The 121,896-nt window shown below is 61.6% G+C and overlaps 7 protein-coding genes across 30 annotated transcripts; 5 read left to right on the forward strand and 2 right to left on the reverse strand.

Moving 5' to 3' along the window:
• Positions 1-457: 457 nt before the first annotated feature.
• Positions 458-5,251, forward strand: HIPK4 (homeodomain interacting protein kinase 4). Its single transcript, XM_037884548.2, has 2 exons — positions 458-2,131; positions 4,796-5,251. Exons 1-2 carry the CDS (start codon positions 458-460, stop codon positions 4,970-4,972), a joined length of 1,851 nt encoding a protein of 616 aa, XP_037740476.1. The 3' UTR covers positions 4,973-5,251.
• Positions 5,252-8,785: 3,534 nt separating this feature from the next.
• PLD3 (phospholipase D family member 3) lies at positions 8,786-25,687 on the reverse strand. Of its 5 annotated transcripts, none has more exons than XM_043534565.1 (13): positions 25,535-25,681; positions 23,075-25,024; positions 20,620-20,799; positions 17,506-17,571; positions 16,464-16,612; positions 15,926-16,109; positions 14,901-15,021; positions 13,994-14,121; positions 12,940-13,140; positions 12,551-12,690; positions 11,809-11,974; positions 10,826-10,925; positions 8,786-9,711 (listed from the first exon to the last, which is right to left on the reverse strand). In XM_043534565.1, exons 2-13 carry the CDS (start codon positions 23,294-23,296, stop codon positions 9,512-9,514), a joined length of 1,857 nt encoding a protein of 618 aa, XP_043390500.1. In that variant the 5' UTR covers positions 23,297-25,024; positions 25,535-25,681; the 3' UTR covers positions 8,786-9,511. The 5 variants fall into 5 exon arrangements, with proteins under 5 accessions (XP_043390500.1, XP_043390504.1, XP_043390503.1 ...); XM_043534569.1 differs by having other exon boundaries at positions 20,713-20,799; positions 24,896-25,024; positions 25,535-25,680; XM_043534568.1 differs by lacking the exon at positions 23,075-25,024 and having other exon boundaries at positions 20,713-20,799; positions 25,535-25,687.
• Positions 25,688-25,739: 52 nt separating this feature from the next.
• Positions 25,740-42,540, forward strand: C23H19orf47 (chromosome 23 C19orf47 homolog). 13 transcript variants are annotated; one of them, XM_043534576.1, is made up of 11 exons: positions 28,425-28,551; positions 30,937-31,015; positions 31,538-31,611; positions 32,912-32,999; positions 34,127-34,241; positions 35,287-35,368; positions 36,043-36,177; positions 38,401-38,547; positions 39,915-39,985; positions 41,279-41,683; positions 42,317-42,540. In XM_043534576.1, the coding sequence occupies exons 3-11, from the start codon at positions 31,593-31,595 to the stop codon at positions 42,332-42,334; spliced, it is 1,080 nt and encodes a 359-aa protein (XP_043390511.1). In that variant the 5' UTR covers positions 28,425-28,551; positions 30,937-31,015; positions 31,538-31,592; the 3' UTR covers positions 42,335-42,540. The 13 variants fall into 13 exon arrangements, with proteins under 13 accessions (XP_043390508.1, XP_043390509.1, XP_043390512.1 ...); XM_043534577.1 differs by lacking the exon at positions 30,937-31,015 and having other exon boundaries at positions 28,411-28,551; positions 38,401-38,499; XM_037884726.2 differs by lacking the exon at positions 30,937-31,015 and having other exon boundaries at positions 28,412-28,551; positions 38,401-38,556.
• Positions 42,541-46,354: 3,814 nt separating this feature from the next.
• AKT2 (AKT serine/threonine kinase 2) lies at positions 46,355-84,248 on the forward strand. 3 transcript variants are annotated; one of them, XM_037884348.2, is made up of 15 exons: positions 46,426-46,510; positions 49,222-49,319; positions 62,610-62,750; positions 65,085-65,213; positions 65,834-65,945; positions 67,627-67,780; positions 68,597-68,728; positions 69,352-69,417; positions 70,013-70,081; positions 70,969-71,091; positions 71,876-72,004; positions 72,630-72,844; positions 73,378-73,465; positions 79,063-79,165; positions 79,845-84,248. In XM_037884348.2, exons 3-15 carry the CDS (start codon positions 62,705-62,707, stop codon positions 79,922-79,924), a joined length of 1,446 nt encoding a protein of 481 aa, XP_037740276.1. In that variant the 5' UTR covers positions 46,426-46,510; positions 49,222-49,319; positions 62,610-62,704; the 3' UTR covers positions 79,925-84,248. The 3 variants fall into 3 exon arrangements, with proteins under 3 accessions (XP_037740275.1, XP_037740276.1, XP_037740277.1); XM_037884347.2 differs by lacking the exon at positions 49,222-49,319 and having other exon boundaries at positions 46,355-46,510; XM_037884349.2 differs by lacking the exons at positions 46,426-46,510; positions 49,222-49,319 and adding an exon at positions 46,675-46,784.
• Positions 84,249-89,273: 5,025 nt separating this feature from the next.
• Positions 89,274-95,930, forward strand: LOC119564346 (cyclin P). 6 transcript variants are annotated; one of them, XM_043534582.1, is made up of 9 exons: positions 89,274-89,426; positions 90,086-90,163; positions 91,170-91,260; positions 91,675-91,820; positions 92,377-92,475; positions 92,879-93,034; positions 94,133-94,291; positions 94,704-94,882; positions 95,055-95,930. In XM_043534582.1, the coding sequence occupies exons 1-9, from the start codon at positions 89,355-89,357 to the stop codon at positions 95,230-95,232; spliced, it is 1,158 nt and encodes a 385-aa protein (XP_043390517.1). In that variant the 5' UTR covers positions 89,274-89,354; the 3' UTR covers positions 95,233-95,930. The 6 variants fall into 6 exon arrangements, with proteins under 6 accessions (XP_043390517.1, XP_043390518.1, XP_043390520.1 ...); XM_043534583.1 differs by having other exon boundaries at positions 90,089-90,163; XM_043534585.1 differs by having other exon boundaries at positions 91,687-91,820; positions 95,055-95,929.
• A 336-nt stretch (positions 95,931-96,266) lies between these two features.
• Positions 96,267-101,359, forward strand: TTC9B (tetratricopeptide repeat domain 9B). Its single transcript, XM_037884350.2, has 3 exons — positions 96,267-96,974; positions 99,352-99,534; positions 100,280-101,359. Exons 1-3 carry the CDS (start codon positions 96,659-96,661, stop codon positions 100,366-100,368), a joined length of 588 nt encoding a protein of 195 aa, XP_037740278.1. The 5' UTR covers positions 96,267-96,658; the 3' UTR covers positions 100,369-101,359.
• Positions 101,360-102,938: 1,579 nt separating this feature from the next.
• On the reverse strand, positions 102,939-121,627 carry MAP3K10 (mitogen-activated protein kinase kinase kinase 10). Its single transcript, XM_037884346.2, has 10 exons — positions 119,458-121,627; positions 118,523-118,703; positions 118,200-118,348; positions 117,941-118,116; positions 116,337-116,577; positions 107,763-107,885; positions 107,026-107,164; positions 105,944-106,056; positions 105,045-105,632; positions 102,939-104,313 (listed from the first exon to the last, which is right to left on the reverse strand). Exons 1-10 carry the CDS (start codon positions 120,161-120,163, stop codon positions 103,943-103,945), a joined length of 2,787 nt encoding a protein of 928 aa, XP_037740274.1. The 5' UTR covers positions 120,164-121,627; the 3' UTR covers positions 102,939-103,942.
• Between the last annotated feature and the right edge of the window lie 269 nt (positions 121,628-121,896).

Consider the following 121,896-nt stretch of genomic DNA (forward strand, 5'->3'; position numbering starts at 1 on the left):
CTGGGTGATCAGGGCTGAGAACCCCACTCCAGGATGGCCCTCGGATGGACAAACACAGGCCTCTTGATTTTCATTGTAAGGTAATTTACACCCACTTGCAGGGCTCCTTTGCACTGCCAGAGTGGCACAAAGGGGACTCAGTGTACATGAGAATGAGGGCATTTGGTTTTTGCTGGGCAATGTGGGCTAGATTTCCCAGTGCACTACTCCAGTTTTACACTGGCATAATGGGGTTCTGCTGGTGTAGAACTGGAGTAACTTCTTTTCCCCCACAATAGAACTTTCTCGGCCTGGCAACTTTGGAATGACGGGCACTGTTGCATCAGCCCCAGTTCCGCGGAAGGGCAGTGAGGGATTCTCTTTGCTCCAAGGAGGCGGAGCATTCTTTTGCAAGAGGCCAGTTGCCCCTGTGTTTCTGAGCTTGGCCCGACGGGGAGGGGGCAGTTACGAACAGAACATGGTAACGATTGAGTCGGGCAGTGAATGTTTTGATGTCATAGAGATTTTGGGGAAAGGCACATTTGGGGAAGTGGTGAAGAGCTGGCGGAGGAGCACGGGGGAGATGGTGGCGATCAAAATTCTGAAGAATGATGCCTATCGGCGCAGGATCATTAAAAATGAACTGAAGCTGCTGCAGACCATGGCGGGGGTGGACTCGGAGGAGTCACACATTATCCAGTTCCACGAGTTCTTCCATGACGAGATGAAGTTCTACTTGGTCTTTGAGCTCTTGGAGCAAAATCTATTTGACTTCCAGAAGGAGAACAATTTCTCTCCTCTGCCTGTCAAGCACATCCGGACAGTGACCACCCAGGTGCTCAAAGCCCTGGCCAAGCTGAAGGAGCTTTCCATCATCCACACGGATCTGAAACCCGAGAACATAATGCTGGTTGACCAAATGAGGTACCCTTTCCGAGTCAAAGTGATTGACTTTGGGTCAGCCAGCATCTTCAATGAGGTGCGCTATGTCAAGGAGCCATACATCCAATCCCGTTTCTACCGGGCACCGGAGATCTTGCTGGGTCTACCTTTCTGTGAGAAGGTGGACGTGTGGTCTCTGGGCTGCATTATGGCAGAGCTGCACTTAGGCTGGCCCCTTTACCCTGGGAACAATGAGTATGACCAAATCAGGTACATCTGCGAGACCCAAGGGATGCCCAAGCACAGCCTGCTCAATGTAGCCAGGAAAGCTCACCACTTCTTCAAGAGAAACCAGCATGCTGAACTGGTAACCCAGTGGCAGCTGAAATCCTCGTCCGAGTACTTGGCAGAGACCAAGGTGAAATCTGTGGAGAGGAGGAAGTATGTTCTCAAGTCCCTGGAACAGATGGAGTCGGTGAACATCCACAAGATGATCTACCCAGACAATGAAGCCCTGGCTGAGTACTTTGACCTGAGAAGTATGGTGGAGTTGATCAAGAGGATGCTGACCTGGGACTCACATGAGAGGATCACGCCAAGTGCAGCCCTGAAGCACCCTTTTATCTCCATGCAGCTGCTTAGACTGAGCTACGAACTCACCCAGTACTACCAGCTCTGCCTGCGGGGCTTCCAGGAGTACATCAAGCGGGAGAGCCAGGACAAGCAGGAAGTGGCTTTTTGCAGCGCCATGGAAGAGGACACCTTCTACCCGGCACAGGAGTATTTCAAGGAGGAGGAGCATGTACACGGCGTCTCCGGCCTCTCCAGCGTCCAAAGGACCATCGACCAGATGGACGATCTGAGCATTACCGAGCCAGGCAGGGAGGCTGCCATGAACTTGTTAGGAGAAGGCGCCAGGATGGGAGCGTATGAGTCCCCCACTCCTGTTGATGTGGCCAGCATGACCCTGGGCCACATGGGAGTGCACAAAGGCACTTACCAGAACCCGCGGCTAAACCACGAGCAGCATCAGGAGCCAATCCAGGCCTATTACAGGAGCCGGTACGGCAGCTCCAAACACCGCAAGCACCCTCGTCACACCAAGTCCGACCCCACTTTTGGGAACTTGATCCTACTGGGACAGCAGTCTCCTGGGGATACCGTCAGCTGGGAAAATGAGAGCAATGCTGGCATCTCCCCTGTTGCCTCCTCCCTCCCAGAGCCCAGCAGCCTGGACGATCAGAGACATCCACTTTCTCCCACCACTAAGGTACCAGAGACAGGTCCATTTCGGCTGGGCAGGAGCCGTGTTGTTTCATTATTAGGAGTTGCCCTTCTTGGGGTCAGCTAACATAGGGTTTGCACCAGGGCTTTACAGATAAACCCGAGATCTACAAGAATCTACCTGGATCTATGAGGAAGATCTACAAGGCAGATCCTTGAGCACAGCAGATACAGGGATCTACCTTGATAGTCCCACAATGAAACAAGGGATGGGCCAAGACCTCAAAGGTAGACACCTAACTCCCTTTGATTGCAATGGGTGTGAAGCGCCTAATACCTTTGAGAATCTGACCCTAAGGGACCACTAGCTGTCCTTCCCCATTGTGGTGACTGATCTATCTATCCCCACACACCGTCTATCTATCTAGCTAGCTAACTTTGCTAGACACTAAAATCATGGACTGAATAGAGACACTGAATTTATCACAGCAATCCACTAACAACCCACCCTCAGTTGCCTTTTTTTTTCTCCCTCCCTTTCTTTTCCCCCTATGACTGGAGGGGTGTTAGTGGGCCACTTAACCTTGAATGGTCCCTTGAAATATGTAACTACTATGCTAAATTTCAGAGTAGCAGCCATGTTAGTCTGTACCCGTAAAAAGAAAAGGAGTACTTGTGGCACTTGTAGAGACTAACAAATTTATTTGAGCACAATCTGTTCCACCTTCTATTTAGCTGTGACACTCTGAGTACATTTCCTAGACCTGAAGAGCTCTATGTAAGCTCGAAAGCTTGTCTCTAAGGTGCCACTAGTACTCCTTTTCTTTTTTCACCCACAGAAGTTGGTCCAATAATAGATATTACCTTAACCACCTTATCATCCATCCACCCATCTAATCTATCTATCTCCATACACCTCCTCTATCTATCCATCTATATATCTACACCAATCACCTAGCTGCCAGTAGATATCTCATTCTTCTTATTTATCGTTTAGATACCATCCCAATTATTAATTATTACCATCATATAGTGCCAAGAAGTGTCAACATAGACTGAAGGCCCATTGTGTTAGGGATTGCACCTACTCAAAGAGAAAGGCAGATCCGTGCTACAAATAGCTGATGGTTTGACAGGCCAACAGGTAGACAAATTCAACCTCAACCCAATTCTGTGTGCAACCAAAGATCAGACATTCACAGGAGGTTGAGGGGAGAAGTTCCTCAGAAAGTTGGTTACTTTTGATTGGAGTTTTGGGGTGAGGGCATGTTCAGTGATCGCTCTGGGTCAGACTGAGGCCAGCAGGCAGAGCAATCAGTTCTGGAGACATGGTGTACCTCTAAAGCATAGGGGTTTTAAGCCTTGGCTTCTGCCCTAAAACTGAAGTCTTATTATTTATGATGTGCACTGTGGTAGTGTCTGGAGGCCTCAGCCGAGCTCAGGACTCCATGATGGTTAATATTATTTATTCTACAATGCCCACAAGTGCCCTGCACTTAACCCAGAGAAGACACCGAAGAAGGGTCCCTGCCCAAGGAACTTACAATCTAAGGGCCCAGTTCTGCAAAGACTTAGGCACACACTTCACTTTATGCTTCAGCGGGACCCCTCCCATACATGAAGCTAAGCACAAGTGTCTTTGCAGGATCAGGGCCAAATAAAACCTGGATCCTGCAATGGGATTAGCATTGGGAGAGCCTTGTGCTTGCATGGAACCCCTCTGACTCACCTAGGTTGGTGTCAACCTGTATGGACTTGGTTGCAGGATCAGGGTCTAAGACTGTTCATGTCTAAGCTGCTGTACCTGAAACCAGGATTGCACAAACTTTGCCAAGAGATGGAATGTGATGGTAACTCATCAGCATGCCAGGGTCTGCAGCTAATGTATGATTATTATTTATTGATTGATTAGCTGTTTGTGTACAAAACCAATTGCAGCCTCCCTGCCTGATCTTTGATGGATACGACTGGTCCCATCAGCCAAAGATCTGCTTCCCTATCAAAACAGACAGTGGCCACGAGTCATGTTGTAGAAAACCCATCTTCCATCCGTGGTTACCTCTGCACTCGCACAGTTCCCCTGCAGTTTCTGATGTCATTTGGGTTGTTCATTATTAGTATTTAAGGACAGCTGAACCATGGCCAGAGATGCAACGACAGCAGGGAGGCTGGGAGAAGCTTCATTTAACCCAAAATGTTACTTCAAAGCTTACCCTGCAGATGACGCGCTCTTGAGAATCATGACTGGCTGATCAGGGACTACCTCCTTCCCTCCTCTTTGTCCAGGACTGGCGGCCTGGCTGAAGCTTTCCTTGTCCTGCTGGAGATACAGATGCTAATTAACATTCATTCAAACGGGGCTGTTGGGAGCTATATGGCCTCATGTGAAATTAAACTGGTCCAAACCTGGAAAACAGCTGAGTCCGAGAACTCTGGGCTGCCCTGTCCCTGAGACAAGGGGCTTGGCGACCTTGGGGTTTGCCTGGCTGTGCTAGTGTCCAAACCCTCAGCTTGTGTGAACAGGCAGAGCTGTATTGAAGTCAATGCAGCTTTGTAGATCTAGGGGTTTAGTACAGCTACACCAGGGGCTGGAATGCCCTGTGCAGACAAGGCTGGCGCCCCAAGGAGCAACCTGGCTCTCCAGTCTCAGGAGCGAGGTCAGGTTTTGGGCCTGGTGTTCCTCTCGAGCCTCTACTTCTCTCGCCCACAGAGAGCCCAGCCGGAGCTGCCCGACCCCGAGCCGCAGCTGCCCAGCGCCAGCACCTGGCTGGGCGGTGATGACTGGCTGATTGAGAGGAGTGGGGAGAGAGCCCCAATCAAGAACGCGCTCCACCTCACGCCGAACAGGCACCAGCCCTACCTGCAGCACGTCGCGAGCCACCACTGAGCCCAGGGCAGCCCGCAGGAGGGACAAGCCAGGCGGAGACACCCCCCACACCCCCCTTTGCAGAGTCCTTTGTAGCCATTAAATTATAGAGTGTTCCCACCTCAATGCCGTTTACTCGTGAAACCCAAAGCTACCTCCCTATTATTGACCAGTGTCAAACCCGGCTTGTCCAGTGGCCGCTGGGCCATGATGCCATCCCAGGGCACAAAGTCCATCTAGGGGAAGGCCAAGGCCACGACTGCATGGGGATAGCAGCCAGCTGGGGGCACGCGGGCGTCACCCTGGGGCCGGCTCATTTCTGTTTCAATAAATGATTTATCAGTGGCAGACCGTTGAATGTATATTGTTATGGGATGGAAACCAACGCCCAAGCCCCCTTATCTCACTTCTCTCCCCACACCCTGTCCCCAGCAAGGCCAGCCCAGGGCCCAGGCCCCATCCACCCCACACTGCCCCGCCCCCAGGCCCAGCAGGCCCAGGGCCCAGCCCCCGTCCACCCCGCCTCACCCCCAGGCAAGGCCGGCCCAGGGCCCAGCCCCACATCAGCCCCGCCCAGCCCCCAAGCAAGGCCGGCCCAGCCCCACATCTGCCCCGCCCCCCAGGCAAGGCCGGCCCAGGGCCCAGCCCCCGTCCACCCCTCCCCGCCCCCAGGCAAGGCCGGCCCAGGGCCCAGCCCCCGTCCACCCCTCCCCGCCCCCAGGCAAGGCCAGCGCAGGGCCCAGCCCCACATCTGCCCCGCCCCGCCCCGCCCCCAGGCAAGGCCGGCCCAGGGCCCAGCCCCACATCTGCCCCGCCCCGCCCCGCCCCCAGGCAAGGCCGGCCCAGGGCCCAGCCCCACATCTGCCCCGCCCCCTTCCCCATCTGAGTGGAGGAGAAGCTGGTAAACAACCAACTGCCTCTGGGGGTCGGGATGTACCATTCTCAGCCTGGAGGGGGGGCCCCGCATACCTGCGGGCTTTAATACCGGCCCTGGTTAGCAAATAACCACAGCAGACGCTCTGAGGCAAAGTTATGGGCTTTGTTTGCTCTCCGGGAAATCACCAAGGGAGTTTTATCATCTCCAGCCCCGCTCCGCTCCCCCCGTCAGTGAAATGGTTCCTTCCTAGGCCGAGTGAGCGCCCGCGTGTCAACCTGCTGGAGTGAACCATTGCCTTGGTGGGGGCGCTCGGAGGAGTTGACCAGAACTGATCAGCGAATTGACACTATTATTGGTATTATCTTATTATTTACCCAGTCTGTTTACTTAGTCTACACTGTGTGCTTAGGGTGGTTTTTAAATAAACCTGGATTTTTTTTGAGGGGGGGGAAGGCACCTTTCTCCCTCCCCCTTTCCAAGGGAATGGTACCTTCCCAGCACTATTTAATTGTGTTGCTCGGCGCCTGCCCCTCACAGCGGCTGGGGCGCGGGGCCCTGGGACGGGCGAGCGAGGCCGGGCCGCTCCCTTGAGGGAAGGGGCCGTGTCAGGCCAGGGTCTTGGGGCAGCCTCGCTGTGCCGGCCTGTCACTGAACCAGGCCACCGTGGTGTCATGGTGATGTCATCAGGACAGTGATGTCATCGTCAGGACATGATGTCACAGTGATGTCATTGGGGGCAGTGATGTCATCACCATGAGCCCAAGTGGCTGGGGCAGGGGCCCGGCAAACTTCTGGGCCTGAGGGCCGCATCGGGTTTCGGAAATTGTACGGAGGGCCGGCCGTGACCCCGCCCCCACCTCCTATCTGCCTCCTCCTGCCCCATCCACACCCCCTGTCCCCTAACCACCCCCGGACCCCCACCCCTGACTGCCCCCAGCTGCCCCATCCAACCCCTCCTCTCATTCCTGACTGCCCCTCCAGGACCCCTGCCCCCATTCAACCCCCGGTTCCCACCCCGACCCCTATCCACGCCCCCACCCCCCCCCCGAACTCCCCTGCCCTCTATCCAACCCCCTTAACCCCTTACCATGCCGCCGCGCCGCCCAGGGCACTGGGTCCGGCCGGGCTCGGCAGCTGGACTGCCCCAGGAGCTTGCAGCCCCCCCACCCAGAGCGAGCTGAGGCTGCAGGGGAGGGAGACAGCGGGGAAGGGGCGAGGGGCGAGCCTCCCGGGGCAAGAGCTCAGGGGCTGGGCACGAGGGTCCCGCGGGCCGTAGTTTGCCCACCTCTGGGCTAGGGCTTCAGGACTCCTGGAGGACCTCATTTCGTTCTTAGAAGGGGCAGGGCCGGAGGCTGCTTTGCATGTTGGGCTCTGGCACACCCTAACTCAGTGGTCCCCAACCTTTCTGTGGGAATGGCACATTCCTATTCCCAGAAGACTGTGGCGGGCGCCAGACACCCCGCCGCCGAAACGCTGCCGAGAAGCGGTAGCGGCAAGATGCGTCGCCGCCGAAATGCTGCCGAGCAACGGCAATGCTTCTCGGCAGCATTTGGGCGGGCGGTTCCCCAGCGGCCGCGCTCGGCAGCGGCATTTCGGTGGTGCGGTGTCCTGCAGGCGCAGACAACTGCCCCGGCGGGTGCCATTGCGGGCACTGCGTTGGGGACCCCTGCCCTAACTTAACTGCGTTTTCTCTTGAGGGTCATTGGGGGTTGAATTCACCTCAGAGCAACAGCTCGTTGCCGCAGGCCCTGCTGGGCTTTCTCCTGGGTAGTGTGGAATTGCTCAGGCTCAGGTTGGTGAGATTGTTCCATGTTTCCTGAGTGAGCCGTGCAAGCCCTGGAGCGAGCAGCCGAGTAACAAGGTGCAAGCAAACGACACAATGGCTTGCACCCAACGATCGCACACGGCAGAATTTCCCGGTTACCCAGGGCTGGCTGGTTTCCTCTGCCTTGCGCCCTGGTCAGTCCTTTACAACCTCTGCAGAGTGATTACAAAACGCTGAGCAAATGGAGAGGTCTGATGAGATGGTGTTTACACCTGCTCACTCAGGTGTTCCTGACTTCTCAAGTGCAGGCTAAGGAGAGACCCAGGTCCAGTGATCTCAGCCAGCAAAACTATTTCAACAGGATTTGCTGAGGCTTATCTGCAGCAGTCCGAGCATTTGGCAAGTAGCATAGTGCAAGCCCGAACCCAGGTAAGTCTAGATTTTCCAGTGCCCTGTACCTTGTGTCACTGTCTACACCGGTCCAAAGCGGATACAGACTGGTGTGAGTGGGGAATTCTGTTTGTAATGACACTGTGCAATAGCCACATGATTAGGATTAAGACATTTGATCATTTGTGGGCCCAGATTACATTAAACTGACACATGAAGGGATTTTTTTGCATATTTTTCCCTCCTGATATCACTGCAGGGCAGAGCGAAGGTTGCGGAGGTGCCTTAACAGTGTATTTCTTATCTGCACCTGTTTGGATTTCTGTGAAGTGTAACATGAGCTGTGAATTGCTGGGGTTCATAATGATTAGTTTGGGGAGAATTGCAACATCTTTGTGTCCCAATATGTCTATGCTGCTGCCTCCATGTGCAACAGACCCTTCCAAGCACCGATGCCAAAGCCAGAACGCAGCTACAGAAGCTTCAAAGAGCAGTGACCATTGGGCCAAGGAACCTGCCAGCAAGAACGCTGCATGCAGGGTTGTGGTAGCCGGGTCGGTCCCAGGATATTAGCCAGATAAGGTGGGTGAGATAATAGCTTTTATGGGACCAACTTGTGTGGTTTTTGGCACTTCTCCAGCCCCCCTAATATGACTCAGTCTCCCGGCTGCAAACTAGCTGGACAGGAAAGGTGGAGTTACCCCGATATCACAATGGGCCCAGCTAAGAGTTACCTGAACCTCTCTGGTTTCAGAGTAGCAGCCGTGTTAGTCTGTATCTGCAAAAAGAAAAGGAGGACTTCTGGCACCTTAGAGACTAACAAATTTATTTGAGCATAAGCTTTCGTAAGCTACAGCTCACTTCATCGGATGCCTCTCTGTAGCCTATCTAATCACCATACTTAGATCCAGGTGTTAATCATTTTGCTTCATTACAACCTATTGCTTCCAACAGAGCCTCGAGTCATTCTGCGCTCAGAGAGGAAATACGGTACGTTTGAGGAGGGCACTCTGCATTTTTCTGACACTATAAAGATGCTGCATCCCTGCTTTGAGTACAAAATGGAACTCAACCTTTACCTGAGTGTTGTGACCTGCAGCTCCATAGCTGGTGACTTTATTCAAGCCTATCTGCTGTTCTCCCCCTAAAGTTTTCAGCTATTGAGTTAATGCTTTCCTTGTTCCTTGCAAGACCATGCTACAGATCCCTGCCTTGCAATGAATTTTCGGAAGATCATGTCAATTCATGGCCTGGCTCAGCTGTTAGTGTTTGAAGGTGGGGTGACCTTGTGTTCCAGAGAGACACCAGGGCTCAAAAAATGACGAATGCCATTGCAGATAAACCAAATGGGTTAGCAAGAAACCAGGTGACTCCGGATATTTCAGGCTCTGGAAGGGACATGTCAACCCCACCATGTTTGCAGTGCTGGGGTGGCCATGTTGCCCTGACGTGTATTCTTGACGTGCTGTAGCCAGGTCGTTCTGTGTTGCCAGGATTTCCTTCCGTCAGTCCTCAGCGGCGTAGCCTCCTAGTGACCTCTGCAGATGTTTTCCCACTGGCCCAAGGTGCTGATGTCCCTGCTGTATTGGGAGTTCCAGTCCCGTTCGAACACAGCCTGGAGTTGTTCCTGCACTGTGGGCTCGCCCTGGGCGTTTGCGTCGCACTGGTTCACCACAAGCGCAGATCCTGCAGTTCTGACAAAATAGTCTCCTGACCAGTTGGAGGTACCTTCAGGGAGAAGGAGGAGAGAGCTTATTGCACCTGCCGGCCCAAACGCCGTCATGACCCTGGCAGCCCTGGGCTCTCCCATATCGGACACTTCTGTTCTACCAACCCAGGCAAGCCCGAAGAATCTCTTCTGGGTGTGCAGCCTGCCCCAGCATTTCCTGGGTATGCCACCAGCCTGCAATTCTCAGCCAGGTCTCCCTTTCCTCTTGTCCTTACTAAGAACACGCCTTCCCCCCCCCCGGAGTCCTAGCGGCCCCCCGGAGTCCAGCATCACCGCGTGCAGTTGCTGTTCTCCCATGTGCACTGACGGGGAGCAGACCTGCCATGTGCAGGCCCCTCTGCTGGCTCCTTGTGTGTTTCAGGCTTGAGTTGAAAGCTGCCTACTTTACAGTTAAACTCCTTCACGACCTTGTTCCAGCTGTCCTGACCCTACAGCCCCTGGGCCCGAGTCTCACTCACACAAAGGCCCCTTTAAACCATTCTGGCAGTGTGTAAAAGAGCCTTAAAGCGAGTGGGAAGGGCCCCTGAGCAGCCCTCTTTGTGCGGGTGCCATCCCAGCTGGGGTGGGGCTGGTGTAAGGCGTCTGCCCCGGCCGGTCTCAGCCCCTGGCCTCGGAGTGCGGGCAGAGTGCACAGCGCCCGGGCTAGTCTCTGCTCCCCAGAGGCTCTGAGAAGCAGAAAGTAAATGAGAGCAGACTTAGGCCCCTGCAAACTGACACCATTTTAAGGGTCTCTCCCCGCATGCAGGAGCGGAGTAGCTGAGAATCGTACTGCTGGCGTGCCTCTCGCTCTGCCCCCCTCCTCGTTCCCCGGGGCCAGCTAGATTCACCTTCTTCCTGCCACCGGCCATGCAAGGGTGGTCTCCTCTGCAGGCAGTCGGAGCGTGCGTGCCGCGCTGCCTCCCCATCTCCTGTCAAATCTTGGCTGGACACATCACGGCCTTTGCCCGCCTAGAGCTCCCGGGCTCTCCCGCGCTCTGGGTTATTTAACTATATTATCCGGTGTGCGGGGAGACGGTTTGTCAGTGAGCCAAGGAGGAAGGATACAGGACATATTTAATAGTGTCGGTAGGGAGGGGTCAGCAGTGGCAGTTCGATCCTTCGGGCTCTACTCACCGATATAGGCCACCTTGTCGGTGACCATGTACTTATTGTGGTTGACTCTTGCATAGGGGATCTCAGCTTGTGTTTCATTGACTGGAACCGTGAAGAGTCTCTTCAGATGGAAGGGAGGAAAACAAAGACCCCACAGAATGAGTGTCCTAATGCATCAGTGCACCGCAAACAGCGGCCATGGAAAGAGTCGCTCTGAACCCATAGCCTGTGTTAGGAGACCAGGCCTAGGTGGACAAAGCCCTAGGTCCCAATTCTCTGGCCCCTGCACCATGTACAGAGGGAATGTAAAATGCGCCCACCTTGCCCGCTCTTTGTGCTGGTATCCATGGCGGCACAATGCACGGGCAACAGGAGCGAATCAACCCTTACAATTTGATCCATGTGCCTCTGGTGCAGCAACACCCAAGAATCCGGCTGCTCCGGAACAGACTGAGCAGATCTACCCCAAACCGACTCCTAGCCACAGCACTGACCGGGGCTTGCCACCGCCAATTTCTCTGCTGTTTTCCCTGGAAGGTGGGCTCCCCTCACAGCTGCTTCCGGGACAGGCACTCCCAGCTGGGCGTGTGCAGCCGATTTCCCCAGAGAACCTTGCTCAGAAGCAGCACTGAGTGTTCAGCAAGGTTCCTAGTTGGACATGGCCGGGCTGATTTCATGGCTTGGGGAATGAGGAACAATGGTCCCTTTAGCCTCAGCAAGGCCCTTTGGATCCAGCTGGTCTCCTACCACAAATACGATCCTGGAGAAATCTTTCAGGCAAATGCTCCAGCATCCTATAGATGAGGAAACCAGTCCAGACAGGAGCAGTCTCAATGGAGCTCAGGACTACACATGTTAGCTTTAACTGTGGGCTTAAGTGCTTTGCTGGATCAGGGCTTTAGTGACTTGCCAAAAGCCACAAAAAGGGGAATGAGTGTAAGAGGCAAGATCTGAACTCCAGGATTCCTGACCCCTGCTGCTGTGCGAATCGGAGCATTACTCACCACTTCCACACTGTAGTGCGTCCCATTGTCCTGCATGGCAGCCAGAGATTTCAGGAAAGGAAACATGGCTGGCTTGGAGTGCTCCCAGCAGCCAATCAGCAGTCGAATATGGACTTGCCTTTCGTAGGCTGCTTTCCTGAGATGATTATCAATAGTTGGCCAATACCTGGGGAAACAAACAAGGCTTGCCCAGGTGCCTCTCTGAGTTACTAGCTACAGTGGTGGCTGCCCGGGGTCCTTTTAAAGTAACTTTTTCAAATATATTGGCCTGAATTTTCAGAATGAACTAGTAAATTTTGAGTGCCCCATGTGTGATGCCTGAAAGAAACGGCATCTGTTGAAGATCGGGTCCCTTTAGGGCATCTCAATTTGGGCTGCTAAAACCACGGGTCCCTTTTGAAAACGGGGCCTAGGGTTTTACTCTGAGCAATCCTAGCAGCTCCCAGGAGGGAGCGTGGTGGGAAAAAGGCACGGAGCGGATCGGCAGCAGGCACAGGAGTGTTAAAGGGAGAAGTCTGAGCAGCACATAGAGCCCAGGAGGAAACAAAGGCTGAGAGACGGGCAGTGGAGGTGGGTAGAGCCTTAAAGGACGAGGATAACACCCCCCTGCCCTCGTTACTGAATTCAACTCGGACACAGCTCATCTCCACGGGCACACACTGCGCAGCGAACTCAGCACAGCCCTGTGCCCAGAGCGGGCTCGGCCTGAGAGCTGCTTCGCAACGGGCCGCTGAGGCATTACCTCCGGGGGTGCGAGAACTCCATGGTCGGCAGGTAGCTCATCACGGCGATGTGCACGAACTGGCTGGCGGCGTCGATGATGCTGAGCAGTGCGTGGAGGTCCTCCGTCCGTCCCTCGGCACACAAGGCTGGCGGGGAGCTCTGGGCACAGCACAGAGGGGTCAAGCTGACGGCTGTACAGCCGGGAAGGAAATTTTCCTTCCATATGCAGCACTGCCTGACTGGTCAGGTGCAACACGGCGGGGTTTAACTCACTTTGAAGCAGCATGTACTGGCCACTGCAGGAGGCAAGCTAACTGACCAGAACAAGGTCTGTTCGGTTACGGCAAATCCTACATGAAACCAGTAAGAAGGAGCAGAAGAGGGTTACCCTGATGTGCCTCGACTTACAGAAAGGTACACGCCGGCGTCCGTCCCGTTCAGCTGCACCTCCAGAGGCGTCTCCTTGTTGTATGTGGTGGAGTAATTGGCCGGCCAGGGTGATGGAATGGAGGCGTCCGGCACCCCCAGAACCCAATAGGCTTCAAATATCTTCCCTAAGTCCTTGGCCAAGCAGCTGCAGTTGTAGACAGCTGCACCCAGCTCCTTCACCTGCAAGGCAAGCAGCACAGAACCCTCCGTCACGTGCAGCCGGTTGGCGTGAGGAACTCCCAGCGCTGTGGTTGTGCAAGTCACGTATTTCTTTGGCTGGAGGTTTCAGGGCCTCTGGGGACGCCTCCCCCCACTTTCTCTCTAGCTAATCTCTCTTTTATTGGCACCCCAAAGAATCTGAGCGACAGCGCTGGCCTTGCCAGTGTCTCTGCTGGCACGAGGCATGGGCTCATTTTGACACCCCCAGAACAGCCAATCAAAGTGATGCTGGAACCAGTCCAAGCTGCTCCTGGGGATTTGAAATCCTGGCCCCAGCCCTGGAAATAACATTTTCATGAGGCTACACGGCCTCTCTCCAGGGGGGCAGGTCTGACCTTGAGCCCGGGCACTTTGCTACGGAGATGCTTCAATTTTCCTGAGGAAGGGTCTTCGACAGCCGCCAGGATTCCCATCCACTGCAGGCTTGGGCATGAAGAATCCTAGATGTTCGAGACCAATGCCCCAGTTCAGCAGTGAGGTCCGTGTGGCTGGACTCCTACCATGGCCATTGACATCAGTGGGGTCTGTATGGGGATGGGGTCAGCCTCCGTGCCGCTCATTGCCAGACTGGGGCCCAAGTCAGTAACAGAGCTGGGACCACGGCCCAGGAGTCCTGGCTTCCAGTTCCTACTCTCCGCACTAAGCGACACTCCCTCAGCTTTCCCTACACCCCAGAACCGGCCCCGCCTCAGTCCCAGCTAAGAGCCCGCCCGGCACCTGCCCCCGCAGGCCAGCAGAACAGGCAGTCAAAGGGACAAGCGTACGTAGCACCCCAGCTCGGGCGAAGGCCCCCTGGCCCCTCGGAGGTGTTTACCTGGGTGAGGGAGCGCCAGTCCATGTTCGCGCTGCCAAGGTAGACGTGGGTCTTGTCAACGATCCAGAACTTGGTGTGCAGCACCCCGTCCGTCAGCCTGCGCATGTCGACTTTGCGGACAGCAGCCCCTAGGGTGTGTCAAGGACATGGAGCTCTTTCACGGCCAGGGTCCCGGAATCGGGTCTTCCCTCTGTGCCGAGCGGGACGGTCCCTTTGGAGAGCCGCACAGGCGACAGTGGATCGAGCGGGGAGAAACCGGCCAGAGGGGGCCCTGGCGAGCCGTTTCCTGATTCCCCGGGTGTCTTACCGCAGAGCCTCTCGTGACATGGCCAGGTGGTGCCCAGTGGTTCGTTATCAGAGGGCTGGTCCTGGGCGCTGACTGTAAGGACTCGGGGACTAGAACCTGGGTCTGCGGTGCTGCAAGAAGTACCGCCCAAGAGACCCTGAGTGACAGTACCCTGCGGCTCTCTGATTGGCCACGTGCCCCTACTGAATCCCAGGGGCTAGCCCAGGAACCTGTCTGGGCAACCACATGGGCCTTCGCCTGCTGCAGTGCCCTCGTCCGCGATCTCCGGTCTTCGACCCCGGCCTGACTCTGACCTTGACTCTTGTTTATGGGATCCAGCCTTGTGATTCCTCCAACTCCTGTCCTGGTGGGCAGACCTCAGCCCAGCGATGACCGTGAGGCCAGACCGCCTACGCCTCGGTCCCTTACACTGATGGGGCTACGCGGGCTGCTTTGGTGTCAGAACAACCAAGATACTCAAAAATGCTTATTGAATTTTGGGTCCCCAAAGTGTAACACCACGAAGGGGCCTGATTTTCAGAGGGCAGGTACTCAGCTCTTTCTGGAAATCAGGCCCCATTGGGGGTCTCAGGTTGGGCCCCCGGCACTCAGGAATCTTACCGCTCTGCTCCAGCGCTTGGAGGTCGTCCAGGGGCTGCTTCGAGGACGGGCTGCTGACTGCGATTCTCACCGAGACGCCTCGCTGGGGTAACTGCAGCAGTTCTGCCAGGATTTCTTCACCCTGGTTTTTAAAAAAAGGAATTAAAAATGCCAGTAAGTCCAGAGGAGGGACTCTCTGCCAATGCTGCCTCCTCACCAGATCAAAGTGGGCATGATTCATATGGCGACATGCCTGTGCCTATATATACAGCCCCATGGGGATCACACTGATGAGGGGAACTTCACCTCTGACATGTGCCAGCCACTCTGCATGGGGCAGAGGCTATGCATTGGGGTTGCTCAAGCTAATTCTGCCTTCGCAGCTCACGGTGCTCCCTGTGTGGGAGAGGCGGACTCACTGCATCTCCTTCCAGTCTCGCCCTGGGTTTTTTCTCTACCAGAGTCCGAGCCAACATGACCCGCTCTGATCTAACCAAAGCCATGAAAGAGGCTTTGCAAAAGGAGGCTCAAGCTCCGGCGAATCAATGTTCCACTCAACAGCCTTCCCTAACTGGCTCCCTTGACGGCCTGGGAAGAGGAAGCCGTTACTGGCTGGGTAATTAGACGCTAATTTGGGGGTGGATTTAGCTGATTCGACTGCGGTTTTCTGCCCCAGCAGACCGACAGCTGGCTCCTGTGCGTTTCACTCGCATTGACACAGTGGTGGCAGAGGGAATGAATCCGGCGGTACCAAGAAGAGTCTCGGCACTCTCCTACAGGCCGGTTTGGAAGTGATGGAGTGAAATCGGCGCAGATGCAGTTGGATCAGTACAGCGTATTCCTGTACGTTACAATACAATGTCGTCGCGTTGGTGCCAGCCCTGCGGGCCGAGGAGCGTTCTGGCCCCGTCCACCAAAGCACGTGTGCCTCCCGCTGAGCAGGGGAGCAGTTCCACTGACTTCAGCAGGTGGGCTCCAGGCTGGGAGCCCGAGGCGGGATCAGGCCCTGGCAGGATCCAGCCCCTAATTCAGCTTTTGCTATTTACTTGGTCAGCCGTGGCTTCCTGAGTGTGTGTGTCGTCGTTTGTCAGGGTCCAATAGAAAGATGCGATGTCCAAGCTGCTCTTAGCACCTCTGATCAGATTCCTCCAGGCCTGAAATGTGGATGGGTTCACCGTGCTGTTGTCTTCATACACCATTCCTTCGGGGATGCTTTCCACCAGCACAATCCTAGCAGGGACGACAGCACTGCTAACCTCTGAACTGTCACAAGTTGGGCCCAGTTCATCACGGCCCTGTGCCTCCTGCCGTCACTTACAGCCGTGCAAAGTGGGGTGAGGCACAAGGGTGGTGTGTTGCACTGGTGTGTACATGACTGCGCAAAGTATAGGACGACAGTGAACTGGGCCTGTTCTGAGAACATCAATGCGTGGGTGCGAAGGATACTGGGATAGGCGGCGCAGTATTCTGGCAGCGCACGCCACGGGAGAAACGGAGCAGATGGCTGGGGATTGCTAGTGAGCAAAGGCCGAGGCGCCCTGACGTACAATAGTTAAAAAGCCCATGCTTACAATATTCACGCACCTGCAAGGGTCACTGCACGTGTTGTCCGGATCCTGCCCAACGTTCCCTCTTTCCAGAGGGGAACCGAACGGAAAAACGAAGAGACAAGTGAGAACCCCGGCCAAGAGCATGCCCACCAGGATCACGGCCGGCAGGGCACAGCGGGAGTACTGGGGGCGGAAAGAGAGAACGAAATGGAGACGGGCAGGCAGCAACACACGCAGGTTTGAGACAATCAGCTGAAGAGCCAAAGCCTGGGCCTGATTCGCCTTTGCCCCGTGCCTGTGCAGCCATTTACACGAGTGCAAAATGGGTGTGAAATGCTACTGCATCAGAGAGCATTTTGCACCCCATACACTGTTTGCACGGGTGTCAATGACCGCACAAGAAGACAATGGTTAGACCCAAAGAGCATAGTTCTGGTCTCACACCAGTGTAAAACTGGTGTGTCTCTAATGTCTTTATTAAAGTTACTCCTGGTTGACCGCAGTGTAAGTAAGAGAAGAATCAGGCCCTCTGATCCCAGGCACTCATTCCTCCGCCCTCATGCCCAGGTGTAGCCAAGTCTGACTGACACAAGACACCTTCTCAGCGGATCATAGACAGGTGCAGTGGAATCCGGAGAACACACTGGACGTGATTCTGTGCCCACTTACGCAGGTGTAAATTGGGAGTAAGTCCCCTGAAGCCAAGGGGGCCTGATTCTCAGTTGGCAGTTGCTGCACCAAAGTCAATGGAACTCTGCTGATCTACACCAGCTGCGGATCTGGCCAAAGAGAGTCGCTCCAGTGCAGATCCGGTGTGAATGGCGAGTGGGGGCTGTGGTCGTGGTGCTAGTTCTGGAAGTGACTCGTAAGTCTCCTCTGCTCTGGCAGTTCTCAGCGAACACAAGCTGTGAGCTTCACGCCTCTTAAAACCACCCCCGGCAGTGTGATGCAAACATAAGCAGAACCAGCCCAGCGTGACAAGGGGAATGCAGAACAAGCGCTTCCTTTATGGGGCCGTTCCGCCCTGCTGACTCCGTGGTTTTCTGGCTTAGCTCAGCCCATGGGAGACAGCTTACCTTGTGGGAAAGCCGGTTTGGCTGCTCAGATGGCAGGAGCTCTTCCCGGCTCTCTAGAGCGTCCAGCTGTGAGGGGACAAGCAAAGACAGCTGTATGCAGTATCTGAAACAACGGAGCTTTGAAATCTCCCCTGCAGACTGGATGCACCTTGTGCAGTGGGGGCATGCAGGGTGTGGTCTGTGTGTGTGGGTGGAGACAGGCCCCGATGAACACAAGTAGTCAGGTTCCTAGCTTTCAGTGGTTTCAGTGGAAGTTAGGAGCCTGACTAAATACTTTTGTGCGTCTGGGCCATAGCTCCTCCCAAGTTGCCATGCATTATTAGATCATATCCTGCAGTCCTTGGCGTCCTTGGGGTTTTGCCTGATGCTTGTAAAGTGGCTGGTCCACAGAGGACAAGAGCCTACGGCTGCTGCTGCCTGAAGAAGTCACTCTTTAGCTCAAGCGGGAGAGGTCTGTACTTTGGTGCAGATGGCCTGTGGTGAGTTGCTATGTAAACACTGCACAGTACATCTCTTTGGTGCAAATCGAACCACTGGTCTGATTCGCTTTACGAGGAGCGCACCTATCTCACTCATTTCACTGAGAGCAGAATGTGGTGTGTAAAATGATGGGGAAACAGAGGATTCTGTTTCCTTTCAGGTCCAAGGGAGAAGAAAGACAGTTCTGCAATTCAAAGGACCCCATACACCAGTGACTTTGTATTGTGATGGGGCAAGGCCCGATAGCTATAGAAAAGTTGTGGGAGATAGATATATTGGCTCCAGGCTAAACAAATCCCTGGTACCAGGATAAGTGAAATGGCAGCTGCTCCAGGTCAATTAAGACACCTGGGGCCAATTAAGAACTTTCCAGAAGGCAGGGAGAACGCTAGGACACCTAGCTGGGGCTGGCTGAAACTAGGTAAAAGCCTCCCAGTCAGTCAGGTGGGTGTGCACGTCAGGAGCTGTGGGAGGAAGTTGTGCTGTTGGAGAGGCTGAGCAGTACACACCATATCGGGCACAAGGAAGGAGGCCCTGAGGTAAGGGTGAAGTGGAGCTTGAGGAAGTGGGGGCTGCGGTGGGGGAAGTAGCCCAGGGAATTGTACGTGTCAGGTTTCTAAAAGGTCAGCTAACATAGTGATACTATTAGGGTCCCTGGGCTGGAGCCCGGAATAGAGGGTGGGCCCAGGCTCCCCCCTTCTCCCCCTCCCCCGATTAATCATCGAGACTGGGAGACAACAGCGACTGTGCAAGGGAGGATAACTTTTCCTCACCTCCCTCACTGGCTTATGATGAAAATGGCTCAGTAGACTGTGACCCTTGTCTCTAGAGAGAGAAGGGTTACGCTGAGGGTCACAGTGAGCCTCTGAGGCTAGCGAAATCCGCCAGGAAACGCGGGACCCACGGAGACAAGGACAGAGCTTTGTCACAGTATGGAAACAGCCCGTTTGCTTTGGGGACTAATTGCAATCACAAGCCTGGCCTGGCAGTGGCTGAAAAGAATAAAGCGCGTTCACATTTTGCCTTGTAACCTTTGCCTTCCTCTGTCGGTTTTTTCCACTGTTGGGTTTTAGTGTCCCAGATGCTCTCAGGGAGAACCTAACCCAGGGGCTCTGTGCAGGTTCAGCTGAGGGAAGATTCCAGAGCAAGGCCTCCCGGGCCTTTGAGTGAGCATTTTACTATCACAGCCAAACATTAAGGGCAGGGATGGGCAAACTTTTTGGTCCAAGGGCCACATCTGGCTATGGAAATTGTATGGCGGCCCATGAATGCTCACAAAATTCGGGGTTGGGGTGCAGGAGGGCGAGAGGACTCTGGCTGGGGGTGTGGGCTCTGGGGTGGGGCCAGAAATTAGGAGTTCAGAGTGCAGGCTGGGGCTCCGGGCTGGGGCAGGGGGTTGGGAGAAGGGCTCCGGCTGGAGGTGTGGGCTCTGGGATGGGGCTGGGGGGTTAGGAGTGCAGGAGGTTGCTGTGGGCCGGGACAGAGGTGTTCGGAGGGTGGGAGGGGGATCAGGGTAGGGGGGCAGGGGTGCAGGCTCCAGGCGGCGCTTACCTTAAGCAGCTCCCAGAAGTAGTGGCATGTCCCCTCTCCAGCTCCGCACACTGCCCTGTCCACAGGCGCCACCCCTGCAGCTCCCATTGGCTGCGGTTCCTGGCTAATGGGAGCTGCGGGGGCAGTGCTTGGGGCAGGGGGAGTGTGGGGAGCCGCCTGGCTGCCCTACATGTAGGAGCTGGAGGGGGGACATGCCGCTGCTTCTGGGAGCCTCACGGAGTGGAGCAAGCCCCCAAGCCCACTCCCCAGCTGGAGCGGGGCAAGCCCTGGACCCTGTTCCCCGGCGGGAGCTCAAGGGCCAGATTAAAATGTCTGGAGGGCCAGATGTGGCCCTGGGCCGTACTTTGCCCATCCCTGCATTAAGGGTATCTGGCAAAATGATCTCCTCAGCTCAAATCTCAGTGCTGCTATTTTGCTGGGAATTTGGCCACTGGCCCCTTTTGTAAGGGTCTGGGGGTCTAGAACCCAGGCTTGTGGGAACCTGGGTAACTGATGCACCACGTTGCCTCTGGGGAGCTCAGCGAAGTGATGTCCACCAGCTACTGGAGGGCGAGGCACGGCGTGGCCAAAGAGAGCAGAGCGATGTCACCCTGGGGCTGCCCAATTCAGCCGCGCTAGCCGGGTAAAGCAGAAGTTCCCGAGCAGCAAAGCCGACCCCGGCTTGCTGCTGCTGCAGACCTCATCTTGGGCCCTGCCTCTTCGCTTCGACCCTGGCCCAGGCCCAGCTGCCTCCGTCCCAGCCATTACCCCTGGCTGGACCTTTGAATGCATGTGGATGCCCTGTTCTACGGAGGGCTGAGAGCAAGCCAGATTCAGGCCGTGTAGATGCGTCTACTCCATGACCCCTGGCTGCTCCAGGCCTCAGAGCTGCCTCCGGCCAGAGCACCAGCACAGCCCTGTTCAGTAAAACGCTGAAGCAGGGTAATGTTGCTGCAGAATCCTAGGGCACGGCAGCCCTCAGGCATCTGCCAGGCTCCTCCTGGGTTAATCGCAGACCGAGGGACGTACGTTGGGGCTCAGCATCTCCCAACCCTCACGCGTGTATACAAAGAACAGGATAAGGAGACCCCAGGACATTCTCACCGGAGCCCACACAGACTTGGGACCGTCCCGAGTGCAGCCAACGGCAGGGTCCAAGGAGGAGACGCAGCGTTCGTGTCCATTTCTAAGGCAGACCTTGTTGGGGGTCACAGAGGGCTTCATTTTCCCAGAACCTCGTAGGGCCAGGGTGGAGTCACGCAGCAGGAGAACAAACCAGCAAACCTGGGAAAGGCCAAACGGGAGCAGAACATGATTTCACTGGAGTTACACCTCACTTAAGCCAGCGGGAGTGAGATCAGAATCGGGTCCTGCTGGATTATACTCGAGAAGGTGAGTAACCCTGTGACCGCCACATGGATTCTCTCCGCGATTCCAGGGCAAACGTGATCCGCTCACCAGTGAGAGGGGCGTGCACTGCCAACTCCCCCTGCGAGCCAGAACCACAGCTGGTTTCTTTCTCCCTTCCACATCCTCCTTAGCGCTACGGATTCGGCACTCCGGCCTGGGCTGGCCTTTCTGTGGCTGCTCTGTGAGCGCCGGGGGGAAATGGGGGACAGCTGCGCTGGGGCCTGGAGCTCAGGGCCCCTCTACAGATGTCTGTCCCTGGGTGACACAGGATGGCACCCCAGCGAACAGGGCTGGCTGCTAGCGCTGGGCAGTAACCTGGGTCTGTGCCATGACAGCAGCTGTGGCTCTGAGCAGAACCGTGGGCAGTTCCCGGCTGCGCTGTGCTTGCCGCGGTCTGGGAACCTTTCTTCCTGCCCGTGAAGCCCCTGGCCTGCTCTCCTTTGTCCCGGGTGAGTCACTCAGTAACACACGCACTTTCCTAGTTTTCCTAGCCCCGGCCTCTGAGCCCCCGAGCCAGCTGGGAGGGCCCGAGCAGGCACCCGCTAGCACGCTGCCAGGTTGAGTTAGTCACACGCTCCCCTAGGCAGAACCCAAACCCAGGACCCGCGGCGTTCGGATCGGGCTTTAAAGCCAGAGGCCTCAGCTAGAGTCAGCGGTTCCGCTCCTGTGAAGTTAAGACGTGCCCAGCCGAGGCTGTGGCCTATAAAGTCTGGGTGGGCCTGAAATTAGGAAAAAGTCACTGGGCTATCCATCCCCGCCCACCCCCATCGACCTGCCTCGCCATTCCCTGCACCCCCGGCCGTTCAGCCCCGACACATACTGCTTCCCTCACTAGCGAGCGGCCCCTCCTCTCCCGGCTGCCCGTCCCCAGGTTCTTCTCTCCTCGCACGCCCAGCGTACGCAGCAGGACGTGGTTTTCTGACCCAGCCACTCCTGCGGCGGGCACAGAGCATGGGCGCTGAGCACCTCCCCCACCTCTCCGGTTTGCCCCAGGAATCGCAGGGTGCCGAATTCCCGCCCAGGCATTGCCCTCCCTGCCCCAGGCCTCGTGGCTTCTGGGCTGGATGTCACAAGGGCGTGCGTCGTGGGTCACAAGGCTGGAGACACCGGCAGGGGGGAGGCTGTCATGTGTCTTGCTAGCTGGGGACTTGGGCAATAAGAAAGCAGGAAGGAGGTTTCACTGCAGGAGTGGCCAGGTAGCACGTTCAGGGCTGTGACGCTCGCCTGCAGAGGTCAGGAAAGCCATTTCCACCGCCCCCACGCAAAGGTGGTGGCAAAGTCTCTAATGACCCCTTGCTAGCCCAGATCAGACCCAGTGCTCCATCCTTGTCCTCTTTGCCTTTCACACCATCAGCCCTGCTCTTCTGGAAATCTTGTCCCCCCTTGACTTCAGAGACTCTGTCCCGTCCTGGATCCACCCCCTCCTCCAACTTCCTGTGGGGTTTCCACAGAGCTCTGTCCTGGGTCCCCGTTTCTTCTCCCTTTACACCTTATCTCTGGGCCATCTCATCTACACACCTCAGTTCAGCTACCGTCTCACTGACTACCTCTCGCCTTCTGTCCAAACTGAAATCTCAGCCTGTCTCTGTGAGGTCTCCTCGTGGAGGTCCAGCTGGCAGAGCAAGCTCCGCGTGGCTAAAACCGCTCTTCACTTCCCCGTCCAAGTCCTCCCTGTTACCCCCGTTCTTGCTCACGTGGACAACCCCACCATGATGCCTGTCACTCCGGCTCCTAACCTGGGCATCCCCTTTGACTTGGGCCTCTCCCTAGGTCCTCACGTCCAGGCTAGATCGAAACTTTGCCCACTCTTTCTGCAGGACATCTCCACGATCTGGCCTCTCCTCTCCATCCGCACAGCTAACCCTCTCAGCCAGGCCTTCCTCATTGCGGCTGGATTGCCGCAAACTCCTTCTCTCTGGCCTTGGCCCGTGCAATCTTCCCCCCCACGCCTGTTCAGAGCGTGGCTGCCAAGAGATTGTCCAGCCTGTGGCTTTGACTACATCACCCTCCCTTTGCGGGTCTTTGCTTTCAGGGCTCTCCTTGGACTATCCCCACCCTACCTCTCCTCACTCGTTAGATGCCGACTCCTGGCTCCCATCAGCCCCGACCCCCAGCCTCCATCTCCAACTTGTTAAATGTGCAGACTTGCCCCTTTGTGCTTTCTCTGCTGCTGCCCCTTGTACTGGGGAGGCGCGCCCAGAAACATCGGCCCAGCTCCCTCCTCGTTCTCCTGCACCCGCCGGGAAGCACTCCTTTGCCGGGACGCCTTCACAGCAGTCAGGCCGCTGGTGGGCCGAGGCCCCGGCCCCTCAGGCCGATTGAAACAGTCTCCTGGTTTCCTGTGCTCCCCCGTGGGTCGGTCGGTCTCCATCCGCTGACCTGTGTCTAATGCTTGTCAGCAGTTTGGGGCAGGGACCATTTTCTGGGTGTGTTTGTTCAGTGCCTGGCCCAGCGGGGGCCTGCTCCAGGGCTGTGGCTCCTGGGCGCTGCCCTAATAAATCCCAGTGCTGCTCCCTGTAGTACCCAGCCGTGGAATTCCCTCACTGCAGCGAGTCCTTAGCCCCGTGGAACGACCCGGTCTCCTTGCCCCGGTGCTGACGCGCTCAGCTCCGTCTCTCCGGGTTTGTGGCCATTTCTCCTCAGCGTATCCCCCGCTCGCTCTCTTACTCCTTTTCATTCTCTCTCCATCCCCACTCCCCCCGCTCCACTCTGCCAGCCCCTCCCGCAAAATCTACACACGGCTGGCCCACGGCCTCTGTCCCGGGGAGCCGAGGAGAGAAGCTGGGGCTGGCCAAGGTAGCCATTGAGCGCAAGGTCTCTAGGGGCCTGGGGAACGTAGATCTCCATCTGTGCAGCCTGGCGCCCTGCCCTGGTGGCTGTGCCCTGGCAGGCCTGGCGGGACTTTGCCTCCAGAATGGGACGAGAGCCCAGCAAAGATCCTGCTGAACCTGTTCTCTTGCAAAACTTCCTACAGAACGACTGAGAGGAAACACGCTCGGCTCCTTGGCCCTCCAACAGCCTGGCACGTCCCCAACCTGCTTTACTAACCGTCCCCAACGTGTCTTCCCAGCCAGCCTCCAGCTGCCCTCACTGGCATGCACTGACTAGCCTTGTCCCCATTTCACAACCGGGAAAACTGAGGCAGAGAGGAGAGAGCAAAGAGAGACAGGCCGCCTGATAGTCATGTTAATAAACCTGTAAGGTCGTCAGATACCATGATGATGGGCTCAGCAGAAGAAGCTAAATGGCCTTGGTTAATACAGTGTAGTTGCAGCCGTGTGGGTCCCAGGGTATGACAGAGACAAGGGGGGGAGGTAATAGCTTTTATTGGACCAACTTCTGGGTGGCTTGAAAGCTCACTGCTCTCCCCAACAGAACGTGGTCCAATAAATGATCTGACCTCACCCACCTGGTCTCTCTGGATTAGCTGAAGTGAGTTATCAAGAAGTGGCAGACCAAGACTACAACCCAGGTATCCTGGCAGCCCCCAGTCCGTCTTCCTAAGCACTAGACCACCCTTCACTCTCAGAGCTAGGAACAGACCCCGAGATTCCTGGCTCCTGGTCCGCTGCTCTAGCCACTAGGGAACCCTACCTCTCCAAAGCCAACACTGAATGAACAGCTGGTGACTTTCCCCAAGAGGCACCAGCCGGTTCCTAAGAATAATTCACTCGGCTGGCACAAACTGAGGTCGCTCCCTGGATTTCAGCGGAGCGCTGCTGATTTACACAGCTGAGGATCTGATGCTCTGTTTCCACTTCTCTGATTCAGGTCCTGAAGAAACACAGAACACACGGATTCCATGAGCACCAGGGCGGGTTGTTACTGTTGCAAGATTTCCCTGTCCCGAAAATGCCGTGTCAGGGTGAGTTCATATCAACACAGCGTGTCCGGTTTACAGGAACATGCCGTACAGTCGGCTACCATACCCCACAGGCACCGGGTGCTGGGGGCCTGGTTCAGCGCCCGCCGACACCAACACGGCTCTCCATGGAGCTGGGGCAGGTCCCACGACAGCCAGGTGGCTTCACGGCTCTAGACGGGTCGGTTGCTCTACCAAGTCTGCAGCTTCCAGGATTCAGGGTCTCCTACGTCCGGGCTGCAGAGGGACAGATGAAAATCCCCGGTGGCTTTGCTGAACTTTCTGCTGCTCTGATTCGTGGTTTATCCAGGACAGGAGAGCAGCGTCCGGTCCTCGCCCTGGCCTATTTGACAGGCGCCAGCGACAGGCCAGGCGTGTTCCTGGCAGGTTAGCTGTTCCCTCGGGGTTCACCGTCTCCGCGGCCCAGGGATGGGGGGGCCGGTGGCAGGAGTCCAGCTGTGTGTTTCCTGGGGGAGCAATAGCTGCAGGGGTTCGATGCCGGAGCTGGGCCCGGGAGCCAGCCGGAGTGGGCAGCGTGCCAGGCTCCTGCCCTGGGTGGGCTGCCCCTCGTCTCCCGCCACGCCTGGCATGCTGACCCCTCTTTGCACGGGTGGAACTGAGGACCCAAGGTGCAGGGCACCAGGGACTCAGGCCCTGCAGGGTTTGCCTCCCGAGCCCCCCCCAGAATGGTCCTTTGGGCCTTACCCACAAGGCCCCCCGCTGCCAAGGCCCCGCCGCCCCACCTACCTGCAGGAGCAGCGGTTCCCACGCTCCCTCCGGCCGCGGCCCCTCGCCGCCCGGCCCGCAGCAGGTCGAAGCCCGGGCCCTGGAGAGGAGGCAGCGGCCTTCCCCCGCCCAGGGGTGGAGCCTCGCCCGCCCTCCAGCCTGCCCCTGCTGCGGGCGGGGTCCCCGGCCCGGGCCCGGAAACCCCCCGAGCCGGCGCCAGTGCACCGCGGGGCGGGACCCGCTTTGCAGCGCTGCGCCCTGCCCCGGCCAGCCATTGCACGGCCCCTGGGCCGCCCCCGGCCCTCGGCAGCTGTTCCTGGGCGGCACTGGGCGGGGGGGGCTCCGCGGGAAGGCGCTGGGCACGGGCTCGGCGGGTCTGGTTCAACGCCTGCCGACACCGCATCTCCCTGGGCCTCAGTTTCCCCGTCTGTAGGAGAGGGAATCATCCTTCCTTTCTCCCCCCTTAGGCTGCCTGGGCTAGTTAGACCATCCCCCACTCTGTCTGTGCAGCAGCCGGCACAATGCGGGCCTGATCCCAGCTCGGGCCCGGCCGGTCCACTGTAATTCAGGTACTAACGATCTACAGAGACCGCTGCTCTCTCCTTCTTCGCTGGCTGAGTTACAGTTGGGCCCAGGAGCCCCTTGCGCCCGGTGCTGTACAGACCCAGGACAAAAGGACACTCTGAGTATTAGTCAAGAGATGAATGGCAGCTGGATCCTGGCAGGCGGGAGAGCACGAGGGAGTGAGACGATGCTGGCCAGCACCCAGGCAGGGCTCTCAGCCCGCCGGCCACCTAGCCGCTGTCAAGTTTCTTCTGGGCAAAGGAGGCTGCTTTGCAGAGCTTTACGGGGAGGAGCGACACCGGAGAAAGCGCAAAGGGGTTGTTTGAACTTTCGACAGGCGGGCGATGGAGGCTGGCGCCCTGGGCCGATGGGAGGATGCTAGACGGAGCCTGAGACAACGGCCTGCCTGGGTCAGTCGGCTGGTGTGGTCCCCTGACCCAAATGAACAGAGCGAGCTCTTTCCCACTGGGATTACCGTTAAGAACCGATCGCAGAAGCACGAAGGGATCGTGGCCCCAGCACGCCGGGCGTAGGCCGCTGTCTCCCAGGGAGGAACGCGCAGCCGGTCCCGCCGTTTGTGCTGTTTGACCCAGTCCAAGTGATGACTGCTCACCTCGTAACTTCGGCACTGGGCGATTATCAGGCATAGCCCAGGAAGCAGCGCACCCAAATCTGCTCTGGGTTTGGCCTGAGCAATGACTACAGCACCGGGGACTGAGCAACACCTGGGGAGTCAGGATTTGACCCAGCAGCTCCCAGTTACACCCACAGCAAGCCAAGTTGTAGGAAAGAGATCTTTACTGAGCGTGCCCCGAGGCCGGTGTCACGCAGTGAGAGGCCTGCGTTGGGCTGGTAGCCCCAGGGCCCAGCTTGCATTCCTTCCTGGGCCCTTGGGGGTCACACCAAAGTAGCCAGGTCTCCCTTGAAACTGGCCCCTCTTTTCCCAGCCCCACGCGTCATGTGACACTCCCAACCCCAGGGGTGCATGTCACGTGCCTTCACAAAACCCGGCCCCCCCATCAGGGCCCCCTGAGCAGAGAGGGTGAGGGCTGGATGAGCCATGGAGGGATCCCAGCCCCTGCAAGCTTGTGGCGTCCAGGGATGACATGGGAACTGAACCGAGCCACACAACGGGAACAGTTTAGTCTGGATTCAAACCAGCACCCTGGAGGTGAACGGACCGACGCTTCTGAGCCGGCCGGGGCCCTCCTGTCAGACAGAAGTAGGGAGGATTTATGGACCCCCAACTTTCCTTCCAGGTCAGAGGCCAGGGCCTCGGCTGGTATCAATCAATATGGTTCCATTGCGGCCAACAGCGTGCGGAGTCCGCGGCCACCATGTGAACTGCACAGTCTCAGATTTGAAGCCAGACGGGAGGGGACCATTAGAGTCTCCTGATCTGCCCTTCTCCCCCGTGACTCCTGCAGCCGGCCCCCCCCCCCCCCCCCGTGACTCCTGCAGCCGGCCCAGGCGTCTGGAGCTGGAGCACCGAGCTCTGTAGCCCGGCGTGAGGCTGGTTTTTTGTGTGGTTGCTCCCTCTTATGGAGAGAGGTGGGACAGGGCAAGCAAAGCCCTTTGTTATTACAGTGTCTGTCACGTACTTCAAGATCAGGCCTGCTCCACCTGGGAGGAGGGGTGGGGATCCTTGTTTTACAGACAGGGAAACTGAGGCACAGAGGTGCCGGGATATGCCCCAAAGACACAAGGGCTGGCCGCTCCCCTGCTTTGCAGCGTGGGGCATTATCTGCACCCAGGACTGGGAAATGCTGCCACCCTGCTGAGCGAGTGGAGAAGATTCCTTGGGCCACACATTTGTCTCCTTCCTCAGAGGTTTTTAAGGCCCGGCTTGACAAAGCCCTGGCTGGGATGAGTTAGTTGGGGACTGGTCCTGCTCTGAGCAGGGGGTTGGACTAGATGTCTCCTGAGGTCCCTTCCAGCCCTGATCTTCTATGAGGACACAGGGTGCTGGGCTAGGGAGTTTGTGGCAAGAGCTGGGGACAAGAACCCAGGCGTCCGGGCTCCCAGCCCTAACCACGAGCCCCACCCCCCTGCCAGGGCTGGGACGGAACCCGGGCGTCCGGGCCCCACCCCCCCTGCCAGGGCCGGGACGGAACCCGGGCGTCCGGGCCCCCATCCCCCTCCCAGGGCCGGGAGGGAACCCGGGCGTCCGGGCCCCCACTCCCCGCCCAGGGCCGGGAGGGAACCCAGGCGTCCGGGCCCCCACCCCTCGGCCAGGGCCGGGAGGGAACCCGGGCTCCGGCCGCGCAGGCGCGGGGCAGGGGTGACCGCGCGCAGCCAGGCCCAGGGGGCGGGGCCGAGGCCGAGGCCGCCCCGCGCTCTATGGTTCCCGCCGCCTAGAGGCGGCTCCGCGCGGGCCGGAGGGGAGGCCACTTCCTGTTCTCGCTGGTCGGCGCTTCCGGCTGGGCCTGGCTCCGGGCCCCGCGGAGCAGCGGAGAGGCCGGGCCGGCGCGGCGGTGAGCGGGGGGGTCCGGGGGAGAGTTGGGGGGCAGGGGATGGGGGCGGGGCCGTGGTGACGGGGGGCGCGGGGGGGTCTGGGGGAGAGTTGGGGGGCAGGGATGGGGGTGGGGCCATGGTGACTGGGGGGGCGGGGGGGGTCCGGGGGAGAGTTGGGGGGCAGGGGATGGGGGCGGGGCCGTGGTGACTGGGGGGCGCGGGGGGGTCTGGGGGAGAGTTGGGGGGCAGGGGATGGGGCGGGGCCGTGGTGACGGGGGGCGCGGGGGGGTCCGGGGGAGAGTTGGGGGGCAGGGGATGGGGGCGGGGCCGTGGTGACTGGGGGGCGCGGGGGGGTCTGGGGGAGAGTTGGGGGGCAGGGGATGGGGGCGGGGCCGTGGTGACGGGGGGCGCGGGGGGGTCTGAGGGAGGATTGGGGGGCAGGGGATGGGGGCGGGGCCGTGGTGACTGGGGGGCGCGGGGGGGTCTGGGGGAGAGTTGGGGGGCAGGGGATGGGGGCGGGGCCGTGGTGACTGGGGGGCGCGGGGGGGTCTGGGGGAGAGTTGGGGGGCAGGGGATGGGGGCGGGGCCGTGGTGACGGGGGGGCGCGGGGGGTCTGGGGGAGAGTTGGGGGGCAGGGGATGGGGGCGGGGCCGTGGTGACTGGGGGGCGCGGGGGGGTCTGGGGTAGAGTTGGGGGGCAGGGGATGGGGGCGGGGCCGTAGTGACGGGGGGCGCGGGGGGGTCTGGGGTAGAGTTGGGGGGCAGGGGATGGGGGCGGGGCCGTGGTGATGGGGGGCGCGGGGGGGTCTGGGGGCGAGTTGGGGGGCAGGGGATGGGGGCGGGGCCGTGGTGACGGGGGGCGCGGGGGGGTCTGGGGGAGAGTTGGGGGGCAGGGGATGGGGGCGGGGCCGTGGTGACAGGGGGGGCGGGGGGGGTCTGGGGGAGAGTTGGGGGCGGGGGATGGGGGCGGGGCCGTGGTGACGGGGGGGCGCAGGGGGGTCTGGGGGAGAGTTGGGAGGATGGGGGCGGGGCCGTGGTGGCGGGGGGTTGCGGGGGGGGTCTGAGGCAGAGTTGGGGGGATGGAGGCGGGGCCGTGGTGGCGGGGGGGTCTGGGGGAGAGTTGGGGGGATGGGGGCGGGGCTGTGGTGACGGGGGGCGCGGGGGGTCTGGGGGAGAGTTGGGGGGCAGGGGATGGGGGCGGGGCCGTGGTGACGGGGGGCGCGGGGGGGTCTGGGGTAGAGTTGGGGGGCAGGGGATGGGGGCGGGGCCGTGGTGACGGGGGGCGCGGGGGGGTCTGGGGTAGAGTTGGGGGGCAGGGGATGGGGGCGGGGCCGTGGTGACGGGGGGGCGCGGGGCATCTGGGGGAGAGTTGGGGGGCAGGGGATGGGGCGGGGCCGTGGTGACTAGGGGGGGCGGGGGGGTCTGAGGTAGAGTTGGGGGGCAGGGGATGGGGCGGGGCCGTGGTGACTAGGGGGGGCGGGGGGGTCTGAGGTAGAGTTGGGGGGCAGGGGATGGGGGCGGGGCCGTGGTGACGGGGGCGCGGGGGGGTCTGAGGGAGGGTTGGGGGGCAGGGGATGGGGGCGGGGCTGTGGTGACGGGGGGCGCGGGGGGTCTGGGGGAGAGTTGGGGGGCAGGGGATGGGGGCGGGGCCGTGGTGACTGGGGGGGCGGGGGGTGTCTGAGGGAGAGTTGGGGGTAGGGGATAGGGGTGGGGCCATGGTGACTGGGGGGGCGGGGGGTGTCTGAGGGAGAGTTGGGGGCAGGGGATGGGGGGGGGGCCGTGGTGACTGGGGGGGCGGGGGGTGTCTGAGGGAGAGTTGGGGGCAGGGGATAGGGGTGGGGCCATGGTGACTGGGGGGGTGGGGGGTGTCTGAGGGAGAGTTGGGGGGGCGGGGGATGGGGCGGGGGCCATGGTGACTAGGGGGTGTCGGGGCGTGTCTGACGGAGAGTGGGGGGGCTGGGGATGGGACTGTGGAGACTCTGGGGGACTATCAGGGAGGAATTCACTCAGCACATGGAGGGCGAGGTGGTTACTGAGGATTTTAGGGGGGAGAAATTCCTGGGGATTTGAGAGGGGTCATGGGGCAAGGGTCATGGGTTTCTGATCTCTTGCATTAGATTAAGCAGTTTGTGTCCCTAGCACGGGGGGGCGGTTTGAACCCAGGCAGTGGCCCCACAAAACCAGCCACTCTTGCTGGCCCAGCTGGAATCCTGGTGGGACCAGCCCTCCTGCCTTGAGTGCAGGGCCCTGGGCTAGCCGAGCTCTCGAGGTCCCAGCCTGATTCCAGCCCCCGGAAAGCCCGGTGAGCAGCTGCCAGTTGTTGGTTCCTGTGGCCGCGGCCCGTCCAGTTTTTTAACTTTCAGTCGCTGGCTGAAGCATGGAAATCTCTGTCCCCTTCTCTAATAGGGAAATAGTCCCAGCCAGGCAAGCGAACATGCTCACCAAGCACCCGCTCAAGTCACCGCACGCTGTTCCAGAGCAGCAGGCCCCTCTCTGAACCCTCTGGAGGCGCTGGTCTGAAGTAGATGTTCATTTGCTCCAGCAGTGCATGATAACAAGACCCTGGAGGGATAATGACAGAGAATCATGACCTCGAGGGGGAGACAAGCTGCAGGAGAGAAGGAAATCTTAGCAACCAGATCATGATCCTAAAAATGCCCTCAAGTAATGAGCTAGGGACAGGATATGCAGGAAACTGACCACCATTGTCACCATGTGTGTCTGCATGGTCTCTGTGAGCTGCCACGGCCCTCTGCGGCTGCCTCTTTAAGAAGCACTGAAGTATTTGTAGCCCAGGGCAAAGGACGGGAGCATAACGTGGTCTGTCAAAAATCCCATCCTGTCATAGGAGCCGCCATTGTAGAACCAGACTGGGGGCGTTGTGCTTTAAACTCCTGGCCTGGGAGTGGGTAATGGGCTATTCTTGTTCCGTGAATGCCAGCGATGGAATTCTGCCTGCGTCATTTGTGAAGCACAGTTGCCTTAATAATATGTTGCTTCATTGCAGGCTTTTCACCAACGTGATAGCCAGGCCCCGCCGGGGTCTTTCTGGATTTCCCACAATGGTGTCAGTTACAATGGGTAAGTCTGAAATGAGGCTATTTTGATTTTTGAAGATATCCCCCTTCTTGTGTAAACAGAGATCTCAGTAAGACGATAGCCCCGGCGTAAAGGTGCTCAGAAGAGCAGATTTTATCGCTAACTTTTGTGGCATATTTAAATGTCAGAGGAATTCAGCGGCTGGTGCTTGAGTAGCCAGGCTGATGTGTGACAGCAGCTGTGAATGCTCGGCATGTGGTGCCAGGGATCTGTGCGCTAAACCACAGAAAAGATACTGAAGTGACATTACGATCATGACTGAAACCTCCAAAGGCCAGGAAATCCAGAGATAAAGCTCGTGACTCCGCTGCCTGTCGCAGCACATAGAGCATAATGTCCTGCTGTTGTTTAGAGTCCTCTGCAGTTCTGATAAACTTGAGGGTGGATTCTGAAGAGTTCATACTTTAATTCTGAATTTTGTTTCATTCTCACTTTACTTCATGAAGCTTGAGCTTAGAATACATTCCATGCTTTCAGATTGAATGCACCAGCTGATGATGTGATGCTGCTTTAATTTAGGTTTCTCTCTCCTCTCTGTGTTTCCAAATGACTAAGAATTTGATGGGTAAGGAAGCTGCAGTGAAGCATTTTCAGTAATAGCTGTGTGATGATTTGTGGCTCGTAAAGATTTAGCCACCCACTGATTCTTTTCCTCCCCCCAGAGAAGTAACACCAACATCTTCATGAAAGAATAATGTTGAATCTACACAACTGGCTAGAGGGAGGGAAGGAAGGCACCTCCTTGGTACTGATGTACCCTGCTGCTGTGTGGGAGTCTCAGGACTTTCCAAGTAGCACTGTGGGGACTCAGTGGTTTGCCTGAGGGCCAGAGTAGTGACTTGCCAGGAGCCCAGGAGATGCCTCTAACTGACCTACAGTGCATCAGATTGTAGTTTCCCTGTGGGAGGCACTGTACAGCCACAACAGGGAGATGGTGCCTGCCCCAGTGAGTAAACAATGGAAGTGTCAAACGAGAGGACAGCCAGCCAGGGAGTATCAGGCAATGATGAGACCATGCTGGTCAGCACGATGGGCAGTGTTTTCATGATCATCCCCAGGCTATCGCGTTATGGTGATTTATGATTTCTCTATTTTTTGTCTGTTTCTCTCTCCCTGTGTCTCAAGCAGTTGTCACTGCCACTGCATGTACTGGCTGGCAGGGTGACTACTCTGGGGGCCTGCAGCTCTTGTCAGATCTCTGCCTGGTTCGAGGGCATCAGAGCAGACTGCTGTTAATTTAATCACATTACTTAGGATCTGTTTTGTGTCTTGCATCTTTCAGCTACATCTGAGTGGATTCAGTTTTTTAAGGAAGCTGGGATTCCTCCAGGCCCTGCTGTCAACTATGCGGTTATGTTTGTGGATAACAGGTGAGGCTGCAGCGGGACACAGACAACAATTTTCCATCACTTAAAATAAAATAGTGGACATGAACATCCTGAACTGAACATGCTTCACAGTGTCAGCGGCAGACTTATTTCTTCATTAGCCCAGGCTAAAGGAAAGGGGTACATGCTAAACGTCGGGCGCTCTCTGTGCTTACGGCAGCTCACGTCCCTGCTCCCTGCCTCAGCGGGTGAGAAGACATGCTGCTTTTGGAATACCTTGCAGGTGTAAATAGCCTTGTGTATGTTAAGTATTAATTGTCTCAGGGTGAGTTAAACGTCTCTTGAGTTGAATAGGGACTTCCTTTCTATTCAGGGTGGGAGGGACAAGTTTGCCACTAAAGAATCTCTTGGGTAATTAATTGTTGGAGGATAATTAGCATTGGAACATCTTATCCAGGGGTGTGGGGGATTCTCCATCACTGCCAGTTTAAATCAGGGCTGGATGTTTTTCTAAAAGCTCGGCTGTAGGATTTCATGCGTGGCAGGTCTCTGGCCTGTGCTCTACAGGGGGTCAGACTAGTGTTCACAATGGTCCCTTCTGGCCTTGGAATCTTGCTCCTAGCCGTTCTAGTCCCCATCGTTCTGTGCGGAGTCCTGGGCTCCACACCCTGCAGCCCCAGTGAGGCTACTGCTCACGTTGCACCAGTATTCTTTTGCTGGGAGGAATGGACATAGTGCTGCTGAAAGGCTGGAGCGAAGAGCTCCTTGGTCACCCAGCAGGGGTGACACATGAGACTTCTGTCAGATGATCTGACCCTGAGCTTCCCAGCACTTGTGGGCATGAAGATCCTATGATATATTTTGCAGGAGAAAGAAAGGGTATTAGCCCTGGTGTCCTAGCAAATTCCAGTCTGCTTAATTAGTTACATTAATATTAATCAGATACCTGATTCTCTTTCACTTCCAGCATTGTGAAGCCTAGCTGCGTTCTGTTACCAGCTGCTGCCCTCCATCGCAGAGCTGAGATATGATCTTTTTGTACTTTAATTATCTTGCATGGGGTTCATGAGGGTCAGTTAACTTGTAAACACTTTGAGATCCTCCAGTGTAGGGTGTGGAAAGTCTTTACCCATTGATGAAGTATTTGCTCCATGCTTTGTTCTCTACAGAATCCAGAAGAACATGCTGCTGGACCTGAACAAGGAGATCATGAATGAGCTAGGGATCACGGTGGTGGGGGATATTATCGCTATCCTCAAGCACGCCAAAGTTGTTTACAGACAGGTAATCTGTCTGTCGGTGGGTTGGTTTGCACTGGTCACGGCAGGGACGTGCTTCCTCATCAGTGTGAGCTCAAGTAGGCTTTTCTGTGTGGACAACCGGAGCTTGGTGCCAGGCCTTTGAACCACAGGGTGTAAAATATTCTAGGAATCAAATTTTCTAAACTTCAGTGACTTCTGCCCTTTGGGAATGCCTCTGGATTTCCCCAGAAGCAAGGCTCACATTGGAAAGTGAGGGTAATTAACCATCGGGACAGCTTTCCAAAGGGTGTGGTGGAGTCTCCAGGATTTGGAGACTTCAGCTCAAGGCTGGAGTCTTCTTTCTTTCAATTGCCAGCTACTGGGCTGGATCCAGGACTCACTGGGGTAAACCCTCTGGCCTGTGTTGTGCAGGAGGCCAGACTGGATGATAGTGGTCTGTTCTGGCCTTAATAGTTATGAATTTTAAAGACGTGGCAGCCCATGAAACCCTTCCTAGTGTTCTAACGCATTCCCATAGCACCTTCCGTTTAAAGCTCTCTGCCTGCTCTGAACCCACACAGCCAGGCTGGACGACAGTCCAGTGGCGTAGGAGGGGAGCCTATGCCCCTGTTTTGTATATGGAGTAAAGCGAGGCAGCGACGTAAGGCTGCATGGCTGGGGTCACATAGCAAGTTACTGGCAGAGTTTGGAATAGAACCCAGGAGTTCTGACTCTGGCCCCTTTCTCTGAGCACTAGACACTGCTCACTTCCCGACGAATGCTGAACTCATGAGGAGTGAGGGGAAAGTGCTAGACATAAGCTCATTCCTATGCCAAATCCCTGGGCAGAGAGCGGCTCTTACGCTGTATTGGCCTGTTTGGAGCCGTCCGGCCCATCTGAGGGAGCCGGGTGTCCATGCTGCTTCAGCCCTAAGAACCATCCCGAGGGGAGTCCGAGAACCATGCGGGTGTTTGCTCTGCTTGAACGGAGCCTTCACATTGCGTTGGGACTTTGCCTCCACGCTGTCAGGGAGAGCAAGGGTGACGGGAAATCCTGTCGAACGGGAAATCGCCTTGGTCTCTTTTAGGAGATGTGCAAGGCAGCTACTGAATCGGTGTCCTCCCACCAGCCAAGTGCGCAGTCCGAGCGCCGCAGGAGCGCCGCCAGCGGTATGTACGGGCCCGCGGGACCGACCCTGGGCTTCAGCACGCTCCGTAAATCGGGTCTCTCCTTCCCCACCTCCTTTCCCCTTCTCTCCCTTCCTAAGCTCCGGTGTCCGCCTCATGTCTCCTCCGAAAGGGAGGTCTCACGCCTAATCTACATATGCTGGAGCGTGTGGCAGCTGTCTTCATCTTCAGTACTGATCTGTAGCCCAGGGAGACCACGGGTCCCAGCAGAAGATGCGCTGGCTTGATTCTGTCTGTCTGGTGATTCCCACTAGGCCTGATGTTGCCTATGGGCTGCCCTTCTGTATTCAAAGGAGGGTGCCATTGTCTGGGCCCCGCTTTGGCCACTCTCAGCTTAGTGGCTTTTAGCTTCCCAGGACGCAGTCTCTTGTCTTTATGAATATGGTACTAGACTTGCTTGGCAAATGACTTCATTGCTGGCTCTCCTGCTTTACTGGGGTGTAGGCAGCAATTGTAATACCCATCATGCTCTGCACCACGCCGGTGTTTAACGGGGCAGGGCTAGCACAGAGGGATGCTTTTTCCTTCTCAGCCTGACCAAGCCCCTGGGGTTTGGGAGCTAGGGAACAGAACAGGAGCCCTGCTCCATCATGTACGCTAGGAATACGTCACCGGTGCCTGATGCTGCTCTGTCACCAGCTATTCTTGCCTTCCAGCTGCCACCCGTATGATCGCTAACAGTTTAAGCCGAGATTCGCCACCTGCTACCCCTGTCCGAAGACCCGACACCAATACGTCCAAAATCTCTGTTACTGTGTCCAACAAAATGGCTGTGAAGAACGCAAAAGCAGGTATGAGGGAAACCTCTGAAATGCAGCATTGGGAGCTCTTTTTTTCTCTCATTATTCTAAAGTGTTAGGTACTGTTGCTGTGAGCTGCTTACCAGCTGCTGTGCTCCACCCCAGAGCTGGTTGTGTTTCAGTGGTGAGCGTGGTGATTTCTGCCTGGTTGTGTGATTACTGATTATGTTTTGTGATATGGGCCTGTAAGGTGCTGTGTAAATGTAAATTACCGCTCTAAATAATTGGAGGGGGAATCTCAAAATTGCCATTATATCCATAACCTCCCACTTCCAGGTCACCAGTTCAGATCCAGCGTAGTCTAGAGGTGCTGCCATCTAGTCGCTGTTGGTGGGGGTCACGGTTCAGGAATTTCTGTCCCTCTGTCCCCTCTTGTGGTCTTGTCCAAGTGCACCTATTCCCTCAGGATTCTCCCGCTCTCAGACTGGGATACGAGGCTATGGCACTGCGCTTATGCCCAGCAGGGGCTACTGACCTCAGAAGCCACAGGTCTGTTCCTCTGGGGGCTTGTGACCAGCACTGGACACAGTGACCCCAACCAGCCCTCTTAAAACAGAGCATTGTTTAATCTCAGCAGGAAGAACCCGGCCTAACAAGAGAATAGAACTTAAAACAGAGAAAAGCCCACATGGGTGTTTACCTGCCTAGAGGCTCATCTTCCCTTGGCAGAGACCCTAGCAGACTCAGCTTCCTCGTCACCCTCAGCCTCAGGAAGTCGGGGGGCAGTTTCTCCCCGTTAACTGTCTATCCAAACCAATCTCTCTCCTCTCCACGGAGCATGTTTCTTTAAATCCACCTCAGGCTTTTGAGCTCTTCCCCATTCCCTGAACTCTGTGTGTCCCAGTCCTGGGAAAGCTGGGTTTGGCGGGGGAAGGCAGCATATCACAGTTAATTGTCTGGGGTGTTTGCTATGGGGCTCCTATCTGGGCTGTTGTCTGTTTTCCTAGGTAGTTTCCTGTCCCCCTGGTTCCTGAATTAATGCAGTGTGTGCATAACAGTAAACATCTCTGCAATACTCAGACAAACATATAGAACATATAAAATTCATAGATCGTTACAGGAAACTCCAAATCTATCAATGGGGGTCTCAGTCCAGGTCCTAGAGGACAGATATTCCCTTCGCTGAAATCCACCCCCACAACTAACAACAATAAGTGGTTGTCAATATTCCCAGCAGGGGAGCCAAGGGCTGCATGATCAGCAGAGAGCGAGCTCTCCTGGGGGATGCGGGGGCTCCCTCCAGGACTACCCCCTGTATGTACTTTGTTGGATAGAGGATGTCAGTCCCATGGCTGGCAGGCCTGCTAATGCTGAAGTCCTACTTAAATGGCAGCTGGGTCACAGGTGATCTGCTCTGCACGGGGACTTCGGGGGGGTATTTCTGTCTGTTGTTCTGATCCAAAGTCCAGCACTGAAATGTACTTAGCAACTCTGGTTTTGTATTTGCCTCATTATTAGCTGGATCCTGTATGAAAGGAATATGGTGGAAAAACAGGGCCACAGAAATAAACCCAACCGTGTTCTTAAATCACTGCATAAAGGCCTCTGGGCAGAAGTGGTGACCAGGGAACCTTCTGGGCCATGTAATGATCTCCCAAAAGCTCTTTGGATGGAACAGGGAGCTCAGACTAGTTCTCGGGAAGACCGGCTGGAACAGAGCAAATGGCCTCACGGATAGCTGAACTGGCACACCCAGAGCAGCTGGCAGCCCTGCCCCAGCTCTGGGGATGAAGCAGTGGAGGGAGCTTTGGAGTGAGGTCTCCTTGTGGAGACTTCAGTTAGTTCTACCAGATCCACTCCTGAGCAGTGCGGTGTGGTCACCAGTGACGCTACAGCCCAGGAGAGGACCCAAGTCCAGCATGGGATGCAGTATCCGTAGTGTTCTTTGATGGGTCTCTTTCTCTTTCCCCGAACTGTTCATCTGCAGTGGATCTGCCAGTCACTGAGGCCAAGCAGCTGCCTTCTCTGCAGGCCTTCTGGAGAGCAGAGAGTGCATCACAGCTGCTCTAGGACACTCAACTCCGGCCACAAAGTGTGACTGGTGGGGCTGCAGAGCTGTCAGTGCCTTAATCCGCCCCTAAATATCGACTCCTCTGCCCCGAGCCTCTGGAAGCAAAACGCCTTATCCAGCGGGGTCCCCGGAGCGCGGGAGCTGATGGGGTAAAGCTGGAGTTAGCAGAGTCTGATCTCTTCTCCCCTTCGGCTTTTCCCCAGCTTTGTGCGATCCAGCGGACGAGAGCCTGGTGGGCCCGGTGAAGCGGCGGCGAGTTACAGCGGAGATGGAAGGGAAGTACATCATCAACATGCCAAAAGGTACCACGCCCAGGACTAAGAAAATCCTGGAACAGCAGGCAGCAAAAGGTACCACTGGTATGTTCTTAGCCCCTTGGCAAAGTGTGTGTCTGTGCCTTCCCCAGATCCATTTGGCACATGGACGAACCCCGCATCAAGAGAGACCAGGTGGAGGAGCTCATATCTTTTATTGGACCAACTTCTGGTGGTGAGAGAGACCAGCTTTCAGGTCACACAGAGCCCTCCATCAGGGCTGGGAAGGAACTCCCAGCGTCCCAGCAAAGTGCAAGGCGGAACAGTGTTCAGCACGTTCAGTCTTACCATCTGTGCCAGCGACTGACGCTAAACAATCTGCTCCACGCTGTAGTTAGTTGTGACACTCCGGGGACGCTTCCCGGCCCTGAAGAAGAGCTCTGTGCTTGTCTCTCACCAGCAGAAGTTGGTCCAGCAAAAGCTCCCCTTGTCTCTAGTATCACGGTACTGACATGGGTACAGCTGCACTGCCTGCCCCCTGATGTCTTACAGCGAATGTGGCTGCTGGTGATTAGCAGAGACCTGGTGCTTAAGACACGCTTGTAAAATAGAAGGTGAACGGTACTTCCTTCTCCACGCCCGCTCAACGAGGCCGTGTGACTAGGAACGGGGGCGAGCCGCATTGACCCAGCCCTGTGAGACGGACAAACTAGGGGTCCCACACATAAGGCCTGATCTAGGCATGGATTTGGTACTAGTGGGTGTGATGTGATATTAACAGTGGTAATATACTGATACAGGCCCTAGTGTGGAAGCATTTATGGGTACAGAGGTGCCTTGTACTGGCACAGCTTATTCCTCTCCCCATGTGGAAATAGCTGTACTGGGGTAAAGCATCTGGGCACTGCGTCCACATGAGGGGCTGTGCACATTCAGTTAGGCTGCTATAGTTAAAGGGGGGCAACTTTTTAGCCTAGACAAGGCCTTCGTGTATGTGGGACTTTCAAGGGAGGCCTGAAAGCCAAGGTCCTGTTGAGAGTCATGCGGAGAGCCCGAGAGCACCTGGCTGGTTTCTGTGAGAATCCTGGCCAAGTGCTCCGTTCCCGCAACGTCAAGCAGCATGTTGTACCCTGGGCGCTGTGCTCCACTCCAGAGGTGGCTGCATGTTAGGAGTGCTGTGCGCACACGAAGTCTTTGCAGCTCTTTGTGAGCCTTTGGAAGGAAGAGTGGGAGAGGCATGTCAAATATTCTCCTTCGGATGTCGGTGTGGGTACCGTCTGCAGTGGGGTTTGTAGCATCTGCTGCTAACGGGCCGGGGGGGGTATTTATAGAGGCAAGGTGGCCATTTCCTGCTGAACTTGGCTCACATCCGACGTGATGCCCCTTGTGGGTTTCCTAAAACCTTCCCCAGTTTCCTTCTTGTGGAAGCCTGAAAGCCCTTCTCTCATCTTTGCTGCTGCCAGGTGTACCCAGGACGTCTGTGTTTGACCGGCTGGGAGCTGAGATGAAGGCAGACACAACCACTGGGAATAAGGTGAGAGGGAAGGGTGTTTCCATGGTGGTGGAACCTGACTAGCTTGTGAGAGAGCACAGGGGCTGTGAGCGCCCTGTGTCCTGGCCAAAAGTCCCTTGCTGTGCTCTGTGTTCCATTGAAATCCAGGGCATGGCTCACCGTGAGGGTGGGACAGTCTGGCTCCTGGTGTCATAGCCAGGCGTGTACGCTTTGCACGCACAGGGAGGAAATGCTGTTGGTGGGGGGGTCTCGGAGCTCCTTCTCCTCCAGCTCGGTGTTACCGCTCTGTGGCCCATTGCTGATGTACTTGGGCTCCCAACCTGAGCGTTCCTGTTCTCACAGCCGCCTTCATGTCGATTCATTCAGGATCCGCAGCCACAGTTGAAAGGCTGAGAAGGGGTCAGGTCATTTCTGCTACAGCCGGCGTTCTTTAAATCAGAGAGAGCAAACCCTCCGCTCCCTGGCCGTTTGCAGCCTCTGTGAAAAGATTCAGGTCTGGGATCCATTCCTAGTGGACAGGTGCTCGTGTCACAGAAATAACCACGATACTTAGCGGCCTTGTTGGCCGCCTTAACCAAGAGAGGGTGTTAAATGATCCACGGAAACGAAGGTTCCCTCTGGGCCATGGTGTGCATGTCGGGGGAGGGAGGAAGCACGTGCCCTGATGCTTCTCTGCCTGTTCTGGAGGTGAAGGACTTGGGTCTCTATGGTTGACACGTAACACCTGTCACTGTCAGCACATTCACATCAAACCCTGAGACGCACCTGAAACAGAGAGGTGGTGCTGGACTGGGATTGAGGAATCCTGCGATCTGTTCCCAGCTCTGCCACCAACCTCTGGGTGACCTTGGGCTAGTCATGCCCCCCTGTTCCTCAGTTTCCCCATCTCTGCTATGGGCTAGATACTGATCTCGTGTTGAGATCTAGAGACAGAAATTTCTACGTCAGAGCAAGGTGGTCGTGTGATTATTAACCCGCCAGAATTGTATGGCTCTCTCCAATGAACATGAAGTGGAAGAATATTTTACCGACCATGCTCCGTTTTAGGAGAAGAATAATCCCTTGCTCTGATCTAGCACTTTTTGTCAGTGCATCTCGGAGCACATTGCAAAAGAGGGCTATATAATTTCTCCCATTTGGGGAAACTGAGGCATGGTGCGGAAAGGGGATTTGCCCCAGGTCACCCAGCAGGCAGATAGCGGAGCTGGGAACAGAACCTGGGTCCCAGTCCAGTTCTCAGTCCACTAGGCCACACTGCCTTCCCATTTTTATTCCTTTTGCACATGTGTGACTAATGCCTGGGATGCATTGCAGCCTACAGGGGTCTTCAGCCGACTAGGGGACGCACTGGAGGCAGAGGAGGATAAAGCCACAGAGAGCGACGATGACTGCTCCGTCCTGCAGTATGCTGGGGTCCTGAAGAAGCTCTCCAAGCCTTTACGCAAGGAAAGTGCCAAACCAGGAGTAACCATCAAAGCAAAAGCCACGAGCTCGGAGGCAAAACCAGCTGTGACGACCATTCGGCGACTTGGCAACAAGAGCACTAGCCTGGCAGCGAAGGAAAAGAAGCCGGAATCAGCGTCCAAAGTCAGTGTCGTACAGAGACTGGGCAAGCCCGCGCTGCCCACTGAGGCCCAGGACAGCAGTGTCACCAGCACGAAGAACAAAGCTGAGCCGCAATTCAGGGTCACTCTAAAGAGGACTTTGGGTAGCGCTAAGGTAAGCAGCACCAGCGAAATCTATAGTGCTCAGATGGACAATACAGGGACTGTTAGTGTCTTTAAAAGACTGGGCAAGAAGGCAAACTGACCCGTGAAAAGCGCCTGGAAGGTTTGGTTCTGTGACCGCTAGTGTCCGAACCACTTAGGCCTTCGTCTGCATTGTTACCACTCTCTTGACGTGCGTGAAACCCTGTGTGGGGGATTCCCCGAGACCCGTCTCTGTCTCCTTCGGCAGGATCGGGGCGCCTGGCCCACACCCAACTTGGCTTGAGTGGAGTGTGCGTTTGCTCTGATCCTGGCTCATTCCTTACCATTAAACTCAAAGGGCGCAAGCTGCTGTGTGAAATGAGTTGGGATTCTTGCATGGTGGGTGCCTACATCAAAACAGAACCATCACATGTCAGTTGTGAGCCCCCTTGTCTGGAGGCCTCAGCAGAGACGACCAGGCGAGAATGGGCCATGGAGACTACGCCCCTACTCCGTGCAGTGGGTCTGCGGCACGGCGGAAGCCTGGGCTCTGGATAACGGAGGGTTTTCTTCTCCCAGGCTGTTGTCCGAGCACCTTTCACCAGCGCTAAAGTTCACTGAAAGCTTTTTTTTATTCTTTTTTTCTATCTTTTTCCCTCTGCAGGTTCTTGCCTGTATCTAGGAAGTAGCATCTCGAGGTCTCCGTACAGAGATAATATGGAGTGGGGACACTGTGCTGGAACTCTTGAGTCTAAGAGGGTTTCCTAGCAACCTATAAAACCAAACGTAAGGGCTCCAGGACACTGCACAGACGTTTGTTTGAATGTTGTCAGTCCAAGAGTATTAATCTAAGAACCACGGGAGATGTCTCTTCTCCTTCCGTCCTCACGCCTGCTCTTGTGCGAACATTTCTTAGTACCTGTGCTAGCATTGCTCCACCTGCCTCTTCCCAGTACAGCCTTACACTTGTATTCCAGGCATGGGTTCCCACCCGGCTCTGTGCAGACATTGCACTCTGAGAGGTGTGCCATGGATTCTGACACGTCCGTGGGCAGCTCCGGTGTCTGCCAGGAGTATGCTACGCGTATGCGTGGCCTGGATGTGTTTGGTCAGTTCAAGAAATAATATTTTCTTTGCGGGGGAGGGGGAGAGAGTTTGTTCAGACTTCAGTGGCCAGTTGCCCTAAACTGTAAAGGCAGTCCAATTCTGCACAGGGCCAGCTTTCTCTTCGGATTTCCCAGGTCAGATCGATCGGCCTCATCCCCAGAGGCTAGGTACTGGCGTTGCTTTCCCGGAGGCAGCAGAGCTGCCCTCTCCTGAAGGGATTTCAGCACCCTCATGCTGAGTGGTTTGGTTTTGGGTAGACCGGAGATTCAGCAGTGAAGTAATTTTGCACATGTGCAAATACAAAGGCAGATGTCTGGCTTTGATTACTTCTCAGCTTCTCTGTCCCCAGGGAAGGCAACAGGCCTTGCTCCCCTTCCTAAAAGGCAGGACTCCTGTACATTATTTTCTGTAGGGAGACTAGACGGTTATGCTGCTGTGTCCAGCCTGGGACAGGAGCCAGGGTCACTACCATGTTGTGTGGTGGATCCCATGCAAAGCCCCATTCCGAGTGGACACGTGTCTGTATCAAAGAACCACCGGTGCAGTTGGTGCTGTCACTCCTGGGGGAAGCCTGTGCAGAGAGGCCGAGGACTGAGTCCTGGGCAGCAAACTCCTCCCTCCCCTCTAGGTCAGAATGTAGCATATGACAGGGGGAGCTTGTCCTGTTCCGTGAAGAGTGGGTAGTCACAGGGCTGTGGGCCAGCTAGTTCCAATGGCTGTTTGTGCTCCCCTCTTCCCCCTCCCTAAAGGGGGTTACTCCTCCCTAGTAGGTACTGGGGGGCGGGGAAGAGGTTAATGCCCGTCAGGCTAGCTGGGCAGCTGTCTGGAGTTCACAGACAAAGCTTGGCAGTGTCCCGAGAGAGGTTCCCTGGCTCTGTACCTGCTGGAACACCAGACTAAGGTGGTCACATGCAGCCCACAGACCTGGAGCATGGCGTGCAGCCGCACCCTCCCTTGGTGGGTGCTGCAGGATATTCGGATAAAAAGCACTAGATTAGTGCTAAGTGAGTTATCTTACTAAAGAGAGAGGCCCCAGCTGGCAACGCTCCATCTTGGCATAGCCGGATATGCTGGGAGCATCTGTGGGACATGGCGCTGGAGCAAAGATGAGTGGCTGCCGTTGGCTTCCTTACCAACTGATTAAATGTGGTTGTCACTGTAGACCATCTCTGCCCTAACACCAATGCTGCGTTAGCCTGCCATGTCGTCGTGTGGTGTCAGGTCTCTCTCTATTGGTACTGCAGCTGAGGAGCTGGGCTGAAGGACTGACTGTTAATCCAAACAACGATTCCTCCGTCTTTTATCTACTGTTCTTTTTTAAGCCAAACAGGCGGTTTAATGTCTCTGGATATAGGCCTCCTCCTGAAAGAGATCCTGTCGCCTTTTTTGCTGTGGGTTTACTGCATCCCTTTAGCTTTTCTATTTTATAATCTGGATTTCAGTGGTTGCCTGTATTGGTCTTCCTGTTTGTTCTGAAGTGCTAACTTTTCTTGTGAAACACCCACTTTGCAGGCTCCTTAGGCTTTATCATGGGGTTAAAACAGGAGTGTTCAGCGGTGCGACGGAGATGAGGAGGAGAATCTTTGCTGCAGGGTGTTTCTGAAGGGAGGGGATGGGGTTATTGGATCCAAGAAAGGGAAGTTTGGGTTTTTTCCCCCCCAAAGACAAAATAGGAAAGTTGGCATAACCCATTACTGAGCATTTTCGTCGTGCCTGCGAAAGGAGGGGTAAGTGTTCTGAATGTTTTTACACTGTTGGAGGCAAAACACTTTTTTTAAGGAGGAGAATGAAATCTGCACCCAGGCTACATTGTGTAGTCAGCGGCCAGGAGGCAGTAGAGATTTGTGTAATGCACTCAAGGCACGTGCCATGATTCTTCAAGGATTCAACGTGCTGTTGCAATAAAGCATAAAAAAAGACATACTCCTCTCATCCCTCCTTGGGCTTTAATGGATCTCTGCTGCTCGGAAATCCCTTTGGTTGCTTTTAAAGCAGAAGTCATGGTCTGGGGTGCCCTTGCAGATAGGGATAGTGCTGTCAATTTACTCAGCACCTTCAGAGCCTCCGTGTGAAATGGGCTGCACAATGGTGGATGTTATCCCCCTCTTGCAGATAAACTGCTAGTCAGAGTGCAGCGGTGACCTGCCCAAGGAAGGGTCATGGCAAATCCGGGGGAAAGGACCCGGAGTCCTCGTCCCAGTTTGAGATGTCCGACTCTGGCTCCTAGAGACTAACCCGCCCCCTCCTGCCCAGGGTGCTCAAAGCGTTTTACCCCTAGCAGTTTTGCAGGGAGCTTGTGCTTGTATTGAATATTTGCGGTAGCAGGCACCCCGTTTTTCCATTGACTCTGTTCCCTGGGGCAAAACTACCCCGGTGCGGCCCAACAGCGTCTGTGAGACACTGTTGTTTTGCTCGTCTCTCCTCTGTTGCCTGGCAAAAGAAAATCCGAGGGTTTTAATTAACACTTGTCTTCCTGCTCCTGCTCTTCGCCAGATCCCAGGGCCAGAAGGGAGCTTTCTGATCGGCTGGTCTGACCTGTCTAACCCACCTGCCCTCACTGCTGTTGCTTCATCTTTCCCGCCCTGTGCTTCCTTCGCGCAGCAAGCTCTTTACTGAGGATGCTGCTGAGTTCTGCCCCCCTCTTTCCCCCCACGGGGGATACTGCCATCTCTTCCCCCTGTGCCAAGGGGTAGCGTAGCAGCGCTGGTAAGCAGCTGATGTGTTCCCCCCTGCCCTGGGGTCGGGGTGAGGGGAGAGGAGGGGACGTATGGAATATATACACTGTAAAGTGTGTAGGATGCGACCCAAGAATTGTGATGTGTGTTGCAAATACCCTCTAGCAAACGCTCCTAGGCTGGACCCCTAGGCTGATTTCACGGCTAAATCCGCTTTCTGGGTGTCTGCACAGCTGGGGGAGGTTAGCGCACCCCCAGGAGTCCTGCGGGCACCAGGCTGTGCTGGGCTCAGCCCTGCTGCAGGGTGGATGGGTGTCTGAGGGCGGGGGGCTAGTGCCTGGTGGGGGCTAGGCTCTGGGGTTCTGCGGGGGGGGGGGGGGGGGGGGAGAGATCAGGCCCTGCCCCCCCCCCCCCCAGGACTCAGGGTTCTGCTGGCTGCTGGTGGGGGGGGGGGATCAGGCCCTGCCCCCCCCCCCCCAGGACTCAGGGTTCTGCTGGCAGCTGGTGGGGGGGGGGAAATCAGGCCCTGCCCCCTCTCCCCCCCCCCCCCCCAGGACTCAGGGTTCTGCTGGCAGCTGGAGGGGGGATCAGGCCCCCCACGCCGGGGTTCCTGTTCCTACCCTTAGCCTAACCCCCCACTGTTTGCGTCTCCAAAATCAATTATGCTCTATGGAAATTTATGCAAATCTATGCAGCGGCCAGAGGGGCGGGGCTCTCGGGGCGCCCCGCCCACCAGCGGTTGCAAAGCGCTGCCAGCGTGCGGACGTGGTAGACTGAAGAGGCGGGGGGCATGCGCACTGGGCTCCAGCCCGGCGCAGGCGCAGTGAGGCGCCGCCTGCCGATGCCGCTTGGCCGCATGCGCAGCGCGCCCTGTCCCGCCGTTTCTGCGCAGTGCGGCCCCTGGGCGGGCCCCGTCCCGCCCCCCGCTTCCGGTGCATTGGAACCCGGGGGGGCGGGGTTTCCGGCAGCGCGGGTGCTGCGGGGCCTGACGCGGCGGTGGAGCTGGGCCCCGCGGGGAGGGAGGCGGCACCGGGATGAGCAGCGGCCGCCGAGGGAGCGCGGGGCGCCCGTGACAGGTGGGGAGGCGGCCCCCCCCGAGCGATCCCCCGCTATGGTACCGCCCGGGCCCCCAGCCTGCCCCCCCCCCGCGATGGTACCGCCCGGGCCCCCCTGCCCGCACCCGCGCGATGGTACCGCCCGGGCCCCCCGCCTTCCCTCCCCCGCCACGGTTCCGCCCGGGCCTCCTCCCGCGATGGTACCGCCCGGCCCCCCCCGCCCCCCCGTGGTACTGCCCGGGCCCCCTGCCGGCTCTCCGCCACGGTGCCGCCTTGGCGCCCCCTCCCCACGATGGTACCGCCCGGGCCCCTGTCCTCACCCCCCCCGTTCCCCTTCTCCCTGATGGAACCGGCCCGAACCCCCGGGCAGGGCGGGGGGGGCCGTCCCCGGGGGGGGCCGTCCCCAGGGGGGGCCCCGGGCTGGGGGGGGCCCGTCCCCAGGGGGTTTGGGAGGGGGGCCCGGGCTGGGGGGGGCCCGTCCCCAGGGGGTTTGGGAGGGGGGCCCGGGCTGGGGGGGGTCTGTCCCCAGGGGGGGCCCGGGCTGGGGGGGGCCCGTCCCCAGGGGGTTTGGGGGGGGGCCCGGGCCGGGGGGGGGTCTGTCCCCAGGGGGTTTGGGGGGGGGGCCCGGGCCGGCGGGGGGTCTGTCCCCAGGGAGTTTGGGGGGGGGCCCGGGCTGGGGGGGGGCTGTCCCCGGGGACGGGCTGGGGGGGGTCTGTCTCCAGGGGGACGGGCCTGTCCCCAGGGGGTTTGGGAGGGGGGCCCGGGCTGGGGGGGGGTCTGTCCCCAGGGGGATGGGCTGGGGGGGGGTCTGTCCCCAGGGGGTTTGGGGGGGGGCCCGGGCTGGGGGGGGGGTCTGTCTCCAGGGGGACGGGCTGGGAGGGGGGCCCGGGCTGGGGGGGGGGCCTGTCCCCAGGGGGTTTGGGAGGGGGGCCCGGGCTGGGGGGGGGGTCTGTCCCCAGGGGGATGGGCTGGGGGGGGGGCCCGGGCTGGGGGGGGCGTCTCCCTTGAAAGTTCAGCAGGGACCCTGGCTTGGGGTTTCTCTCTCCAGGGGGAGGATTTGGGGGAGGGGGCTCTGGTATGTGATTCTGCTCTCCGGGCACCCGCCCCCCTGCGCCGTCACCCTTCCCCAGCGCATGCTTCTGCCTGTCCGGCTGCTCTCGGTGGCACCTTCCTGTCCGAAGGCCACCGGGCGCCCCTTTCTCTTGGGCGGCTCCACGCCCTGCTAGGTTCGGGGCTGGAGCGTCTGTGACGCCGGTACCCTCCTGCCCCAGTCCCAGGCACCTGCCTCCCCTGATCGCCTTTGAAAATCTCAGTGGTTGGTACAAAGTGTGGGGGCCCTGGGGAAGGGCATATCCTGTTAGGAATGTGTGTTACGAAGCTGTCCCTAGTGCTTTCACCCTTGTGCTTTACGGGACAATGTTGAGACCCAAAACGGTGTCGTCTCCTCCTGGAGAATCCCTGTGTAACTTATGCCTCCAAAACACCGAGAATGGCTTGCTGTTTGTCACTAAGACTTCTTTGAAAGCATCTGCTCCTTGCCATTTTATCCACAGGACAGGATGTAGGACGTGGTAGAGATGCAAATCTTTGAAACTAGTGTTTGGCTTCTGTTTTTCATTGCCACTTGGAAACCATAAACACTTAAAAATATACCCAAACTGTGCAAGTTGTAGGGCTGTATTTTTATCTCTGCATGCCAGTGACAGGGCTGAAAACCACTTGCTCTTTACTCTTGTGGATTCTTACTTGTCATCAGAATCCCTCGATAGCAGTATGGTTTGCTGTCAATATAGGAAAGCTGGGTAATAAACAAGGCAATATACTAAAAATAACTCAGAATAGCATTCGGGGCTTTGAAAACAGGTTTGTCTGCTTGCTTGCTGGTAAGTTAGAATTGGCGAGTGGGCAGTTGATGTTCTCCTTGTTGTTTCCATCTTCCGTTGTGCTTTGGGCAGCAGGTGCAATCTTGCTCTGCGTTGTACATAAGGTTGTATTAGAAATCCCAGCTTGTGTTGGCATTGTGTAGAAAAGCAGATTTCCATAGGCCTTAAAATACGAGGGGGGTTAAGGTAATACTGAGCTTTTAATCTTAGCTTCCTGGAACTCGATTGCTTGGATTTCCCACTCTAGAAATGTTTTAACGCTCTCACTTTTGTAGGCAATATGATTTGATTATAGTTGAGGTCAGAGCTCCATTCTGCTGGACAGACCCTGCCTCAAACAGCGGAGATGCTAAGACAAGATAGACCCAGGGTGCAAGTGGCGGCTGAGGCCCAGAATGGTGGAATAACTTCTCAGCTGAAGTTGCAGCAGGGTAGTGGCAGATCTGGGAACGGGAGCAAGGTTCTCTGACTGCTGGTCCAGCGTCGCCACCAATGGACTGCACTGCCTCAAAGATTAACTGTGTCCATCTGTCCGCTCTAAGGCAATGACTTCAGTGGGACGCTTTTGAGCAAAACGCTCTTTTGTCAGTGTTTGCAGCGTGGTTAAAAACACCGCTCTCCGGATAATTATCCAGCCTTCGGCTTTGCTGGCTGGAGTTGCAAGGGGGTAAGGAGGTGCAGTGCAATCTTGCAGAGAAGAGTAGAGGCGAATTTCAGGTGACGGGGCTGTTTGTGTGGGGAAGAGGCTCTCCTTTGCCAGATGCAGTGTCTGCCCCAAACTTAGTCAAGGCTCAGTTGTAAGCAATTACGGTTGTTTGCTTTTCATTCAAGACTGTCCCCTTCCGGTAGGAGCTGAGCATGTAACCAGAGCTGGCCTGGTGAGAAACGGGCAGTCAGGGCTTCCTGACGGAATGTTTGAGGGGACTCTCAGCTTTCCACTGGAACAGGTAAAGCTGTTGAAATCTGTACAGCTTCTTCATGGTCATTTTACTAAGGCTCACCTCCCCGCGCTCCTCCTGAAGCATGCGGTAGCATGACAGCTGTCCAGGAAATGAGTCTGGTCTAATAGAACAGGGAATGGAAGTCAGGACTCCTGGGTTCTGTCCCCACTCTGGGAGGCGAGTGGTGTCTAATTGTTAAAGCAGGGGGGCTGGGAGCCAGGACTCCTGGGTTCTATCCCCAGCACTGGGAGAGGAATGAAGTCTAATGGTTAGATGGTGAAGTCTAAAGGCCAGGACTCCTGGGTTCTATTTCCAGCTCTGCCATTGATTTGATTTGCCCAAGGTCACATGGCTTGTCCCATCTTAATTTTACCATCGGGGGTTAACATGTACCGCCCAAGGAGAGGTGCCTGGGTTGCTTAATGTGTGGAAAGCTGTGAGATCCTTTGACACAAGGGCTGTAGAAAGGCCATGTGCTGTGATTACTTATTACCATTAACTAGCGGATACCTGGGAACCTGCTGAGAAGCCATGGATCTTGGGCGGAGCACTGAGCCAAAGGAAGAATTGTAATGAAAGATGTTTCTGTCTGGAGAACAGAAACGTGCTTTAATCAGAGAACAGGTTCAAGGTCAGATTACGACATTTTTCAGAAATGTTCCCTGTTGCAGCATGGAGCCACTTGTGATCAATTTGGGGCCAGAACTGCTCAGCAGACTTGGCGATTAGGGTGGGTAAATTTTCAGGACGAGGAGTAAATGGGAAAATAGACCCTCCCTTTCTAAACGATGCAGTTTTGTTCATAGGAACTTTGTGCAGGTCTGTGCACAGGATCGTTTCCAAATACCTGTCCTGCCCCGCCCCCAGGAATTCGCCTGCCCCTGCACTCTGCATATCAGCCTGCACATGCTGTGTGGTCTGAGCTCGCGGGTTATTGACGCTCTGTAGGAGCATTGTCTTTCCAGAGGAATGTAAACCACGGCTGCTACGTGTGTGGTATGAATTGTACCTACCGTTATCTGTCAGTGGGATACCAGGCCAGTGCTAGTGAGGCATCCCCATCTCCACGGCTCTGGATTTGATCAGGAAGTGAGCTTGGAACGAAGGTGCAGAGACATGCGGTCATTCCAGCCGATCTGAAATAATGGGTTAGTGGGGTAATCCTCTTGGGGCAGTTCACTTGTCGTTCTGTTCGGCGCTGTTCGAAGGGAGAGCTGTGGGTGGCTTGCTTTCCTGGTGGAAGTCCCTTTATCTGATGGGCTGGTGCAGGAGGAGGCATGTCTATTAATGGTTCTGAGAAGATGACTTAGAAAACAAACTTGTCCTGTGATGTGACCAGTCAGAAATGACACGTGGCGCTTGGCGAGACTTGAAACCCTACGACAGCACGTCAATGTAGACACTTACTGCGGTGATGGGAGGGCTTCTCCTGTGGTCACAGAAAGTCCACCTCCCTGCAAGGCGGGAGCTAAATCAAGAGAAGAATTCTTCCATTGACCTAGCGCTGTCTGCACTGGGCGGGGTAGGTCGGCTTAACTGCATCGCTGGGGTGTGTGGATTTTTCATACCCCCAAGCGACAGCGCTCGGTCGACTCAACGTTTGAGGGTAGACCTGGCCCTAGTTTGGTCCTTGTCATTGCTTGGGTTCTTAGGTCATCAGTACTAACGAGTGGGCAGGTGCTCAGGCGGGTGCAGTAGGAGGAGATGGTAACCGCATGTTTACCTGTGTTGAACACTTGTAATGGACTAGCTGAATAATGCTGTGGGGATGTCTATCCTAGTGCAACTCCGAGACTAATCAGTAACTCACCAGCATAGGGCGCGTTCTGCTTTGCAGCTGGAACAGCCGCTCAGAGTCCTCGTCAGGTGCGTCAGTGTCGCTGGCCCCACTTTAAAGATGGGGAACGTGAGGCACAGTGAAGGGAAGTGACTACCCAGGACATCACAGAAGCCACAAATCTTGCCTGTTGCTGGTAGTGTCTAGCCACCGTTCCAGTCGGTGTTGTGACTCGTAGCCCACACACCCTCCCAGACGTGAGCCGGACAGGGGAGTCCTGGCTCCCAGCCTTGTGCTTTAACTAGGCCTTGCTTCCCCTTCCTGGAGTAACACTTGGAGTGTTTAACATCAAAGCTTTTTTTGCAGACATAGGTGTGTGGGTCCAGAGACCTCTGAGTCCCATGGAAGTTGCTTGTGGAATTCCAGGTTGCCGATGGCCAGGAGTGGCTCCCCACGTGTGGGATTGAGCTCCTGTGTTCTCAGTCCTTAGGGTGAAATGTGCTGACGCTGTCTGTCTGAGGCAAGAAACAGAACCAACCCTCTGCAGCGTGTCCAGCTGCCTTGGGCTGCAGAGGAGGGTTCGAACAGGGAAAGTGACTCTTTGCAGACTTTGAGAAAACCTTGAAGCAGTGTCCTCTGCTTCCCAGGGACGCCGAGAGGGGAGGTGCTGCTCCTTTGCATTAGCCAAAGTGCTTCCTTAGCCCCTCTCATGCCTGCCCCCAACTCGCTCCCTATTGTCCGTTTCCTGTTGTGAGTTGTCGGCATCTGTCATTCATGCCCATGTCCGATGACTCAGCTGATGCTGCAGCCCTGACCTCCAGTGACTTGCTGCTTGCTAGCGAGCAGATATCCCTTTATTCCTAGCATCTTCCCCCTCTGTAAAGTTCATGCCAGGCTTTGCAACTGCCTGGAAGTGAGCATGGGCTGTTTGACAGTAAGTGAGGAGCAGCGATTCAAGCAACCCAAGCAGCCTTTAAAACCCAACCAAGGAAATGCCATGCTCAAGCAGAAGTGCCAAGTATTAGCTGTGTAGCATCCGGGGATGCCGCTTGGCGACAAGCTTCTGTCTCCAAAAGAAAGCATCCGTGTTAGGTTCGTTTTATTCAGTATTGAACCTTCTTTCTTACTCTGAGACAGAAATCCTCCCTGGCCCCTGCATATGGCTTGACATGGATTCCATCGGGCTTTTGCACATGTCTGCACCCATCCCTGCAATCTGTCTGGCAGAGGCAGATTTATATATTTTCCTTAATTGGATGCATGATGTGGTGAAGCAAACCTAGAGCCAAGAGCTGTGAACTCTGAAGTTCAAAGGCTGGCTTTGACTCTGCAGCCTTGTCTGGTTTCAGAGTTGCCCCACTTTGACTTTGAACTGAGGTGCAAACCCCTCTGTGAACACTCTTAAACTCTGCTTGTATCGATTTTTAGGAATAGAGTTAAGCAAAATCTATATAAACCGGGTTTAAATCTAATTAAGAATGTCCACACTGGAGTTCGCGTCAATTTAATGGGACCAGTGTAAAGTCATGCTTTTAAACTGAAGCAACTTTGAAGATACAAGGCCTAACTCTTCCTATGAATTTGTCAGGTCACTTGATCTCTTCCTCAGTTATCCCATCCCTATAAATGGGGTGATTAATACGTATGTCTAAAGCGTTTCTTAAATCTGCCCTTTGTCTGCAGCTCACATTTCTGTTGGAAATGGCGCGTGTATACTTGCTGGAGAGGTGCTGCAGGAATTGCTTTGTCTCCTAGTTGCCTAGTCGTGATGCTAATGCTCAGATTCGTGACAGAGGAAGGGGAAGCATGCGCGGCCTGGTCTCGCTCGAAGCTGCTGTTAATGATCACGCTCAGTGTCAGTGCTTTGGTGACATCCAGACAAGCCATCAGTCAGTGTGGCTTTCATTTCTGCAAGGTGTTAATCGGGACCTCAGGGGAACCTGTAGTGTGGCCTGTTGTTGTTTTTTTCTTCCCTTGGGTTAGTCTGTGGTTTTTCGGGGGGGGGGGGGGGGTATAAAATGAAAGTATGAAACATTTTTGTTTCAGGCTTCCAGGAAGTGATGTTTGATGGAGCTCAGTGATGGAATGGAAGGCTCAGATTCTGCTTGTCCCGGGCCGTGTGCTGGCGTTTACCTCTATCTCATGTTGGCTGTATTACCATGAGCAGCACGCAGTGCCTGTAACAGCCCTACTCAGCGCTGGGGAGTAGTGAAGTCTCCGTAAGGTGTGGGGTTCTCATACAGTGCTGCCAACTCTTGTGAGGTTTGCCATGTTCCATCAATCCCCAGCTCCTGGAGTCAAGATTTGGTGATTATCTTGGCCATCATTTAAACTAAAATAAGTTCCTAGCCCTTGTGGCTGTGGAGAAGCACTTGAAAACATGACCCAGAAAGCAAATCAGAATAACCCAATGTCTGTTATTTTGTATACTTGTGTGACTTAAACCAATTCCATGATTTTTGGTGGGCCTTTCTCAGGGTTTTAGAATGCTTTGTGCTGGCAGGGCTGCTTATCCTTTATCTTACTGTTAAAAAAAAATCCACTGGGCTCATGAGTTTGGTACAGCGTGAGTGTTAAGTCAAGCAACACGACAGTTAGTACTTCCTTTGCACCTTTCATGTCAGGAGCCTGGTGCTTTTGAGATATTGAAAGCCACGATCCTGCACTTTGTTCCAGGCTGACTTGAGACTTTGTAATCCCTCTGAGCTTGGGAAATTACTATCCCCATTTTACAGCTGGAGAAAGAGAGGCATGGAGGTACAGTGACTTGCCAAAGCCAGTAGTGGTTTTAGAAATAGAACACAGGAGTCCTGACTCTCAGATCGGACGTGGTCCCTACATAAAACATGTTGGTTTTTTAAAAAACTTGGCTACAGAATGAAGTGCAGCCCACCAGTATTGTGGTGAAGGCACTACTGGAGTAAAACTCAGGAGATCTGGGTTCATCCGTCACTCTGCCGTGCCCTTCCCGCGTCACTTAAACCTCTGGGCCTCAGTTCTCCCTCTGGCAACTTGGGAGGGGGAGAGGGGGTCGTGATCTTGCTTCTGTTCTGTCTGTTTGGATTGTAGGTGCTTTGGGACAATGAGTACAGTGCCCCCCGGAGACTTGGCCGTGCTATCGTAGTGCCAGTGAGACACCCCGACTGAACGGTGCCATGCCTAGTGCCAAAGTCATGGCTAATAACCCAGGTTCTCCGGGAAATCATAGTCTGCCAGGCTAGCCGGCGCAGTGGGGAGCGCACCGAGGCGGGAGGAGCTGCATGTTCAGTGGAGAAGCTATAGATGTGTGTTATTTCCCTCTAGCTTGTTTTCCAGCAATGAGTCACTGGGAACCCCCTCGTCCCCCCCACCAGGCATCTTTTGTCACAGGTGAACGCAGCCCGTTACACGTATCTCAAAGGTGAAATCAAGGCCACGTCGGGGCTGGAGCTCTGTCACCCCAGCACATGTGGTTTTCTCTTACTTCGGGGGCCTCCTTTTCTCTTGTTGATGTTTGACCAGCCAAAATACTAGACTCGGCAGAAATACAGGATGTGGTGACGTGTGGTGAACTGAACCGTCTCTCACATGCACAGGGTAAAACTCATCCCTCGCTGTGTGGAATGGTGGAGCTTCTTGTTGGGTCTTTCGGGGGGTTGTGCCCCAGTGTACGTGGCTCGCCCATCCCTCTACTCTGCTGTGTACCTGAACGGTACAGATGATCTCCCTGCTTCCGCTGGGACGTCGGTGTGGCCCAGCGAGCCAAATCCATGGTGTATATGTGCATTTGGTCGGATGGAATAAGCACTTGTTTGCAGTTCTGGAGCCACCGGAGAGGTTTGCCAAAGGATGTCAGATGTCAGACAACCAAGTGGAATGGCTAATGTTTATTGAGCCTTTTGTTCCAGTGTCTGTCAAACGTAAACCCGGGGAGGGGCTGTGCCAATCCGCAGACAGGCTGGGCGGGTGCCTGAGAAGAGAAGGGGCATTGTTTCCCAGGGACGCTTACGGCTCCCCTGGCACGGGATGCCACCCAAGTTTCTGCAGGGAGCCTGGGGTCTCTTGTGGGTCCTGACAGGTTAGGACTGTTCTCTGCCGGGGAGCTTTGCTTTATACACTTCCATCCTAGCCACTCCTCTGCTTCTCCCCGTTCTGCACATCCTGAAAGGAGTAAACAACCTAGTGTGTGCTTACCTGAGTCTCACAGCCAGCTAGTCAACAGGCTGGCCTCCCTGCCCCCCTCTGGGGTGGGGACGGGGGGCGGACCAGCGCTGGGTCTGAGCGGCAGCATCGCTCCCCGCAGTGCCCCGGTGGGACGGTACTGAGCAGAGGCCCCTTCTGGCTAGTCTGTAGCAGACCTGTCTGCATCTGAGCTGCTCCACTCTGCCCCTCTTTGTAGAGCGCTGCATGTCAGTCTCTCTTCGAGATCTCTCCTTGCACCACAGAGTATTAGCCCTTTGCTGCTGGGAGCTGATTCCCGCCCCACCTCTGACATTAAAGCCACCAATCAATCCAGTGCCAGATGCTTCAGAGGGAATGAACAGAACAGGGCAATTATCGAGTGATCCATCCCCTGGCGTCCAGTCCCAGCTTCTGGCCGTCAGAGCTTTAGGTCCGCCCAGAGCATGGGGTTGTCTCTAACCCTCTTGGCTTGTAGCCATTGATGGACCTGTCCTCCAGGAATATGGAATATATTTTACTTCTAGCTGAGGATCTCAGAGCACTTTGCAAGTATTTAACCCTTCCAGTGCTGCTCAGGCAGGTTAGGTTCCTAACGTAAGTTCCATTTGACAGAAACTGAGGCCCCGAGTGAAGAGCCGACCTCCCCGAGGGGATGATGCTCTGGTCTCCTGGGCCTTAGCTCGGAAAATGCACAGAGAGGCAGTATCGAAAATCCTGCTCATTTAGATCTGCTCCCGCTCAACCAGCTGGAAGCAGGGATGCCTGGGGGCAGTTTTCTGGCCTGCGCTGAGCGGGAGGTCAGACTCTTCAATGTAATGGTTCCTCCCGCCTCAAAGTCGCTGAACCGATGGCTTTATTTCCAGTGAACCCAGCTTTCTGTGGGCGTGCCTGCAAGGCCTAGTGCCCCAGCCCCAAACCTATGCTGTTTGCATTGCAGTCCTGTGCAGAATCTCTGCCGGAGGGCAGGGCTCTGCGGAGACAGGTTGTCCGTGCACGCCGACCCGGGCACCTGTGACCTGCCGAACTGAGCGTTCAGAGCAAGGGTCTAAAGTACTGAAGGCTCGGTCAGCAAATCGATAGGCCAGTCCCTGCTGCATCTGTCTGTTTGCTGTCCCTTGCCTCTCTCTGGTGTTCTCCCATGGCCCCGGGGCCCCGGCAAGTCTGCAACTCACCGTCTTTAATAGACAGGTTTTTCTCCCACTGGGCCTGGGAAGCAGCTGAATAACGGAGACCCTGGTGCGCTGAGGTCAGACAGGAAGAGAGCGTCAGAGCAGGGACTTGAAGCTGGCTCTGCCAAGTCCCTGACTAGCGTGCTAACCACTGGGCGCTCCTTCCGTCATGCAGCTGCAGCGAGCCTTCTCAGAAGAGCCGTCCTTTCACACCTGGCCCATTCCTACCTCCAGGCCAGCAGGGAAACTCACGATCACCCAGAAGGCAGGCCCCGAAGCGGAGCTCTCGCTCAGCCGTGTCACGTGCTGCTTCTGGCGAGCTACACCTAGTGCCACGAGCCAGCCTGGCTTTCTCAGGGATTGGTGAGGGAGGGCAGTCCTTCTACCCCGAGACGGATTTTCAGCTTAAGACTCCAGGCATCTCTGGTGGCACTGTAACCACCATTGGGCTCTGGCTGTTCCCCGGCAAGGAACTGGGGGTGCCAGGGGAAGCTGATCTAGTGAAAGTGAGCAGAGGGATAATGGAAGGTGCTGGATTGACCCTCCTGGGGCCCAAAATCTTCAGGGTACAGCCCTTGTAGTAGCAGGGAGAAGCTTACACATGCACCGGGATGGGGTCCCCCCAAAGCGCTCTGAGATCTGCTGGTCAGAGCTCTGTGTGTGTGAGTGAGAGAGAAGGACAGGAGGAGCTCAGGTTCTGTAGCCCGTTTAGCCCTTCCCTGCTCCAGGAGGTGACTGGCAAGTCTGGCCCTCCGAGGGGAGCCTGTCAGCCTGCCATTGGATGGCGATGCAGGCCTGGCTGCTGCTGAGCTCACTTGGTTTCCAGCTGGTGACCTCCAGGTGAAAGGCTCCTCACCTGCTCTCCTGCAGGAGCCCGCCAACCCCGGCCAGCGCGGAGTTCGGAGTCTGAAGAAGTGCTCGAGTGGCCACCGTGAAGTGATCGCATCCCCTGAGGCGCCAAGGCTCGTGCTGCCTGGCTTCTCCTCACTTATTTCTAAAGGTCGCAGGGTCAGTCTCGCCGCCGTCCTGGCAGGCGAGAGCTGGCGCGTGTGAGCAGGGACGCTGCCTGCCTGGACATCACTTTGCTCTCTCTCATTGCATGTGGCTGCCCAGTAAAGTCACAGAATCCCAGGGTGGGTTCCAAACGCCTCGAGCATTGCTTGTGCTAAGGGGCGTAATGCTCCCCAGGGGTAAGCTGATCAGCTCCGCTCTCAGGATGCTGCCGGACGTCGACGCTTTCCAGTGCTTGTTCTGTACCTGAGGAGCGTGTGTGGAACCCTGGGCTCCGATGGCACTTATTGCGGAGCTGGTGAGGACGGGTCAGGTGACGGGTCGATCCGAGCCGCTCTTAGATTGCAAACTCTTCAGGGAAGAGACTCTGGGGGAGACGTTTCAGAAGCATCTAAATGAGTGAGGAGCCAGCAGGAAGGTCAGTGGGGCTTTGGCTCATAAGTGACTTTGACCCGTCTGAAAACTTACCCTGTGTCATCTGATGGGGGCATTCCCAGACCCCGTGGCCTTACCCCGAAGACAGCTGGAGAAAGATTTAGTTTTCTCCCTCTGGGTCAGAGCCAGCCATGGTTTATCTGCAAAGGTCTGGTCTGCCTCTGCTGTTCTCTTGGCTCCAGCTTGGTCTGAGCATGTGGCAGTCACAAATACAGGTGATCTAGTCACTGTTAAAGGCATATGATGTTCGCCGGAAGGTGGATCCTCACCGGTGCGCCGTGTCCCACAGTGCTTGCCACCTGCAGGCTCAGAATCGCTCCCAACTCCTCAGAATTGTTGGCATTCCCCAAATGGCTTCTCTTGGCGGGCGTACCCGCGCCAGCTGGCAGTTTGCAGGGTTTGTGGCCGCTCTGAGAACCTGTGGGACCCTACAGACATTCCAGCCCTTGATAATATGGTTGTTAATCTGCTAAGATTTACGCTTATGCTGGGACTGCATCTTGTCTCTAGCTAGAGCCACAGCGTTTGCTCAGTCCTGGGCTCCAGGCTCTTCTCGGAGGAACATTGTTTTTTAGCCTCTCCTTGCCTTGGCCTGCAGCCCTGGGATGGAGGTAATGTTACCTCCTGCGCTTGGAGATGGCCAGGTGAGGATCCACGTTTGCCGTTCGTCTGACCGGTGCTGCTAGTGGAATTTCAGAGGAGGACTGCGTGGAGCTCTGGACTGGGACTCAGCAGACCTGGGTCCTGTTCTAGCTCTGCCATTGGCCCACTGCATCACTGTGGGCGAGCCACTTCCTGTCCCCATGCCTCAGTTTCCCCTCTACGAACAGGGGTGATGCTACTTTCCTTCTTTGTAAAGTGCTTTGAGCTCTCTGGATGAAAAGCTAGGGGTTCTTATTAAATCAAAGCGAGCCCAGCCAGGCTGTGGGCTTGACGCCACCTCTCTGCAGAGCTCCAAGGAAGTCGCCGGTGGGGAAAACAAGAGGCACGAATGGGCGCTTCCAGGAAGTCAGTTCTTCTGCCAAGGGTGCAGTAAGCCACCGGGCTGTTGGTCTGGCCTGTTTCACCCACACGTTGTTCATTATAAGCTATTCCCCGGGGGGTTTCTCGCAGACCGACAGGACGCCTCTAACGAGGTCACTCAGGGAAAGGGTTACATTCTGGTGCCAACAGGATCCTCTGAAGTCGTCTGGGCAAGGGGATGGTTCCTTTTGGAAATCGATTCTCTCCATATGCCACCATGTTCACTGGGTCTTACCCCTTTGTTTGCTGTCCCCTAATCACATGGCTCTGTCTTTCCAGCAGCTGTCCATTCGCCTGCGTTCTAGCCTATTGCAAATACCTTTCGCCTTGCGCGGGAGGAAGACCCGGGTATGCGTTCGCAGCCTCGCACTTGCGCTGCGCGGGAGCATCTGGGGTCAGCAGCTGCAGTGGCTTCTCTCTCTTGTCTTATGCCGAGACAGGGCCCTCTGTGCCACAGTTCACAAGACGGGAAGATGCTGTTATTGCTGGACCTTTAGCACTGTTATGTAAAAGAGTGAAATCCAGTTGCAACGCTGGCTTTGTTTGTTAGCTAGGATTGCAGCCGTTGTTCTGTATAAACTTGTCTGCTGGGGTCAGAGTGATGTCGTCTTTCTCCCAGTCTTGTTTCTGTTCAGTTTTGCCAATGAAAATACATGTAGATTAAATCGCCTTATTTGTGCGGGGTTTATTTAGCTCAGGCCTGGAGCACGCAGGGAGAAGTGTGGCAGTTCTGTGGCCGCATGCAGCCCCCGCCCGGCCCGCTCGCTGTCAGCTGGTGTGCGGACCATCATTCTCTGACGTTGCGTTCTGTAAAACCGGGGGACAGTCGGCGCGTCGAACTGGAAGCTTGGAGCACTGGAGTGCGGCCCTTTGGCCGCCGCCCGCTCAGGCCTTAAGCCAATCCCTTCCCAAACGCGCTGGCACGTCTCCTGCTCTCTTTGCCTGTGTCCGGGGTGCCTCACTCAGGAGTTTGGCAGATCTGTTTGAAAAGCCCCTGTGATCGCCGAGGGCTAAATATCGCCAAAGTGCCTGTCGGGTATTTCCAAATGGGCGCAGCCGCCTGCTCTGTGTACGCCCACAGGCTGGCCTGGCATTGGGTCGTAATATTACACGTTGCCTCTTGGGCATTTGCCAGTTTGGTCTTACGGGGCGAGCTTTGGTCCCCTGGTCTCCAACCTCAGTTACCCCAGTGGCTGTTCTGGGCGAGTCCAGATGTGTGGGCTTCGCTCCCGAGCGGGAGGACAGGCTGCAGAGATGGGAGCGGAGAGAGCTCTGGCCAAGCGTCTGGGCTGGTCAGATCTCCGAGGAAAACAGGGCACGTAGGATCCCTTCTTCAGCCCGGCCCGCAGAGAGCGGGCGACGCATGTCCGTGATAGGGCACGAGTGAGGAACCCCAGTTCCCGAGAGGGGTGCGCACTGGAGGGCGCTCGAGTTGAATAGGAGAGCTGGCTAGGGGGCAGCGTGCCCGAGCTCCAACAGGCCTTCGACACCAAGGAACTCTTGGCAGGCGATCTGACCTCTTCCGCTGCATGGACTGGAGCTTTCTGGGCCCTGTCCCGGCTCCACTTGCTCCTATTCAGGCGGCCCTGGAACCAAAGCAGACCGCCAGCGGCGTGACGTTTCACCCGTTGCGTCTCCACATGAACTTCCCTCCGCAATTTCCCGTCCCCAAATGGCAGCAGGGACGTGGGAGAAGCAGGATGGCGAGGCCCGCATGAGGAGCAGGTGAGCTGTAAGGAAAGGGGAAAGTGAGCACCATAGCGGGTGTTGAAAATTAGCGGGGTGTTCTGTGATTGGCCATTCCTGAGTGGTTCCAGGAAAGCACGGATATGCGAGGGCATCAGAAATAGCCACGGTAGATGGGGCAGCTTTACACCCTGCAACGCTGGGACAGCCGCCTTTCTAGTGACCTGAAGTTTTATTTCAACCCTTGTCTCTGTTCATTCTAGTCCTGTCGCTCCGATGACCATCGTGCGTACTTTCCCTACTTCAGTCCTGCTGTTTGCCGGGGCTGCTAGCTTGGGCGGAGCCAGGACTGAAGCGGAGCGTGTGAACTCCCCGGCTTTGGCGGCTCACGCTGCGTGGTCACTCGACCGAAGTAGCTAGTCCGGGGCGAGGGAGCCTGTCACCCTTTGATCGCTGATGTGGGGGGAGAGGATCCCTCTGCTCCACCAGCCCGGTGTCGTGCTGAGTTGAAAAGGCATGTCCAAGGCATGGCATGGGGAGGAAGGCCCAGGCCCAAAGTGACTGGAGACCCAGGAGCCGGTGGTGCTGTTGCTGGGCTGTGGAAACCCGGCGTTGTGCCTGTATGTTTTTACCTTCCTGCGCGGGTCTCGTGACCCTACACTGCGCCAGGCTCCAGCCTGGCCTAGGGAAGCGCCCTTTCAGGGTTCGAGTGGTACAGTCGCCTCTCCTGGAGCACCCTGATTTCCCTGCCTCGCCACTCCATCGTGGAGCGAACGGCCGAGCGGCTCCCCGGCCGAGCGTTCAGCACGCTGGTCCTAACAGCCGAGCTCCTGCCGTGCGGGGCCCTGGCATTGGGGCCGGGCGCTGCAGGGCTCCTGGGCTTGCTGGAATGACAATAGATCCAGCAGGCGTGCCGAGCGGCCTGGCAACTCCCAGCGCTTGGCGCTCCTCGCACACCATCGCTAGTGGTCTGTTCCCAGAGCCGGGCTGCGCTCGAGAGGGAGAGGGCTTGGCAAGGGGTGCTGTTGGCAAAGGTGTCAAACCCTGGGCTGGGGTGAGCCCCGTGCAGAGGCCTGGACCTGGAATCAGCCCTGGGGTGGTTCAACCCCGTTGCCAGCAGGAGTTTTCCTGACCAGCCTGCACAGCGGACACTCCTCCGCGCCCGAGCGGAAGTGATGGCAAGCGCTCTCGGGGAACGGTCCTGGCTGTGTGCCAGCCACAGCCTCGCCTGTCCAGCGTGGGCCCCGCGGGGTTCCAAGACTAGCCCTAGCCCTGCCGCCTCCAGCCGCCCCCTCTCTCCCCGTCAGCTGCTGCTCCTGCCTGCCGCCCCGCAAGTCCTGTCAGGTGACTTGGATTAATTTTTCTCCAGCTGTTTGTTTTGTAAGGGCTCTTGCCTGTGGAGCGTGTGTGTTTTCCCCGCCAGCGTCTTTGATCTGAGCATGTGCGATTAGTGCCTCTTATCTCCAAGGCTTTTTATCACCCGTGATGGTAGCACATGGTGCTGCGGGGAGATAAGGGTCTCTGGAAACAGAGGTAAACACCTCGCTGGCTGCCTGAGCAGGTAGCTGGGCTCTCCCTGCAAACAGGGCTCTGATTCCCCGGGGCCTGTGTTTACGGAGACCACATCGATGTAGCGGGGGAGTTTTTAATGATACCCAGTGTGGGGGCGGTTTCCTACTGATACTGCCTTTCTGTCTTCATGGGAGAGCTGCGTCTGTGTGCTTCGCCCCGTGCACGGCGCGGAGAAGAGGGCACTGGGGGGCCAGAGGAAGGGCATCTCCGATCACACACACACCCCCCCCCCCCGCTCTTTGTCTGCCTTCTTGGTTTGGTTTGTAAGCTCACGGGGGCAGGCACTGGTGTGAAGACTCTCGCTGGCACGTGCTCAGTCCTGTGGGTGGAGGGGGGCGGATTCGGTCCCCGTGGCGAGCGACACTGGATCTTTAGTGGCGGCGTTCGTGGGAGCTCCGTCCACAGCTTTGTCTGGACATCCAGTGAATTCTGCGATGGCAAATGGCCTCTTTTCTTCTACAGACGCTCACTGCGCCCACAGCTTGTCCTGCAGCGGGCAGCGTTACCCTGGTTCCTTGTCCTGCCCTGCAGAGGTGGCTGGGAGCTGGGGCACCAACATGAACGAAGTGTCAGTCGTCAAAGAGGGCTGGCTGCACAAGAGAGGTAAGGATCCCACCCAAAGGTGGTGCATGTTGGGGGCACACAATCACACCAGCCTAACTAAAGGTGGGATTTTAAACCGGTGCAGCTTTGTGTGTGGACACTCTGATAGGGTTTAAACTGGCCTGTGCTGGTTTAGTTTGCACTGTGAATTGTTTTAAACTGATGTAAGTGTGGCTACGCAGGTGTTTGCACTTGCTGAACTAATCTGGTTTTTGAACTGCTGCAACTTGTGTGTGAACCCAAGCCCTAGCTGTTTGCATTGCGGCTTTCAGCGGCTGCAAGCCTTTTCTGAGCCCTGCAGATAAGCTTGCTGTAATCCTGAAAGAAGAGAGTGCAGAGACTGCTCGCCCAGGGTGGCAGGGCTCCTGCAGCTCTCCTCTGACCCGCTGACTCCAACAGCAGGTAGCTTGCCCCCCTTGCTGTCCGTGGGCAGCCCCTACGGGGCGTCCAGCACTCTGAAAGCCAAGCTGTAACTGCAACTGAATGACAGGCCAATGTCCTGCCTCCTCTCCTCGGACCTTCTGGCCTGTCCAGCCTCTCCGTCACGCCTCGGGCAGGAGGTCTCCTTCCGGAGCAGCGTCTGCCATGGGCAGATCCGGGGCGATTCCTTGCCGTGCTGTGCTGAGGGATCGGGGTGGCCCCAAGGGGAAGGTGCAGCCTCTGGCTGCAGGGAGGCAGCGCGGGGCAGAGGCTCTGTGCTCCCTGGTGGAGAAGGGGAAGCTGTTTGAGGGCTGTGCCGGCTTAGTGGCATCCCTTTGGCTTCGGGGCACCGTGGGCAGTTGCCCCTTGCAGCTGCCGGAGAAAAGGAGGGCTCTGGTTTCCAGTCACTCAGCTGCCCAGCCGTCCCGTTCCCTGCAGCACGCAGAGCCCCGGAGCGTGGGGTGGAAGGGCGCTCAGCCAGACAGGAGCCCTGCCCGAGCTGGGCGCAGGCTGTGCCTCGCCTGGCTGGGCGGCATGTTCTCAAGCTAGGGCCTGAGCTGAAGAGAGCAGGAGCCTTTCCATTGGCTTCTGTGGGCTTGGGAGCAGGCCCTCGGCTCGGTCTGACTGCAGCACGCGCGGGGAGCTCTGCCCCGGGCCCTGGTCGCAGCGCGGTTAGAGCCGTGTGCCAGGGGTCAGGCTGAGGCCCAGTGTGCCCGTTTCCCTGGCCAGCGCGGACAAAAGATTATCTCTGAGACCCATGGTAAGTGTCTCAGCATGTGCCCGGAGCAGGGCTTGCTGGCGTCCCTTGCACCCCGGAGCAGGGGCTGGAGAAGTGGTGGGGCTGGCACGGCTTCGCTCCTGGAGCTGCCAGGCATGTCCTCCAGGCCAGCATCTCTGCCCCCCCCTCCCCCCCCCCCCCCCCCCGGGTGGCTCTGCGTGAGGACCCCAGGCCAGCGGTCGCTTTTATTTTTAGCGTTCTAGAGTGCAGGGGCCTTGCAGCAGCTGTGCAGGGGGTTATTTATAGAGACGCGGAAGGTGGGCCGGTGTTTTCCCTGGTTGCTGAGCACTTTCGGGAGCAGGGGCTGGCAGCCCTGCAGCTCGGACACATCCTGGCTGGCTCCCATTATTCCAGTGGCGTGCCCAGGGCTTCTGGGTCTAGCAAATGTCTCCTCTCTGCCAGGGAGAGAGCAGGGGGTCAGGATTCAGTGCTATTTCTGTACGTGGCATGGTGTGCCAGGACCAGGGGCTGAGGCTAAGGTGCTAACTGTGTGAAGCCACATCCCTTAAAACAGCCACAGAGCCGGCCGCTTTTGGCCATGGCTGCTGCTTGAGCTAACGTGTCGGCTAACGTCCGGGCAGGGACCTGGGAGCCAGAACTCCCTCTGTGAGCCTTGGGCAGGTCACTTCACTAGCCTGCCTTTGGGTGGGCTTCCCTGGGAAATAAGACTGTTTACCTGCCTTACTGGGATTCACAGGGGCCCCAAAGGAAAAAGCAGGTGTTTGGAAGTTCCCCAGAAGTTACCCCTGAAATACCTTAAAGGACCCTCATTTCATCACTAAGGATCTGTCTCAAGTGTTGGCCCAGCGTGGGCGGCGCGGATCCACTCCCACCCTTGGGAGGCCCAGTGCCGCTGTCTCGGTGTCCTTGGCTCTGCGTGAGCCTCTTGCCGCTAAAGCCCCGAAGTGGCTGTGGGGCGCTGAGAGCGCCGTGGGCCTTTGAGTCTCTGGAGCGTCTCCAGTGAAATTCGGTGGTTTGTCCCTTCGCTGGCTCTTTGCTGTGCCCGGGCCTTGCTGAGAGCAGGGCAGCGGCTCGGGTGCCGAAGTCGGGGTGGGAGCTGGTTTGAAGCGGGCTCTGTAGCGAAGGGGCAGAGCGAGGCGTGAAATAACACTAGGCATAATTCGGTTTTGTTCCAGGGGAGTACATTAAAACATGGAGACCCAGGTACTTCCTTCTGAAAAGCGACGGCTCTTTCATCGGCTACAAGGAGCGGCCCGAGACGTCTGATCACAGCTTGCCACCTCTGAATAACTTCTCGGTCGCAGGTGCGTCTGCCGGCTAAACCTGGAGGTGCAGGGGGACCCGCAGGGACACGTCCGTGTCTCTCCCCAGCAGATGCACGTTCCCCGTCTCATGGTGCCCATGTCCCCTCTGAAGCCAAGAGGAGAGTTCAGTCTCCAGGAGCTTTGGGCCATGGTGCCCGACATTAGTGCCCCGCGAACGGCTTGTCCAGCAGCTGTGTTCCTCTCTCTCACTGCTGGGCTCTGATGTGACCGCCCCGGAGCCCTGTCTGGCAGCCTGCCCTGCTGTCGCTCGGGGGAGAATAGCAACCGGCTGCCCGACACTCGTGTGTGGGACTAGTGCGGGTTTAGTCCCATAGTGTTAGCACCGTTGAGAGCCCTGGTGTGGACGGGCTGCCGGCTGCCATCTTTGAAAGGAAGCTGGCACCCTGGAGAGGTGGCACCGGGAGGTGGCTGGCGCCAGGCCCCGGGTGCTGTATGTGAGGCCGACAGGCGGCATTTAAAGACGCAGGGTAGGGATTTTAATGGGATCCTGCGCTGAACAGGGAGCCAGTGCAGGAGGTTCCAGGTTAGCAAAGGGGACCTGGTCTCAGAAATCGGGGCAGCCTGCACTCCGCCCCCACCCACTCCCCCTCTGCCCCCAGAATGCCAGCTGATGAAGACCGAGCGCCCCCGGCCAAACACGTTCGTCATTCGGTGCTTGCAGTGGACGACTGTCATCGAAAGAACCTTTCATGTGGACTCTCCCGACGAGCGGTAGGTGCAGCTCCGCACACTCCCGTCTGCGTCACGGGGCGCCCGCCTCCTCCAGGCCATCATACAGCACAGGGCCTGGCGGGTGGCAGGGGGGGCCAGGCTCCCTGGGAACTTAGCTCTTTGTCTTCAGATTCCTTGGCAGCCACCTGCCAGCCAGCCCTCCCAAACCTGCTGAGAGGCAGATGTTCTCCCCACATCAAGGGGGAGAGGGGGGCAGAGGGAGAAGGGTGTGTCCACCCTAGACCCCGCAGACCGACATCAGGGACTCCCTGCATGCTGGGCGTGGCACCGAACAGCTCTGATCTGAACAGAGGGTGGGAACGGGGATGTGAAGTATTTCGGTGCCAGGCAGGAGCGTTCGCGTGATCCTCCCCTGGAAGGCCAAGCTAGGGGCCTCCGGCTCCAGGTGGGGTGTGTCTAGCTGTTATAGGGGAGGAGACGGAACTCTGTCTGGCTCTCTGTACCCCAGGACCCGCAAAGACCCGCTTCGTGGCAGGCTGGAATTTCTCCCGCGAGTCCCAGCTCCCTGCTAGAGGTGCCTGGCTGTGAGCTCCTTGCCCCGCAGCCTCTGCTGCCCTGGGAGCTCTGGCGAGGTCAGGCAATGCCAGCTGCCACCCGGACAGGCGTGGGACCTGCAGCTCGTGTGCACTGGCTCCATTGAACCGCAAGGGAATGGAGCGGTAGCGAGCAGGTGCGCTGGTAGGGGTGGCCCCATGCACGCCCGCCCTCTGCCCAGCTGCTGGCGTGGAGGTGCCCAGGTCCTGGGAGCCGCCACTCGAACTAGCAAGGAGCCTGAGGGGCGCAGGCGTGGCCTGCCTTGGAGCATTGCGTGCTGGGACAGCAGGTCCCCTGCACCTCGTGTCGGGGGGGTGGGATTTGGCCTTTTGACCTGGGGCCTGGTTATGCGTGGCCATCGGCCGCAGTGCAGAGCAGGTGTGTGACACTCTCCTTGCACCAGAGTGAAGGGTGCCAGGAGGCGCTAGGTCGCAGGGAATTGAAGCAGGCTGAGCAGCTGATCTGACAGACCCTCCCCCACCAGCAGGCGCTTCGTCTGGGGAACCCCACTGATGGTTCGGTAACCCTCGGACACTGCTCGCGCTGGCCGAGTGGGCCCCCTTAGCTGGTTTGGCCTGGCTGCCCTGTGTGGCTTCCCGGCTCCCTGCTGAGCCTTGAGCGCGAAGCTGGGCTCTGGCAGGGGCTCCTGGCCGGAGGGGGAATCGTGGTGCATTGTGTTCACCGCTTGAGTTCTCCTCGGCTAGTTCCCAGGGGCTCCCTGTCCCCCTCGGGACCAGGGGGTCTCTAGGCAGCAGTGAGAAGAGCTCCTTGCTCTGAGCACAGCATGCCCTCACGCCAGGGGCCTCTTGCAACCAGAAGAAGTGGGAAGTTTTGTGTTTGAGCTAATTGCAAAGGTCCGCTCCGAAGCGAGGATAATGGGTCGCGCTGGCAGAGTGCGAACCGGGGGTGAGGAGGCCCGGGCTGAAATCAGTCAGGGCAGCGCTGGGACCCGGGGTCACTGCTGTGGGAGGAGGAAGCGCAGAATCCGAGCTGCCAAGACCCGGCCTGCTCAGAGGTGCTGAAGCACCCGTCCATCCCTCGGCTCCTGCCGTGCTCTCCCTCTGCCATCGGCCGTGCTGGTGCCCGGGCCCTGTGCGGCGCGTCCTGACCCCTGTGCTCGCCGCAGGGAGGAGTGGATGCACGCCATTCAGACCGTCGCCAACAGCTTAAAGAACCAAGAGCCCGAAGAAGACACGATGGATTACAAATGCGGCTCTCCCACCGACACCACCGGGGCTGAGGAGATGGAAGTGGCCGTGACCAAAACCCGGGCGAAAGCAGTAAGGCAGCTGGCGTGTTGAGGTTTCTCAGCGGGGGTGGGGGGTTGTGGTTTCGGGGGGCAGGATGGGAAGGAGGTGGGGGACCCCAAACCTTGTTTTGGCTGTACTATGAGGTCGCAGTCTGGGAAAGGTCAGAACCTTCGCCGTCGTGATGCTGGGTCCGTTCCTGTTTTCATTCGTTCGCTCCAAGCTGCTAACGTCTCCCGGCCAGGTTCTCCTGCGTGCTCGCTGAGAGCCTGGAGAGGTGGGATGGGGGGTCACTCCAGCTAGGTCCCTCACAGGGGCTGATCTCACCCATCCCCTGTGACAGAAACGCACTGTGATTTCTTTCCCCCGGGCTGCATGTGGTTCACAGCACTTGTCTGAAACCGGTTCCCTTCCGTTTTCTCTGGCCAGTCATCTTCTGGGGATCTTCTTCCGTGGGGAGGGGGAAACCATTGACTTGGCCCTGTGATTTCTGCAAGCCCCTCTCCTAGCCACTACATTACATATTTGTCTGGAACAAGAGCCTGCTCCGCAGGGAAGTGGGAGTCATGGTGTTCGAGGTTGGCCGTTGTGCACAGAAGCACACAAGACCGTGGTTTAAATTGCCAGGGTGAAACTGCCCCCCGTGCGCGCCAGAGGGCTGGAGTGGGGCGTAGCTGGGTGTCTTGACCTCATGCTGTTCTTCTACCCAGGCCGGAACCGTTTTTATAACTAGCTACCCCGGCGGGAGAACCCTTCGGTTTTCGATAGGCTCGTTGGTCGGCATTTCCCCACCTTCCAGCCGTCCCATGCCGCAGCGTTAACCCTCCCCCCGTCTGTCTTTCTTCCTAGACCATGAACGATTTCGACTACCTGAAACTCTTGGGGAAAGGCACCTTCGGCAAAGTGATCCTGGTGCGGGAAAAGGCCACTGGGCGCTATTACGCCATGAAGATCCTGCGGAAAGAAGTCATCATCGCAAAGGTACGCGGGGCCGTTCGGGGAGGGAAGGGTCAGCGTGGAGGGGCTTGGGGGCCTGAAACAAGGTGTATTCCAAACCTGCAGGCGTGCTGTTAGGTAACATCATCCTCTGCAGTTTGTGGCTCGCGGTCCGTCTCTCTCCTGTGAGTGTGTGTTTGCCTCTGGGAGCAGGGGCAGAAATTCTCACCTATGCTTCAAAGACTTAGAAATTAGTGTGATCACCCGTTGCCATCCGCCTTCGGCTGTAAGCTGCTTGGGGCAGGGGCTGTCTTTCTGTGTGGGGTTTGTACAGCACCTGGCTCCAGGGGGGCTGCTACATGGCTGGGGTTCCTCAGGAGTAGAGCAATAAATGGGGGGGGTGGGGGGGACCGTGGGCGCTGAGTCAGCAACACACTTAAAGCACCTGCTTCACTTAAAGTTCAGTGGGACTTGAGCATGTTCTCCGGCGCATTGCTGGCCAGCGGTGAGCGTTGTGCCTTGGCCACTGTTCCCCTCGGGCATGAATGCTGCCCCCCCCCGGGCTGGATTCCGGTCCACACCTGCAGCTCGAAGGCCAGCGGCTCGGTGGCGTGGCCGGCTGGCTTTGAGTGCGCGACTGATCTCCTGCAGTGTCTGTCTCCCCGCAGGACGAGGTGGCGCACACGGTTACGGAGAGCAGAGTGCTGCAGAACAGCAGGCATCCCTTCCTGACGGTAAATCCCCCCCGTGGGTCTCCGGGCGGGCAGGGCGGCCGTGCCAGCCAGGGAAGTCCCCGTGGGGTCTCCGGGCGGACAGGGCAGGTGTGCCAGCCGGGGAAGTGGGCTGCTTACATGCCAGCCGAAACCTGAAAGATCCTTCAGACTCAGAGTGTCCCCTCCATCAGCAGTGCAGCAGGTACCCCCTGGGAGGTCTTTAAACGGCGCCCCGAGCTGGGTGTCCGGGTGCAGAGCGCTCATCTCTCGCTTGTCGGCGCCAGGGCAGCTGAGCCTGGCAGGGAGCACGAGCCAGGGCTGCGCAGTGGCTACTGGGCAATGAATGTGCTGAGTGCCCAGCCCCTGCCATTGGCCCCATGCTGGCGCTGCAGCCGAGAAGCCCTGCGCTGGGCAGGACTTGCTCACTCGTCCAGGAGGCCACAGGGCGGGCCGCTCGGCAGCAGCCAGCGGGCTCGGCGTGGGAGACGGGATTCTAGCTCTGCCCTTCCCTGGCGCGGGAGCTGGAGTGACAGCACCATAGCCCCGCTGCCATCTCGGGAAGCGCAGAGCCATGCAGCCGGCGCCCGCCTCTTCTCAGCCGCTCCCTCTCTTGCAGGCACTGAAGTACGCCTTTCAGACGAACGACCGGCTCTGCTTCGTGATGGAGTACGCCAACGGAGGAGAGGTGGGTCCTGCCCGCACGGTGCGCTGGGTGCTGCCCGGCTACCTAGTCCCCAAGTGAAAATCAAACAGCGGCACGGACTGGGGGAGGGGAGACGTCTGAGGCTGGAAATGCGAAGGGGAGAGATTCGGGAGCTGACCCGTTAGCGGGAGCTGCGGAAGAGCCCGTTCTGCCCCCCGCACTGGTGAGGTGGCCTGTGGGCCTGGAGGACGGCATAGGGGGGTGCAGAGGAGACAACGGGAAGATGACCCATGTCTGTGACTGACCCCCCACCCCCCTCTGCGGCAGGACAGAATTTCAACTTGTCCATCATCTCACTTGGGGGCTCTCCAGTCTTACCAGCAGCTTGTGCTGCAGGGAAGTGTCTGCCCCGGCCCCTGGCAGGAGTGTGTTAGCCCTGCCGTAAGGATCTGTGACCCAGCTAGTCAGGACTCCTGGGTTCCCTTTCCAGTCATCTGATTGGCCATCTAGCCGTAAGAACGACATTCTCCCAGCTATGGTGGGGGTGGGATTGTTACCCACCTCCCGTGGGGCGGGTGGCAGGCGTGGCTACGCAGCAGTGACCAGCCTCTCCCAGCCAGCGTTCCCGCTGCCGGCTGTCGGGCACCAGCTGGCCTGCTGCTGTGACTTCCCCCAGCAGGATTCCTGCTGGCCTTGGTAAGGGAAACCCAAGTGTCTTTGAGGGAACCTTTCTGGACTGCCTGGCTCTGGGTACGTTCTCCCCCTCCTGCCCCGGGCCTTCTCCCCGCCTCGGGGGCTGTCAACGTACAGGGCAGTGCGCGTCGGACACACCTGTCGGCGTTCTCGCCGGCGCAGCTGCCAGAGCGCTCGGCCCTCATTTGGCTGCTTTCGGGCACTTATGGCCCCCGCGCTGTTTTCCTTCCCTCCAGCTGTTTTTCCACCTTTCGAGAGAGCGCGTGTTCACGGAGGACCGGGCCCGTTTCTATGGTGCTGAGATAGTGTCCGCGCTGGAGTACCTGCACTCCAGGGACGTGGTCTACAGGGACATCAAGGTAATGTCAGGGCAAACAGCCAGTCCACCCGGGTTCTGGCTAGCTCCCGCCTTCCAGAGGCGCTGAGCGCCTATAGCTGCAGCTGGAGTCGGTGCTCAGAGCCGTTGGGAACCAGGCTCTTGCATTTTAAAAAATGAAACTGAATTCTACGCCCTTGGGTCCCTGTTCCCTCCTTGCTTGGCTCAGCCAGTGAGATGCAGGCAGCTGGTGAGTGTCTCAGCAGCGTCGTGCCCTGGCTGGATTTTGTCACTGCAGGAAGGTGTCTGGAGAACAGGAGGCAAGGGCCCCTTGCTCCTCTCCCTGCTCCTGAGGGCTGGACTCAGCAGAGGCTTGGCCGCAAGCAGCCCCGTTTCTCAGGGCTCCCTCCCAGCCCCCAGTACGGCCTGGTGAGCGCTTGATTCATGGGGAGGGTAGTTTAAAACTTCCTCTTTTACCTAACCCCATGTTCTGGATGATCTGCCCTTGGCTCGCCTTTCTGCCCAGAGGCTGTGCCCACGAGGAGAGGCGGCTTCAGGGTGGGATTCTGGGCTGCTCCTGAATGCAGCCAGACTGCCTGCATCCCTCGCAGGCCGCGTCAGGCCCAGTGCTCTCTCGGGGGTTGACGAGGATTGACTTGCTGTTGATTGTTACCCAGGCCTAATGATGCTGGTGGCATCTTTATGCTTCCCTGGCCCGCCCCGGACTAGCCACTGCGCCCCCTCGAGCCCACAGTCTCGGCTCTGTGTGGACGAGCGAGCGGAATTAACCGGAGCTTTGACCCCCTCGCTCCCTCTCTGCCTTTCAGCTGGAGAACCTGATGCTGGATAAAGACGGTCACATAAAGATCACGGACTTCGGGCTTTGTAAGGAAGGCATAACGGACGGCGCCACCATGAAAACCTTCTGCGGGACGCCGGAGTACCTGGCCCCGGAGGTATTGATTCTTCACTGTTAGGTGTATTACGATAGCACCGCCCCGACCCAGGCCAGGGGCCATTGGGTGGGCAGAGACCGTGCCTGCCCGAAGAGCTCCCAGACCACAGGTGGGGGAGAGAGAGACAGCGAGGGGACGGGACTCGCCCAGCCGGACAGTGACGAGCCTGGGAGCAGAACCTAGGCATCCTGCCGGCCCGGACCCAGTCCCCTGGGCCAGGCCCACAGACGAAGGGTCAATGTCCCGTGGCCAGGAGTGGGGTGTAACAGGAGGTTGTTGGCAGCGCTGAATGCTGCTGTTAGACACACCTCACAAACCAGAGCATCACCCTGACCTCAGGCCAGAGGGCCCCTAGACACGTCCAAGAATCCTTCTGCTGCTCGGCTGGGACGAGGCCCTGGCTGCACCAGAACGGTCCCTTCCACGCCGTTTCTGGCCAGCTTGTTTCCCACTCTAAGGTAGAAACAAAGCTGATGAGGAAAACCCTCTGCCTAGGGGGATTAGTGTGTTTAGAGCTGGGGGCTGGGAGCCAGGACTCCTGGGTTCTCTCCCAGCTCTGGGAGGAGAGGGGGGCTAGTGGCTGGACTCCTCCGCAGCTCACAAGCCCCCCCTTTTCCCCGCACAGGTGCTGGAGGACAATGACTACGGGCGGGCTGTGGACTGGTGGGGGCTGGGTGTCGTCATGTACGAGATGATGTGCGGCCGCCTCCCCTTCTACAACCAGGACCACGAGCGGCTCTTTGAGCTGATCCTCATGGAGGAGATCCGCTTCCCCCGCACCCTGAGCCCCGAGGCCAAGGCCCTGCTGGCCGGGCTGCTCAAGAAGGACCCCAAGCAGAGGTGGGTGGGTGCTGGGCACATGCACCCAGGGGCTGGCTGGGCCCAAGCTGGTCCCATGGCGCCGGCTCTCACTGGCTTCCTTCCGGGGGTGGCAGCTGCTCCACGGCAGGTGCGTCGGTCGCTGTGGAGACGGTCAGGGCTGGGAAAGCACCAGGAGATCCCCCATGGCAGGTGCAGACCAGAGGCGAAGTGTCCTCGGTCTCCTGCCCAGGAGAACCTGGGTTAAAGCTTCTAGGGCCTTCTCTGGGCAGGTCTCTGGCCTGGGTTGGAGGGGGTCAGACCAGCTCATCACAGTGGTCCCCGCTGGCCTCGGACTCTAGGAGTCTAGACGCAGAAGGTCCAGCGGGACCAGGCTGAGGGTCTAGGTAGACGTGCTGGTTTCGGTGTTGCTGATCGATACATGCCAGGATCCTGTGGATTTACAAGGGGCTCCCTGACCTTTGGCACCATCTGACTAAATGGATTTAAAATCGCACCTGGAAACCAGTGCCCTGGAGCGAGGGCCAGGGAGTAAGGATGCTCTGTGTCTCCAGGCTAGGAGGAGGGCCGAACGACGCCAAGGAGGTGATGGAGCACCGCTTCTTCACGGCCATCAACTGGCAAGACGTGGTTCAGAAGAAGGTAAGAAGGGGGAACCCTCTTTGCTGGGGAGGTCCTGGGTTTTTTCTCATCCCCTGAACCACTTGTCTGAAGAGTTCTCAGAACAGCCCGCTGCCCCTGAGTATACATGTGAGGCTGTGCAAAACCCACCCTTCGCTAGCACCTGGTCAGCACAGAGCAGAGCTCATGATACACCCCCGCGTGGGCGGGGGGCGAGGGCCCGGGCCCGTCGCAGAGACGCCCCGCGTGGGCGGGGGGCGAGGGCCCGGGCCCGTCGCAGAGACGCCCCGCGTGGGCGGGGGGCGAGGGCCCGGGCCCGTCGCAGAGACGCCCCGCGGGGGCGGGGGGCGAGGGCCCGGGCCCGTCGCAGAGACGCCCCGCGGGGGCGGGGGGCGAGGGCCCGGGCCCGTCGCAGAGACGCCCCGCGGGGGCGGGGGGCGAGGGCCCGGGCCCGTCGCAGAGACGCCCCGCGGGGGCGGGGGGCGAGGGCCTGGGCCGCTCAGTTGCACGGCTTCTCGTGCCTTAGTTCAGAGCTGCGGTGATCGGTTTGCAGACCCGGGGGAGGAGGGGTTGGAGCTGGGTCTAAAGCCAGCCCTGCTTTTCGCGGGAACCTCCCTTCACATGGCAGGCAGGCGTCGCTGCTCGGCAACCTCTCTTGGGTTGGTCTAGGTGGAGCTGCACGGGATTAGCTCACGGGGTGAGTGGAAATCGACTCAGTCCCTGGGCCGGTTTCAGATGGCGAGCGATGTCGCTTGGTGTAACAGGTTGGCTGACGCTGCCCTTCAGCAGACGTGCGAGCGTCCACGTGGGGCTGTGTCACGGAGTCCCCGGGCGATGCTCTGGAACTGCTCCCCATGAAGCCAGTCAGGACTCTGGGGCAGTCGCCTTTCTGTGAGCAGCCTGTCTTCAGGACACACAGCTCACCCAGCTTCCACCTTCCTGGGTCTGACCTCGGAGCATTCAGCATCCTCTGCCCCTCCGTGCGCTTCCCCCAGCGAGTCCGCTCAGGCAGGGCTCCTGGGGAAGCCAGAGGGTCCTGCACCCCAACTCCGCAGTCAGACGTGACTCTCAGCCAGCCAGTAAAACAGAGGTTTATTAGATGACAGGAACATGGTCTAACACAGAGCTTGCAGGTGCAGAGAACAGGACCCCTCAGCTGGGTCCATTTTGGGGGGCAGTGAGCCAGACAACCACGTCTGCCCTTCACTCCATGTCCCAGCCAGCCCCAAACTGAAAGTCCCTCCAGCCCCTCCTCCTCTGGGCTTTGTTCCTTTCCCGGGCCAGGAGGTCACCTGATTCCTTTGTTCTCCAACCCTTTAGCTCTCACCTTGCAGGGCGGAAGAGCTCAGGCCATCAGTTGCCAGGAAACAGGGTGTCGGCCATTCTCTGTGTCCAGACCCCTGCACACACCTGCCCTCTAGGGCTCTGCAATGATCATACACCCTTCTCCCACCACCTAGATACTTAAGAACTTCATAGGGGAACTGAGTCACCCCCACACTATTCAGAGGAAACATTAAGAACAGTCCCACTTCGTCACATCTCTCCCCCCTTCGAGATCGAACTGAGCGGGGTCACTTTAGCCAGTGACCTGGGGAAGTTCGAAGCCACCAACGTTCCCATGGATGCCCCAGCATCTCTCCCATTCCTTGGTAGGAGTTACACCAGGCCCTTCCAGTTTCACGCCCTCCCTTAGGTCGGGGGTGGTCGATAGCACTCACAGGCCGCATGTGGGAAGGTTTCTGCGGCCCGTGCCCTTTGGCCACCCCAAAACCCCAGGGGGTCAAACTGGGATTGGGTCTTCTCCCCATCAAGCTGGCCAAACACAGCCACTTGGTTATAGGACGGTTTAACTTTCTTAACAGCTTTCACTTCACCTGAGACCTTCTCAAGGCTCTCCACACTGGATCTTTCAACAGGACAGTCAGTGGATCCATTCACAACAGAAAATTTCTGGCTGTTAGGAACTGAAACTGTCTTGATTAAATCACTTTCACACCCTTCAGTGGCAGTAAACTGCTTGCAAAGACTCCATGAGGATTCCTTTCCCTAGGGCTTTTCTATGCAACACTTCACCCCTCACAGAAATTCTGCCCTTACCCTCTTCACCTAGGGCTTGCTCTAGAGGAACACTTTCCTGAGCAACAACAGACTCTTTCTGGGTCTCCCTTACATCCAGAATTACCTCTGGCCCATCCGGCGGATTCCTACACAATCCCCTTTCAGGCAAACTGACAGACTTCCTAGAGAAAAGGTCAGAAGCATTCTCCTTCCCTTTGCCACACACAAGTTCAGGAATCTTTTCCTTCTTGCTACAGGTTTCCACACCCTCAGTAGGTAACACAATCACACACCTTCATGCTCTCCTTGTGCCCTGGCTAGGATCTCACCCTGACTAGACAGAGTTGCGACACCCTTTCCCAACAAAACACTAGCAACAGGCAAAATACAAGCACCAGAATTGTCTGGGCTCTGGGATTTTACATAGACACTAACTGGATGCGACCTAGTTACAGGGCCATTCTCCTGAGCAGACCCAAACTTAGGACCCTTCCCTTCCTGGGCTTTAGCTGAATCCAGAACCAACTCTGAGACAACTGCACTATCCTCAACCGTCACAGGCTGAAAGGCCCCTTCTGTCTGCTCCACAGACAAAGAAGAGCCGGAAACACTTTCTCCTTTCCTAGACACACAGCTTGGGATCTCATTCCCCTTGTCCCAGCACACAAGGCTGGTCACAGACAACTGCTTGGAGATCAGGGTAGCTCCCTCCATAGGCAAGTCAATACCCCTGACAGACACAGGCACGTTTCCTTCACTGTCACAATTCTCCACCCAGCTAACAGGTAAGGTCCAGGGACACTCATCTTCCACTCTCCTCGCCTTCCCACCCTGCTGACTAGACACAGCCATCGGCTCACAAGGCTGCCTAGGCTCATCCAGACTTTCCTTACCAACACCTTGCCACTCCCCACAGATCCCCTGCCCTGCCTGTGTCTCCCCCCACTCAGCTGGGGTCTTATCTTCCCCCTTGCTCAGCACTGCCCTTGCTGTCCCAGTGAGGGTAGGCAGCGAGCTCGCTGCTTTCCTCACAGCATCAGAGCCAGCGTGAGCCCCTTCTCCAGTGTGCAAGGGCGCAGGGAGCATCTCTCTGTCCCACCCAGCCCCAGGGGTCTGGTTACAGGCAGGCAGGTAGCCTGAGCCTAGCCGCTCCTCCCCCCTGCCAGCCAGGTCATCTGCATTTTCACTGACCATTTCCCTCTCCACCGATTGGTTCCCTGGATTCAAATTCAAACCCTTGGCAGTTACAGGAGCAGGGTCTGGATCCTGTCCCAAAGAGACACAGTCACCCCACAACAGGGTCTCGCAGCCGATATCCCGGAGAACCCCAACAACCAGCCAGCCTGACCCCTCCTGGGTCTGCACAGGGATCTGGGCAGTAGGCAGGGCGAGGGGCTTCATCCCTGGGACCCTTACCCAGCTCACACAGCCCCTCAGCATCTGAGGCTGCACCACCCAGGGCCTGACAACAGTTCTCTCTGTCCCAGGATCTCGCCACCCCAGGAATGTCTCCCCATTGACCATCACCTTCCGCTCCCCTTGGGGGTCCGAGGGGCCCGACCCCAGGAAACTCCACACAGACATATAGGTTGGGGTCAGGAGTGGGAGCCCGTCCACCTCCCCATCCATCTGGCTGACGGAGTCTACGGCCTTGGGACCCAGCGAGGGAGCTAGACACCGGGGCTTTTCCGCAGGGTCCCCCTGGTTCAGATCTCCAGCCTGCTCAAAGGCAGTGAGGTGGGCATCCACATCCCCCCACTCCTTAACCAGGGGCAGCAATTTAGTCTCGAGGTTCCCTGCGGAACTGGCCCCCCGGGGTCTATCCCCACTCACCCCTGGGAGGTCCCCTAGGCCTCTCCGCTCCCCCACCACCAGTTCATGCTGCTGCTGCTTCTGCAGCTCTTTCTCGGGCTCTCGCTGTCTCTCACAGTCCTCTTGCTCTCTCGGACTCAGCTCCAACCCATGCATCTCCGATCCCCGGATGGGGAACCCGATCGTGAAGACCCTCGTCTGGTCGGGGACAGGAGTCTTGGGGGATGCCTGGCTACCACTCCAGCTGCTCCCAGATCCTGCGATAGCCCCATTTGGGTCAGGAATCTGTCCCTTAGAGCGGTCCTCCTCCTGCAGCTGCATGATTAACTGTGCCTTGGTGAACTTTCCAATGCTCAACCCTCGCTTTCTGCACCGGGTTACAATGTCCTTCTTAAGGAAACAGTGACAGGCCGTCACTCCGCTCTTCCCACGTTGTTGTGGACTCACAAGCCTGTGTGCTCTCAGCTCCCCACGGTTTCCAGGAAGAACCCCAAGTATGCCAGCTTTTTCGAGGTCACCACCTCTTTGCCAGGGTCGAGCCGCAGACTCCTCCGCCCCTTGGACTGCTCGCTGCAATCCCCAGGGGAACCCTGTTACTGCAAAAGTCCTTCTCTCTCCCAGGGCCAAGCCGCAGGCTCCTCCACCCCTGAGCCTGCTCACTGCAGTCCCCAGGGGGACCCCATTACTGCACAGTCCTTCTCGCTGGTCACACACTCCCAGGGGTTTACCGCCCCCTGAAACCGCTCCTCTCTGAGCCTTCAGCACGCCTGGTCCTCGTCGATCCCCCTTCGTTTTACTGCTCCCCAGTCACTTACTGCAGGAAGCGCCATCCACGGGGTGCAGTACATCCCACCGCTGCCACCAGTGTCACGGAGTCCCCGGGCGATGCTCTGGAACTGCTCCCCATGAAGCCAGTCAGGACTCTGGGGCAGTCGCCTTTCTGTGAGCAGCCTGTCTTCAGGACACACAGCTCACCCAGCTTCCACCTTCCTGGGTCTGACCTCGGAGCATTCAGCATCCTCTGCCCCTCCGTGCGCTTCCCCCAGCGAGTCCGCTCAGGCAGGGCTCCTGGGGAAGCCAGAGGGTCCTGCACCCCAACTTCGCAGTCAGACTTGACTCTCAGCCAGCCAGTAAAACAGAGGTTTATTAGATGACAGGAACATGGTCTAACACAGAGCTTGCAGGTGCAGAGAACAGGACCCCTCAGCTGGGTCCATTTTGGGGGGCAGTGAGCCAGACAACCACGTCTGCCCTTCACTCCATGTCCCAGCCAGCCCCAAACTGAAAGTCCCTCCAGCCCCTCCTCCTCTGGGCTTTGTTCCTTTCCCGGGCCAGGAGGTCACCTGATTCCTTTGTTCTCCAACCCTTTAGCTCTCACCTTGCAGGGCGGAAGAGCTCAGGCCATCAGTTGCCAGGAAACAGGGTGTCGGCCATTCTCTGTGTCCAGACCCCTGCACACACCTGCCCTCTAGGGCTCTGCAATGATCATACACCCTTCTCCCACCACCTAGATACTTAAGAACTTCATAGGGGAACTGAGTCACCCCCACACTATTCAGAGGAAACATTAAGAACAGTCCCACTTCGTCACAGGCTGGTGTGAGCTGAGGTGTAGCTGGGCCCTGGAATGCAGCCGGAGGGATGGTTTCGGTGGCAGGCGCAGACCCAGCCGCGCTGCCGTGCTGGGGAGGGTGGGAGCCAGTGGGCGTTCCCTGTTACCGATGTCAGCCTCTCTTGCTGCACAGCTCGTCCCGCCGTTTAAGCCCCAAGTGACATCTGAGATCGACACACGATACTTTGACGACGAGTTCACAGCGCAGTCGATCACCATCACGCCTCCTGACCGATGTGAGTATGGCTGAGCTGCCTGCGCTGGGCTCTGGGGAGGGGCTGAAATGTGAGGAGCTCCACCCCACCCAGCACAGAAAGCAGGGGAAGCCTGGCTGGTGGCCTAAGCACAGGACCGGGAGCCAGGATTCCTGAGCTCTACCCACTGTCTCATGGCACCGCACTGTGTAGTGAGGACGTCAGCGCTGCCCTAGGGTCAGAGCGCACGGGGCTGTACGTGGCGTGTCTGATATCCGTGGAGGGATGTCGGCTGAAAGACCCCAGGACGCAGGGTTTGATCACGCACTCTGGAAGCACTCACAAGGACCAGCCCAGATCCAGGGCCTTGTATTGTCGTGTGCTGCTCAGACACACGGCGAGAGCCGCTTGCGGAGGGAGAAGGGAACGGTGGTCCCCAGTGTAGACTGGGACCCAGCCTGGGAGCTGGGAGTTGGGAGCAGGCCTCCGCGGTTCCAGCCCACCGGGCCCCTGGTTTTCTCTTGGTGGGAAGGAGGCAGAGAGAAAAACCACGTAGCCCAACTCCTGGGCATCTTGAGTTGCACAGGCTCTCTGGAGGCGATTTGTGGAAGCATCCAAGGGGTTTAGGAGCATGAGTCCTGTTGAAGGCCACCTGTGCTCCCAACTCCCTGTGGTGCTTGGAGACCCCCCCCCCATAAGCCGCTTCTCTCTCTGTCTGCAGATGACAGCATGGACTCCCTGGAGGCCGATCAGCGGACGCACTTCCCCCAGTTCTCCTACTCCGCCAGCATCCGAGAATAGGCGGTGGCAGGCAGAGACTTGGGCTCCGAGCACGGGAGAACTTGTTGGTTTTGTTCCTTGGATTTCTCTCCAGCAATCTGGTCACACACTAGCCCGGCCCCCGGAGGCTGCAGGGCAGCCGCCCCAGCTGTTTGAAACTCAGCCAGGTTGGCATCACACCACCAGGCGAGCGGGGAGACGCTAGGTCCCCGTTTGGAGCTGCGTGGAAAGGAAGGAATTGCTCTTGCTCCGTGGCTCTGAGCAGCTCCAAGCCCTGGCTGGTTCAGTACCATGGGGTTGCTTTTATTTTTAAACTCCTAGAAGTGCTTACAGCTTTTAAAGACACGCCACCCCACGAGACAGCCCCTCTCTCAGCCTTCCTCCAGCGTCCAAGGGCCCAGCGGGCCGGGTTGTCAGCTAGCCATAACCTAAAAAACAAAGACCAGGAGAGAGGTTCTTGGAGAGGAATCCTGTGGAATCGAAACTGACTTGCAAGGAATGACGCCCGTTCTGTCCAGAGATTTCTGTTGGTCACGGAGAGCGACGCCGTGTGGACGTGACGTAAGACGCCACTCGGAATCTCCGCTGGGACGCACAGTAAACCCTCCGAGCAGGCCGAGAGCCCGGCGGGTTGGCCCTCAGCCCGAGGGCTGCTGTTTACTTCATTGCTCCGGTGCAGCGAGGAACACTGGCTCGCCAGCCCCAGGGTTGGGTTCCTGGTTCCTGTTTTCTCTTCTGCCAGTTACATCTTTGCAGCCCTTCCTTACACCTGCTGGGAAAGGGGCACCAGCTGGAGCCATGTGGATCTCTGCGGGCAGGCGGGGGGAGGGAGTCTGGTGGGCACTTGGAGATTCAGCAGGGCTCCCACGGCACAAGAGCACTAAGGAAGAAGCCGGCCCTTTCCATGGGGAAGTGGCGTGTCAGGAAGGGAGGGGGTTCTTGCCGGAGGAAAGCCAACCCCAGCCCACGGCGGTACCTGTGTCCGACGCGCACGGTTGTAAAAGCAATAATGTTTTTCTTCAAAGCTGCCTTAAAGCCAGAAGTCGGCGCGCTCGGTGCTGCGGTCCCTTCACACCCTGTGACACAGAACGACCAGGCAGCTAATAAACGCTGCAGCGCTCGGCCGGAGACGCACCTTCCTCCGCAGCTCCTGTGAGCCCCTCGCCCGCCGGCTCAGCCCCCAGACTTCGAGCTAATCTTTTCCCACAGCACACGCCAAAGGCCCCATTTCCCCATTCGGACGCACCGTGGGCTGTCATGGACACTGCCGAGGGGCTGGGGAGCGCCGCTCCACCCGTCCCACCCAGCGCCAGCGGCTGGGCGGAGTGCATCGGGCAGCGGAGACTGGCCAGAGAAAGTTACGAGTCGCGGGAGCTGAGCGCTCTTTCCCCATTGTCACTAAGCTGCCGGACCGTGTGTGTCAGACTCAAATGCTCTGAAACCATCTGCAGCTTTGAGGGGCAGGGGGAGCAGCTGCCTTCTGCTCCTGCCGGCATCCCAGAGCCACAGCGGGTCTCCCTGCCCAGCGTCTCTGAGCTACGCCTGGGCCGGAAATCGCAACCCCTAGCCCAGTGGCAGAGAGCCATCCGAGCTGCATGGCCTTGGGGCTGCCGATGCACCTGGGGTGCAGGTTACAGCCACGTTGTGCAGGTGAGGCGACCTCAGGGTGCGTGGTGGGGGGACCCCGACTCCGGGGGGTCTGCAGCCGCTTGGACCGAGAGCCTGGCCCGGCAATTTTTCAGTTAGACACGTTTTGATGGGATATTCTCGCCTGCTCTGGTGCCCAAGCTGGGCTGCGTCCCTGGCGTGTGGGGTCTCTTTCCCCAAGATTTTTACTTAGGTCAGCCAGTTAGCCGTTAATTCTAGGGGTTCGTTCCCCATGGTGCCGTTCCCTTGCAGGCAATGGACGCACTGGTGAATGGCTGACGGCCAGGACATCACGTGGCCTCGTGTTTTGGTATTTAGCCGATTATGCCTGATTTGAGGGATGGGGGGCCAGGGCTCTCGGTACAGATGCCCCAAGTACGCAGCTTAGCTCTTCCTGCTGTGCAAGGTCAGGCCCCGGGATTGCCGCCTCGGAGCTCGGCATGCTTGCCAGCTCCTAATTTTTAAGCTCTTGAGTAGTTCTGCCGCCGTTACCAGTGTCTGAGCTAGCGCCCATCTGGGTCCCGGTCCTCTCCAGCTGCTCCTCACCGAAGTCTCTGAATTTCTCAGGGAGGGCGGAAGCCTCGTCCCAAGAGCCGCAGCCGGCCGTGCAGCCTGGCTGGGATTTGGGAGAGAGACTCCCCACTGCATAGCTGCCACCCCAGACAGGCACCCTCAGCAGGGGGAGCAGGTAGCCGCAGGCCTGAGCCCGGGCTGAGGCTGCGGGATCTGGGGCTACTCAGTGAGGGGGTCCACAGGGCTCATACGCCCCCCTACCCTGCTGCAACTTCCCCTTAACCCTCCCGTCCCTGGCTGTGGCGCCCGCCCGCGGTTAGCTGGGCTGAATTTGAGGCTCAGGCACTTTGCGCTCCGAGCCTGGTGCAGCCTCAGCCCCGAGAGAGGAGGGGGGACGGGTCTCGTGACCTGTCCCAGCCTGTGACGCACCCCTGGCAACACTGGCACGGGGGGTTGGGGCAGGTTTCCCCCGCTCGCTCAGGGTGCGCCCGAGAGTCTTGGCAGCGCTGGTCTGTCTCCTCCCGCAGCCCAGGGCTCTGGCAGGGGACCCGCAGAACGGGAGGTGGCCCCGAGCGGCCAGAGCCGCTGGCTGGAGTTCATCTGGGAACTTCCCTGCAGGGGGGCCCAGGCTGACCGGAGGAGCTGGTGGTGTGCCCTGCCTCCCCTGGAGAGAAGCTCGTCTTCCCCCCTGCGATGGGGTCTGCTCCTGGCCGCAGCTGGGCTTAGGGAGGGGAAAGCAAACGAGTGCCTGGAGAGCGGGGCCCGCCAGGTCAGTGCTGCCCCCGGGGTCCCAGCAGAAGGTTTATCCCCCTTGTACGGCCAGGGACCTGGGAACTCCCCCAGGGTTACACAGCTGCGGAGGAAACCCCCGTCTCCCAGTCCGGTGCCTTTAACCACCAGCCCAGCTCTCCGAACCTCCCTGGGCCTTCCCAGACTGTGTCAGGTCCGTGCACGAGCCCCTCAGTGGGGGCCGGCAATTTCCTCTCTGGAGAAAGGCCATGTGCAGAGCTCAGCTGGCCACTGAGAACCTCCTGGGGCCCCGCATCCGGGGAGCAGCGCGTCAGCCCCACACCGAGCCCACGCAGACCACGGGCTGCTGGTCGGCGGCGCGGCCTGGCTCTCGCCTGGGTGGAGCAGCATTTGTAGATGCTGTCAAAGTGCTTCGTTGCTTGGGCTGTGTATTTCACGCTGCGTTTGTCAGGGAGCCAGGTGGGACCCTAGCAAAGCTTTAATTTAAAACCCACGTGGCCGCCCGGGTTGCCCGTCTGGCCAGATTGCCGGCTCCCCGGGCACGGTGCTGTGGCTTTTTCTCGCAGAGCTTTAGAGCCTTAATGTCCATTTGGCCTTTCGCTTGCTGAGTCGCTGGAATTTCGTGTTGATTCACCTGCTCAGGGGCTGGGCTGCCGAGTCCTTCCCTCCCACCAGCATTACTGGGCTTGCTGCCCATCCAGTGCCCTTCTGTGCCTCACCAAGCGTCCAGGGGTGAACGGCTGCCCCTCCCCGGCTGGCAGGGGCTGTCCCAGGACACGGCTCCCGTTGAGAGCACTTCTCTGCCCTGGTCTGCGGCCAGCCCGGCATCCGCCCAGCTTTGAGGATGGACGAGCAGCCAGCGGGGCAGGAGCTTTCTCGCCCGGTGGGGTGGGAGATTTTACTCTTGTGGCGAAGGGAACCTCCAACGCGATGGGCACCTCAGATGAATGACGCAGACCCTGCAGCTGGTACGCTGGGATCTCGGGCACGGCTCCTGCCAGCGGCCCCCGAGCTGACCTCAGTCCCCAAGCTTGGATTGTGTGAGCTCTGCCGTGGTGCTGGGGCTTGCCTGGCGCGGCGAGCGGCCCGGCCATCTTCCCTTCGCCAGCTCGGAGCGGGGAGGGGTCCAGAAACTTTTCCCCCTTTCTGTAGTTGCTACAGTTGAGGTGCATTTACTTAGACTGACACGTCCTTGTGGGTTTCCCCGACAGCAACGGGGGGACGAACTTCTCCAAAGCTGGAGTTTGAAGCTTTGACCGCACGCGGCCCGGAGGCCGGGCTGTGATACTTGATTCACTCTGTAAGATAGTTTGTGAGTTCTGACTATTCTCGCTTTTCCTAGTTCCTGGAGTGTTTTGGTTCTGTAAATCTGTCCATGGCGCGTCACCTGCGCCCTCGGATTTGTACGGTACAAGCAATAAAATGGTTTTTGGAAGCTTTGGGTCCATGCGTTGTTTCCCCCTTGTCCCCCCAATCCTGTCATTGCAGCCGCCCGGCGCTGGGGTTTGCCCCAGGAATTGCCCTCACTCCGGCCCCGTATCCTGTCGGGTGCGTGTGTCCTGCTGCTTCGGAGAGAGGGGAAATCCTGATGCCCTGCAGGGCCGGGGCAGTGGCCTCCTTTCCTGGGCCGGCGCTGGGAAATCCAGGCTCCAGGGCCCGCTTCTGACGGGTGCTGAGTTCCCAGGGGTCTGGAGGGAAGAGGTGGAGGCTGCGGACTCAGCCCCAGAGAACCAGGGCCGGCTCCCCGTTTCCTTGGGGAGCCCCCCCATGTCTGCAGGAAACTCCCCATGTCCTCTGGGTTCTACGTAGACCTGCCCTGCCTGGGGGCAGCCAGGCCCTCACTCACCCCACAAGCCTGGGTGCGCTCAGCCCCTCGCCAGGTCCCAAGGGAGCCCAGCAGCCGGGGCATGGGGTGGGGCTGGCTCTGGGTGGGGGGTCAGGAGCTGCTCTCAAAGCAACACACGTTCCCGTGAGCCTCTCATGGCCCTATGCTGACAGCGCTGCCCAGACCCCGGCCGAGACCGGGGCCCCGTGGGGCCGGGCGCTGCGCAGCACAAGGAGATGGGTCTGGGCCCCTCCGAGTTCCCAGCCTATATACAAAGAGAGGATCCTTTCCCCATATTACGGAGCAGGAGCGGAGGCTGAGAGAGAGGCAGAGGGAGGCCGTGGCAAAGCAGGGGACATTTCGCAGTGTCCGGTTCCTAGCCCCTGTGCTCCTTGCTTGAACGCCTCTTCCCCACCCCCTCTCACTGCATGTGGGGCTGCCCTGTGGCCCTTTCGTTCCTTTTCTCTGGGCCTCTCAACCCAATGGGGCCTGATCCCCTTCACACACACACCCCCCGTACACACACACGCTGTCACTGCCTCGGGGAATGCAGCTGTCTCTGGGGTGAGCCCTGGGGCAGGGACCCATTGTGCTGCACTGAGATGCAGCCCCCTCTGGGGTGGGGCACAGGGGCTGTTTATACCGGGATCTCTCACCCAGAGCTGCGATGCAGCCACTTCTGGGGTGAAACACTGCAACTGTTCAACAGCAACGTCGAATGGCTACAAGGACGGATCCTGCATCCAGCTGAAGCTGCAGGGGAAATTCAGGGAGGCCGAAGGGAATTAGTGCCCAGGATGGAATTTCGCTTGGACATCAGGTTTTTAACGCCCCCCCTCCAACCCCCTGCCGCCTTTTGGAAAACAAGCCGTGGGATTTGCGGGGGGCAGAAGCAGAGGCAGTTCCGCAGCCGCCCCCCTCCCTGGCCCTCGGTTCTCTCCTGACGCCCCCACAGCATGGCCACCCGCAGCCCCGCTTTTCCCGAGGTCTCCCAGCCAAGTGGGGCCGGGGCCTGCTGAGACGCACAAACCCGGCTGAGCTGGGCCCCAGCACGGATCCCCTGGGCGCAGGTGGGTTCATTCTGCCTTTTAGCCTGAAATAAATTCCTGCTTGAGGGGGTGTGAGAGCCGCCCGCCCCCTCCCATGATCAGAGAGCTGCACAAGGCAGCGAACGAGACGGTTCACTATGTGCACTGGAGCAGCAGCTAGAAACCCCAGCCAAGATCAGGGCCCCGTCAGGCCCGGCGCCACCCAGACCCCGGCCAGGATCAGGACCCTATCGGGCCCAGACCCTGAGCATGAGACAGTCCCTGGCCCTAAGATCTCAGTCGAAAGAGACAAAGCGAGGATCATTGTCCCCATTTTACAGCTGAGGAAACTGAGGCCCAGGGGCCAGCAGAGACGTGCCCAACGCCACTGTGACAATGTGGGACAGTTCTTAATGTTTTCTCTGAATACTGGGTGGGTGCCTCAGTTTCCCCTATGCTTTTCTTAAGTCTCTAGGTGGGGGGATCAGGGGGGTGATTGTTGCAGAGCCCTGGGGGCCAGTGTTGCAGAGCCCGGGGGGCCTGGCCGACACCCTGTCTCCTGGCCACTGATGGCCTGGTCCCCCCCCGCCCCCCCCCGCAAAGGTGCCGACTGAAGGGGCTGGAGAACAAAGAGATCAGGTGACTCCTGGCCCAGGAAAGAGACAAAGGCCAGAGGAGGGACTGGAGAGTTTCAGTTTGGAGCTGGCTGGGGAAATGGGGGGAGGTCCAGATGGGGCTCTGGCCCCCCTGGCCCCAAGACAGACCTGACTGAGGGGTCCTGTTCTCTGCACCTGCAAACTCTGTGTTAGACCATGTTCCTGTCGTCTAATAAACCTTCTGTTTTACTGGCTGGCTGAGAGTCCCGTCTGACTGCGGAGTTGGGGGGCAGGGCCCTGTGCCCCCCCCCCCAGGCAGACTTACTGTGGGAAGCGCAGGGTGGGGCAGGGGATGCTGAATGATACTCGGAGGTCAGACCCAGGAAGGTGGAAGCTGGGGAAGTCTCTTGCCCTGCAGACGGGCTGCTCCCCGAGAGGAGACTCCCCCAGAGTCCTGCCTGGCTTCGTAGGGAGCAGGTCCAGAGCATCGCCCGGGGACTCCGTGACAACTGGTGGCAGTGGTGGGATCTACTGCACCCCGTGGACCGAACATCCTGCAGTAAGCGACTGGGGAGCAGTAAAACGAAGGGGGGTAACGAGGACCAGGCGTGCTGAAGGCTCAGAGAGGGGCGGTTTCAGGGGGCGGAGGAGCTACGCTTAACCCCTGGGAGTGTGTGACCAGAGAGAAGGACTTTTGCAGTAACAGGGTCCCCTGGGGGATTGCAGCGAGCGGTCCCAGGGGCGGAGGCGTCTGCAGCTCGACCCTGGCAAAGAGGGGGTGACCTCGAGACGGGCTGGCACACGAGGGGTTCTCCCTGGAAACCGTGGGGAGCTGAGAGCACACAGGCCTGCGAGTCCACAACAACTTGGGAAGAGCGGAGTGACGGCCTGTCACCGTCTCCTGAAGAAGGCCATTGTAACCCTGTTGTAATGAGGCTGGTTCTGGCGGGACCCCCCCCGAGAGGCACCAATTCCGGACAAACTGCTTCAAGCAGGGCAGTTACAGCCCCAGGCTGGGGTTTCTGTGCACACCAAGGCAAACCAAACCAGCCAGACAGAGAGGACTTTGGTCTCACCCCACTGGCTAACCACAAGTCACACAAGCTATTCCCTTAGTCACCCCAGTTTCCCAGTATCCCCACCAGTGCCCCTCGTTATGGGGTCAAAGGGTTATGAAAACCAATACCCCAGTAAAAGAACAAAGGTTCTCTCGATCCCAAAGGACCAAGCCCCAGACCCAGGTCAATATACAAGTCAGACCTTATCCACAAATCACGCTGTTCCAAACCTTTAGAATCTAAAATCTAAAGGTTTATTCATCAAATGAAAAAGATAGAGATGAGAGCTAGAATGGGTTAAATGGAATCAATTATATACAGTAATGGCAAAGTCCTTGGCTCAGGCTTGTAGCAGGGACGGAATAAACTGAGGTTCAAATCAAGTCTCTGGAGAACATCCCCAGCTGGGATGGGTCCTTCAGTCCTTGGTTCAAAGCTTCAATGTAGCCAAGTCCCTCCAGAGGTCGGAAGCAGGACTGAAGACAGGATGGAGACGAGGCATCAGCCCTTTCTAGTCTCCTCCAAGAGTAAGAACCCCTCTTTGTTCTGACTGTGGAAAATTACAGCAAAATGGAGTTTGGAGTCATATGGGCAGGTCCCTGCACACTTTGCTGAGGCCCCAGACGTGTCTGCCTTCCCTCAGTGGGTCATTGTATCGCTGACGGTCCTTAATGGGCCATCGAGCAGGCTAGGCAGAGCTGACACCAACGTGTCTGGGGTGTCCCCCAGAAGCAGAGCATAAATTGGAAATACAGACTGTACAGAACCAATAGTCATATCTTTAACTACAAAAATGATACCCACATATAGACAGCACAGTCCTAACCAGCCAACCATAACCTCGTCTGAGACACCTCGTTTGACCCCCTTTATACAAGACTTGGTGCCACGACAGGACCTTGGTTGCCACAATGATCTATACGGGCCCAGATTATGTCAATAACGCCACACCTGTGCAAAAAGAGAGGGTTACGCATTAGAAAGCCTTCGAGCCGGAGTTGAACCAGCAACCCTGCAGAGGAGGAGGGGCCCAAGCCATCAGTTGCCAGGAGACAGGGTATCGGCCATTCTCTGTGCAGACCCCGTCACACCTGCCTAGGGCTCTGCAACACTCACACCCCCTGATCCCACCACCTGGGTACTTAAGGAATGCCTAGGGGAAACTGAGGCAGCCACCCAGTATTCAGAGAAAACATTAAGAACATTCCCACTTCATCACAGACACCCAGGGAGTTTGTGGCAGAGGTGGGAACAGAGTCCAACTCCCCTGAGTCTCGGCACAGGGCCCCTGCTGCCCTCCTTGCTCTGGCTGCAGACGCGCGGCACCTGCTGCCCTGGGGCTGTTCCCACAAATACTGTTCTCAAGAATTTCTGCCCCTCACTCCCGACCTACAGCCCCCTGCTAGCCCAGCCCTGCTGGTGCCCCTCACTCCCGACCCGCAGCCCCTGCTAGCCCAGCTCTGCCCCCCACAGCCCTGCCGGTGCCCCTCACTCCCGACCCGCAGCCCCTGCTAGCCCAGCCCTGCCCCCCCCAGCCCTGCCGGTGCCCCTCACTCCCAACCCACAGCCCCTGCTAGCCCAGCCCTGCCGGTGCCCCTCACTCCCGACCCGCAGCCCCTCATTTTGTCCATGGGTCTGCCCTTGCTTGGGCTGGACCTGCCGGGTGCTTTGGTGACGTCCCCAAAGGGGAGAAATGCTCCCTGCTCCCGTCGTGCGCTGGACCAGGCCAGGCCAGGCCAGGGGCTTTTCCCGACCCTGCTGCATGCCAGGACCGGGGCTGGCTGAACAGACTCAGCCCCTGGGAATAGACCCCCCTCCCTGCAGCCATGGGGGGGTGTGTCTGATCTCTATCCCTCCCCGCCCCGAGCCTGAGCCAATGGCCAGCCACTAACCTGGGCTGAGATGCACCAATAGTGCGTGGGGGCCCCCAGCTGACCCCTAACGAAGCTTTAATTAGCAGGGCCAGGGCCAGGGTTAGGGCCTGCAGCTGGTGCCTTTACCCTCCCCCACCCACAGTTGTTCCTCTCGGGCAGGATGATGTGGGCTGCGCTGGGCCAACCCCCCAAGTACCATGAGTTGAGAGCCTGGCCCCCGCAGCAGAGAACGGTACCGGGACGCGGCCCCCGCAGGACCAGCCCAAGCCTGGGAGGCTGCTAAAGGCCACTGAGCTCCAGCTGCCCCCCTGCTCTCAGAGGGGTGCCCTTGGTACCCCAGGACCCGCCCAGGGAGATTCCCCCTCCAGTAACCATGGGGGGTGCCCCCTGGGGAGCCAAGTTTGTTCCCCTCCCCTGTGGGGCCTGGTGGGGGGCTGTACATGGGAGAGGGGGGTCCCCCTGCCCTCACCTCCGGTGAGTCAGTCTGGGCTCTTGGCCCAGCTCCACAGAAAGCGAGTCCCACCCCTCCTTGCCCATTTCGGGTTCACTGGGCCTGGACACCTGGGTCCTGAGCACAGGTGGGGGCATCCTGTGCCCATAACAAGCTCCCCTCCAGCGTCCCCCCAAAGGCTGAGGCTGGAACCCAGAAGTCCTGAACCGGCCTTCCCCTGGGGCTGCGCTGTGGGGGGCTGGTGCCTGTGGGGGGCTCCCTGCTGGGGCCCAGGTTGGGACCTCCCAGCCTCAGGGGCCAGACAAGAGGCAGCTCAGCCTGGGGGCAGCGACCTCCAGGCCACACTCTGGCTCCCAGGCCCCCTAGGGGATGTTGTGGGGTCCAGGAACCCCCCCCATGATGGGGTCACCCCCCGACCCCCTGATGCCCGGGTCTCTCAGCAGCTGCAGGCGGAAGAGAAACGGGAGCCGCTGAAAAGCAAGAACAAGGGCCCTGGTGGGGACAAGGGGGCCACGAAGGTGAGTTTGGAGCCCCTGGGCGGGGGGGGGGGCGCCGTTCACTGTCTGTGCGGCACCCACCGCCCCAGGGGCTGCAGCCTCGAGAGCAGCCGGACTGGCTCTGAGGTGACCGAGCTCGGCTCCCAGCTCTGCTACTGCCACCCCGGATCTGCCCCCCAGCTATGTGCCTCAGTTTCCCCACCTGTCCCATGGGGAGAAGGAGCCTTCCTCTGCCTGTGCAGACCGGGAGCTCCTTGGGGCAGGGCCCTGAGCTCAGTCAGGGTCTGGGCCGTGCCCGGCCCCGTGGGGGGCCCTGATCTAAGTCAGAGGGGTGGGGTGTCTGTTGGGTGCTACCGTAACACACCTAATAGGCAGGCATTGTCCAAGCTCGGACTGTGCAGCGAGGGTCACGGTGGCTTGGAGGGGTCCCCGCTGGGGCAGGAAGAAGTGTCCAAGAAGGCCCCCAGTTGGGCCAGCCCAGCGTTAGGGGGGTGCAGGGGTGGGGGGTGCAGTGCAGTTGCCCTGAGCTTTGTGGGGCTGCTGAAAATGCAGATCAGCTTCTCCCCGCCCCAAACCTGCTGTTTGCAAACTCCCTGCCCCCCAAGTGCTCTGGAAGAGTTGCTCACCCCACACAGCAGGGGGTGCTGGGGGCATGTGCCCCTGGCCAGCTGCTGTGATTCTGGGGGGCGGATGGGGAGGCGTGGCCCATGCTTGGGGCGGTGAATCCTGGCAGTGTCTCGGGGCCTCTGTCCTGCCCCGGTGACAAGGGGTGTCGGCCAGGACGCCGGGGTCCTTCTCCCAAATGCCCCCAGTACTCACGGCTCCCCTCCCCTGGGGCTGAGGGTCCTGGCTCTGTGTGGGGCTGCCAGGCTCTGGAGGCGGGGGGCTCGGGGTCACAGACCCGTCATCCTAGGGTGGCTGGCTCCCCCAGGGCAGCGGGGCGCTGACGGGGCGCGGGGGCGTTCTCAGCTCTCCGCCCAGGGCCCTGTGGCATTCCCGCCGCCCCCACCCCTCTCTCCCGCAGAAGAAGCCGCAGGGAAGCCGGGTCCGAGAGGCGGCGCCTGAGAAAGCAGCAGCTGTTTGCCCCAGGGTCCCCGCGAACCCCGTCCTGCAGGGAGGTAGGGGCCTGGCCGGAGGGGTGGGCCGTGGGGCAGGAGGCTGCAGGCCCAGGGTGCCGCCATCCAGTGCCAGCACGGGGGAGCTGCACACCGGGCAGCCCGCGATGCACCTGCCTCTGGGGTGGAGGGGCCGGTGGGGAGCCCCGCAGCAATGGGACCAAAGGGCCGTGAGCGAAGAGTTCGCCAGCCCGGGGCGCTGGGGGGAGCGTGGCTGGTGACCCCGTCTCTTCCCGCAGGGGGCCCCGACGGGGGGGGCCAGCCCCTGCTCTCTGTGCTCGGGGTGCTGGGGGGAGCATGGCTGGTGACCCCGTCTCTCCCCGCAGGGGGCCACTCGGCGGGGGGGGGGCCGGGCGCTGCTCTCTGTGCCCGGGGTGCTGGGGGGAGCGTGGCTGGTGACCCCGTCTCTCCCCGCAGGGGGCCCCGATGGGGGGCCGCCCGGGGGGGGCCAGCCCCTGCTCTGCGTGCCCGGGGCGCTGGCCGAGGAGCTGACGCAGGCGCTGGTGAGCCTGGGCATGGCCCTGGAGCGGGAATACGCCTTGGACATCTTCGCCAGCATGATGGTGCGTGCCGGGGGGGAAGGGGGCAGCATGGCCGGGGGGGGGGGGGGTTAAAGGTCACATGATGATGGCTCCCTGGCTGCCCCATGGCTGATGTCCGGGGGTGGGGGGAGCAGCATTTTTGGGGGTTGGACCAGCCCCGCCCCCAACTACCCACATGATGAAAAATGGGGCTCCGCCTCCCCCCCCCCCCCCCCAGCCTTGGCAGGAGCAACCCAAAGGCCCTGGCTGATTCCTGGGTCCCATCCCTGGCTCTGGGAGGGGAGTGGGGGCTAGTGGTTAGAGCAGGGGGGGCTGGGATCCAGGACTCCTGGGTTCTCTCCCCGGCTCTGGGAGGGGAGTGGGGGCTAGTGGTTAGAGCAGAAGGGGCTAGGAGCCAGGACTCCTGGGTTCTCTCCCCGGCTCTGGGAGGGGAGTGGGGGCTAGTGGTTAGAGCGGGGGGGGCTTGGGGCCAGGACTCCTGGGTTCTCTCCCAGCTCTGGCCCAGCTCCGTGGCGTGTCCCTTCCGGCCCCTGGGCTCGGCCACTGCCCCATCCCCATGTTTCTCTCCCGTCCCCAGAGGAAACAATCCAGCTACGTCTTCCGGAGCTGGGAGGTGCCGCGCACCGTGACGGCCGAGATGCGGGCGCTCATCGTCGACTGGCTCGTGCAGGTGCATGTAGGTATCAGTGGAACCCCCCACTGCCCCCCCGGGACCCTACGGCCCCACACCAGGCAGACCGACACCCCCCCCCCCCACCCCCGGCCCTGGCAGGGTCCCTGGGCACGGAGCCTCTGGGATCAGGGGAGGGCGAAGAGGGCTGGGGTTGGGCTGGGTTTGCCCCTGAGGGGGAGGGGCAGCCTAGGACTCCTGGGTTCTACCCCTGTGGCAGATGGTTGGGCAGGATTCTCCCCACCTCATGGTGCCTCAGTTTCCCCCTGCATAAAATGGGCAATAATTCCCCCTCCCCCAGGATAAAGAGATCACACTCAGTGCCCCCCCCCGGCACCATCGCCCTGTCCCTGTGCCCCCATTTCCGGTTGCTCTGGTGACGATTGCTCTGGTGACCTGGTCCCCCCAGGAGTACCTGGGCCTGGCGGACGACACGCTCTACCTGGCCGTCTACCTGATGAATGCCTACATGAAGGTGGCGCGAGTGAGGGTCCCGGCCCTGCAGCTGCTGGGTGTCACCTGCCTCTTTGTGGCCTGCAAAGTGGAGGAGTGCACCTTCCCCGAGGTAAGGCAGGGCGCCCGGACGCCTGGGTTCCTCCCCGGCTCTGGTGGGCTAGAGCAGGTGGGGCTGGGAGCCAGGACTCCTGGGTTCTCTCCCTGGCTGTGGGAGGGGAGTGGAGTGTCACGGACTCTCAGGTCATGCCCACTCTTGGCCCGTGCGGTCCCTGGGGGGAACCCCCTTCAGTGAGACAGCCCTTCTTGGGAGTCCACTCTCTCCCGGGGGTCCAGCCCCTGCACCTCCTGGAGCTGCACCTCTACGAGCCTTAGCACCCCTGTTTCTCACCGTGGGCCCCTCAGGGAGTCCACTCGCTCTGGCCCCCCGGGGCCTCCACTCCCAGAGGGAATGATGCCTCCCTGTTCCCTAGCCCGGAGCGATTCTCAGCTGGGGTGAAACAGGAGGGTTTATTGAGAGTCCGAACCCAGCACAGGAAACTCACCCGGCCTCCCACAGCCCAGCACATCCCAGTCTCTCCTGCATCCAGGGGGGCTCTGACTGCTCCCCCTCTCCAGCCCCGAGGCCCCCTGCTTCCCAGCTGGGCCTCTGAGATTCCCTGGCTCTGTCCATTGTCTCTTCTCTAGGTAAACAGGGTCACCTGGGCCCCTCTCCCCTCTTTTGTCCTCTGGCCCCCCTGGCTGCGACCAGCTGGTCAGGTCACCGGGGTCCTCTCCCCACAGCCCATTGTCCCCCCACTGGCCAGACCCGGCTGGGACTCCCGAGCTGGGCCTCTGGGTCCCCAGGTCCCCAGTCGCCGGGGTCTCCATTCTCCAGGCCATTGGCCGGGGTCCCAAGGTCCTTTGCCGGTCCTGTGTCCCCCACAAACTCCCTCTCCCCTCCCCTCGTTAAACCCGTAACACCCAGGGAAACCGAGTCCCACCCCCTCTGCATGCAACCCATTGGAAAACACAGAAAAAACAAGAAAATCCCCCACTTCGTCACACGGGGTCTAGTGGTGAGAGCAGGGGGCTGGGAGCCAGGACTCCTGGGCTCTGTTGTTTCTAGGAGGGGCTGGGGGAGGCTGGCTGCTGTTCCGGCCGCAGGAGCTGCTGGGGGGCTGGGAGGTGAGACGTGGGGGCGCCCGGCCCAGCCCTGCTTCCCTTGCAGCCAGCCGAGCTCTGCTTCATGACCGAGGACTCGTTCAGCCGCCGGGAGCTGCTGCGCATGGAGCGCAAGGTCCTGTCCCGCCTCAACTTCCAGCTGCATTTCACCAGCCCCCTGCACCTGCTGCGGCTGCTGGCGGCCCTGGGCCACTGTGGCCCGAAGGTGAGCGCCGGGGCCGGGGTCTTGCTGCGGCCGCAGGCTGGGGAGCTGGGCAGGGCGGGGAGCCAGGACTCCTGGGTTCCATTCCCAGCTCTGGGCAGGGAGTGGGGTCTAGTGGTTAGAGCAGGGGGGGCTGGGAGCCAGGACGCCTGGGTTCCATTCCTGGCTCTGGGCGGGGAGTGGGGTCTAGTGGTTAGAGCAGGGGGGCTGGGAGCCAGGACTCCTGGGTTCCATTCCTGGCTCTGGGCGGGGAGTGGGGTCTAGTGGTTAGAGTGGGGGGGGGGCTGGGAGCCAGGACTCCTGGGTTCTCTCCCTGGCTCTGGGCGGGGAGTGGGGTCTAGGGGTAGGTGAGGGGCGCTGGGTTTCCCAGCGGCAGGGGGCGCTGTGGACCGGTCTGACCCGTGTGCCCCCCCAGGTCCATCACCTGGCCATGTACTTCATGGAGCTGTGTCTGATGGAGGCGGACTGCGTGGCGTTCGAGCCGGCCCAGCTGGCTGCGGCTGCCCTGGGCCTGGCGCAGCGGGTGCTGCAGGAGGCGGGCGCCGGGGGCTTGGGCACCGGGCCGGAGGGCTCCACGCAGCTCTACCTCTACAGGTGGGTGACGTGGGTGCAGGCGTGGGGGGGGGGGGTGTCCAGCTGTCTGGGGCCCAGGTGGGCCACGGAGCCACAGGCCCTGTGCTGGACAGGAGGGTGGGGGGTTCTCCAGGAGGTGGGGGGTGGGGGGGTTCCCGCGCTGGGTGACGCCCTCCCCCGGCTCTCGTTGCAGCGAAGAGGCGCTCGGCGCTGTACATTGCTCCATGGCCAGGGCCGCGCTCCGGGCCGGCAGCTCCACCCTCCAGGCCGTGTTCCTGAAATACTCGCGCCCCCAGAAGCTGGGGGCCAGCACCAGCCCGGCCATCGCCACCTCCGACTACCTCGCCCGCTGCTGGAGCCAGGCACCCTGAGCCCGGCGGGGATGGGCCTGGGCATCTCCGGGGATTCCCAGCTGCTCTGGGGGGGTGTCTGTGACTGGTGATTGGCCCCTGCTAGGGAAGGGGGCCGGGCGGGCCGTGGGGCTGTTGCACAGCTGGGGGTGCAGAAAGGCGGGCGCAGGGGGACGGGGGGGTTTTCTCTAAGCCTGCCCCCCGTCTCCCTCTGTGCCCCTCGGCTATGGGTGGAGGGGGCTGGGCCATGGGCCTGTGGCAGCCCTGAGGGGGCTGGGATTGGGGGCGTGGACAGCATCCCCCAGGCTGGCTCCCAGCCCCCCCTCGCCCCCCCCGCACGGGCCTCAAAAAAAAAAAAAAGAAAAGAAAAGGAAAAAAGCAGCTGGTGGGATAAGAAACAGGCCGGGCGCGTTTGTTGAATAAAGTGAGTTTTAATCCCCCTGGAGCCAGCTGCTCGCTGGGTGTGACCGGGGGGGGGCCGCCCCAGAGGGGCCCCCCCAGCTCTGGCTGCTCGCCCCTTGGCCCAGGCTGCCAGCAGGGGCAGGTTTCTGGTGGTTTCCCTGGGCGGGGGGAGGGACTCTGCCCCCCAGAGAACGGGTGGGTCGTAGCTGGCGGCGCTGGCTCAGACCAAGCCCTGCTTGTCTGCACAACACGGGGGTCCCGCACGAGGGTCCGGCGTGAGGTCCCGGCACGCCGGGGGCTGCGGGGCGGGAGTGAGGGGCACCGGCAGAGCTGGGGGGCACCAGGGGCTGCGGGGCGGGAGTGAGGGGCACCGGCAGAGCTGGGGGGCGCCAGGGGCTGCGGGGCGGGAGTGAGGGGCACTGGCAGAGCTGCGGGGCGCCGGGGGCTGCGGGGCGGGAGTGAGGGGCACCGGCAGAGCTGGGGGGGCGCCCAGGGCTGGGCTAGTGGTGAGTTGGGGGGGGGGGTGGATGCCTACAGGGCCCCACTGTGCAAGGTGCCAGGCGCACACGCGCGCGCGCACACACACACGCATCGTCTTCCCCCCCCCCTCCCCCCTCCAGCCCTGGAGGCGCTTTGGGGGAGCCTGGAGAGGCTGCAGGTTGTGACTCAGGCGTGCTGGGAACAATTGCCCGGCAGGGGAGGGTTTGCAAAGGGGAGGGCCCCGGATTAATTCCCCGATCACCTCCCCCCACCCCTGCCGAAAGGGACTCCTGGCTTTTTAACATGGAGACATCTCAGGTCAGCGCTGCTGCGGTGCGATGGGATATTCCCACAATGCATCTGGGGAAGCTTTCCCGGTGCTGCTGCTGCAGAGCCAGCCGGCGCCTCGTCCTCGCTGCTCCCCCCACCCCCCCCGCTGGAGTCACAGCCTGGCCAGGCCCCCCCAGCCCCCATCCGCTGTCTGCACCGCGCAGCCCTCCGGCTCGTCCCGAGGAGACCGGCTTTCCCCTCCGCCCGGCATGGCTCGCTGCCTCTGAGCAGGGCCATGGAGGAGCCGGGCCAGGGCTGCCCCGAGGCTGGTGGGGGGCACCGGGCCCGCGCCGAGGAGGGCGCGGCGGAAAGCCAGATCCGGAAGGCCGTGGAGTTCAAGGTGGAGGGGAACCGCTGCTACAAGGAGAAGAAATTCCGGGAGGCCATCGGGAAATACCACCGCGCCCTGCTGCAGCTCAAGGGGGTGCAGGGCCGGGCAGGGGCAGCCAGCCCGGAGCAGAGCCCGCCGGAGCCGGGGCGGTGCCCGCTGACGGAGGAGCAGCTGCGGCTGGTGGAGAGCACCGAGGTGGAGTGTTACGACAGCTTGACGGGTAGGTGCTGACCCAGGGCTGTGGGGGGACGGACAGACTAGTTACAGCTCGTTCCCTCACTTGTCACTTGGCAGAGCCACCATCTGTGGGGGGGAGACCCCCCCTGCCAGGTAGACATGGGGCCGGATTCTGATCCCAGCCCTTCCCCAGGTCAATCCGGAGTCACTCCTGCCTGCGGCGGGTCGGGGCTGGTTCTGGTCCCAGCCCCCCTGCCGAGGTCAATCCGGAGTCACTCCTGCCTGCGACGGGTCGGGGCTGGTTCTGGTCCCAGCCCCCCTGCCGAGGTCAATCCGGAGTCACTCCTGCCTGCGACGGGTCGGGGCTGGTTCTGGTCCCAGCCCCCCTGCCGAGGTCAATCCGGAGTCACTCCTGCCTGCGACGGGTCGGGGCTGGTTCTGGTCCCAGCCCCCCTGCCGAGGTCAATCCGGAGTCACTCCTGCCTGCGACGGGTCGGGGCTGGTTCTGGTCCCAGTCCCCCTGCCGAGGTCAATCCGGAGTCACTCCTGCCTGCGACGGGTCGGGGCTGGTTCTGGTCCCAGCCCCCCTGCCGAGGTCAATCCGGAGTCACTTCTGCCTGCGACGGGTCAGGGCTGGTTCTGGTCCCAGCCCCCCTGCCGAGGTCAATCCGGAGTCACTCCTGCCTGCGATGGGGCTGGAGTTTCACTCCAGGTGCGGCGTTACCAGGGGCTGCTCAGTGGGGCTGGTACCTCTTGCTTTCGAGCCCCGCTGTGAATTGACTGACAGGGCCCAGGCAAGGGCCTGCCGTCCGGCTGGGGTCAGTCAGGAGGTGGGCCCCAGAGCTGGGTCGAGGGTTGGGCCCGTATGACATGGGGTCTTGCCCCAGGGGCAGCTGTTTACACTGGTGCGCCATGCCACCTGGCACTTCGCACGAGTGTTTCGCTCATGCTTTGCACCAGTAAACACCCGTGGGAGCAGCCGAGCCGGGGGCCCTGGGCTTCTAGCATCTCCGCGTTGGCGTGTGGGGCATCCCTGAGGTGCCCTGCCTGAGCCCCATTGCAGCAACCTGTGCAGCCCGCTGCGGGACAGGCCAAGGGCAGCCCAGGGCCCAGCAGGGGGATGGGGGACCCAGGGGGCTGAGGGATGGGGGACCCAGGAGGCCAGGCAATGGGGAGGGTCGGGGTCCTGCAGTTCGCAGCTCCCAATGCCCCGGCCACGTGCGTCCGCCTGTCACCGAGTCGGGCCGCGGGGGGAAGCCCCAGGGAGCCGCCTCCTCCAGCCCCCACGCAGGCTCCAGAGAGCGGGGCCCTGGGCCGCGGCTGGGACCCACGTGTGCCAGGCCACGGGGGACCCCACGGGAGCCTCTCGTGAGCAACTCCCCAGGGGACCCCACGTGGCTGCAGGGTGGGGCAGGGGCTGCCTGGGAAACGCTTTTGTTTTCAATTCCTTTTAAATTGACACACATCCTGTGGCCAGCCCCTCACCTGGGATACTAGGGGCTGTGGGTCGGGAGTGAGGGGCACCGGCAGGGCTGGGGGGCAGGGGGGAGCCCAGGGCCGGGGTCGCAGGGGCTGCGGGTCGGGAGTGAGGGGCACCGGCAGGCCTGGCTGGGGGGCGGGGAGGAGCCCAGGGCCGGGGTAGCAGGGGCTGCGGGTCAGGAGTGAGGGGCACCGGCAGGGCTGGGGGGCGGGGAGGAGCCCAGGGCCGGGGTAGCAGGGGCTGTGGGTCGGGAGTGAGGGGCACCGGCAGGGCTGGGGGGTGGGGAGGAGCCCAGGGCCGGGGTAGCAGGGGGCTGTGGGTCGGGAGTGAGGGGCACCGGCAGGGCTGGGGGGCGGGGAGGAGCCCAGGGCCGGGGTAGCAGGGGGCTGCGGGTCGGGAGTGAGGGGCACCGGCAGGGCTGGGGGGCAGGGGGGAGCCCAGGGCCGGGGTAGCAGGGGCTGTGGGTCGGGAGTGAGGGGCACCGGCAGGGCTGGCTGGGGGGCGGGGAGGAGCCCAGGGCCGGGGTAGCAGGGGGCTGCGGGTCGGGAGTGAGGGGCACCGGCAGGGCTGGGGGGCAGGGCGGAGCCCAGGGCCGGGGTAGCAGGGGCTGCGGGTCAGGAGTGAGGGGCACCGGCAGGGCTGGGGGGCAGGGGGGAGCCCAGGGCCGGGGTAGCAGGGGCTGCGGGTCAGGAGTGAGGGGCAACGGCAGGGCTGGGGGGCAGGGGGGAGCCCAGGGCCGGGGTCGCAGGGGCTGTGGGTCGGGAGTGAGGGGCACCGGCAGGGCTGGGGGGCGGGGAGGAGCCCTGAGCTGGGGGACCAGGAAGGTAGCGAATGGAGCTCGGCTCCCCAGGGTCCCAGCCACGCAGGGGTCAGGGCGCGGCGGGCGAGGGGGTGGGCGTCCCGTCCCCAGCCCCACTGACGGCCCCTCTGCCCTGCCCAGCCTGCCTGCTGCAGTCAGAGCTGGTGAACTACGAGCGGGTGCGGGAATATTGCCTGAAAGTGCTGGAGAAACAAGGCAGCAACTTCAAAGCCACGTACCGGGCGGGCATCGCCTCCTACCACCTCGGGGACTACGCCCGCGCCCTGCTCTACCTGAAGGAGGCCAAGAGCCGGGAGCCCGCAGGTGGGCGGCCGGAGCAAGCGCCATGCGTGGCCTCGGTCCTGCCACGGGGCGCTGGGCTGCCGGGAGCGGGCTGGGGGGCTCAGCAGGGGGGTCTCCCCTGGCAGGCAGGGCTGGTCCCATGGGGCGCTAGGGGGCACTGGGGGGGGCGGGGGCTCAGCGGGGGGGTCTCCCCTGGCAGGCAGGGCTGGTCCCATGGGGCGCTAGGGGGCACTGGGGGGGCGGGGGCTCAGCGGGGGGGTCTCCCCTGGCAGGCAGGGCTGGTCCCATGGGGCGCTAGGGGGCACTGGGGGGGCGGGGGCTCAGCGGGGGGGTCTCCCCTGGCAGGCAGGGCTGGTCCCATGGGGCGCTGGGGGGGCAGGGGCTCAGCAGGGGGGGTCTCCCCTGGCAGGGCCGGCCCCGTGGGGCGCTGGGGGGGCAGGGGCTCAGCAGGGGGGGTCTCCCCTGGCAGGGCCGGCCCCGTGAGGCGCTGGGGGGGCGGGGGCTCAGCGGGGGGGGTCTCCCCTGGCAGGGCCGGCCCCGTGGGGCGCTGGGGGGGCAGGGGCTCAGCAGGGGGGGTCTCCCCTGGCAGGGCCGGTCCCGTGGGGCGCTGGGGGGGCGGGGGCTCAGCGGGGGGGGTCTCCCCTGGCAGGGCCGGCCCTGTGGGGTGCTGGGGGGGCGGGGGCTCAGCAGGGGGCGCTCGGGGGGCAGGGTGGGGGGCGGGGGCTGGGTGCCAATTTCCCCCTGAGCCCTCTCCCCTTGTCCCCAGACACCAACGTCCTGCGCTACATCCAGCTGACGGAGCTGAAGATCCTGCGTCGTGGGCAGCGGGACGGCTACAAGGAGCTGATTGCGTAGGGCCCCCCAGGCCTGGCCCCCCCGGCCCCCCGGGCAGAGCGCTTGGTGCCCGGCGGTCTCCTCGTTTCCTTTCCCCCTCCGAGGAGGTGGCTGGGGGGCTCCGGGGGGGGTGAGTCCTAATGCACGACGACCCCATCCCCCGCCTGGGGCAGATCCCCGGCCCCCCAGTGATGCCAGGGGGAGCCCCCCCAGCTCTGGTGAGGGGATAAATTGTCCCCCCATGGCTTCCTGGGGGGGGACATCTGTGGTGGGGGGATGCCCCCCCCCAGAACACACAAGCAGCCTGCCTGGTGGTGGTGGCAGCCCCTGGTCTGTGAGACCGCCCCCCCCCCAGCCCCATAGTGGAATTTGATGGGGTGGGACCCACCTTCCCCCAGGGTTATTATGGCATCAGGAGGGGTGATGGGAAGGGGGGGCGTCTGCAGAACCAGATTCCCCTCCCCCCCCCACAGGGCACAACTCTCCTGCCCCACCTGGAGCCCCTCCTTTCACCACCACATGCCCCACCAGTGCTGGGGGGCAAAGCCCACCGGAGCGACTGTCCCACCCCCCCAGTGCCAGTTGCTGCCCCCCCTCCATGCAGCTGATGGCGATTTCTCCCCCCCCCCCCCAAATTCACAGCACGCCACGGGGCCGCTGGGCTCGTTTCCCTCCCTGCCCCCCTGTGGGGCCCAGCCCCCCGCGAACAAGGCTGCACCCTGCCCCCAACATGGGCCACGTGGGATCCCAGGGGTGGGGGCTACAGAAGGGTGATGGGAGGAAGAGGCCAAACCCCCCCCCCAGCTGTGACCGAGGAGCCGTTCTAGAGCAGCTGGGCCTGTGCTGGGAGCGACGTGGGTCCTGCGGGGGGGCTCTGAGGTGGGGGGCAGAGACCCGGGGGCTGCATGTGGGGCGGCCGTGGACTATCTGGCATCGCTGTGATTTCTTGTTGAGGGTTTATTCTCCCCCACCCTCCCCTCCGGTAGACGCTATAAAATCTGTGTTGATTTTCTCCTGTCCTCCCTTTATTTCTGCTCTGGGGGGGACCGGGACCGGGGCGCTGTACCGGGGGCTGCCGGGCTGGTGTTGCCGGCGGGGCCCAAGGACGCTGCCCCTGACCCTGCCCAGGGCCGGCAGCATCGGGCCTTTTCCTTAACCCGCCGTGGGCCTTGCCCCAGGCAGCCGCAGGAGTCGGAGAACGGCCTGGAGTTTGCCTGAGTCTGCAGGCAGCCTGCCGGGCCGGCGCTGGCGGGGCTGCCCATTCCCACCAAGCCTGGGGCTGCTCCCAGCGGGGCAGGGCATCAGGGTGGGAGTGTGGGTCACGCCTCAGGCCCCCATCCCTGGGGCCGGGAGCATGCGCCTGGCTCCGCGGGGGACGGTCCTGGGGTCTCGGCGGCGTTCCGGCCCAGGCGGGGGGACTGGGGGGAGACCGGACAGGCCGGCCTAGGGGCGTGTGGGGCCGGCAGGGCAGAGCTGGCCATGGCCAGAGCAAGGCCCAGCACCCAGGCTCCTGGTGGAGGGACGGGACGGCCACGGCTAGAAGCCCTACACCCCAGGCCGTGCCCAGAGCCGGGTGGTGAACCCAGGAGTCCTGGCTCCCGCCCCTCCCCCTCTAACCACTCACCCTCCCCTGCCAGAGCCAGGGAGAGAACCCAGGAGTCCTGGCTCCCAGCTTCCCCCCCCCCTGCTCTGACCACTAGCCCCCACTCCCCTGTGGCAGCCCCACAGAAGGGGGGATCAGGCCCCAGGCATGGAGCGGGAGACGCTGCGTTTCCCAGCACGGCCCAACCTGGGGGAGGACTGGAGGGGAGGGGGAGTGGGGGGGGGAGCTATCCCACCTCCAGCCAGTCCGCAGCGATGCTCGTCACCCCCTATGGTAACCATGGCAACACAGCTGAGATGCACCCTAAGGCTCCCCCCATGTGCAAGGCAGAGGAGGGGGGGCTGGGAGCCAGGACTCCTGGGTTCTCTCCCAGCTCTGGGAGGGGAGTGGGGGGTCTAGTGGTTAGAGCAGGGGGGGATGTGAGCCAGGACTCCTGGGTTCTCTCCCAGCTCTGGGAGGGGAGTGGGGGGTCTAGTGGTTAGAGCAGGGGGGGGCTGGAACCCAGGACTCCTGGGTTCTCTCCCAGCTCTGGGAGGGGAGTGGGGGTCTAGTGGTTAGAGCAGGGGGGGATGTGAGCCAGGACTCCTGGGTTCTCTCCCAGCTTTGGGAGGGGAGTGGGGTCTAGTGGTTAGAGCGGGGGGGGGGGGGGGCTGGAACCCAGGACTCCTGGGTTCTCTCCCAGCTCTGGGAGGGGGCTGGGAGCCAGGCCTCACTGGTGGGTGGGATTGCCAGGCCCTGCCTGCCCCCTCGTGGCCATGGGCAGTACTGCAGCGGCACAGAGGCTGGGAGTTGTTGGGGTCCAGGGGCAGGACTTGGGGTGATCCTCGGGAATCAGGATGCAGCAGCAAGCACCCGAGGGGTGCACTGTTGGCCTGGCCGATCCCACGGGGCCCTGTGGCACTGGGGCTTTGGGGGCAGGGCAGGGCTGGCCTGGGCCCAGCACTGGTGGTGTCAGGGTTTAGTCAGGCCCCACCCTGTGCAGGATCTGGGCCGTGGCTCAGCCCCTGGGCGCGGGGGCTGGCACAGGATGTGCAGGGGCAGCACCGGGCACCGAACCCAGGTGTCCTGCGTCCCACCCGGCCCCTCTGGGGGAACGTCGTCAAACCCTGGGCAGCCTCACTCCGTCCCCTGCCTTGCCCTGCCGAGCCGGCTGCGCCCTGGGCAGCGAGCAGAAACCTGGGCGCAAACCAGCCTCTGAACACCGGGTGCAAAGCTGAGGGGGCCATAACCTCCCTCCGCCCCCCGGCCGCCCCCCGGCCGGCGTCACCAGACTCCTGGGTTCCGTTCCCTGTTCAGGGAGGGGCTGGAGGCCAGCAGGTAAAGAAGGGGAGAATGGGACTGACGAACGCCGGAGGAGCCCAGCGAGAGGGGTCGCCATCTGAACAGTCCCCATGCCCTACCCCAGAGATGGCTGCATCTCAACACCAGGTGAGGGGGTCCCCGGATAAACAGCTCTCAAGTCCCACCCCAGAGGTGGCTGCATCTTGGTGCCAGGTGAGGGGGTCCCTGTAAGCACTGGGGGGCTCAGCTGCACGCACGACACCTTGGGCTGGAAATGAGGCCTGAAGGCCGCAAGTTAATGAATAAGTTCACGGGGGACAAGCACCCCCTGCTGGCTCAGAAAGGGTCTTTCTTTTTTTTACAAACACCACATGGAATTTAAATAGGGGTGGGGGTTCTTAACCCCCCATCAATAAATACACATGCTCCCCTCCCCCACAATTCCCTTCTCAGCCCTGCTTCTCTGGGGCAGCAGCTTCTCCCACAGCAGAACCTTTGGAGCGGTTGGTGGGTGCGGTGGGATCTCAGCCCGCTGAGGGTGGGGAATGGGGTCAGCAGCAGAGTGGGGGATGGTGGTGCAGGCGCACAGCAAAGAGGCTGGTCCATCCAAGAGGCCCCCCCTGCCCCCAGGTAGGTCTGGTGCCCCACACCGGCTGGGGGGGTGTACATTCATGGGTGGTTCCCTGGTCTCTGGGGGGGCGCAGTGCCAGGTCAGTGGGACATGTCGGGGTCCAGGCTGCCGGAGTGCGGTGCCCCCCCACAGAGGGGCACCGTGCTGTCCTTGCTCTGACCCTCCATGTCTATGTCCAGCAGCGTCTGGCGGGCACTGGCGGGGCCCGGTGGATCCCCCCCGCCTCCGCCCAGCTCCCCCTGCGTCTCGCACCCGCTGCCCGGGGACGCGCGGTGAGTCCTTCCGAAGGAGACGAGCTTCCAGGGGTCGAGGCGGGAGCGGGAGGGCGAGGGGCGGGGCCGGGGCGCGAACTCCAGGGTCTTGGGGCGCTCCACAGCCGGGTCCTTCTCAGGGGGCCTGCGCCGCGCCGGGGGTGGGAAGAGCGTGGGGGGGTCCAGGATCTCCTGGGAGCCTGTGGGGAGGGGGGAGGAAACCATCTTAGCTGGCCTGGGTGACTGCAGCCCATTAGCCCCCCCAGAATCCCCCCATAAAGCCCCCCTGAACCACAGGCCCCCTCCCTCCACCTCACAGTCCCAACTCCTCACACCGCTTCCACCCCCCCCAGCACCACTCCCCAGACACCCCACCCAGGCCCTCCATGGGGAGCAGGGAGCCCGGACTCCTGGATTCGACCCCTGGCTCTCGCAGGGGGAGTGGGGCCTAGGGAGTTGGGGGGGGATGAGAAATGAGGGCCCCAGGGACCCCAGAACAGCCCCGGGACCTGGGAGGTGGGAGCTGGGGACCCCAACAGGCTGGTGAGGTGGGGTGGGCTGTGGTGGGGGCGTGGGTGTGATAGACGCAGGGATGGGCAGGTCAGCGAGGGGGCTGGGGAGGCAGGGAGGGGCTGGGGGGTGAGAAGGGGGTTGGGGTTGGGGGTCAGGGAGGGGCTGGGGGTGAGGAGGGGGTTGGCGTGGAGGGTCAGGGAGGGGCTGAGGAGGGGGTTGGGGTTGGGGGTCAGGGAGGGGCTGGGGGGTGAGAAGGGGGTTGAGGTTGGGGGGTCAGGGAGGGGCTGGGGGTGAGGAGGGGGTTGGCGTGGAGGGTCAGGGAGGGGCTGCGGAGCAGGTTGGGGGTCAGGGAGGGGCTGCGGGGGGCACGACCCCTGTATCATGTTGCTCAGGGGGGCGCTGGCCCCCCCCCACTCACCGGCCATGGGCGCCCCCTGCTGGCTGAGCGCGGCCTGGCGCAGGGCCCCGTCCGAGGGCGTGCGCCGGTGCCCGCGGGTCACCACCTGGGCGGCCGTCACGTGGGTGGGCGTCAGCGACTGGCGCGGGCCCCTCTTGAAGCTCTCGGCCCGGAGGTCCAGCAGGGGGTTGTGGGCGGGGGGGGTGCCGGGGGGGGGCCCCGGGGGGCGGGGGGCCGGGCGGGGCGGCTCCTCGTCCGCGGGCAGCAGGGACTTGGTGGAGTTGCACTCGCAGAGGGAGGAGAGCGAGAGCAGCGTGAGGGAGCTGGGGGGCCCCTCGCCCCGCCGGGAGCGGCCCCCCCGCGGGAACGGGCCCCCCGCCTCCTCCCGGCCCAGCTCCAGCAGGTCGCTGCCCAGCCCCACGGAGGCCAGGACGGAGGCGCAGCCCAGCAGTGCCCACTCGCTGCGCCTGTGGGGCCCGGCCCGGTGCAGGCCCTCGGCGCCGGGGGGCAGCTCGTCCGCGGGCCCGGGGGCTCGGTCCTCGCCCCCCGGCAGGGGGAGGGGCGGGTAGGGGGAGTGGGGGGTGCTGCCCTCCGCCTCCGCGTACTCCTCTGCGGAGAGACAGACAGACAGAAAAACGGACAGGGGTCAGCGCCAGGGGAGGGGCACAGTGACCCCCCCCATTCCTTGCCCATGGGCCCCTCCCGCTGGGCCTTCACCCCCCATCTCCCTCTTCTGGGCCCTGGCATCCCCTGGGGGGCGTCGGGCTCCTTGCCCTGAGGCCTCTAAGCCAGCCGGGCTCCAGGGTGCTGGGCTGGGGGGTGGCTAACACGGCCCCTCACCCCACTGCTGGAGGCACCCCCGGACATGCCCCCCCCCGCTGCCCTCACGCCTCGGGGCCTGGGCCCCGCCCCCCACGTACCCATCTCCGTCAGGCTGGCGAAGCCCCCTGCCATGGGGGCACGTTTCGGGGACTTGCCCAGGTTGGGGGCGCTGGACGACCACTGCTTGCTGCCCTCGCCCAGAGCCTTCAGCCTGCGCCAGGAGAGACGGTGAGACGGCTACGGAGCGAGTGCCCCCGTGCCACCCTGCCAGTGCCCCTCGCTCCCGACCCACAGCCCCTGCCAGCCCAGCCCTGCCAGTGCCCCTCGCTCCCGACCCACAGCCCCCTGACAGCCCAGCCCTGCCGGTGCCCCTCGCTCCCGACCCACAGCCCCTGCCAGCCCAGCCCTGGGCCCCCCCAGCCCTGCCGGTGCCCCTCGCTCCCGACCCACAGCCCCTGCCAGCCCAGCCCTGCCGGTGCCCCTCACTTCCGACCCGCAGCCCCTGCCAGCCCGGCCCTGGGCCCCCCCAGCCCTGCCGGTGCCCCTCACTCCCGACCCGCAGCCCCCTGCCAGCCCGGGCCTGGGCCCCCCCAGCTCTGCCGGTGCCCCTCACTCCTGACCCACAGCCCCTGCCAGCCCAGCCCTGGGCCCCCCCAGCCCTGCCGGTGCCCCTCACTCCCGACCCGCAGCCCCCTGCCAGCCCGGCCCTGGGCCCCCCCAGCTCTGCCGGTGCCCCTCACTCCTGACCCACAGCCCCTGCCAGCCCAGCCCTGGGCCCCCCCAGCCCTGCCGGTGCCCCTCGCTCCCGACCCACAGCCCCTGCCAGCCCAGCCCTGCCGGTGCCCCTCACTCCCGACCCGCAGCCCCCTGCCAGCCCGGCCCTGGGCCCCCCCAGCTCTGCCGGTGCCCCTCGCTCCTGACCCACAGCCCCTGCCAGCCCAGCCCTGGGCCCCCCCAGCCCTGCCGGTGCCCCTCACTCCCGACCCGCAGCCCCTGCTAGCCCAGCCCTGCCCCCCATGCCACCCTGCTGGTGTCCCTCGCTCCCGACCCGCAGCCCCTGCCAGCCCAGCCCTGCCCCACAGCTCTGCCGGTGCCCCTCACTCCCGACCCGCAGCCCCTGCTAGCCCAGCCATGGGCTCCCTGCCATCCAGCCGGTGCCCCTCACTCTCTGGCCCCATACCGCTCCTCCCCACCGAGCCGCTCCTTCTGCAGCGTGGAGCTGGGCCCCCACGTGCGCCCCTTCTTCTTGTTGCCCCCCAGCTCCTCCTTCTTCAGCCCCGCGCTGCGGCCCCACGTCTGGCTGCCGTCCACGGGCGTGACTGCAACGAGGGGGTTAGTGGGACCAGTTTCCCGCACGGCAGCTCATCGGGACCCGGGGGGCGGGGGGGGGGGATTCTGGGCTCAGTACCCCTCCGAGTAGGAGCTATGGAGGGGGGGGAGCGGGGAGATGGCTGGGGGGCGTCTCCCCAGGGTTACCGCCCAGTGCGGGGGGAGGGGGGAGACATTGGCTTATAATGTGCCAGTTCTTGGGTCTGGTCCTGGTTCCTGGATCCGGGACAGGAGCCGCAACCATTCCCCGGCCCAGCAGGGACCAGCCCGCACAGCCGGCCTCTGGGGCAGCCCCACAGGGTGCCTGGCCTGAGACCTGGGCAGCAGAGACCCGGGCAGCAGAGACCCAGCAAGGGAAGGAGGAATCATGGCAGAGCTGGGGGGCAAATTCACACGGATGGTCCGCAGGTGTGGGGGGGACTATGGAGGGTGATGGGGGGCTATGGGGGGTAATGGGGTACTCACGGCGGATGGCCCACAGACGGGGGTTGGGGGGCTAATGGGAGTGATGGGGTACTCATGGCGGAGGGCCCACAGGCAGGGTCTGGGGGGGCTATGGGGGGTGATGGGGGGGAAAGGGGTACTCACGGCGGATGGCCCGCAGGCGGGGGATGATGATGGGGCTCGCAGGGGGGCTGGCTCCGTTGGCACCGGTGCCTTTCCGCTTGTCCAGGGTGGGCGACGCCTGCACCGTGATCTTGTGTTGGAAGCCTGGGGGGAGAGAGGCCAGGTCAGCCCCAGAGCCCCAGCCCCCCTGGAGCCCCCCAAGGCAGCAGTTACAGAGGCGGGCGCCCTGCACTGCCATAGATCTCCCCGAGCAGGTTCGGGGCCCAGGCCTCCTGGCAGCCTGACACAGGGGGCGGGGCAGGGCCGGTGGTTATGGGGCATACGGGGAGATATGGGGAGTATGGGGGGAATATGGGGTGTATGGAGGGGTTATGGGGCATATGGGGGGAATATGGGGCATACAGTTGAGTTATGGGGTGTACGGGGGGTTGTGGGGCATACTGGGGGGGTTATGTGGTATATGGGGGGTTATGGGGCATACGGGGTGGATATGGGGCATAATGGGGGGGTTATGTGGTGTATCGGGGTTATGGGGCATATGTGGGGATGTGGGGAATACGGGGTGGAAATGGGGTGTATATGGGGCATACGGGGAAGTTATGGGGCATATGGGGCATACAGGGGAGTTATGGGGCAAATGCGGGGGTTATGGAGCATATTGGGGGGTTATGGGGCATACGGGGGGTTATGGGGCATACGGGGGGGTTGGTGGTGGTACAGGAAGTTGCTGAGATAACCGGCCTACGACTTTACCCAACCAAAGGGCCACTGGAGGAGAGCGCGGCTCCCACGGCGCCGTGATGTGACCCGGTCGTAACGAAGCCGGGAGAAGGCGCCAGCCCGGGAGCGACTGGTTCTGCCCAAGGCGGGGTGACGCCTAAGCTGGGCACCAGAGGAGCAGAAAACAAGGGACCAAACAGGCGTCGGGATTTCGGTCTAATTGGTGGACAAACGAAGGCGGCTGGATTATTCCACCCGTCGCCGGTTTGGGGCCCGGCACAGAGGCGCTGGGGCTCCGGGCGGCTGTGCTGGGAGCATTTTGGCTGCGACACCAGCCCCCGGGCCCTCCCCGCTGAGCACCCCCTGGGGTGCAGGGGAGATCCCTGTGACGAAGTGGGACTGTTCTTAATGTTTCCTCTGAATAGTGTGGGGGTGCCTCAGTTTCCCCTAGGCAGTTCTTAAGTATCTAGGGGGTGGGGTAAGGGTGTATGATCATTGCAGAGCCCTAGAGGGCAGGTGTGTGCAGGGGTCTGGACACAGAGAAGGGCCGACACCCTGTTTCCTGGCCACTGATGGCCTGGCCCTTCCCCCCTGCAAGGTGAGAGCTAAAGGGTTGGAGAACAAAGGAATCCGGTGCCCTCCTGGCCCGGGAAAGGGACAAAGCCCAGAGGAGGAGGGGCTGGAGGGAGTTTCAGTTTGGGGCTGGCTGGGGACAGAGTGAAGTACAGACGTGGTTGTCTGGCTCACTGCCCCCCAAAATGGACCCAGCTGAGGGGTCCTGTTCTCTGCACCTGCAAGCTCTGCGTTAGACCATGTTCCTGTTGTCTAATAAACCTTCTGTTTCCCTGGCTGGCTGAGAGTCCCGTCTGACTGCGGAGTTGGGGGGCAGGACCCTCTGGCTTCCCCAGGACCCCGCCTGGGCGGACTCGCTGTGGGAAGTGCACGGAGGGGCAGAGGATGCTGAATGCTCCGAGGTCAGACCCAGGAAGGTGGAGCCGGGGGAGCTGTGTGTCCTGCAGACAGGCTGCTCGCAGAAAGGAGACTTCCCCAGAGTCCTGCCTGGCTTCGTAGGGAGCAGTTCCAGAGCATCGCCCGGGGACCCCAAGACAATCCCAAAGAGAGTGGGGAGACAAGAGGGCCTGGCCAGCTCCGCTGGCCCGAGCAGGACCTATGCAGGAGGGGGACCTGACCATGCCAGCCGGACGGCATCCCTATGCGGGGTCCAGAGGAACAGCTGGCATGGCCAACCCGCCCGCCCAGAGCGTCCCCTGTGGCCAAGCTGCCCCGGACCCTGAGGAGATTGGCTAGAGCCCCATCTCTCCTCTCCCACCCGTGTCTGCGGTGGCCACGGCAGGATGGCGACTGTCAGTCTCAGGGGCGTAGCTGGGCTGGTCCCCGGACGTTAGAGACGAGGGGGGAGGAGACGTCAGGAGCAGAGCTCTGCCAGGCTCGTCTCTCACCAACAGGAGCTGGTCCCCCCCCCAGTCTCTCTCGCCCCGATTCAGAACCGACCGAGAGAACTAACCCCCTCAGCACGAGACATGCGCTGTGACGGGGCACTGGCCCCACCCTGGCCTCTAAGGGGTTACTCGAGGCCTGCAGGAGGCAGCCAACTCGAGAGGGGCTGAGAGAAACAGCCAGTCAGGGCCCGGCAGGCCCATATAAGAAGAGCTGCAGGGCCAGGCAGGGCCAGTGACCCTCTGGAGCTGCAGGAGGCAGGGCGGGCAGCCGGCAGCCTTGAGGGAGCAGAGCCGCTCGCAGGGACCGGGGGCGCTGGCGAGAACTCCTGCCTGGCTGCTGGGATTTGCAGGCTGAGGCAAGGGCGAAGAGGGTGGTGGGCCGTGGGGAAGTGGCCGGACAACTGGCTGCCGTCACTGCTGGGGAAGTGGCGGGATAGCTGGACTGCAGCACTCGCCCCTGGAAAGGAGGGGTGCAGGGCTGGGGGGCTGCGTGACAGAGGATGCTGTGGTCCTTGGAGTGATGTGGGTCCAGGAGCGGATGTGACCGTGTGCCAACCTGTGGAGCTAATCCCATGGGGGGGTGGAGGGCACCTGAGGGCAGGCTGATGTGGTTGTCTGGCACAGGGGGGCTGGTGGGGGTGCAGGGGGGCTGGTGGGGGGCAGGGGTTGCAGCAGATACCTGAGGGCAGGCTGATGTGGCTGGGGGCCACAGGGGGGCTGGTGGGGGTGCAGGGGTTGCAGCAGATACCTGAGGGCAGGCTGATGTGGCTGGGGGCCACAGGGGGGCTGGTGGGGGCCACAGCGGGGCCGGCGGGTACCTGAGGGCAGGCTGATGTGGGCGGGGGGCACAGGGGGGCCGGCAGGGGGCACAGGGAGGCCGGCGGGGGTTGCAGTGGGTACCTGAGGCCAGGCTGATGTGGCTGGGGGCCACAGGAGGGCTGGTGGGGGCCACAGCGGGGCCGGCGGGTACCTGAGGGCAGGCTGATGTGGGCGGGGGGCACAGGAGGGCCGGCGGGGGGCACAGGGGGGCCGGCGGGGGTTGCAGTGGGTACCTGAGGCCAGGCTGATGTGGCTGGGGGCCACAGGGGGGCCGGCGGGGGCCACAGGGGGGCTGGCGGGGGCCACAGGGGGGCTGGCGGGGGCCACAGGGGGGCCGGCGGGTACCTGAGGGCAGGCTGATATGGGCGGGGGGCACAGAGGGGCTGGCGGGGGGCACAGGGGGGGCTGGCAGGGGTTGCAGTGGGTACCTGAGGGCAGGCTGATGTGGGCGGGGGGCACGGGGGGCCGGCGGGGGTTGCAGCGGGTACCTGAGGGCAGGCTGATGTGGGCGGGGGGCACAGGGGGGCCGGCAGGGGTTGCAGCGGGTACCTGAGGGCAGGCTGATGTGGGCGGGGGGCACAGGGGGGCCGGCGGGGGGCACAGCGGGTACCTGAGGGCAGGCTGATGTGGGCGGGGGGCACAGGGGGGCCGGCGGGGGGCACAGCGGGTACCTGAGGGCAGGCTGATGTGGGCGGGGGGCACAGGGGGGCCGGCGAGGGGGCACAGCGGGTACCTGAGGGCAGGCTGATGTGGGCGGGGGGCACAGGGGGGCCGGCAGGGGTTGCAGCGGGTACCTGAGGGCAGGCTGATATGGGCGGGGGGCACAGGGGGGCCGGCGGGGGGCACAGCGGGTACCTGAGGGCAGGCTGACGTGGGCGGGGGGCACAGGGGGGCCGGCGGGGGGCACAGCGGGTACCTGAGGGCAGGCTGATGTGGGCGGGGGGCACAGGGAGGCCGGCGGGGGGCACAGGGGGTACCTGAGGGAAGGCTGATGTGGGCGGGGGGCACAGGGGAGCCGGCGGGGGGCACAGGGGGGCCGGTGGCGGGCACAGCGGGTACCTGAGGGCAGGCTGTTGTGGGCGGGGGGCACAGGGGGGCCGGCGGGGGGCACAGCGGGTACCTGAGGGCAGGCTGATGTGGGCGGGGGGCACAGGGGGGCCAGCGGGGGGCACAGGGAGGCCGGCGGGGGGCACAGGGGGTACCTGAGGGCAGGCTGATGTGGGCGGGGGGCACAGGGGGGCCAGCGGGGGGCACAGGGAGGCCGGCGGGGGGCACAGGGGGTACCTGAGGGCAGGCTGATGTGGGCGGGGGGCACAGGGGGGCCGGCGGGGGCACAGCAGGTACCTGAGGGCAGGTTGATGCGGGCGGGGGGCACAGGGGGGCACAGGGGGGCCGGCGGGGGGCACAGGGGGGCCGGCGGGGGGCACAGGGGGTACCTGAGGGCAGGCTGATGTGGGCGGGGGGCACAGGGAGGCCGGCGGGGGGCACAGGGGGTATCTGAGGGCAGGCTGATGTGGGCGGGGGGCACAGGGGGGCACAGGGGGGCCGGCGGGGGGCACAGGGGGGCCGGCGGGGGGCACAGCGGGTACCTGAGGGCAGGCTGATGTGTGCGGGGGGCACAGGGGGGCCGGCGGGGGGCACAGGGGGGCCGGCGGCGGGCACAGCGGGTACCTGAGGGCAGGTTGATGCGGGCGGGGGGCACAGGGGGGCCGGCGGGGACACAGGGGGGCCGGCGGGGGCACAGCGGGTACCTGAGGGCAGGCTGATGTGGGCGGGGGGCACAGGGGGGCACAGGGGGGCACAGTGGGGCCGGCGGCGGGCACAGCGGGTACCTGAGGGCAGGCTGATGTGGGCGGGGGGCACAGGGGGGCCGGCGGGGGGCACAGCGGGTACCTGAGGGCAGGCTGATGTGGGCGGGGGGCACAGGGGGGCCGTCGGGGGGCACAGGGGGGCCGGCGGGGGCACAGGGGGTACCTGAGGGCAGGCTGATGTGTGCGGGGGGCACAGGGGGGCCGGCGGGGGGCACAGGGGGTATCTGAGGGCAGGCTGATGTGGGCGGGGGGCACAGGGGGGCACAGGGGGGCCGGCGGCGGGCACAGCGGGTACCTGAGGGCAGACTGATGTGGGCGGGGGGCACAGGGAGGCCGGCGGGGGGCACAGGGGGTATCTGAGGGCAGGCTGATGTGGGCGGGGGGCACAGGGGGGCACAGGGGGGCCGGCGGGGGGCACAGGGGGGCCGGCGGGGGCACAGCAGGTACCTGAGGGCAGGCTGATGCGGGCGGGGGGCACAGGGGGGCACAGGGGGGCCGGCGGGGGCACAGGGGGGCCGGCGGGGGGCACAGCGGGTACCTGAGGGCAGGCTGATGCGGGCGGGGGGCACAGGGGGGCACAGGGGGGCCGGCGGGGGCACAGGGGGGCCGGCGGGGGCACAGCGGGTACCTGAGGGCAGGCTGATGCGGGCGGGGGGCACAGGGGGGCACAGGGGGGCCGGCGGGGGGCACAGCGGGTACCTGAGGGCAGGCTGATGCGGGCGGGGGGCACAGGGGGGCACAGGGGGGCCGGCGGGGGGCACAGCGGGTACCTGAGGGCAGGCTGATGCGGGCGGGGGGCACAGGGGGGCACAGGGGGGCCGGCGGGGGGCACAGGGAGGCCGGCGGGGGGCACAGGGGGGCACAGGGGGGCCGGCGGGGGGCACAGGGTGGCCGGCGGGGGCACAGCGGTACCTGAGGGCAGGCTGATGTGGGCGGGGGGCACAGGGGGGCACAGGGGGGCCGGCGGGGGGCACAGGGGGGCCGGCGGGGGGCACAGCGGGTACCTGAGGGCAGGCTGATGCGGGCGGGGGGCACAGGGGGGCACAGGGGGGCCGTCGGGGGCACAGGGGGGCCGGCGGGGGGCACAGCGGGTACCTGAGGGCAGGCTGATGCGGGCGGGGGGCACAGGGGGGCACAGGGGGGCCGGTGGGGGGCACAGCGGGTACCTGAGGGCAGGCTGATGCGGGCCTGGGGCACAGGGGGGCACAGGGGGGCCGGCGGGGGGCACAGGGGGGCACAGGGGGGCCGGCGGGGGGCACAGGTGTACCTGAGGGCAGGCTGATGTGGGCGGGGGGCACAGGGGGGCCGGCGGGGGCACAGCAGTACCTGAGGGCAGGGTGATGCGGGCGGGGGGCACAGGGGGGCCGGCGGGGGCACAGGGGGGCCAGCGGGGGCACAGCGGTACCTGAGGGCAGGGTGATGCGGGCGGGGGGCACAGGGGGGCCGGCGGGGGCACAGGGGGGCCGGCGGGGGCACAGCGGGTACCTGAGGGCAGGGTGATGCGGGCGGGGGGCACAGGGGGGCCGGCGGGGGGCACAGGGGGGCCGGCGGGGGGCACAGGGGGTACCTGAGGGCAGGCTGATGTGGGCGGGGGGCACAGGGGGGCACAGGGGGGCCGGCGGGGGGCACAGGAGGGCCGGCGGGGGGCACAGGGGGGCCGGCGGGGGCACAGGGGGGCCGGCGGGGGCACAGCGGGTACCTGAGGGCAGGGTGATGCGGGCGGGGGGCACAGGGGGGCCGGCGGGGGCACAGGGGGGCCAGCGGGGGCACAGCGGTACCTGAGGGCAGGGTGATGCGGGCGGGGGGCACAGGGGGGCCGGCGGGGGGCACAGGGGGGCCGGCGGGGGCACAGCGGTACCTGAGGGCAGGCTGATGCGGGCGGGGGGCACAGGGAGGCTGGCGGGGGGCACAGGGGGGCACAGGGGGGCACAGGGGGGCCGGCGGGGGCACAGGGGGGCCGGCGGGGGCACAGCGGTACCTGAGGGCAGGCTGATGTGGGCGGGGAGCACAGGGGGGCCGGCGGGGGCACAGGGGGGCCGGCGGGGGCACAGCGGGTACCTGAGGGCAGGGTGATGCGGGCGGGGGGCACAGGGGGGCAGGCGGGGGCACAGGGGGGCCGGCGGGGGCACAGCGGGTACCTGAGGGCAGGGTGATGCGGGCGGGGGGCACAGGGGGGCCGGCGGGGGCACAGGGGGGCCGGCGGGGGCACAGCGGTACCTGAGGGCAGGCTGATGTGGGCGGGGGGCACAGGGGGGCCGGCGGGGGGCACAGCGGGTACCTGAGGGCAGGCTGATGTGGGCGGGGGGCACAGGGGGGCCGGCGGGGGGCACAGCGGGGCTGGCGGGGGTTGCAGCGGGTACCTGAGGGCAGGCTGATGTGGGTGGGGGGCACAGGGGGGCACAGGGGGGCCGGCGGGGGGCACAGGGGGGCCGGCGGGGGGCACAGGGGGGCACAGGGGGGCCGGCGGGGGGCACAGGGGGGGCCAGCGGGGGCACAGCGGTACCTGAGGGCAGGGTGATGCGGGCGGGGGGCACAGGGGGGCCGGCGGGGGCACAGGGGGGCCGGCGGGGGGCACAGGGGGGCACAGGGGGGCCGGCGGGGGCACAGGGGGGCCGGCGGGGGCACAGCGGGTACCTGAGGGCAGGGTGATGCGGGCGGGGGGCACAGGGGGGCACAGGGGGGCCGGCGGGGGCACAGCGGGGCTGGCGGGGGTTGCAGCGGGTACCTGAGGGCAGGCTGATGTGGGCGGGGGGCACAGGGGGGCACAGGGGGGCCGGCGGGGGGCACAGGGGGGCCGGCGGGGGGCACAGGGGGGCCGGCGGGGGCACAGGGGGGCCGGCGGGCAGGGTGATGCGGGCGGGGGGCACAGGGGGGCCGGCGGGGGCACAGGGGGGCCGGCGGGGGCACAGCGGGTACCTGAGGGCAGGGTGATGCGGGCGGGGGGCACAGGGGGGCCGGCGGGGGCACAGGGGGGCCGGCGGGGGCACAGGGGGTACCTGAGGGCAGGGTGATGCGGGCGGGGGGCACAGGGGGGCCGGCGGGGGCACAGGGGGGCACAAGGGGGCCCCGGGGGGGCACAGGGGGGCCGGCGGGGGCACAGCGGTACCTGAGGGCAGGGTGATGTGGGCGGGGGCACAGGGAAGCCGGCGGGGGGCACAGGGGGGCACAGGGGGGCGGCGGGGGCACAGGGGGGCCGGCGGGGGGCACAGGGGGGCACAGGGGGGCCGGCGGGGGCACAGGGGGGCCGGCGGGGGGCACAGGGGGGCACAGGGGGGCCGGCGGGGGCACAGGGGGGCCAGCGGGGGGCACAGCGGTACCTGAGGGCAGGGTGATGTGGGCGGGGGGCACAGGGGGGCGGCGGGGGGCACAGGGGGGCACAGGGGGGCCGGCGGGGGCACAGGGGGGCCGGCGGGGGCACAGGGGGGCCGGCGGGGGGCACAGCGGTACCTGAGGGCAGGGTGATGTGGGCGGGGGGCACAGGGGGGCGGCGGGGGGCACAGGGGGGCACAGGGGGGCCGGCGGGGGCACAGGGGGGCCGGCGGGGGCACAGCGGTACCTGAGGGGAGGGTGATGCGGGCGGGGGGCACAGGGGGGCCGGCGGGGGGCACAGGGGGGCACAGGGGGGCACAGGGGGGCCGGCGGGGGCACAGGGGGGCCGGCGGGGGCACAGGGGTACCTGAGGGCAGGGTGATGTGGGCGGGGGGCACAGGGGGGCGGCGGGGGGCACAGGGGGGCACAGGGGGGCCGGCGGGGGCACAGGGGGGCCGGCGGGTGCACAGCGGTACCTGAGGGCAGGCTGATGCGGTTCCCGTCCCGCAGCTTGAGGCGGCTGCGTCTGAAGTGGCCCTTGCGCCCCTTGACCCGGGGCCGCTCCCGGTGCAGCTGGTCCATGAGCAGGTGCAGCTCGCGCTGCACGATGTCGATCTCGCGGGCGGCCAGCTCCTGCTCGCGCCGCCGCAGCTCCTCCTCCTGCGTCTTCTGCTCCTGGGCCGCCCGCAGCAGCTCCTCCTCCCGGCTCCGCAGCTCCTGGGGCACGGGGGCACAGCGTGGGGCACGGGCCGGCAGCCGGCAGGGCCGTGGGGCGCGCAGTGGGGGGGTCCCAGGAGGGATCGGGCGCTGGGGGAGCTGTGAGGGGATGGGGGGGGACCCAAGGGGCTGTGCCATGCACGGGCAGTATGGGGGGGTCCCAGGAGGGATCGGGCGCTGGGGGAGCTGTGAGGGGATCGGGGGGGACCCAAAGGGGGGCTGTGCCATGCACGGGCAGTATGGGCGGGTCCCAGGAGGGATCAGTGGCTGGGGGAGCTGTGGGGGATGGGGGGGGACCCAAAGGGGGGCTGTGCCATGCACAGGCAGTAGGGGGGGGTCCCAGGAGGGATCGGGCGCTGGGGGAGCTGTGAGGGGATGGGGGGGACCCAAAGGGGGGCTGTGCCATGCACGGGCAGTAGGGGGGGTCCCAGGAGGGATCGGGCGCTGGGGGAGCTGTGAGGGGATGGGGGGGACCCAAGGGGCTGTGCCATGCACGGGCAGTATGGGGGGGTCCCAGGAGGGATCGGGCGCTGGGGGAGCTGTGGGGGATGGGGGGGACCCAAAGGGGGGCTGTGCCATGCACGGGCAGTATGGGGGGGTCCCAGGAGGGATCAGTGGCTGGGGGAGCTGTGGGGGACCCAAAGGGGGGCTGTGCCATGCACGGGCAGTAGGGGGGGTCCCAGGAGGGATCGGGCGCTGGGGGAGCTGTGAGGGGATGGGGGGGGACCCAAGGGGCTGTGCCATGCACGGGCAGTAGGGGGGGTCCCAGGAGGGATCGGGCGCTGGGGGAGCTGTGAGGGGATGGGGGGGACCCAAGGGGCTGTGACATGCACGGGCAGTATGGGGGGGGTCCCAGGAGGGATCGGGCGCTGGGGGAGCTGTGAGGGGATGGGGGGGGACCCAAGGGGCTGTGCCATGCACGGGCAGTAGGGGGGGTCCCAGGAGGGATCGGGCGCTGGGGGAGCTGTGAGGGGATGGGGGGGGACCCAAGGGGCTGTGCCATGCACGGGCAGTATGGGCGGGTCCCAGGAGGGATCGGGCGCTGGGGGAGCTGTGGGGGATGGGGGGGACCCAAAGGGGGGCTGTGCCATGCACGGGCAGTAGGGGGGGTCCCAGGAGGGATCAGTGGCTGGGGGAGCTGTGGGGGATGGGGGGGACCCAAAGGGGGGCTGTGCCATGCACGGGCAGTATGGGGGGGGTCCCAGGAGGGATCGGGCGCTGGGGGAGCTGTGGGGGATGGGGGGGGACCCAAAGGGGGGCTGTGCCATGCACGGGCAGTATGGGCAGGTCCCAGGAGGGATCAGTGGCTGGGGGAGCTGTGGGGGGACCGAAGGGGGGCTGTGTTGGGGGGGGTCCCACTGACCTTTTCCTTGGTGCGCAGTTCACTGAACATGTGCTGGATTTCCAGCTTCCAGTCGTCCTGCAGCGAGTGGAAGACGTCGAGGGCCATGGAGAACATGGCCGAGTGCTCGATGGCCACCAGCCGCCCCAGGATGCTCCCGAAGGGTGGCCGGGCGTGGGGGTCGGGGTCCCAGCACTCTGTGGGGAGAGAGAATCAGCCAGGCCCAGGGGCACCCCCAGAGCCCCCTCCCTCGCGCCCCCCGTCTCCCCTGGGCACTCACCTGCCAGCAGGCGGGCGAAGGGCTCGGGGCAGGTGGAGGGAATGGGCAGCGTCAACTTGTTCATGGCCACGCCGTAGGCCACGGCCAGCGCGTCGATCTCCCGGTACGGCACCTCCCCGGTCAGCAGTTCCCACAGCAGCACCCCAAAACTGCAGCACAGGGACAGGCTGGGCTGGGGGGGGGCCGAGCATGGGTCTGGGGGTTGGGGTGACCCCCCCCCATCTCACCACGCTGTGGACCCCCCTCCCCCAGCCCGTTGGGATCCCGCCCTCTCCCCCGTGCTGATCCCCACTCCCCGCGGGCCCCCCGCTCTGCCCCGGCACCTCCAGACGTCGCTGCTCTTGGAGAAGCGCGAGAGCCGGATGACCTCTGGCGCCATCCAGGCGTAGGTGCCGGCCGCGCTCATCTTGGTCGTCCGGTGCCACTCGCGGGCCAGCCCGAAGTCCGTGATCTTCAGCGTGCGGCCGCCCAGCTCCCCGTCCTCCATCTTCTCCAGGATCAGGACTGGGGGGGGCAGGAGAGTGAGGGGGGCGTGAGGGGGCACCCCCTGACTGGAGTACGCCAGGCTGCCATGTCCCTTGACTGCCCCTCCTTTGCCCGGTCAGGGGCGGGGGAGGGGTCTGGGGCCCCCCCTTGCTGCACCCCTGCTGGGGCCCAGGCCACAAGATGGGGGGGGTGGGGTGCACAGGGGTTCATGTGTCTCCATAGCAACTATACACCCCTGCTCCGGCCTGGTGCCGCTCGGTACTGGTGTGGCCCACTGGCTGCCAGCACATTGGGGTCAGCCCCATGGCCCCACTCAGGGGTGCTTGGGGAAGGGGGGGCGCCGGCTCCCATCCAGCCCCAGGGCAGGGACTGGCTGGCTCAGGGGGGCAGGGAATGGGGTAGGGGCCTGTCCCCGTTAGGGGGCTCTGGCTCCCATCTGGCCCCAGGGCAGGGACTGGCTGGCTCAGGGGGGCGGGGAATGGGGCAGGGGCCTGTCCCCCTAGGGGGCGCCGGCTCCCATCCGGCCCCAGGGCAGGGACTGGCTGGCTCAGGGGAATGGGGCAGGGGGCCTGTCCCCTCTAGGATGCCAGTCCCATCCTGGCAAACCTGTTTTCCTGCCAGCAGCTGTTCAATGTGTGAAGTGAGTTTGGCAGGTCTCAGTCTGTTTCCCAGTGGCGTGGGCCCCACCCGCGTCCCAGGGGCACCCCATGCCCGGGGAGTCAGTCCTGGGGGGCCGGCGCTGCCCCCCGCCGGCCCCTCGCCCGGCACTCACTGTTGATGGATTTCAGGTCGCGGTGGATGATGGGCACCACGGCCTCGTTGTGCAGGTAATTCATGCCGCGGGCGATCTGCACGGCCCAGTTCACCAGCACGTCCGGCGGCACCTTCCTGCCGGCCAGGGCTCGGCTGAGGGGGCCGCCCCGGGCGTACTCCATCACCAGGCACAGGTTGGGGGGCTGGAGGCACACGGCTTTCAGGGCAACGATGTTGGGGTGGTGCAACATGCAGAACAGCCGGGCCTCCTGCCGGACGCTCTCGGCCGTGGCGCCGATGTCCTCGTCGGGGTCCTGGCGCGCCGCCTTCACCGCCACCTCCTCCCCCCGCCAGGCGCCCTTGTAGACCTTCCCGAAGCCCCCCACCCCGATGATCTCGTCCAGCAGCAGCTCCTGGAAGGAGATCTCCAGCGGCAGAGGGTAGGGCCCGCGCGGGGGGCCGCTGGCCACGTAGTCACAGGGGAAGACGCCCACCTTGTCCTCGATTTTCCCCGTCCACCAGCCCTCGTCTCCCGACACGGTGGAGTCCTGAGAGAGCACCTCCACCAGGTCGCCGCGCCGCAGCGTCAGCTCCTCCTCCGCCGCTGCCTCGTAGTCGAATACGGCCGTCCAGAAGGGACGGGGTTTGTGGCTCCAGACCCCGCCGCTGTCCTCTGCCCCATCCCCGGCCTCCTCGCCCGGCAGCGCCTTGTGCCCAGCCTCCATGCTGGGCCCTCCACGGGGACGGCCGGCCTAGACCGCCGACGGCCGCTGGGACATGCTTCCTGGCTCCGCGCTGGGGCAGCCGCCCGCCTTTGCCGGCCCCGGGACTGGCCCCCGGTGCGCGCTCCCAGCTCCGCAGCAACATCCAGAGCTCCCAGCCCGTCGCCCCTCGGCTGCAGCCCGGCGGGCAGGGGCCGCAGGTGGGTGGGTGGCGCTACGGACTAACCCCCGCACCACAACGGCGCAGCTGAGAGCGTGGGCCTTCCCCCGGCCGGCGATGCCGACCCCCCGGGAGCCTGGCTGGGGACCCCGGCACCTCTCAATGGCGCCGCTTCCCTCTGAAGCGAGGGGCCGGCGCGTCCGGCCTTTGCATCTCTGGGCGCCGGCTCCGCCTGGCCACGGTGCTGAGCGTCGGCCGCGGACTCGCTCAGAAGAAAGGAGGCTTTATTCTTTCTTCGAGGACAGATAAATAGAGGACCCGCCCGCGCGGACAGAGAGCGAGGGCCCGGGCTACACCAGGGACCGGCTCGGAGCCTCGGCTCTCCCCGGCTTGGGTCCGGCTCCGTGAGGCTGGAGGCACCCAGCAGCCCGCGGGCGGTGGGTGACCCGGCGCTGGGGGGTCAGGGCACGAGGGCTCCAGCCGGCGAGGTGGCAGGACGGGCCAGCGCCGCTCACCCGTATGTCACCGGCTCAGGGGCCCAGGCTGGCGGGCACGGGCCAGACCCAGCTGGGACACACCGACTTCCTGCCACCCAGCGGCTGGCAGAGCGTCCGCCTCACCTGCTCCCGGCTGGCGCCCCAGCAAGGTGCACCCACGCCTGGCCCCAGCTCGCTGGCTCTCTGCGCGCCCCGCGGGCTGGCAGCCCGCCCAGCACCACCCCGCGGCGGGCAGAGTGGGCACCCCACGGCGGGCAGAGTGGGCACCCCACGGCGGGCGGAGGGGGGCACCCCACGGCGGGAGGGCGGGGGCAGCGGGCACCCCACGGTTGGAGGGCGGGCGGAAGGGGGCACCCCACGGTGGGAGGGCGGGCGGAGGGGGGCACCCCACGGTTGGAGGGCGGGCGGAAGGGGGCACCCCACGGCGGGAGGGCGGGCGGAGGGGGCACCCCCCGGCGAGCCCCGCTCCCTTCTCAGCTCGCCTCTGTCAAGCCCGCAGCCCCATCGCCGCAGGGAGCGGCCGGCTCCTCTCTCCGGGCCCCCCCGCGCATCCTCCTCTGCGGCACCGGGGGGCGGGGGGCCGGCGGGGGTCACCCCCCCTTTCTATCCCCCACCCGGCTTTGCAGCGGCCAGCGCCTCCCCGCCCGGAATTGCAGCGCCCGCTCACCCGGCCGGAGATCGGGGGTGCGGGGGGCCCTGGCCGGGGGGACGCGGCCCCCCCTCAGCGCATCGCCCCGCTCCGGCGCCTCCCCGGCCCGGGCCAATGGTGTCCGCGCGCTCCGCCGGCCGTCAGCTGGTCTCGGGGTGCCAGGGACCGGCGAGCGCCCCGGTGCAGGCTGGGACTTGTAGTTCTCGGGGCTCGGGGCAGGCTCCCTGCCTTTGGGGCGGGGGGGGGGGTTTGGGGAGCCCAGCACCCGGCTGCTGCGCCCCTGCAGGGAGCCGCTGGGCCAGGTCGGGCAAGTCGCCTGCTCTGCGCCCAGAGAGCCTGGTGCCTTCGCTGGCCCCCGGCACCGGCCCCCGCGCCCCCCGCCCACCGGGCCCGCCAGAGCGCCCAGCCCATTGCCCCTCAGCTGCGGCCC

The sequence above is a fragment of the Chelonia mydas genome, chromosome 23 (assembly GCF_015237465.2).
Source record: "Chelonia mydas isolate rCheMyd1 chromosome 23, rCheMyd1.pri.v2, whole genome shotgun sequence".
NCBI lineage: Eukaryota > Metazoa > Chordata > Testudines > Cheloniidae > Chelonia > Chelonia mydas.

Excerpts from the sequence above, each read along its gene's own strand:
- HIPK4 (XM_037884548.2), top strand. The coding sequence starts at position 458 with ATGGTAACGATTGAGTCGGGCAGTGAATGTTTTGATGTCATAGAGATT. Across the intron at positions 2,132-4,795 it reads CACTTTCTCCCACCACTAAG|AGAGCCCAGCCGGAGCTGCC; the intron begins GTACCAGAGACA and ends TCTCGCCCACAG.
- PLD3 (XM_043534565.1), bottom strand. The coding sequence starts at position 23,296 with ATGGAGACCGACCGACCCACGGGGGAGCACAGGAAACCAGGAGACTGT. Across the intron at positions 11,975-12,550 it reads GAGTTCTCGCACCCCCGGAG|GTATTGGCCAACTATTGATA; the intron begins GTAATGCCTCAG and ends TTGTTTCCCCAG. Across the intron at positions 10,926-11,808 it reads CGCACTACAGTGTGGAAGTG|AGACTCTTCACGGTTCCAGT; the intron begins GTGAGTAATGCT and ends TTCCATCTGAAG.
- C23H19orf47 (XM_043534572.1), top strand. The coding sequence starts at position 31,443 with ATGGGCTATTCTTGTTCCGTGAATGCCAGCGATGGAATTCTGCCTGCG. Across the intron at positions 31,612-32,911 it reads AATGGTGTCAGTTACAATGG|CTACATCTGAGTGGATTCAG; the intron begins GTAAGTCTGAAA and ends TGCATCTTTCAG. Across the intron at positions 33,000-34,126 it reads GTTATGTTTGTGGATAACAG|AATCCAGAAGAACATGCTGC; the intron begins GTGAGGCTGCAG and ends TGTTCTCTACAG.
- AKT2 (XM_037884347.2), top strand. The coding sequence starts at position 62,705 with ATGAACGAAGTGTCAGTCGTCAAAGAGGGCTGGCTGCACAAGAGAG. Across the intron at positions 62,751-65,084 it reads GGGCTGGCTGCACAAGAGAG|GGGAGTACATTAAAACATGG; the intron begins GTAAGGATCCCA and ends GTTTTGTTCCAG. Across the intron at positions 70,082-70,968 it reads AGTACGCCAACGGAGGAGAG|CTGTTTTTCCACCTTTCGAG; the intron begins GTGGGTCCTGCC and ends CCTTCCCTCCAG.
- LOC119564346 (XM_043534580.1), top strand. The coding sequence starts at position 89,355 with ATGATGTGGGCTGCGCTGGGCCAACCCCCCAAGTACCATGAGTTGAGA. Across the intron at positions 90,164-91,166 it reads GGGACAAGGGGGCCACGAAG|AAGAAGCCGCAGGGAAGCCG; the intron begins GTGAGTTTGGAG and ends TCTCTCCCGCAG. Across the intron at positions 91,261-91,674 it reads GAACCCCGTCCTGCAGGGAG|GGGGCCCCGATGGGGGGCCG; the intron begins GTAGGGGCCTGG and ends CTCTCCCCGCAG.
- TTC9B (XM_037884350.2), top strand. The coding sequence starts at position 96,659 with ATGGAGGAGCCGGGCCAGGGCTGCCCCGAGGCTGGTGGGGGGCACCGG. Across the intron at positions 96,975-99,351 it reads GTGTTACGACAGCTTGACGG|CCTGCCTGCTGCAGTCAGAG; the intron begins GTAGGTGCTGAC and ends TGCCCTGCCCAG. Across the intron at positions 99,535-100,279 it reads CAAGAGCCGGGAGCCCGCAG|ACACCAACGTCCTGCGCTAC; the intron begins GTGGGCGGCCGG and ends CCTTGTCCCCAG.
- MAP3K10 (XM_037884346.2), bottom strand. The coding sequence starts at position 120,163 with ATGGAGGCTGGGCACAAGGCGCTGCCGGGCGAGGAGGCCGGGGATGGG. Across the intron at positions 118,117-118,199 it reads CTTCGCCCGCCTGCTGGCAG|AGTGCTGGGACCCCGACCCC; the intron begins GTGAGTGCCCAG and ends CTCTCCCCACAG. Across the intron at positions 116,578-117,940 it reads AACTGCGCACCAAGGAAAAG|GAGCTGCGGAGCCGGGAGGA; the intron begins GTCAGTGGGACC and ends CCCGTGCCCCAG.